This window comes from Eublepharis macularius, chromosome 15 (assembly GCF_028583425.1).
Source record: "Eublepharis macularius isolate TG4126 chromosome 15, MPM_Emac_v1.0, whole genome shotgun sequence".
In the NCBI taxonomy this organism is placed as follows: Eukaryota; Metazoa; Chordata; class Lepidosauria; order Squamata; family Eublepharidae; genus Eublepharis; species Eublepharis macularius.
The window spans coordinates 30,852,656-30,959,615 of NC_072804.1; the positions used below are offsets into that span (position 1 = coordinate 30,852,656).

The 106,960-nt window shown below is 43.9% G+C and overlaps 1 protein-coding gene across 1 annotated transcript; it reads right to left on the reverse strand.

Annotated features, from left to right (window-relative positions):
- Positions 1–48,038: 48,038 nt before the first annotated feature.
- CLIC4 (chloride intracellular channel 4) lies at positions 48,039–106,542 on the reverse strand. The gene is made up of 6 exons (XM_054999129.1): positions 106,190–106,542; positions 72,581–72,690; positions 65,772–65,897; positions 61,119–61,225; positions 50,760–50,941; positions 48,039–49,885 (listed from the first exon to the last, which is right to left on the reverse strand). Exons 1-6 carry the CDS (start codon positions 106,262–106,264, stop codon positions 49,721–49,723), a joined length of 765 nt encoding a protein of 254 aa, XP_054855104.1. The 5' UTR covers positions 106,265–106,542; the 3' UTR covers positions 48,039–49,720.
- Between the last annotated feature and the right edge of the window lie 418 nt (positions 106,543–106,960).

Below are 106,960 nucleotides of genomic sequence, written 5' to 3' on the forward strand. Positions count from 1 at the left end.
TGAAGTCTGAGAGCATTTTAAGATCCAATTTGCCACTCTAAAGATTTTTTTTTTTGCTCCTCTCCTGCTATTGGTGCTCACATTTGCGGGGGTGGGGGTGGAATAGAAAACCAGATTGTGTGCTTGTTCTAGATTTCTGAATCATCTGAGATGCAAGGAGGAAACATCCCTGCATTTTATAATACACAAGCTATCTGGGTCTATGTTTTTAAGTAGGCTTCAGTAAAAACTGAGCAAAAATGTTAAAAGGAAAGAAGGAAGGTTCTTCTGACTTGGACTGCTGTTGCAAAGATTACTGAGCTAAGCTAAGCTTGAGGGAGCTGACAGGTACATTTATCCAGGGGGCTGCCCCATTCATGTACAAAGCGTAGGGAGGTGTATATCTTTACCTTGAAATGAATAAGCAGGTCAGGAAAGCTGAACCCTCCCCTCACTTTACTTCACTGCTTTCCACTGTTTAAAGGCTTCCCTCACTTTACTTCACTGTTCTCCATTGTTTGAAAACTTCCCTCACTTTACTTCACTGACCACCACTGTTTAAAGGCTTCCTTCATTGCCTGCCATAGTTTGAAGCCTCCTTTCACTTTACTTCACTGCCCTCCACTGTTTAAAGGTTTCCCTCACTTTACTTCACTGCCCTCCATAGTTTGAAGCCTCCCTTCACTTTACTTCATTGGCCTCCAGTTTGAAAACTTCCCTCACTTTACTTCACTGCCTTCTGTTGTGTAAAACACTTCTCTTCCAATCTACCTCCAAGGGCTAAATGCCAAAGGACACAAAGAGGCAAGGTGGAGAAGGGGAAATATGAACCCACCCCTCACCTGTTTACTTTTTAAGTAGAGCAATAGTCCTTCCCTCCAACCCCAATTTCCTTTATCCATGAAAAGGACATGAAATAAAGAGTCCCGCCCCCTGATGACATCTAACTTGGCTGGAAGGTTGGAGAAGATTGACAGATTTTGAGAGCTGTTGTGGGGGCACCCAATGCTTTTCACTCCACATTTGAAAAGATGACAAACCTGTTTGCTGGAGGTAAAAATGAGAGGAACAGAGATAGACACCATGAGCCACAATTAGGGATGAGTGGGAACGCCCACTGCTGCTCTGCAGAGTTACTGCAGAAAGTGAGACGACGACGTCTTGCCTCACAGACACACGTCAAAAACCGGGTAAGGGGGCAGCAACAGGCTTGTGAGGGAAGGAGAAAGCGTCAACATGCCCCCACTCCATTTCTCTTTCAAAATGTTCCCCCTGTACTTCTAGCAGAGACGTGGACTCTCTCTTTCACACATTCATATACAAGGTAAACCCTTTCTGCATAACATTCCATAGCGAAGAAAACTTGCTCTTTTCTCGGAGGAGGAGCAGCTTTTCAAGAGCAAGCTCCACCTCCCCCCCTCCCCCAAAGATGCACACAGTGGAAAAACCCTGATTTTTCAGCATTCGTGATCATATCAGAGCTGTACGTGCGTGGTGGCATGTGTATACTACCTTTATGCAAACTGTGCACTTGAACCTTCTTTACATGGCATATCAGTGTACAAGGCCAATGCACATAGAGGGGGAATGGGAGCAAGTGCACAGACTTTGTCCCCCGCTTGAGACTGTGGGCCAAGCTACAAGTGACGAATGACACTTGAACAGCAAGTGTATTTCTCCCTGTTCACTTGCCCTCCACTCAATCCACTTGCTGTTCAAGTGTCATTCGTCACTTGTAGCTTGGCCCTGTGCGCGCTAACCCCTAACCCTTCCTATAAAACTTGGCAATAGACAAAATGGAAACTCCCCACAATTCTCTTTGGGGATTTCAACTGGATGACTGCATAGCTGTCCAACCTGCCTTGAAAAGGAAATAAATTTAGTTCTTTCAACCCTTCCTATATGCATTAATTGTTAATTGTTAATTAACATTTTGATTGTACTCTAAGTCTTAGGAAAAATGAATAAAAATAAAATTAATAATTAATAAATAACAGAAGGAGGCAAAAAGAAAACTTGGCAATAGACAAAGTGGAAACTCCCCACAATTCTCTTTGGGGATCGAAGTAAGGCTGCTAGCTGTCCAGCCTTCTCTGTTTCAGTGCAGAAGAAGCAGCTTCTAATACTTTTGTTGGCCAGTGTACAATTAAAACAACCATCTTTCAAGCCTTTCTGTGAGAAAATAAGCCCATTTGCCTCCTAATATCTCCATGCAGTTCACAGAAATAACATGCAGCTTTAAAGCTGGGGCATATCGCCTGGGCAGATGAACACAGATCCAGGTTTTCCCTTTGCAACCTTGATACCTCTCTGTCATTTGAACTCCTTCCCAAGGGAGGCAGTGCAGACCAAATAAGTGAGATCGGCTACCCTAGCTATTGTGTTTGTCACTGGCTAAAAGACAGACACGATATTTTTTAAAGACTGCAGGTAATTTGTCAGCATAACTGTCCCCCACTCAAATCTGCCACCCAAAATCTGGGATAAGCCTGCAAAAAATTGTTCTACTGGTTCTCAGTAGGTTTGGGGTTGAAGCAGAGAAAAGTCATCAGTGCCTATTGGCTAATAGCTGTGCTTCATTAATACTACTCCCCCCTAAATCCCAGAACAGTTTAGATGCCCTGGAGCGTGCTTTTGAGGCTGTGGCTGGTTGGTTGAGACAAAGTCGGCTGAAATTGAATCCCATGAAGACGGAGGTCCTGTATGTGAGTCGTGGGGAGATGGCTTTGGGACCCCGGCTTCCTACACTTGATGGGGCAGCACTTACACTGGCCCCGAGAGTTAGGAGCCTGGGGGTGATTCTGGATTCCTCCTTGAAGATGGAGGACCAGATCACTGCAGTTGCCAGGTCTTCCTTTTACTATCTTCGGCAGGCCAGGCAGCTTGCCCCTTATTTGTCTCCCCGTGACATGACTACAGTGGTCCAAGCAATGGTCACCTCTAGGTTGGATTACTGTAACGCGCTCTACGCTGGACTTCCCATGGGCCTGATCCGGCGGTTACAGCTGGTACAGAATGCAGCAGTGTGGGTCATTGCTGGAGCATATTACACTGGTGCTACGCCAGCTGCATTGGATGCCAGTGGAGTACCAAATCAGGTTCAAGGTTTTGGTGTTAACCTACAAAGCCCTACACGGACTGGGACCGACGTATCTGAGGGACCGTCTCTCACCATATGAGCCCTGGAGGACTCTCCGCTCTGGTGGAAAACATATTTTAAGTGTCCCTGGCCCTAGGGAGGCCCACCTGGCGTCGACCAGGGCCAGGGCCTTTTCGGTCCTGGCCCTGACCTGGTGGAATGCTCTGTCTTGCGAGACAAGGGCCCGTCAAGATTTGCTTGCATTTCGCCAGGCCTGTAAGACAGAGCTATTCCGCCAGTCATATGGCTGACGCCGGGCAGTGCCCCCGGGCAGTGCCCCCCCTGTGAAGGGGGGGGTTAAACCATCGCCCCTATGTGAACACAGAGGCATGTATGAACCACTATGCAGCATGAACTGTAATATTTAATGTTTTTAAATGTTTTTAAATGTATTATTTAATGTTTTTAAATGTTTTAATGGTGTTTGTATTTGCTATCCGCCCTGAGCCTGCGAAAGCGGGGAGGGCGGAATATAAATATAATAAATTAAATTAAATTAAATTAGATAGTTTAAAGTGATAATGACGAGTTATGTCTATGTGAATTGGATATGTTCAAGTGTACAGTTCATATTTTGTTGGTGTTTGTATGGCTTATGGCTTCGGCCGGAAAAGCAATAAACATATTATTATTATTAGTTTAAAAACATTTTAAGGAATGAATACATATATACGTTAGCATTTTTTCTCACCCATGAGAAAAGCTGAAAATCTCCCTTCTGAGAAAAACAAGTAAACAAATAAGAGGCAACAAGAATTTTCACAATCACAACAATTCAAAATAGTGAATTCTTGACACTGGAATCCAGAATTGTATTTCAGTTGTCCGTATTTCTAGGATTTAAACTCAGGATTTAAATTCCATTTGAGAGACACTTCCCCTGCTGCAATTATTCAAAAGCCTCAAGCCTCTAAGTAAGCACTTTTAAGTCCTGCTGATACTAGTTATCTCTCGGTCAGAATCTGCAAATATGGCTCCAGAATCCAATATGATTCTTTTAAAAAGAAAACAAAATCTATTAAGGAATATTGGAGAGGTAGCTGGTGTACTAGAATAACCTGTATGTGAAGGGCACAGTTGGCAAAGATTTTATAAGGCTTAAGGGCTTCTTAGAGATGCTTTACAGAAAAGGAAATGATGGAGGTGACCATTTGCCAGAAATCAGTGTGCTAAAACAATCACACAGGGTGCGCCTGTGTATATTTATTACTTATTGTATGAACTCATAAAGAGCTTGCAGCAACCAGCATTTATGCTTCAGAAACTTTATTTGCTTGTTAATCAACATGTCAGTTTTCAGTAATGTTAAACTGTATATTTTCAGCTACTCAAATTGCCTTTCTTAATTATACTTTCGGGCAGGTAGTCTTTTCGGTCTGCAACAAATGAGTCCAGGAGCACCTTAAAGACCAACAAGAGTTTCCAGGATATGAGCTTTCGAGAGTCAAAGCTCCCTTCATCAGATCCGAGTGCGAATGGAGATCTGAGTCTTTTTAGCCCAGTCTGAAGGTGGGAGGGGAGTTGCAAAGAAGTAAGATAGAGGATGTGGAGATACGATGTGAAATGTAATTAGTTTGATTAGAGCAGGGGAGGAAATGCAGAAACATAACATCTACCATGAGAGAAGAAGTAATTGTTGACACAACATGAGAGCCAGCGTGGTGTAGTGGATAGAGTGTTGTTGACCTAGGATCTGGGAGATCCGGGTTCAAATCCCTGCTCTGCCATAGAAACTCACTAGGTGACCTTGGGCTAGTCACAATCTCTCAGCATAATCTGCCTCACAGGGTTGTTGTGAGAACAAAATGGAGGACAGGAGAAAGGTGGGGTATAAATGAAGTACATAAATAAACTAAATAAAAGTCACGCTTATCATGAGTGTGACCAGTGGGCCTCTCAGAGCTCTCTCCATTGAGTCGGATTAAAGGAAAACTTCCTTTAATCTGGTTTAAAGTTGCATGGAGCCTTTAAAACAGACTGCTACAGGGTAAGTATTTTCCACAGATAACAGGTAGAGTCGCACCCTCAGCCAAAGGGGCCCAAGCATGGGTCCAAAGGGACCCATGCATTGTTGAAGGGTAGGTTGGCTTGAACCAGGGCTTTTTTTCAGCTGGAACGTGGTGGAACAGAGTTCCAGAACCTCTTGAAAATGGTCACATGGCTGGTGGCCCCGCCCCCTGATCTCCAGACAGAGGGGAGTTTAGATTTCCTTCCGCACCGCCAAGTGGCACGGAGGGCCATCTCAACTCCCCTCTGTCTGGAGATCAGGGGGCAGGGCCACCAGCCATGCGTCCATTTTCTCTGAGGGCAACCCACTGAGTTCCACCACCTCTTTCCCCAGAAAAAAAGCCCTGGCTTGAACAATCCCCCACTTAACTGACTCTGCCTGTTTACCATTACATGACAGATAAGGTGTTGTTTACTGTAACATGATGAAAATCCCATGAGAACTCATCAACCCGTTCCATCGTATGGTGTGACCAAGCTCCAGATGTACCAGTTCCTTAGATGCTCTTCTCTTCTCAAGGGGAAGTTTACTCTCAAGAAAGATAGGTGTTTGGTTTGCTGCCCAACTTCTCCGGAGAGCAGAAACGAGCCTGCAGGTGTGCAAGAGACCCACACAATGAAGAGTAATCAATCAGTCGGGCAGACAGCTTCCGGAAGTTGCTGTGCAGGCCTCCTGCCTCCAGGGCACAATCGGCAGGTTCTGAGGCTGTGTGGGTGAGGAGGTTTCTGTGAAGTAAATTTCTTCGTAGAGTCTTGCGTGGGTTAGGTTTCTGTGGAGCTTGGAAGAATTCATGCTTCTCTCCTTCCCCTTCTTTGATATATGAAAGGATTTGTAAGGAAGCAGGAGGTCTACGCTACATTCTTCCTCTCCCCACCAAAATTAATCCTTCATTAACTTTCAGGTGTCTTCCAGCTACCATAAGTGAACACAACAGTGAGAAGCATGTGTATAGCATATTGTAAGCGTGTCTTGACAGAAGCAAGACAAGTTGAGGGCCTTCTCTGTGGTGGCACCCATCCTTGGATCTGATCTCCAGGACATTTCACCTTTGACCTTGTGAAGAAAATAGAATGGTCTTTGTTGGATCATAGGAAGGATTATCAGTACCCCCTTTTAATTCCTTCTAACAAAAAGTTAAGGTTGAGGTTTAAAAATTATTATTTTAAGGCTTGATCCATAACAAGCCTTATCTACAAAATTACCTCTTTGGCCACTTTTATTGATTTGTGCATTATTGCTGTGTTTAGGATTGTCCACTCTGGGCTGGGAAATTCCTGGAGAATTCGGGGTGGCACCTGAGGAGAGCAGAATTTGGGGAGGGGAGGGAGCTCAGTGTGGTTGCGATTCCCTGGTGTCCACCGTCGGAAGCAGCCATTTCCTGCAGGGAAGTTGATCTCTGTAATGTGGAGGTTTGTTGTAATTTCAGGAGAATCACAGAATCACAGAGTGGGAAGGGGCCATACAGACCTTCTAGTCCAACTTCCTGACCAATGCGAGATGCCAGGCCCCACCTGGAGGCTGATAGCCCTACCTGTGTTGTGTTCCATGATTCTATTTTAATTAAGTGACCTTTGTTGAGGAAGTGGAGTTAGGGATCCCATTCCCCCAGTGGGGGTGGAGGATCCCCCGCTTTCACCCTCCGCCCCCCATCTCCATTTACCTGGCCGGCAGGGGAGGAAGGCATGGGAATGGTCCTCTGGGGGGGTGTTCCTGGGGTGGCAGGAAGATGTCACTCCTAGGAGAGATGTCATCAGGTGCACCCCAAGAGCACTCCAGAGCTTTGTGGCGGGCCGGGTTTGGCCCCAATCAGGCTCTTTTGGCCCATTTGAGACCAAAATCAGCCCACTGTGAAGCGTGCATCCATCTCCACACTTGCATGAGGCACAGGCGTGATGGGCATCATGGGGCTGCAGATAAGGTGACTGCCGGGTGTCCCACCTACCGCCAGGAGGCTAAAGGGAAGGCTAAGGGGGGGGGGGTGGAAATAAGAAGAAGAAGAAATAGAGAGGTCAAGTTACAATCTAAAATGTAAAATATATTCCAAGAAGGTATTTATGATGGATGTGCACAAAATATAGGTTAAAAACAAGTTAAAAACAAGGCCTGAATGGCAGGCTACATGTGTATGTTAAAAGTTGCTAAAATGTTCTCCATACATTGATAATACAGTTCAATGTCCAACACAAAGACAGACCGTACACATTTTGGCCCGAAGGCCTTCCTCAGTGGTCAATTGTACAATATTTATAATCAAGCACACCCACACATTCAGAAACCAATATAGAAATGCTCCCAATGCTTTATCTCTTGTATTGTGCAGTATAATACAAATGTTACCGCAGACCAGGACTGCACTCACACAATGCTCTTCATTTGGTTTTGTATTCTGAGGCTTGGTTTCCATTGTATTTGGGTGTGTTTCATCAATCTGCAGTTGACATAAAGTGGCTAAGGGGACCTGGGCCATTTCCACACTACTCACCTTCATCTGGAACGGGGCGCAACGTCATGAAAAAAATGTGGAAGACAGTGGCCATTTCCACACACGTTGAATAATGCACTTTCAATGCACTTTCGTAATCCTTTAGAAGTGGATTTTTTGTTCCACACATGGAAAATCAGTTTCAAATATTCACTAAAGACTATTGAAAGTGGATTATCCAACGTGTGTGGAAGCAGCCTGTATCTTCTCGCAAGAGTTTTGCGTGACTTTGCACTAAACTCGCACAAGAAGATGCTATCTTCCGCAATTTTTTCACGACGTTGCGCCCCGTTCCGGATGAAGGTGAGTAGTGTAGAAACAGCCCTGATAACCCTAAGTGGGGTGGAAACAAAAGAAATAAAAGTGGGGGAGGGGGAGGCAGGTACACCTTAAAACCACACTGGCATTGGGGCCAACTGGGGACAAGGAGGACAAGGAACTGAAGCAGCAACAATGCCTGGAAGTACAGACCCAGAAACCTTAACTAGTCTTGGTCTTCTCTAAATCATTAGAAGGGACTCCTCCCCACCGAACATATGACCCAAATGCAAAGATTGCTGATAATGGCAGATAGGAATCACCAAGAACGAATCCTTGCCCTGATTCTATCTCTGCAAATCTTTTTCCACCTCTCGCCAAAAACAGTCATCTTTTCACTCTAGAGGGTGGTGCAGCAGATAGGATCTTAAATCTTGCCTGAACAGAGTCCTTTCTGCTGGTCACCTCCTTTGGGAAATAAGTAAGCATTTGTGTCCAACTGCATGGAAAGTTCCCTTGGTAAGAGCAAGCTAAGAATAGAATGACTCTCATGAGTAGAAAGCTAGACCAAGCAAAGGCGTACCCATCGTTCTCGAAGGTGAGAACAAGGTTTATCTTTGCATGCATCCTCTGTACACCCCCCCCCCATCACTCCACTTCATGGTGTTGAAGAGATACAAGGGCCGCCACAGGAGTCTGTAGGGGTGGGGCACAGGGCATTCTATAGTGATACACAGGGGTCATTTCATAGAAAACAAGCTAGAGGAACTCATTAGCATAACTCATTAGCATATGCCACGCCTCTTGCCATCAGCGGAAGTGTGTCATTAGTATAACTGATTTGCATATGCCACACCCCCTGATATCACCTATTCTGGCTGTTTTGGACCCAATCCTGGCCATTCAGGGCCGAAATTGGGCCCAAAATGGTAAAAAGGGGATGAAAATGGCTGAAAAGGGGCCCAAAATGGTCAGGATCAGGCCACTGATGAGCAGGAGAGTGATCCACCACCCGTCAGAGGCCCAATCCAGGCCATTTCGACCCCCAATCCAGGCCAAAACGGACCCCAAATGGCCAAGAGTCAGGTGGGCGGGGCCACCTGACATGTGACCTCTTTGGGGAACTGCCGGAACTGCGTTCCTGTGCGTTCCCCCTCAAAATGAGCCCTGGTGATACACATCTGAACTAACCTGTAACCAACAGTTTTAATCTTTCCATTTAATAACAATACAGTAAGTCTTAAAGACATTTTTATAAAAAACTGACTTATTTTATCCACTTAACTGCAGGAATCTTGGCAGACGGCCTTTCAAACAGAAATCCCACCTGATTCAAGGTATCCCCTTCCCCAACGTCCCAACCAAAAGGGAAAAAAAGATGCACTCGTGTATTGCGCACATTCTCCTCTTCCTGCCAACAGAGTTAATTACTAATATAAGGACTAGGGTTGCCAGCTCCAAGTTGGGAAATTCCTGGAGATCTGAGGTGAAACCTGGAGAAAGTTGGGTTTGGGGAGGGAAAGGACCTCGGCATGGCATAATTCCATAGAGTCCACCCCCAAAGTAGCCATTTTCTTCTGGTGAACTGATCTCTGTGGCCTGGAGACCAGTTGTAATTCCGGGAGATCCCCAGCCACTACCTAGGGCTGGCAACCCTAATAAGGACTGTCTCCTATTGGGATCCGATTGGTAAATGCTGTTCAGGAAAACAAGATGCTGTTCTGTGGTGCTGCTGCTGCTACAAACCAAAATGAAACACACACACTTTTTGGTAGGAGTGTGCCTTTATAACTTGGTTTCCCAGGTTTCTGGAAGCTGCTTTAACAAAACAAAACAGTGATTTCCGGGTATATTTCCGGCTTATTTCTTTTGTTGGTCACATTTCTAATGCTATGAGGGAATCACAAAATACAGTGGTTGAAATTTTGGAGTAATGTTTTGGTTGCTAGTTCTTACAAAGGACTTACTAAGCTTTTGCCAACTGACAACTTTTGCCGGTGCCTGTTAGAAGCATCCACTCTACCATCCAATTTTCAAGTGGTGCCTTGCTGATTCATTGGACTCTTTCTCTTTGGTATATGCTCGGGTTATAAGCATGTCCCATATCCCTTGTGCAGGGCCGGATTGATGGGGGGCAGGGGAGGTAGTCTGCCCCTGGCACCGCCAAAGAGGGGGCGCCGGGTGCAGCTGCCAGCCCCGGGAGCGCGCAGGCAGCAGGACAGGGGGCATGCTTGCCATGTGCCCCCTGTCCTGTGGGGCAGGCGAAAGGCATCGCAAGTGGCTGGGAGGCCGCCCATGCCATTCGCCTGCCCCACAGGACAGGGGGAGCGCAGCAAGCTGGCCGCCCCCTGTCCTGCAGGGCAGGCAAATGGTGTGGGCGGCCTCCCAGCCATTCGCGCTGCCGCCGCCAGCTCCGCAGTGCGCCAGGACAGCCGGCTTGCCACGGGGTGGCACCCACCGCCCTGCGTGATGACATCAAGGAAGTGACATCATCACACAGTGCCGGGAGTGTGCGTGTACATGCGAGTGGCCGGTCTTCGGTTGCCCTGGGCGCCAGCAACTGTAGATCCGGCCCTGCCCTTGTGCTGCTGGCTGGGGAAATAAAATGTAGTAATGGTATGACAATATGTGTCAAGTACATATTGTGTTATCCTAATAATTCATCTCCTGGATATTCCTTTCCAGATGAGAAAATCTAGGAGGAAGGGCCAAGACCCCTTACACTCTCTCCCTGGAGGACCCTAGAGGGAGAGTGGCTAGGGGCACACCAAATCCTTTACCTGCACATCCACGCCCCCCTCACCATGCTCCTGCACCCTGTTTATTCTTTACATGCTTGCCTCCCCCCCCCACCTGCCACTGTTTTTTAATGGGTGTGGGATCTAAAAGTGGTTGGAAAATGTCTAGAAAGGCACTGGCAGAAAACTCGCAGTGAATCAGACAAAGTATGCTACAGAGCCCACTGGAAGACTGATGAAGAGAAGGGCCGATTCCAGACGGCCCTCCCCATGCCAAAATGTCGCGCGTCATTGTGCGGAAAACGCGAAATATCGCGTTTTCTCGTGCGAGTTTTGTTTTTTTTTTTTTGAAAAATTTTTATTGGGTTAGAATCCATTATTTCCACATTTACATTCAATTTTCCCCAATTTTTTCATCTCTAACCCCCTCCCTTTCCCCCCCCTTTTTGTTGACTTCCAACAGCTTTCCAACCCTTTGTCCCCTTTCCCTTACTTTTATTAGCTTCCTCTATCTAAAACAAATATATATTCTCCATTATTCTAAGCAGTACATCCTTAACTATTTTTAACATTATATGCCCAAACTGTAAGCCTTTGTTTCCATCTTAGATAAACAATTTATCCCAATTTTTCAATTTCAGGTATTTCTATATATCATAAACCATATAGATCATACATTCGTTTATATCAAACAATTTGACTTATTCTCTATATATATTACTCATTCTATCTTTTTATAATAGTTCTATATATCTCTCCTCACGTAGTCAATCAATTTGACCCATCTATATCTTCAGACATTCAGTTTGGTACAAAACTTGTCAGAAAAAAAAGAAAATATTGTTAGTTAATCGCTCCTTATATTTAGTCCTTATAATTAATTATTTTCTCTATGTTCTGTTTGTTAACCTATATATATCTATATATATGTCAATCTATTAATCTGACTGCTTATTAATTCACATTTATCTCTTCTCCCCCCGGTAAAGTCTCCCCCCTCTACTTCAATACTTCAGTAGTTCTCAAACTGCCACAGTTTTCCTCCCACCTCCCATTTCTTCTCCAGGTATTGTTTCAGCTTCTCCCAGTCTGTGTTGAACTGCCCTGAGTCCAGATCTCTCAATTTTCTTGTCATCTTGTCCATTTCAGCCATATACAGCAATTTGTAAGTCCAATCTTCAATAGTTGGCACTTCTTGTACTTTCCATTTTTGCGCATACAAAAGTCTAGCTGCTGCTGTCATATAAAATATCAACGTCCTGTGTTGGGCTGGAATTCCCTCCATTCCCAAGTTCAGTAGCAGGAGTTCTGGGTTCTTATTAATTTGAAATTGTAAAATTTCACTCATTTCTCTTATTATTTCCCCCCAGTACTGCCTGGCTACCTCGCACGACCACCACATATGATAGAGGGAGCCCTCATGCTTCTTACATTTCCAGCATTTATTAGAAGTATTCAAATTCCCTAGCGCAATCTTCTTTGGTGTCATGTACCAACGATAGATCATTTTATAAATGTTCTCTTTGATATTAATACATGTCGTTGTCTTCATTGTAGTTTTCCACAAGTATTCCCATGCCTCCATTGTTATTTCTTTATTAAAGTTTATAGCCCATTTCACCATTTGTGTTTTAACTATCTCATCCTCGGTATACCACTTCAACAGTACTTGGTATACCTTGGATATTCTTTTCTTATCTTCTTTAAGAAGGGTCTGCTCTAGTTCCGAATTCTCTATTCGTATACCTCCCTTTACAGAGTCCGAATTATATAAGTCTCTGATCTGTCTATACTGGAACCAATCGTAGTTAGGTGATAGTTCCTCTTGTGTCTTTATTCTAAGTTTGGATGCTTCAGTTTTAGTTATTTCTTTATACGTTAAACATTGTTGTTCATTATCAACAGCTCTCGGGTCTATCACCTCATATGGAACCACCCACAAAGGGGTTCCTTCTTGTAGATAAATTCTGTACTTCTTCCAGATTATGTATAGACTTCTCCGAACAAAGTGATGCAGGAACATCGAGTTGACCTTTACTTTGTCATGCCATAAATATGCGTGCCATCCAAATATTTTTTTATATCCCTCTAGGGCTAATAGTTTCTTGTTCTTTAATGTCATCCATTCTTTCAACCAAACTAGGCAGATTGCATCATGATAAAGTCTCAGATTGGGCAGTTGCATTCCGCCTCTTTCCTTTGCATCTTGTAAAACTTTCACTTTCACTCGAGGCTTCTTGCCTGCCCAAACAAAATCTGATATTTTCCTCTGCCATTTTTCAAATTGTTTGGAGTCTCTGATGATTGGTATTGTCTGTAGCAAAAACATTACTCTTGGTAACACATTCATCTTAACTGCTGCAATCCTGCCCAACCATGACAAATTCAATCTATTCCATTTAATCAAGTCTCTCTCTATCTGAGTCCATAGTTTTTCATAATTGTTTTTGAATAGATCTATGTTCTTTGCAGTTAATTCGACTCCCAAATATTTCACTTTACTTGTTACTTCACAATCCGTTGTTTCCATTAACAATTGTTGTTTCTGCTTAGTCATATTTTTGCATAATATCTTTGACTTCTTTTTGTTAATGAAGAAACCTGCCAAGTCTCCAAACTCCTTGATCTTATCTATCACTCTTGGCATGTTCTCCAATGGGTCCTCTACAATTAACATTATGTCATCCGCAAATGCTCTGACCTTGTATGAATAGTCCTTTATTTTTATTCCACGAATTTCATCATCTTGACGTATTTGTATCATCAGAATCTCCAATACTAAAATGAACAACAATGGAGATAACGGGCAACCTTGTCTTGTTCCTTTACTTATCGTCAATTTCTTGGTCAATTCATCATTCACCACAATTGCTGCAGTCTGGTCTCTATAAATTTCCTTAATTGCTCTGATGAATCTTTCTCCCAATTGTAGCTTTTCCATAGTGGCAAACATAAAGTCCCAGTTTAAATTGTCAAACGCTTTTTCAGCGTCAACAAAGAAGAAACCAACCTCTTTGTCACAACGCTTGTCATAATATTCAATAGCATTGATCACTGTCCTTAAGTTGTCTCTTATTTGTCTGTCTGGCAAAAAGCCTGCTTGTTCCTCCTCTATGACTTCCGAGAGCCACCCCTTCAATCTCTCCGCCAATATCTTCGCAAAAATTTTATAGTCATTGTTGAGTAGCGATATAGGTCTATAATTTTTCACATTAGTCAGGTCTTGGCCCTCTTTTGGGATCAATGATATATTCGCTTCACTCCAAGTTTCTGGAATCCTTTGATCCCTTAAAACCCCATTCATCACCTCTTTTAGGAATGGTGCCAGTTCATTAGCCATTGTCTTATAGAATTTAGCCGTAAGTCCATCTGGCCCTGGCGCCTTTCCTAGATTTGCAGATTGTATTGCCTTACTTATTTCCTCGTCAGTTACTTCACTATTCAACTTATTTCTCCAAGCTTCCGAGATTTCTGGAAGTTTGGTTTTCTCCAAATATGACGCTATTGATTCTTTGTTTACTTCTTTTTTATTATACAGCTTAGCGTAAAATTTATAAAAGGCTCTACTAATGGTAGCCTGCTCCAAATACGTTTTGTTATCTTCGCAAATTTTATTTATTATCTTCTTTTCCCTTTTCTTCTTCAATTGCCATGCCAGGTACTTCCCAGGTTTATTAGCACCCTCAAACGCTTTTTGATTCAGTCTTTTGAGATTCCACTCCAATTCTTTATTGCTCATTGCTGTTAGCTGTTCTTGAAGTATTTTAATTTCCTGGTATACCTTCTTTTTCCCTGGTCTCTTTTTTAGCTGTATTTCTTTGGCTTTTATTTTCTCCTCAATCTCTTGTCTTTTCTCCTCTTTCTTCTTTCTTGCTCTACCATTTAAGTCCATTAGTATGCCCCTTACAACCGCCTTGTAAGCATCCCAAACTTTATTGGTTGGTACTTCTTTATTCACGTTGTATTGTATAAAAAACTTTGTCTCTCTTCTCAGTATTTCCATATTCTCTCTTTCCTGTAACAAGTCCTCATTTATTCTCCATGCTTTCCTTTTTCTCTTTTTTCCAAATTTCCACATAATTGGGTTGTGATCTGAGCCTACCATAGGCATTATTTCTACCTCCTTAGTCCATAATGCTAAGTCTTTTGAGGCCCAGATCATATCAATTCTTGATAATGTAGAATGCCTTGCAGAATAAAAAGTAAACTGTCTGCTTTTAGGATATTCTCTCCTCCATACATCTTCAAGAGTCTCTTGTTGAATCAACTCAAAAAAAAGCTTTGGTAATAGTCCTCTTTTCTTTTGTGCCGTTGTAGTCTTTTTGTCTAGTTCCAAGTCTGTCACTCCATTGAAGTCTCCAGCAAGAATTATCTGGTCGTATGCAAGATCGTCTAAATGCTTCCTTAAATCCTCAAAGAAGCTTTCCTTTGCACCGTTAGGTGCATAAAGTCCGACTACCAACACTCTCTTTAAATTCCAAATACATTCCACTGCTACAAATCTAGCTTCCACATCTCTCATAACAAATTTTGGCTGTAGCTCCTCTTTTATGTACAACACCACTCCTCTTTTTTTCTTGTTGGAGGCCGCTACATATTCTTTGCCCAATTTTCCAGATTTTAAATATTTTACATCCTGCTTTCTGATATGGGTCTCTTGCAAACAAACAATGTCACATTTTTGTTTTAGTAGCCAGTGAAAAGTATTTTTCCTCTTATTCGGTGAGTTTAGTCCATTTACATTCCAAGATAATACTTTACACTCCATACTCATGATCTTGTTGGTAAGTCTTTTTCATTGTCCTTAATAAATCGCTCCATCTCTCGCTCAGATCTGATGCGTTTTTTGGCCCCTCCAAACTCAAAGGACACTCCTTCCGGTAACTCCCATCTGTACCTGATTTTCATGTCCTTCAAAATCTGAATTAGCACTTTATATTTTTTCCGGTCCAGTAACACTGATCTGGGCAGTTCCTTCATTATAATAATCGTCTTGCCATCAATCTCCAATGGATCTTGAAACTGTTTTGTCACAATCCTCTCTTTCATATTTCGTGTTGTAAACTGCACAATCACATCTCTTGGTAGTTTCCTCTGGGTTGCTATTCTCGAATTCACACGGTATGCCACATCTAGGATAGCCACAACTTCCTCCTCCTCCTTCCCCAGGTACTCAGCCAACACCTCAGTCATCTGTTCTTGCGCTGACTTTCCTTCCACTTCTGGCAAGCCACGAAAACGTAGCTGCTTCTCCATATGTTTAGTTTCTGCAACTGACATTCTCCCCTTCACCAATCTCATCTCTGTTTGTTGCGTGTCTGCTAAATTCTCCATCGCGTCTTCTACTGTTTTAACTCTCTGCTGCGTTCCTTGTAATTCACTTCGTATTGTTTCCATACCTTTTTTCACTTCTGACAGCTCCGATTTTACTGTCTGTGTAACCTCTTTAACCTCTTTTATCAGCTCCAATTTCGTGTCCTTAAGTTCTTTAATCATATCTAAAAGTTTTTTGTCCAGGTTTTTATCCAGGTTTTCTATTGCCGATTGCCACTCTTTTTTTGACATCGTGGGGCTTGCTTTAGCTCGCTCCCACGAATCCGCTCTCTTCCTTAACTCCGTGGCGTAAAATTTAACGTTTTTCTATTTTAAATGTCCCGGTCTTCTTATAGAAATTAAATTTTAAAGAGTCCAAAATGTCGGGCGTCTTTTCTCTATGGTTTCTCTATGATTTTGTAATCCAAGATGGCCTACTTCCTCTTCCGCTGAAGCCGCGACCCTTCCCCTTTCAAAAATGGCGATTCCCTACTTCCTGCCCTCCAGCAAGGGCCGCTTCTCTCCAGCCACTCTATTGTTATTACGCACTTCCTGTCTCCTGTCTTCCCACAGCAGATCTCGCGATGGTGTCTTTTTCTCACAGCTCCAAAGCCACAGGTATTCAAAACAATAGTCCCATTTCTTTAATAACTTATTTAAACTTAGTCTCTTTTTAAATTCGATTCCTGCCGAGTCTTCCCCTCCTTTTCACTAGTCTGTTGCAGTTTAAAAATCTACTTTTTTTCCTCTCTGTTTTTATCAATCTGTCCCGTCTCAGAAGATAATGATCTTTACCTTCTCTTCACTTTTCTCGGGTTGTAATCGCTGTTTCGATTTTAAGTTCTCCTCTCAGCTTCTTCCCCCAATCGATGCTTGGGTATGTAGGTCTTATGCCAGCCGAATTGGCCCCAAAACTGCCGCAGAGATTATAGCCGACCCGTCGCAAGGTGGGACCTCAAGGATCGGGGGGAGACTCGTTGTGAAGAGCCCCCCCTCGTCCGAGATCTAGCTCACCCTAGGGTCTTGAGCGTTCTTTGCCTGCTCCCCGCCTGAGAGCAGTCGGCCGCGGGCTATTTTCACCCCGCCGGCCGGTTAAAACGGCAGTCCGGTCAGCTCCGCAAGTGGAGCTGCGTTAGACCTCCATGGATCCCAAACAGGAAGTCTTCTCGTGCGAGTTTTGTGCGACATCGCGCGACATTGCGCAAAACTCGCGCGAGAAAACACGATATTTTGCGTTTTCCGCGCGGCGACGTGCGACATTTCGGCATGGGGAGGGCCGTCTGGAATCGGCCAAGGTGATAGCAGCAATGAAAGATTATTTCTCTGCAACCCTTGCATCAGCTGGATCACATCCATCCCGACCGTTCAAGGTATCTCAGCGCCTTCTGACTGCTAAATCTGAAACATTAATGTCTCAGGAACAGCCTGTGACACCTTTGCAAAGTTCTTTGCTGACAAAATAGGACAAATACATGCTGATCTGGATGCCGGCTGTAATTTAGGTGAGGTGGAAGAAATGCCTAATACACTGTCTGGTCCATTTATGGACCATTTTGACCCAGTTACAGTGATGGACATTGACAGGATCCTCACATCTGTGAAGGCCACTACTTGTGTGACTAGATCCTTGTTCATCTTGGTGGCTAAAATCATGTAAGCGCTGATAAATGAGCCCTTGATGTCCATCGTAAATCAGTCACTAACTCAAGGCACCTTCCCTTATCCACTCAAAGAAGCAGTTATCTGTCCTCTACTTAAAAAAAACTGTCCATAAACAAAATGATGTGACCATTTATTGCCCAGTCTGTAATCTGGGCAAAGTGATTGAGAGAGCAGTAGCAGCCCACAGGTGCACAAGTGTGGCAAGAGTTTCCTGAGCACTTAATTGAACAACCTTCCCACTTGGTAAATGCATGGCTATATTAGAATTAGAACGGCCCAGAGCGTACGCAAATCCTTTGGTGAAGTTGTGTGTTGTAGGCCTTTGGAATGCTACCTGCACATAACTTTTTCCCAAACAGTAACCAGGGAAGAAATGAGCATCAAACATGTTCATTCTGACCACAACATGCTGGGGCCTCATCCTACTACCCACACCTACCACGTTATCTAATACGATGCAACGACAGATGGATCTACTTATTTGGTTAGTTAAATGCGAAGCCTCCACATATCCGGATTGCCTCACTGAGACTCCAAGCACACTCCCATATTCCCTTTCTTCCTCTTGGCAAAGCAGAGTGCCAAGAGTCTACCCACCTCCAAATCTCCAAGAGTATGTCGACATTCCCACATAGCCGCACGCTAGCGTGCGCCCTGAGCATCAAAGATCAGGGTCCTTCAGCAGCCTTACTTTAGCAAGAAGTCTGTATTTTAATAAAAACGGCGTCACACATCGACTATTCCTTGCAGTTGTACATCTTGCAGAGAGGAACTTGAAACTGCCCCCAAAAGAACTTTGGTGGTAGAGGGGGCAAATGGCAACCATGGAGGGATGAAATGAGGAAAATGGCACCAATGTGGGCAGGGATTTAAAAACTGTGCTCCTCCTCATCCATATAGTGCACAAATTCATTTTGAATGATCATTCTGAAAAGATCATTTCAAGCAAGGTTTCAGTCACAGCAAAGCAGAAGAAAACTCAGGAAGAAAATATTTTTTGAAAAAAACAATCTAGCTGGGATGCCAGACCAGAACAAAACTCCCATGTGGAAGCTACCTTATGCCTGCCTGGTTCACACAATCATTCTGTACCCTTTCTCCCCTACACTTCAGCTCCTTTTGCACGGTGTGTGACATAAATGGGTCATCCAACAGTGCAGAATTGCTCCATTCTAAGCCCACTGGTTAGTGTAGGCCAGAGGGTGGGCACCTTTAAAATTCTGATACAGGTTGGTGAGTGCAACCACAAAATGTCTTGCACAGGAGGTGGAGCCAACCACAAAATGTCAGGGAATAAGGTAGGGCTGCCAGGTTCCTTACCCTCCCAGTGGGAGGGTACATTAAGTTACAGGGACACTGAATAACATAGATAACTCCCTTGGAATTGCAGTTGCTAAAAGAATTAATTAGAAACGTCCTAGTGTTTGATGAATTTTGAAAAGTTTTTTTAGGCACAAGAAAGGTGCCAGCAAACACCATGGCGCTCGCAGCACCACGTTGGGCACCCCTGCTTTAGGCATCAAACTACAGTATGTCTGCATATGTTTAAACTGTGAATCATGAGCATAAACTGGAATTTTTGCACACAACTGGAAGCCTTCCAGATGTGGTTTAAGTGTCCTGCAGAGCAGCAAGTTGTGCATGTAAGAAATTATTCAGATTGAATGTGTGCTGCAAGCACGGTGCAGTCCAGACATGAGGGAAATGGGCTGGCCATCTGCAGAGGCAGATTAGGATGTGGCTTCCAGAATCTTGATTACAAGCATACTGGCAGACATCTGGTATATTGTGACCAGCACTGTATTGAAGCCCCAAGAGGCCAGGACCAAGGGAGACCATCCTCCTTGGCAGGAGAAAGACAGGCCAGCAGCTGAAATGCCTCTGAACTCTATTGGCAGCATCAAGGCTGGATGAGGACAAGTGATGGCAAGTTGGGACATGCCTTGGCAGAGGTAAGAGAGGAAGCCAATTCCATGACAAGAAGGGCTACCCAGGTCAGTAGTAGAGATGGGCACGAACCAAAATACGAACCAAAATTAAGCACGAACCAGGCCGGTTCGTGGTTCGCGAACCACGGTTCATCAGATCCCATTTCTGACGAACGGCCACAAACTTTTAGGCTGGTTTGTTTGGTTCGATTTTTAGTTCATCACTGCAGACAGCCTGGTGCCAGTCAGTCAGTTTCCTAGGCAACAGGGGATGGATTTCCTGCAGACCTTCTGCTGACCCAGAAGTGACCTTCTGCTGACCCAGAAGTGATTATTTTCTGACCTGGATGTGACGTTTTCACGAACCAAACAAACCAGTTTGTGAAACGGGCAGGTTCGTGAAAGTTCGCAGTTTGCGGTTCGTTAAATTTGATGAACCACGAACCACATGGTTCGGGGTTTTTCGGTTCGTGCACATCTCTACTCAGGAAGAGACTGTGGAAGCTCAGAAGGTTAGTGTTGAAACAATTCTGAATCCTTTTCCAACAGGAAAGCTTCGTGGGGGCAGTAGGAATCCAAGCAGTGAATTCACACCTCATTGCAACAAACTCCAGTTCCCCAGACTCTTTGGAGAAAGCCATGCCAGTGAAATATAAATCTAACTATGCAAGATCCTCAGTTCCGCAGAGATTCTACTTCCTTAAGAGGGCCAATGTTGGGTATTGGGGAGGAGAGAGCAGAACTCAGAGACTGAAGGTGAGTTGGAAAGTAACAGACGATGGATGAGAAGAACATCCACTCTCCAGGCCTTCCTGTCAGGGATCCAGTGCTGCAGCCAGCACGGTTGCTAATCTTCAGATGGGGCCTGGTGATCTCCAAGAATTACAACTTATCTCCCTACTACAGAAATCAGATCTTCTGGAGAAAATGGCTGCTTTGGAGGGAAGACGATGGCATTATGCCTCACTGGGGTCCCTTTCCCCCCCAAACCTGAGCCTCCACTCCCAAATCTCCAGGAATTTCCCAACCCAGAGTTGGTAACTCTAGCAACCAGAATTGTCATGGCTTGAGTTTTCCAAGTGAGCCACCTGTGACAGTGAAGGCATACGTTTCCAAGCCTTCTTTGAAGACAAAGGGAACAGGAGTATGCAGTATGGGTCTTTGCTATTAGCAGGCAATTAGGGTTCCCAGGTGCCTGCCAGTGGTGGGGAAACTCCTGGGGGTTTTCCCCCTTGCCCACCGATTCGCCAGCAATCAGCGGGAGGTAACAAGTTCTTGGAGTTTGCCTGCCACCAGCAGGTACCCCAGGAACACACACGGTGCGCACACTCTCGGGGGGTGCGACGTCACTTCCGGAAGTGACATTGTCACACTGCCAATGACAGCACTCCTGTGTTTTGTTTGGGGTCGATTTTGGTGCTCCTGTGGCTGGTGTAACATCACTTCCAGGATCAGGTGCACGAACACAGAGCATGGTGCCAGCATGAGGTAAGTGCCAGACCCCCGCCCCGCCCAATCTCATTAAGAAGGTATAGCAACCTGGCAACCCTACAGGTAGTATGAAAGATCTGGATTGGCCAGGCCCGGTATAAATAGTGGAGGCCTGGCTTTCTGCCCTTACATGAGTGGCAGAGCAGTACCTTTTCCCTGCTGCCTCAGGAGATACTGGCTTGTGATTAACAGAGCTTTAATTACAACCATACAGAACTCACAATTGCAATACATTCATGGGTTGGTTAAAAAAAATCATTTTCCCAGGAAAGCAATCGTGTGGTATGAAGGGCTGGGAAAATAGGATAGCCCCAAAACCGAAGCACTGTCATGCGGCACAAAATCCTTATGATTAGCAAGTTGCCAATTGATTCCTATTGTTGAAAAAACCACAGGGTGTCCCTATACCACAGATTTGAATTTATTTCAGAGTCATCCTCTTTCCTCAGGGAACTCTGGAGCTGCAGTTCTGTGAGAGTGAGGAGGGGGGGAGGAATAGAAACTCGTGGCAAAGAATTCTCAGCTATCAAACTACAATTCCCAGGATTCTTTCGTGGGGAAGCCATGGCATATGTGATATGAATCTAAAGTAGTACTGTAGATATACCTTTATTAGTAAAAACAATCCTAAAAGTATAGGAGAGGGCAGGACTTCACTCCTTAGATGAAATCCAAAGCATTTTGCACATTAAAAAAAAAAGAACATAAATTGTAGTGTGGAACTAAGAGGGCAGCTTTTCTGCTAACAGCAACATGTGTCGTCCCCCAGCCACTGCTCTGAAACTCCCTTTCAATATTGCTAGCCTAGAGCGACCTCTGCAGGATATCTCTATGCTTTTCCAAAGATTTTTTTCACAGGGTTTAGAATCTTCTCTGGAGCGGAGTTAAAAATTCACACTTTCCTGTGCTTATGCTAGTAAGATAACCTAAGCCTACATAATTGTGTGGCTGAAAGAGGGGCAGGATATGAAGGTGTTTGGGAGAGAGAGAAAACCCTGCTCTTGTTTCTTTTAAAAAATAGGGAGAAATTGTAGGTGAAAGATTCTTATAATGCAAAAAAAGACCTTAAATGTATGTGGGATGACGCATTGGCCTTCAAGCGGTAGGCAACCTGACTGAAGGAACAGTACATTGGCTGACACCATTACTTGCCTTTTCCTTTCATTGTTTAGGATTAAAGTGAGAATGAGAGTGAAAGAAAGAGGGAGGGATGACCAGGAATTAGCTATGGAGAATGGTACAGGAGGGAGAATTTCGAGAGAGGCAGCTTCTCAAACTCAGCAGCAACCAATTGCCCTTTTTCTATGCAGTGATTAAAGGGACAGAAAGCCCAGAGAAAGAGAAAAGCAAGCATGGAAAATTCTTTTAAAAACAGGTTCCACGCTGCCATTGGGTAAGGTCTGTGGGCATGAGTCAGAAACTATTAGCCTAGTTTTAGTTTTAAATTAGTTTTAAATTCCATTCCATTTGTTTGTTCATTAATTCTTGCAAGGTTCAGTTTTAATCATTTAAAATTGGCTAGTTCAAGTTGGTCATCCTGGACAGGAACTGGCCCTATTCCACTGTTTGGTGTCAACTTGTTCATGTGATATGTTACTGTGCGAAAGCAGGAAAGAAATAGAGCATCTGTTGCTGCAGGAGGGCCAGGAGATTAAGGAGCCTTCCTTCAACAGGTGGAGGAAAGTGCCTTAAATTGGAAGAGAGCTTCACTTCTACTGTAGCACAGTGGTTAAGTGGTTTGGCTGCAAATCAGCACTCCACTGGTTCAAATCCCACTATTGCCATGAATTCAGTAGGTGGCCTTGGGTAGGCCACTCCTCTCAGCCCCTGCTTCCCAGCTGTATTGTGGAGATAATAATAATGCTAACTCGTTTACCGCTCTGGGTAAGGCACTAATATGTTTAGAAGAGCGGTATATAAGCGCATATATTGTTGTTGTTGTTGTTGTTAAACTACACTGAGCTGAGTGCTAGTATAACCTCTTTTTTTGTTTGTTTGAGTTCTATGGGGCTAATTTAGGAACCAAACTTACAACACAAATGTAAGTTAAGAAAATGTGTTTACACCAAACCTTTCAAGAATCAAAACAATACAACTATTTTTTTTAAACCAAATTCCATAAGCTTCAACAAAGAAGAGAAACCTGCAGCCAATAAGATCTTTACGTTCAGCCAAGTAACTGGTGGTCTTTTGAAACCACTTCAGGGTAACCAACCACTTCTTTACCCTGAACCTTTTGAGTCCCACCAAGTGCCAGAGTCCTTCACAACAGTCCTCTTAATTATGGAACCAACTGGAACTCGGATTTCTGTCTTCAGCTTGGGAATTACAGCCCTGCAATAATAATATGAATCCAGTAAGAATACCAAACTAAATATAACACGCATACACCACTTTTACTCACTATTGTTCACATACGACATGTTTCCAATGACCTTTTTCACGATGATAAGAACACATAAATTTTATTAAGCTCCCCTGTGAGCAGCCTTCTCCAGGACTGCTCAGCGCCAGACGCTGACTCTGCCCTTTTGGGCTAAACCAAGCAGCTTAAGTATTGTTTCTTTGAAAAATGATCAACTTGATCTTCAAGCCGTCGGGAAGTCGTAAAATGGTCATATAATCTAATTGCCCTTTCTAAAATGGTGCTCTAGAACTGCAATGGAAATTCCATTGGACGCCACTTTTGGAAGACAAATAGGGAGATATGCCACTGGTCAAGTTCCATAAGCATCACTGTATAAGACACAGAGGAGTTAGCTGTGTTAGCAAGGCCGGATTGAGGGGGGCAGGGGGGGTAGTCTGCCCCTGGCACCACCAGGGAGGGGGCGCCGGGAGCAGCTGCCAGCTGCCGGGAGCGCGCAGGCGGCAGTGCGGGCAGCCTCGCAGCTTCCCACGCTGCCTTTCGCCTGCCCCGCAGGACAGGGGACGGCCGGCTTGCTGTGTGCCCCCTGTCCTGCAGGGCAGGCAAAAGGCAGCGTGGCTGCCAGCGCCATTTGTCTGCCCCACAGTACAGGGGGCGTCCGGCTGCCCCCTGTCCTGCAGGGCAGGCAAAAGGCAGCACTGGGGGGGGGCTGCGAGGCCGCCTGCACCATTCGCCTACGGAGAGACAAATGGCGCAGGCGGCTTCCCAGCCCCGCACTGCTCTGCCCTGTGTGATGATGTCACCAAAATGACATCATCATGCAGCACCGGGAGCGTGCACGCGCACAGCGGTCGGACTAGGGTTTACCGGGGCGCCGGCAACCCTAGATCTAGCCCTGTGTCTAGTCTGTAATAGTAAAATAGTAAAGAGTCCAGTAGCACCTTTAAGACCAATCAATTTTATTGTAGCACAAGCTTTTGAGAGCCACAGTTGCATCTGATAAAGAGAGCTGTGGCTCTCAAAAGCTTATGCTACAATAAAATTGGTTAGTCTTAAAGGTGCTACTGGACTCTTTACTATTATGTAATAGTAAAGCTCCATCACAGTGGAGCTAAAGGGTGTAAGCCACCACCTTGTCCTGCTGATTTCAGACTTAAGAGCCACAAACTTTAGTTGGATCGAGGCCCTTACTAGAAATAAAACCACACTGGCTTCAACAGCACGAGTTGTGTCCCTGTAAATTCAAACCCATATGTGATTATATCACATCAGGGCCTTGTCTGTGACAGTGCCAGACTGCAAAGGGTTTGGGCAAGGCAACGGAGCTGAGAACCCCCTTTTTAAAAGCCATTCAAATTGTTTGGAGGTGTGTGTTTCACAGTGGCCGGGACACATGTTCTTGGTTTGGGAAAGACTTCAGATGCCAACTGGTGTGTAATGAGATTGCGAACAGAACGTCAATTCCCACCCTTGGCTAACAATGTCCTCTTTCAAGGCAGGAAAGATTCCCAGGCATCTATCCTCCCTGCCACGCCTGTCAAAATGTGATCACAGTGTGAGAACCAGGAGACACCAGGAAGACTTGAATGCATCCGCACAGGACCTTGCCTGGACTGAACTAAGCCAGCACCGTCCACGGTGGGTCATACGCAGGAATGAAACAAATATCTCTGCTTTTCATTTTCCAGTCCTAAGCGGGATCTTTCCAAAATAGAGCGGCACGGTTTCAAACAGGTATCACAAATATCTGAGGGTATTCTGGGAGCGAAAGTAGCCTTCAAGAACCCTTCCACAGTGCCCAGAGCAGTGTCCAATCTTGCTCTTAGAGGATAGCTTTTATATGATGTTTTCATGGTTTTACCTTTATTAACATAAACCAGTTTGTTGAAAAGTAGTAAATGCATTTAAATAAAAAAATGGTTGCGGAGAAGGTGCTTGAAACAAGACCACTCAAGATCATTTTGGGAGCAGGAACCATTATGGGGTTGTGCCTCAGTGGTGGAGAATGATAAATAAATCGCATGTTGTTGGCCCCAGAAACCTAATTAAAGGATTCCATAGTTGGGCCGTTAGCAGAGTCTATCGTTTGCAGTGAAATTGTGATCATAGGTGGTGTGAGCTGGTTCTGCTGGCTAGTGTGTGTGCAGGAAAGAAAATAACAAAGCATACACCTATATATTTAGAAAAGAAAGAAGATTTCTTTATTATAGGAACTCCATACTCTGATAGGAAAGGAGGAGAGATAGATCCTATCTACCTATCTAGTCTAAGGATGGACATGGATGGCAGGACAAGTCCATGGTTGCAAGATGGAGAGAAGGGAGAAGGAGATGGTGGCTGTGACAAAGCCAGGAAGAGAAGGATGTCACGAGGAGGAGAACAGCAATCTACACATCAAAGGATAGTCAGAGCAGTAAACAGGTGCCCTGGCTTCTCTATCTTTCTAACTCTTTGGTTTGTCCGCCTCTGAAACCTGAAGAAAAGGACATCTCTCAGTGCTCCTCTTTGAACAGAGAAAGCCTCTGGTTTAGTCCCTAGCATCTCCAGTTAAAAGGATCAGATAAGATGTGATGTAAAACATGTCTGTCTGAGAGCCTTGCTACAAGTGACATTTTACACGTGAAGGGCACTTGATCATTTTCGCAAGTCTTTCTGGGAACTGAAGTCCCTCTCCCCCACTCCTTTTCCTTCTGTTCCTTCCCCTCTCTGTTAGAATGACTGCCGGAAGAGACAGAGAAAGCCTATGGCAACAGCAACTTTTGCAAATCGTCTTGCTGTGGGGGTGGGGTGGGGGATGCTCTGGAGAAAGCTGACATGTCGGTGAAGTCCTAGTGTCCTTCCCCTCTCTGTTAGAACTGTTAGAATCGCTGCCTGAAAAGTCAGAGAAAGCCTGCGGCAACAGCAGCTTTTGCAAATCGTTCCTCCGGTCACAAGCCTGCTCTCAACGATCTTTGGGGCCGGGTAGCTGCAACTTTCTCAGCTTTCTCCAGAGCATTGCTCCCTCTCCCCGAGCAAGACGATTTGCAAACGCTGCTGTTGCCGTAGGCTTTCTCTGTTTCTTCAGGCAGCCATTCTAACAGAGAGGGGAAGGAACAGAAGGAAAAGGGGTGGGGAGAGGGACTTCAGTTCCCAGAAAGACTTGCGAAAATGATCAAGTGCCCTTCACGTGTAAAATGTCACTTGTAGCGAGGCTCTGAGACACTGGAGAGCAGACAAGAATGCCTTTGATAGATCAAGGGCATGACTAAATATAAGGCAACTGGGAAGGGCGGATCATTTGCAAGCAGAAGATTCTAGGTTCAATCCCCGACCTCTCCCATAAAAGGGATCAGGTAAGAGATGACGTGAAAGGCAGAGAGCCGCCACAAGATCAATGGCCTGATTCAGGATAAGGCAGCTTTGTGGGTTCAGTAGCTTCTCTCCTGCACAACAGGAAGCTTCCCAACCTATTTGTAGATTAGAAATTCTTCAGGATCACCTCTGAAACAATGTTCAAATCAACCATTTGGAAAGACCCTTGTGAAAATGATACCCTGGTTCGTGCAACAACTCATGAGGTCACTTTTTGGCAGGGGGAAATTTTTCACAAAACGAATGGTAGTTTTGTATATTCTGCCTCTTATGCAAAGTGAATCTCAATAGTTTGGAGACCTGCCTATCTAGCCTCATGCAATATTCTCTGAGCCAAGTTTCTTTGGAACGGAGCCTTGGAAACTCAGTGTAACCACTCTGGTCAATTTGCATAAGATTTGTTCTAATATAGTCAAACTGGAAATGAGCCCTGTTAGTTCGCTGTGACATGGCACATGTCTTTATAACGTGGCTGAAGGGCCATTTCTGCCTTAGAGGTAGACCAGGATGGCACAACGGAAGGGATATTGTCTAACATCTTGGATACTGGCACACAAATCTGGGAACGTGCCCTGCTTTCAGCATGGCTGGTTCTCTGAATGAACTGGGAATGAAGCCCAGAATTCTCTGTTCCATTACTGTGGATTCTAGGAAACAGTTAAGTTGCATTTTGAGTTGGCAAGAGCAAGAAGCAGCATTTGAATCTGGTCAGGGTCAAAACAGGGAGACAGAACTGGAGAGACATACATGAGGCAGTTAGACAAGGCCTGACTCCATATACAACTTTGGGCATGCCACCATTTTGAGAAGTTGTGTGGTAAAGTGTCAAAAACAGACTATGAAAATCCAGAACCAGGTTCAACCCCACATTCAGCCACCAAGTTCACAAGTTTGGAGGTGGAAAGATAGAGAGGCCAGGGCATCTCTTTACTGTTTACTGAGCTTGAGCCAGCCACTGCCATTCAGCCTGACACTAGCCTTACAAGTTTGTTATGCGCATTAAATGGCAGCGCACAGAACAGCGCATGATCCCACAATCCTTGGAGGAAAAATGGAATAGAGAATAATAGGTATCTTCAGGCTAGTTGGTGGTAGCCAGAGTCAGGAGAGCCAGTTTGGTGTAGTGGTTAGGAGCATGGGACTCTAATTTGGAGAGCTGGGTTTGATTCCCCACTCCTCCACTTGAAGCCAGCTGGGTGACCTGAGGCTAGTCACAGTTCTATGGAGCTCTCTCAGCCCCATCCACCTCACAGGGTGTTTTGTTGTGGGGATAATGATAACATACTTTGTAAACCTCTCTGAGTGGCTGTTGTCATCCTGAAGGGTGGTATATAAATCTAATATTATTATTCTTCACTTTATGGGTCTCCCTTTTGTAACCAAATGACTTTTCACCCTGCAGCCTCCACCTGTCATGAACATAGGCCCTCAAATGCGTCCTCTGTGAAATGGGAACATTCATCGCCTGCCCACAGGGCTGCTCTGAGGATTAATGAGGAAAACGCTCATAAAGTGCTCTACAAATGATTCATAACAAAAGTAATTGGACAATGCTGTAGCTTCAACTTGTTTGCCAGTCTGAGCTGGGCTGCTGGCACCTCTCTGGTGACAAGCATTTGGTGCAGTCAGCTTAGAACCACTCTTGCCACACAGAACATTTTATGAGGAGACGCTCTCTTTGATGCTCTCCCAACTTTGAGAGGTTGGATATAATGACCTAGGTGGACACAAGAACACTGGGTGCTCGTTTGATCACACTTCTGATTTTGGCCATAGAAGACAGAATTGGTGCAGCGTGGTGAGTTTTATTTTATTTATGAAACTTATATCCCACCTTTCAACCGAGTCAGGTCCACCAAGCTGAGTAACATTATACAAAGCATAATTTAAAATATCATAAAACTAAAACTAAGACTGAGCCACTGGAACTAGGAGTACAAACTCAGAGTCTCTCTACACAAGACATCTTACATGGGGATGCTCAAGTGTAGGGAGATGCAATGTTAGCTGGGAAGCGCAGTTTAAATTTCACCTCTCTACATAGGCCAAATCCACATGTCTCAAGTCTTCTGCTTTTTTCCCGCCCATTATTCGCTTCTCAGAGGACTGTTCACATACTCTTACCTCAATCCCGCCATTCTCTCGCGTCTTTCGCGTTGCACCTCAGACGAATTTGTCATGCGTTCAAACACTTCTCTTGCGTGGTTCTCACCGTGGATGTGGACAAATAGAAGCGTTTCACAAGGAGACCGCCCCCTTCAAACCACCCCACTTCCGTGTTTGAAGCCTTTCCGGAACATCATCCCTCTTTGCCGTGCAATTATCAAGCTTTTCCACTCTCTCTGCAGCATGCCTGCCTGCCCGCCCTTTCCCTTTTTTTTAAAGGGGGCTTTCCCAGCATTGTTGCACAATCCCGGCCATAAATCTTAATCGGGGTGCTCCAAAATCCCCGCGGAGACATCAAGAGGTGGTGTCATTTCCATTTCCGTGCCATTTTTAGGATGCCAAACAGTCGGAAATATCAGTGGCTGTTAAAATTATTTTTTTTAAACTGTTGAAATTACCGTTATAGCGGAAATCCATCATTCTAACATTACATTCAAGCGTCAAATAATTAGTCTGCCCATTTGGAGAGTTTGGATCACCCCCCACCTTAAATATCAGTTCAAATTAGCCCACCAGAATAATGGTCCAATGGATTTCAAAGAAGAAAGCATAGAATAACATTAATCAATCACAGACATCCTAGGGGTGTAGCCTCACCATAGCAATTTAGCAAAAAAATGCTATAGCGGAAATCTGATGAAAAAATGGGGGGGAAAATGAACGTGATGTCGTCATCGGCGACGTCGGATCTAAACCCACCCCTGTATTGCGCGATTCTACCAGGGATGTGGACGAAGTATAGCGCAAGGCAGCGGCAGTAAGAGAAGGGATGTGAACACAGACTGGGACATTGCGGGATAGAATCCGGCGCTATTAATGTACATGAAAAGCAGAAGGTAGGGAAGTGTGGATTGGGCCATAGAGTAGTTTAAAGAGCCAAAGCCAGTGGAGATCGCTCCTTGAAGGTTCTGTCAATTTCACCTTTCCATTGGGAGGCAAAGATGAAATTAACAAACCCTCTGAGGAGTGATCTCCGCCTTTTAAACTACGCTTCCCAGCTAACATTGTGTCTCCCTACACTTGAGCATCCCCGTGTAAGACGTCTGGTATAGATAGACTCTCCGTAACCTCCAAATTCACAAACCAAGCTATGTCATTCAAGGAGAGACTTATACCAAACTCTCTTTCCTGTCACCACTCTACATCTCTGGCATGGCACAACTGAGGTGGAATGTACCCTATCTATAATGGCTCACAGGAGTTACAGTTTGGAAATGAGCCACTGGGGAGCAGAAAGAGGCCAGCATTCAACCAGTAAAGTATAAATATATCAGGGCAACTGTTCTGGGGAAGGGAGGAGCATTTCTTCTTACCGGGGTAGACTAGCAAGACAGTCCGTCAAGACCAGGAAGCAAAAAAGACCCTCCCAATGCAGGGAGCAGGGAGGGTCACATGGGGTCAAGGCAGCCTAGCTCATTGGCCCACCAGGACTTTTCCTGGTGCCCTCAATGTCCAATCCACACCTGCTTCCCACCATGCTGTTACCTTGATTGGCAATATGCTGTTAAGCTCTGGAAGGAGAAAAGACAGGCACCATTCAGGAACCAGTCTTTCCTCCCCTCCAGGGGATTTAAGCAGCCTGAGGGGAACCACTTGCAGTCAAAGAAACACTGTGGGGGGAATGTTAACCTCACCATCCTCAGCACTGTAGCCTCTTTTTTGTAGCTGTACCTATAGAACCTCTGCCTTCACCAGCAGTGGGCTGGGCAACTCTGCTCTCTTCCTCTAGTCCAACCCACATGCCAACCAGTCCAGGCATGCCCCATGCTCATGTCATTGCTATGCCTTGGCCAGGTGATGAAATCATGACCACAGGGAGATGTTAACAGCAACATGAAAACACACTCACACACATCAAGTACATAATGCATTTCCCTTTAATGGTTTTCACTGGTGAAGCGTTGGCGAGGGACAAAAGCTGTTTGGGGCAAGGTGAGTGTTGGGCTAAGAAAACTTCAAAGAATCTTGCTACGGCAGGTGCGTTAGGAAGCCTAAAATCACTCTGCTGTATCTGTTCTGAAGAGCAGCATGAGGCTTTCCCCATGGAGAAAGGCAAGCTGTACTCATTCTGACATGCAGCCAAGCACTCGTCTCTTGGTTATAAAACCCAAAGAGGGCAGAGCAAGTGTGTATGAGAGCCCCTGGCTGGGAGCCTGCACAATAACAACCCATTCCACAAATTCACTTCCCCATTTTGTAGGGGCAGGATAAAACAAAGCACTTCCGCTCTGGTCATAAGCAGCCATCTTCACAGGATCCTCTGCTCTTCAAAGGGACGGGAGACCTCCAAAGTAGACCAGGGTTGTTGTGCAGAGGCAGGCCACGGCAAACCACCTCTGTTAGTCTCTTGCCTTGAAAGCCCCAGTAGTGGTCCCCATAAGCTGGCTTCAACTTAACGGCATTTTCCACCACCACCACCACCATAAAAAGTTAATTGCAGTACACTTATTATCCCAGATCTAAGTCAAGGTTTAGTCTCATAACCTGTTTCTGAAAGCCAGGAACCTCATTCTTAGGAAGGCAAGACAGTTTTTTGCACATGTGCAGAATTTGGGTAAACCTCGCCATTATCGGGGATAGCCCCTACACACCAAGGGGAGAGGCTTCCAGGAACGGCTGCACTTCTCAAGTGAGAAGAGGGCTCAAGACTTCAGTGATAACGAGCAGTTCAGCTGATCCAGCGTGAGGTACTGGTTAGAGTGCTGGGCCAGAATCTAGGAGATCCAGGTTCAAATCACAACTCTGTGACTGGCCCAAGATTACTCAGAAAGCTTCCATGGCACACTCTCAGCCCAACCTACCTCACAGGATGGTGGCTGCAAGGATAAAATGGAGGAGTGGAGAAGCCACTTTAGATCTTCGTTGGGCAGAAGCAGGTACAAGTGAAGTAAACAAATACATGCGTGCTACACAGCCAACCACAGGGAACAAACTGCAATTGGAAAGAGGCCAAGACCTCAAAGGAGGAGGCAAGGTCAGAAGTTTCCACAAGCGCTGATCAAACTATTCAACCCGTTTCATTTTCTAGATGGAGCAAGTTTCCAGACCTCCATAACTGCATAACATGGAAGGAGGGGGGGGATAACACTTAAAAAGAATTTTTTATGGGGCACGGTCTCAGCATTGCCAACTTGTCAGGAATAAAAGACCCTTGGTGGCTGTTAGGTGGCAGGTTATTTCTCCCTCTTACTCGTCCATTTTGGCTTTTTTAGCTGTGACATCCTTGTTGGGAGACTCCACCCCTGCTCCTCCAGGCTCCTCCCCTATGCTCACAAGCGCTGTATTTGGAGCATCAGATGATCTGGCCGCCCCAGCTAAGCCTTTTAAAGTCCAACTCGTGCCATTCAGAAAGATGCTTGACAGAACAGCATTTTTCTTTTCTGGAAATCACAGAAGGAGCCCCCCCCCACTATAGAGCCAAGAGATTTGGAAGCCCCCACTCTTTCCCCCAGATAAAGGCATCCCCCCCAGTGCCAGGTGACAGGGATACTCCAGCTCCTTTGGTTGCGCCAACAGCCTCAACTCTTGCTTAAAAAAAAACAACAATCTGGCTTCAATCAGAGGCTCTGCTAGGCGGAAGGCTTATTAAAAGAAAAACTGACAAAAATCTCTCTCCGATGGTGCCCTGCCAAGCCCTCTGCCCAGGGCATCGTAGATGTAGCGATGTCACTTGGCATCCTCTGTTTTGAAGTTTGCATGCTTGATCTTTGTCTTCAAACCCGTTTATTCATCTGTGGGTCCGGTGGTAAAAACATCAGCCTCTCATCAAAAGGATCATGAGTTTGCCTTTTTCTCCATCTCTGGAACATCTCCAGCATCATCTGGGAGGGACTGGCCCAAGGGGGGAAAAAAAACATACAAACACAAGAGCCCTGCTCATGAAAAGCATGGGAAATTTGGCACTTGTTTCCGAATATCCTTTTAAGCTAGCATTGTAGACAGAGGCTGAGATTGGTTGAGATCCACTTCACAATACCTGGCAAAGCACATATGGAACAGCAGTTGAAATGGGGACGGACGGACTCTGGCACCTTCAGGGCTGGCACCAGAGTGCAGCATGGACGGCCTATGGCAGTGCTCCAAGACTGCCAGTGAGCCCCCCACCTGAGCCATGTGGCCATTCTCACACAAGCCACTCGGCAAAGGTCAAAATTTGTCCATCTCTCTTCCAGCTTCACGGGGGCCACCAGAGTTATGTAAGATGTTCCAGGACAGAGACGAACAAAGGTGGTTTGCTGTTGCCTGTGTACCAACTAGGGGTGTGCACTGAAAAAGTTTCTGCTTCAGTTTCGGATCTGAGGTTTCCAAAGCAGCTGTGTCCCTGGTTTTTTTCCTGCTGGCGTGTTTCAGGCTCAGACCTAATCAGTTTATTATTATTTTTTATCATGAGCTATTCTTTTCAATGTGGGCTTCCAGGCTCTTTGGGAAAGCTGGTTTTGCACTTAATGTCTCAAAAATTGCACAGAACACTGTCCTCCCTCTTGGCCCACCAAATGTTTCTTCAGTTACACTGCACACATAAACACGCACACACACACACACACACACAACTATGGACCCTGAAGAAGGCAAGTGTTGTCGGGTGCACACTATGGCAAGAAACTGGCTGGCAAAGAGATAGCATGGCAGAGCCAGCAGCATTAAAAACATATGCTATATGATGGTCTCTCATCCAAATATTAACCAAGACCAACCCTGCTTGGCTTCCAAAAGCTGCCGCAGTTCCAGAAAAACTGTAAAGAAAATTCAAAAATCTAGAGAGCACAATGGCACAGTGATTCTATTAGTACAAATTTATATTCTTTACTAAAATGCTAATGCTCTTCATGAATATCAAAACAACAGTTATTCGTTCACATCCTATTAACAAACCATTACAGTGAAAGTTAAACCATTTACAATCAGTCACATACACAAACTGGCAAGGGATGAGAATCCCAAAGGTTCCTGGATCCGTCCAATGTAATCCTAATCTTCACTTCACTCTTAATTGTTCTTTTACTTAGGTGGTTCCAGCACCGATGACTGCCAACTCCCGGAGGGGAGCGGTCAAGGAGGGACCCCCAAAGTCCGCCCTGAAGAATCCCCATGCTGTGAAGAGCTCAAGAGGAATGCCAGGAACAAGGTAATTCTTCACTTCTCTAATGCCATGATAGGACCTTGTTCAACTGGCATTGCAGACTGCTGCTGTTTGGGGAGGCTCTTGACAAAGCACATCCGAAACAGGAGAGTAGCTGGCATTCCTCTTGAGCTCTTCACAGTATGGGGATTCTTCATGGCGGACTTTGGGGGTCCCTCCTTGACCGCTCCCCTCCGGGAGTTGGCAGTCATCGATGCTGGAACCACCTAAGTAAAAGAACAATTAAGAGTGAAGTGAAGATTAGGATTACATTGGACGGATCCAGGGCTGGATCTAGGGTTGCCTGCGCCCGGGGCAACCCTAGTCCGGCCTTGTGCGTGCACTGTGCACTCACGTGTGCTCCCAGCGTGGCATGATGATGTCATTTTGGTGACATCATCACGCAGGGCACCGGAGGCAGCGTGCGGGGCTGAGAAGCCGCCCGCGCCATTCACTTCTCCGCAGGCGAATGGCGCGGGCGGCCTCACAGCCCCCCGCGCTGCCTTTCGCCTGCCCCATGGGACAGGGGGCGGCTGGCTTGCCACGCGCCCCCTGTCCTGCGGGGCTGGCGAAAGGCAGCGCGGGGGGGTGCGAGGCTGCCCGCGCCATGTGCCTGCCCTGCAGGACAGGGGGTGGCCGGCGGCCCCCTCTCCTGCGGGGCAGGCGAATGGCGTGGGTGGCCGCACTGCCCTTTGCCTGCCCTGCAGGACAGGGGGTGCGTGGCAAGCTGGCCGCCCCCTGTCCTGTGGGGCAGGCGAAAGGCAGCGCGGGAGGCTGCGAGGCTGCCCATGCTGCCACCTGCGCGCTCCGGCAGCTGGCAGCTGCTCCCGGCGCCCCCTCCCTGGCAGCGCCGGGGGCAGACTACCCCCCCGCCCCCTCCTCGATCTGGCCCTGGACGGATCCAGAAACCTTTGGGACTCTCATCCCTTGCCAGTTTGTATATGTGACTGATTGTAAATAGTTTAACTTCCACTGTAATGGTTTGTTAATAGGATGTGAATGAATAACTGTTGTTTTGATATTCATGAAAAGCATTTGCATTTTGGTAAAGAATATAAATTTGTACTAATAGAATCACTGTGCTCTTGTGCTCTCTAGTTTTTTGAATTTTCTTTACAGTTTTTCTGGAACTGCGGCAAGTTCTTTTTCCCTACTGATTGTATTACTCCGCGGCACCCCTCTGTTTTTGCGCTGGCTTCCAAAAGCTGACAAGAGCAGGCTATCCTAGGCCATCCAGCTGAGGGCACACCCCATTTATATTGCTTGCTAGTTTCTATAAATTGCAAAAAAAAAAAGCGAAGGGGGGGTATAAAGGAAGAAATCTAGATTTGCCATTGGCCTGCTGACAGTAGGCTATCCCCTATCCTTGACGAGATGAGGAGGAGAAAATATGGGGACGGAATAGAATTAATGGTAGCGCTCCAGGAATTTTTCCAATCTCAATGGGAGACTGGGGGGTTTCACACAGCGTCATGTAGGGCAAAATGTCACATCCCCTGAAATGCCACTCTTCCCAGGCACCGCACTCCAGATCTCCTGGTGTTTGCCAGTGCAGAGCCTGCAGCTCTAAAGGTATTGGACAGGGTCTTAGCCAAGATGGGACCATGGGGCGCACTGCCCCATCAAAAGGTTTTTCAAAAAACAGGAATTTAAGTGTGTGACATCTTCTATTGAAAGAATAATACTCCAGCCTCTCCCCATCTGATCTGCAAAGTGCTTGCCTAAGATTTCCTCTTGCTCAGGTTTTGTCAATACCACCATCACCCTTAAGTTCAAGTGATACCAGGAGGTGTGGAAAATTTACTAGGACTGTGATTTACTGTTTATTTAAAACATTTAAATGCCACCTCCTCAAAGACCTGCCCAGGGCAGCTCACAAAATAAAAACAGAAGTAAACTATTAAAAACCCAGCCAATAAAACTTCAGAGTGTGTGCATGAATGTGTAAAGGTTAGCTTAAGGAAGGTTTTTAAAGAAAGCGAACTTTTAAAAAAATGAACTGATAATGTAAAGAAAAATGACCATTCAGCTTAAGTTGGAGGAAGCAAACAATTCATAGATACTAAAACACAAGGAGATGGCGGGGCTGGGCAAGAGGGGTGTAGAAGTTTCTGTTTGTTATCTGGAAATCACAAAATTTTCCATTTGCCTAAAGCTCCACCTGCAAATGTGGTGACCCCACCTAGTAAGGAAGGTTGGATACAGCCCTGGTATCAGGTCCTGGTTTCTGGTCTTCCGATGTGGCAGATAAGCTGTGAAAGGATGTCCAACAAGACAGTCATCTAACTGGTAAAAGGAACCACTGCAAAGATGCCTGGAAAGCCACACACACCTTGAGAGAAACAGCAAAGGTGGGGAGAGGGGTGAGGACAAAACAAACAGCACACTTATTTGTAGCAGGTGGGCTGACCCATTTCTCCATCTGACAATTTACCATGAAAATTTAGATTTTGGAAGAGAGAAAATTCAGCAAGGAATTTTCAGCAACAGAAAGCTGAGATGGTTGGGTGATTTTGATGCTGTGCAAAAATATTGTTTTAGAGATTAGGGGTGGATGAGAATTCAAAGCCCTCTGGGGGGAGGGCAAAGAAAACCACATTTATTTTCAGACAATAGAGAGGCAAATTGCTTATGAAGACTGCCCATCTGTTTTGATCTACCCCCTCTGTGCTCCTTTCGTAGTGCCAGTGTGGCTTTATTTCAACCTTTCTGAATTTTCAACCTTTCTGGAGTAAGAGTGGACTGTAAACTAAATATGAGCAGTCAGTGTGATGCGGTGGCAAAAAAGGCAAACTCAGTTTTGGGTTATATCAAAAGGGCCATTGCATTGAAATCGCAGGAGGTCATAGTCCCTGTCTATACTGCCCTGGTCAGGCCGCACCTGGAGTACTGTGTGCAGTTCTGGAGGCCTCACTTCAAAAAGGATGTGGACAAAATCGAGAGGGTGCAGAGGAGAGCGACGAGGATGATCAGGGGTCTGGAGACTGAGCCCTACGAGGAAAGGCTGAGGGCCTTGGGAATGTTTCGTTTGGAGAAGAGGCGATTGAGGGGGGGACATGATTGCTCTCTTTAAATATTTAAAAGGCTGTCATTTGGAGGAGGGCAAGGAGCTGTTCTAGTTGGCAGCAGAGGATAGGACTCGAAGCAACAGGCTTAAATTACATGCAGAAAGGTACCGGCTGGATATTAGGAAAAACGTTTTCACTGTCAGAGTAGTTCAAAGGTGGAATCAGCTGCCTAGGGAGGTGGTGAGCTCCCCTTCACTGACAGTTTTCAAGAAGAAGCTGGATGAATATTTGTCAGGGATGCTTTAGACTCATCCTGCATTGGGCAGGGGGCTGGACTAGAAGGTCTGTATGGCCCCTTCCAACTTTGTGGTTCTGTGAATTCTAAAATGCAGATGTGGTGCTTTAACCAGAGCTGATGCCCAGATGTGTGTGTTGTTGACAAGCAGTGAAGTGATTGTGACAAGCTTCCTTTTGAAATCATAGGATCTCCACCACATACATCTAGTTAGATATTTGCTCCCCAACCTGTATCATTCATGAGCCCTGCTGCCTCCAGGCAAAACAGTGGCCAGCAACAAATCCAACCCATTTCCCTGTGTGGCTTTGCCATGGGCTCCCTTTCCTGGAGAGAAGCAAATTGACATGATTTGAGAATTCCATAGCAACACAATAAGACAGAACTCCATGGGCACTTTTAAAAAAAATACTTAACCAAATTTATTTCAGCAGAAACTTCTGTGAGCTAGTGCTCTCACTTTATCAGATGCATTTCGATGAAGTAAATTGCAGACTCACAAAAGTTTATACGGGAATAAAACCTGAAGTATGTAAGATGCCATTGGACTTCTGTTTTATTTAACTTTGTTCATGCACCACATACACCTTCCATTATAAATTTTACCGGGTTACTTCCAACATTACAGAAAAGTCAGGCCAACAAGGTTGCTTCCTTTGATTGGCCCATTGGGTCTGCACCATTGGAAAGTCTTCGGTGTCTCTAGGGATGGATTAGGACAGACAGTGGTGCAGGAACAAGCTGCACAGAGTGGCCCGAGTGCCGTTTTCAGACCAGCCCATCCTCACGCCCAGCTGCAACTCAAGAGAAGGGGATAGGGGAGACTGCATCCACCACAGTTACCACCACTGGTTGGGTCCAAGGCCAGCCAGTCAGTTCCAGAATGTTCCTCAGCAGCAACCGAGCATTAAAGAGCCAGTCCATTTCTGCACTTCTCTGTGCTAGGCTGTGAAAGATTATATTGCATTAAACAGAAGAGACCAATCTAGATGCTATCACAAGGTTTCTTACAAATGATTCTGGACATTTTTGGTGATTAAGCTTTACTCCATCTCCCACCCCACCCCACCCCCCACACACACTGTTTTCTTCTTTATAGCTTAGATGCAAGTGGCAGAATTAAGAAAGACAGAAGGCAGAAGGGTTGGGAAGGGGGGAGGAAAGATAGTATTGTTGATTACATAAAATGTTCTAAGAAACCTGAATATTTAAATGAAGATGACCTAGTTGCATTAAAAGTATGCTGGGAGTGGGATGAGAGAACTCAAGTATAAAATTCTAAGGAACTCTTGGACAGCTAGATTAGAGATAACTAAGCTCAAATTTAGGTGGATGTTATTGTTGAAATAACGTTAAGGATTATTTAGTACATTTTAATCCCTTCCTTCAGTGAACCACAATGTTAATGAGTCTTCCCTTTAAAAATGGTGTTGCAAAAGGCATTGTTTCTGTTCCCAGTCCCCCCAAAATAAGTGTTTGGGAGGAGCTGCTGAAATGGATGATTATACGATCAGGATTTACACACCCAGTTTCACTGGGATGTCTGGATCTTCAAAGGAAAATCTCACTTGACCATGGTTTGTGTGCCTTCTGGGGCTTTGAAAAGAGAGGAAATCATATGAAGATAAACTTGCTTGTATACCACCAATTAATGGTCTAGAGCAGGGTACCCGAAGGGCCCCTGCTCCCATACAATCTTGCTTTCATACTCCAGTCACCAGCAGAGGTCCTACTGCAAAGTTCACCTCCCTCAGAGTTTAGGTCAGCAGTAGCAGAGCCTTTTCAGTGGCTGCCCCATGGTAATGGAATTCCCTGCTAAAGAAAGCTCAGTTGGCTCTTTGCTTCTCTTCTTATGGAGACAGAGCCTACTCTGGTCCAGAGGGGGAGGAGGACTAAAACTAACATTAGGCTTTTTTAGGTATTAAACTGAAATACCTATAAACCCACTTTTCTCCCCAGGCCACTGGGACCCAAGGCAGGTAAGAGAAGGAAAATATCATCTAGAAAAAAAATAAGCAGCAATATATCAATAGTTTTTTATGTATTTTTGATCAATAGTTTTTGAGCGGCGCTTCCTTCAGGCATCGCAATCGGGATCCATCTGACTACCAAGGGCTGCAATAAGGGCTCAGAGCCCCGTTCTTGGGGCGGAGGACGGGAGAGTTTTATGGGTGGATTCTTAAAGCAGCCATGGAGCTGATGAGGGGGGTACTGTGGAGATGAACCGGGAAGGGGGAAGGCCTGTGTGAGGGGGCAGAGATAGCAGGCCTGGAATATGGTGGAGGGGCTGTCTATGACTTCGTACGGCTAATAGTTGTGGGGCGAGTTGCCCTGGGATGCAGCCCTGGCTGTGAGCTGAGGCAGTTTTAAAGGGGGATCGGACAAGTTGGCCAGGGGCTAAATGGAGCTTCCATGGTCAGGAGCAGTTTATTTCTCGTGGGGATGCATTTCATGTTCTCTATGTCTGATTCAGCAGAGCGATGCTTGTGCCTGAGGTTGTTCACCTGCAGGATTTCTGCCCGTTTCTTCTTCCCCTAAACCCAGGGATGATTGGGGGGGGGGGGGCGCGCGCTAGGGTTATAAACTGATACAAATATAAGCTGATACAAAGTACCACCCAACAAAATCCCAGACAGCCCAAAATCCATTAAATCTTGTTCACCATTAAGGGACCCCAAAGGCCCTCTTAAAGAGCTCTCTCTGGCAACCCTTGTGAAATTCTATCAGGGTTCCTCAGTTCTTCTAGAAGACCCAAATGCCAGGGTACCCCCCTCCCCACAAAAAGCCCATGACCCTCATGAGGAAGGTGGGAACGCCCAAAAATGTCACTCTAGTAACTGCCATTGTTATTTGGTTAGTATTTATACCCCAATCTTCTGCCCAATGGAGACCCAAAGGGGCTTGAGACACAGCAACTCATTCAGGTCCCCCAGCAAACCTCCACTGCAGAGTGAGGAATCGAACCTCCGTCTCCCGGATCCTACTCCAGCACTCTTAACTTCTCTACCACTCTGGCTCTGTACTTCTACATTTCTGCTTTACGGTGCTACTTTTTAATTTATGTATTTTTAGTCTGTTACGAGCCACCTTGGAAGACACTTAGGACCGAGGTAGCAGCAAATAACCAAGTATGAGCTAGATTTAACACAGGGACACACCCCTTTCAGGGCACTCTACCAATCAACTCTCACAAGGCATAAAATAGGAGAATAGTGACACCTAGAGGATGATAGTACAAACAGCAGCCACCTCACCAATTCTGTGGTTCAAACCTAGCTTGGATTATCCAGGGGCAAATTCCTGCTTGTATTCGGAGTAGGAAGAAATCTCTGCTAGTTCAACCTCAAAAAATCTCATTTTAATTCTGCCATGCAAGAATTAAGCCTATATTTCTTTACTCTTGAAACATTTTCTCTTTTTATACATGAAAATTTCCCATATATTTAACACAATCTGCATGTTGGTAAATCAACATTTTATATTTTTATATTTTATTTTATATTTTATATATGGTGTTCATTGAATGTATAAGTGACTATATATTATTTACAGAATCCATGCAGCTTGCCCATACACAACAGGATCTATAAAACAGCAAAAAGCAAAGAAACAAAAATGGTGACAATATAAAAAGAAGTAACAACAATATCAGAATGTTCACTCTTTCCAAGTTCTGGGCTCACCTTCCTCTTCGGGTGTCCATTTTGAAGCTTGTTACAAATTCCCACAACAGAAAATCAAACCTGAACAATGGCAACTTTATTTTTCCATTAAATAAAAAGTAGAAATCTTGAGAGAGAAAACACATTTACACATGAATTAATTTGAAAGAGTATTATTTAGGACAACCCCCCCCCATTGTGCAGCAGTGGCAAACATTTAGCAAATGGCAAACCAAGGACAATGTGTTGAAAATCATTCCCTAGTTGGGTTATAACACTGAAATGGCAGCAATGCCTGGGCACTGTTTCCCCCCCGTATACTATAGTCAGACTGTAGATATATGTGAGAACTCTCTTTGTCTAAGCTAGATGCTTCTATCCAACTCCCTCTCTGCACCTTTGTTCTCTTTCTCCTGCTGGTCTTGCAAGAGGCAGACCTCTTCTGTGCAAGCCTGCAAGGGTCACACTTGTGCTAACATGCTCCCACTCACGAGCAATAGATCAGCTGGCCACTTGTAAAGGGAAATAGCATTATTTAGATTAGGTTTCTATTTTTCTTCTGCTACAACAAGGCAAGAGAATGTGAATCAGCTTCAATAAAAGTTTTATCTGTTGCAATGTACTTGCTTGAAGAATGTTTCACCGCACAATTCCACGTTTTTCTGACTGTGCAACTTTGCTGAATTAACTAACAAATATCTTTAATAATAAAAAGAAGTCATTATTCCCTAAATGATTCTGCATAGTTTTTTGAGAGCCAGCTCCACTGGCTGGGGTGCAATTTTATCTATTACTCTCATACACCATCAAGCCATATCTGTACAGGCAGATCTTCCTCGTTTCCCCACTGTGGTACTAGTGGCCATCTCGCCACTGTTAGAATGGAGCTGAAATCAATTCTTTCTCCTTGACAGGGTCTGTAATTCATCTGTGTAATTTGAGAGTCATCTTTGGATCCATTGATATCTCAAGACATTGAGGATAGTTTGGTGGGTAGCCGTGTTGGTCTGCAGTAGAACAACAGAATTTGATTCCAGTAGCACTTTAGAAACCAACAAGGTTTTTCAGAGTATAAGCTTTCGAGTCAGAGCTCTAAAGAAGGGAGCTCTGACTCTTGAAAGCTTACACTCTGAAAATCTTGTTGATCTCCAAGGTGCCACACTGGACTCAAATACTGCTGTTCAAGACACTGAAATGCACTCAGCTTTGTGCCTCAGAGCAGGCCCAGTAGATGTGGAAACAGCTGTCTTCCAGACTGGAACCCTTCAGGGGCGTTGCATCAATGGAGGCAAGTTGGGCAACTGCCTCGGGCGCAGAGGCACCGGAGGGGGTGCCGGGGTGGGGGCACGTGCACTGCGGAGCAACTGAGCAGGAGGGCTGGGAGGGCGTACGCACGCCAAGCATTTCTCCTATCTCCTGCCTGTCGCCTCACAAACTGGAAAGGAGTGGAGGAAAAGTGAGACTTCTTTTAGGGGACTGGGGGAGGGGGGATGAGATGGAATAATGACAGAAGGAAGCAAAGGGGAAGGGAAAGGAGAAAGCGGGAAGGACCTAGAGAATCAGCGGGGGCATTTCTCTCTCTACCATTTCCCCCCTCCTCCTTTCTCCCTCAATTTAAGCCTTGGGCGCAGCTTCCACGTGGAGTAAGGAAGAGAGACTCTAGCTGGCTGGGGAGCAGTGAGCTCCCGTCTGACCTTTTCTCTCCCTTGCTCCCTCCTTTCTTTTTTGCTCCCCCTGCCCCCCGCCACCATATACTAAAAGGAATGACAGGAGGATTGCCCATTGGAAATAATAGGAGAGGCTTGAAGGCCCATTGGAGATAATGGGAGCCAGGGATGCCAATTTACTTGCCTGGGCTCCACTGAAATGCATCACAACACACAAAAAAGTTGCAAAGAAAATGCGGAATGGATTTTCCATAAAGGTCTCTGGGACCAGATGGAATACTCTGGGAGTGGAATGACAGCCCCCAGAGTGCAATGACTGTCCCTACCTATAGAGTTTGTGCTCTGGGACCAGAAGGACAGGTTTCAGAGTGGAACAACAGTCCGAGGAATAGGCTCAGTGCTTTGGGACTGGAAGGACAACCCCCAGAGTGCGGTGCCATGACAGCCCCTGGGAGTAGAAGAGTCGAGTTGACACTGAGATTTGTGCACTCAAGTAATTTAATGTGTAACTATTTTGTGCTAACTTTAGGTACAGGCAATGTTTTATCACGAAGAGAGTTTCAACTGAAGTATTACTTGTAATTGAAGTTTAGTTGCTTTACTGAAAAAAAGATGGGTAGGATATAGGGATTCTTTTCCATTAAGACAGAGCCAGTGTGTAGAGTGTAGAACTAAAATATGGGAGACCCAGGTTAAAATCCCCACTCTGCCATGGAAGCTCGCTGGATGATCTTGGGCCAGCCGTGTGCTCTCTCGGCCAAACCCACTTCACAGGATGAGAATAAAACAGAGAGGAGAACAAAGTCAGCTACTTTCGAGTCCGTAGAGACAAAGGTGGAGGGAAGTCCTTTCTTCCACAGAAGGCGGCTCCTCATGGAGTGAAATGGTGTCCTAAGTCTGGAGCCTGCAGATCTATCAAGAATTGTGTCACCTTCTCCTAATATAAGAAGCTCTCTTGCATCAGGGGAAAACTCCTTGTGTGGGGGTGAATGGATCCACAGGCGTCACAGAACGGATTCACAGGCTCCAACCCACTGCTTCCAAAACAGCATCTCCATCACCTTTCAAGATATGTGACTACTAGATCTCATAAACAATGGAATTAGGAAACCTTGAATTCACAGCCACTCCATTTTAACAACAGCACTGAACTGCGATGTGTCTCGAAGTAACAGTTGTGCAATCTTTTCAGATTTCCATTTCCTTTGCACTGTCCTCTAATTTTGTAAATCTGTTGTATATCTTTTACTACAGTTGACCAATCTTGCTTTATTGTTTGTATTATGCTGTGTTTTACTGCTTTGTTCTCTAATTTTGTAATCCGGTTTTATAGCATTGTTTGTACATATTATACTGTTACTACACTGTTTTTAATTGCGTACCCCCGTCTGAGTCTCTGTGAAATACATGGGCTATAAAAGAATAAATAAATACATCTGGAAGCCTTTTGTACCTTTGGCGACTGTGGGGGTTAAGTATATCTCTTTATGCAAATTACCTCAAATTATATATATACATGGAAGGAGTCCCGTGGCGCAGAGTGGTAAGCTGCAGTATTGCAGTCCAAGATCTGCTCACGACCTGAGTTCAATCCCGGTGGAAGCTGGCTCAAGGTTGACTCAACCTTCCATCCTTCCGAGTTCGGTAAAATGAGTACCCAGTTTCCTGGGGGTAAAGTGTAGATGACTGGGGAAGGCAATGGCAAACCACCCCATAAAAAGTCTGCCAAGAAAACATCGTGATGCAACGTCCCCCCATGAGTCAGTAATGACTCAGTGCTTGCACCTATATATATACATAGCTTAGGAAGTATCAGTCCAAAGTTTAGCATCCCATTTACTTCAGCAGACCAGGTCTGTGGTTCAACAGGGAAATCTACTGAAGGAGATTCTTACTCTCCACAGATGATTACATTTAAAAACACAAAACAAAACACAAACCCATTTATTATGTCACAAATCCAACACGGCCACGGTCATAAGTGAAAATATAATTTTATTTTTTAAACAATAGCTGCCAGCAGTTTGCCGGTATATCTGTAAAAGATATTCCAGAAAAGTGAAAAGATAAGCAATATTACAATAGGTTGTATGGAGACTCCAAGTATCCTTCTATACTGAAGCCATATTAATTCCTGCCCATTCTGGGAATTTATACCCCTATCGCCCCCCCATTGCCCCCCCCCCCATTCCTCACATGCAACAGTTGATCAGGATAGACTGCAAAAATGTCATTTTATTTTTTTAAAAAAAAATCTGGAACAACAACGTCAGAGGTGCTCAAAAGGATAGGAAGAATGTGACTATCTGTACCCAACTGTCATAGTCATGGCCGAAAGAAAACTGTCACTGACTTTTAGCCTTCCTTTTCGAGGAGTATTTTCAAAGCATAAACACTTCCTTTCATATCTCATCTTCTGAGTTTCATGGGGCAAGCAAGGCAAAGCATAGCCCTGGATGACCCTGCAGAGGCTGCCACGTTAACCGTTTCACATGATCCCCATGCACATGCATCAAAGCCCGGGAGCTAGTTCTGGGCTCCTACACCTGGCCGCACTAAACACACAGCCACCTATTTTAACACTGATGTGCCCCCCCCAACACACACACACGCACACACACATTTTAACACACAGGTAGAGCTTTCAGCAGCCAATTTTTCAAACCACTGTTACAGCCAAGGTTCTTTATCACTTACCGGTCAAGCTGCTTTAAAGACAAAGGAGTCAGCTAGGCCAGGTAAAAACAGTAAAACTCCATCTATAAAATAACTGTCCTTTAGGTGGCAGACCAATCGTTTGTGTGTCGACACTGGTTCACATGAATATTCTACTAGAAAAGGAGGAGCTTGAGGCCCACTTGCATCACATACAGAGTGTACACAAAGTATCACGGGGGAATCAGCCTTTACTCCTGCAACTTTAAGACCCTCTGCACTTTGATACGAATGGTTAGCAGAAAGATTTATAGGAACAGAAACTAGACCACTTGACAGAAGAGTACACACTTGGATATCAAAAACTAGTCTAGTGGCTGAAAGGAAAGGACAGACACCGCCACTCCTTCCTTTTCAAGCTATTTTTTCAAAGTATCAAAACAAGAGTATTTGCAAGGCTTTTTGATATTTCAGGCAGAAAATCCAACTGGTAGCTCCAGACACACACTGATAAACCTCTGGGAAGTTCTTTGCAAGCTCCACGGAGCAGAATAAGAACTGCACAAGGGAACTACCTGCTCATTTCAATAGCATTTATGCAAGAGAGCTCCTCTGGTGATTGCACCCCATGGGGCAGACTAGGCATTGAGAGAGAGAAAGCCAGTTAGTCTCACTCTGTCTTACAGACGCGCCACCCTCTGACGGACCAACATGAACTTCAGACTCACTCCTGCAGGTCCACATAGTCAACCCCAGGATTATCATTCAGAAAAACTTGCTCCTGCCTATATATAAGCAAAGAAGTAATTCCATGAATGTGCCATCTGCACATTTATGACATCCTCCTACCTTCTCAATCTGAAGAAATCGAAAGCATCTTCAGCAGAAAGAGAGGCAACTCCATTAAACAAAGACACATGATCCATTTCAGGAGAGAAGCCAATACAGCACCTGGACATTGTTTGCACAGCAGTGGCCACTTTCTACATGTGGCAAGACAGGTCCCAAATACGACACTGCCCCCAGCCTTGCTCAGTTCATAAGTATACATGTGTAGCTCTCCCACAGGGCTGTGGCAATTCCCATCTTGTATAAATAAGGAATTGCTGCAACCCGGTATAGTCATCTTGCTTGTATTTCTAGTTCATGTGGGACTGTCACCTTATGCTCTTAAGCCTAATGGAGATAATGGGAAGGAAAGTGTGAACTGGTGCACTGTCAAGAGCACTTTTTAAAAAATGTGCAGGGATGAAAGCAGTATATTTGCAACTCGATAACCATTCCTAAACTGGGTTCACAGTATATGCCCATGTGAAAGATGGAGACTTCCCTTGGGCTAGGCCCACAATGTTCCTTCCTCCCCAGGCCCTGAAACAGAAGCACAATCAAGATATCATTTGAGATGGTAACCACTCAAGACTTCCTGGAAGTCAAACTGAATGTATTAAAAAACCAATTAAGTTGACTAATTGGTCAGGTTAGGCAGCTGTTTGATGGTCACTTCTTTTGAATCACTATTGAAAAAGGAAGCTTATAAATTGAGTTTTGTGCCCTGTCTGAAGCCAGAAGCCCTCAATCCTTTGACTGTTTGGGAAGAGAACAGAATTCTTTCATCTATATGGGCCATGAAGGCATATACATAATTTGTAAGAATTACTCCATCATACAAAATGGGTAAGTGGGATCATAATTAGATGTATCAGGACTTAGGAGATAAGTTTTTTTCTTTCAATATAGCTCCACTTCCTATATTAAAATGTTCCTTCAGCCATGCTAAGGCATCATATCAGCACCAAGTGGTGGGTGAAAGGATATCCTATTTTATACCATCATTTAAAACAAACTAGCAAGCAACTTCTTTTTTAACTGATGTTGGGAAGTGCTAATGGATTTTCCAGAGAGGACCTCAGTTCCAATCCTGAGTTATTAGGGCTATTTTGTCCAATATTTACTAAACAAAATCCACTCCTCTACAATAAGCAGGTATAGTAGCCCTAAAAATGTCAGCTAGGTAAAGGATTGATGGGAGCAACTGCTCAGCTCAAACCCAAATGATGGTAAACACTGGATCATAGCCTTCCAGCTATACCCATCTACCCTCCTACCAAGTTACCAAAACGGCCAGTTTTGTGCCACTAGACTTTCAGTTAATGGCAGACAAGCTATGCTCAAGTTTGGAACTATAATCAGCAACTATCCAGAGATTTCATCACGATGCAGTTCTATCATTTTGCCACATCACTGTTAAATGTGCGTATCTAACTGGGATAACTCCACAGCAAGACAGCAACAGAAAGGCAGCATGGACAAGATCAGCAAGAATTGGGAGCAGATTTCAGGCATGAGAAGTTAAAAATGCTGATTTGGCATTTTCCCCTTCTCCTTTCTGTCAAAGCCAGAGGATGCTTTAAGCATCTGCCCCTTTGCAAGGAAGGCATAGAACTGATTCTGCAATAGTACTGGGCATTTTAAATATAAGGAAGAGCAAGAAGGCACCATAAAAGCCATAGCAACAAATACAAGCCTGTTTCCAAACCACTGGTTTCCACTAATTTTCATGATAGATCACACAGTAGATGTATGGCAGTCGCTATAAAAAAGCAAGGTTTTTACCACCTCTTACCAATAAGTTATTGTCCTAAAATATTTCACCTCCCTCTTCTGTGCTACTGATTTGTGTTGAGTAAATCCAGGCTGGAAAGGAATAGCACTTCTAGACACCTAAAAATTGGTTATACTGTAAAAAAAAAATTACAAAAAAGTATACTGGTGAGACATTTGTTGGAGTAGTTTTTGATGGCTTTTTAAAAATGGAAAGGCTACTCTATGCCTCAAACTTTTGTGTGTTTTTATTAAAGAACACAAAAAGGATTTGCTTTTTTAAAGTTACAGTACTATTTCTTGCTTTCATTCTAGGGAAAAAACCTCTCTGACCTCTAATGAGTCTGGCGTGAAAACCTACAGGTCAGAGATATTTATGCAATGGTTGACTGAAATTAACACAATATAACCTCATGTTCCATGGCTTTAGAGAAGAAAAAAAAATCTTTTTTGGAATTATGGTTCTTTTAAGGCAACCATGTTTGTTCTTGAAGGTCACTTTGCACGTATTTTAAAAAACTGTTTAAAAAACTGTTCTCATCAAAATTTTGATGTTAACAGACGTAAGCAGGAAACCTCTGCAGCAACAATTGCTATACTTCTAATTAGCAACATGAGAGTAGCTTTTTTGTTGAATAGAAACTAAGCACTTATCGAAGACGTTTAACAGCACAGGTTTTGAATATCTGTTCAGGAATAAGTCCTGCATATTGACAAAGCTCTTAGTGCCTTAAAAAGAAGCATCTTGCTATTCTTGTCACCTTGTCTTTTGTCATGAAGGCCAGATTCTTCTTTACTGGTGGTGCAGCTTAAAGTCATCCTCTAATGAAGATTTCCTGGGGGGGAGACTGACCCAGCCACTTGGCAGTCCAAGAGGACCAAAGCAAAAAAGATTGGACCCATGCAAAAATGGGTAAATTACAAATAAGCGCCCCCCCCCCTTCCCAAGAGTACAGCTTCCTGGTATCTGAGCTTGTCCACTGACTTCTCCTTAGGAGCAAAGGCAGTCTCCTAATTTTCTCCCAGTAATTCTGCAAGTTGCTCCTTTTCAGGGCAGACAATAAGCAGCTTAGGGGCACAGTGCAGACAGACCAATAGGTGCAGTGTTTCGAAGAGCTCTGGTGTACACCGTTGTCTAAAGACATCCCCCAAATACATAAATAACCTTAAACCACATCAAGAAACACTTCTCAGACTGATTTGGGAATTTGTCATTTAACATCAAAGGTCCAGTTATATACAATCAGTAGGATCAAAACAATAAAGCTTTTAATGAACTGAACGGTTTCAGGCTGCAGATTGCAGGGGGGATACGCTGTGTATTTTGTATACTCTCCAATGAAAAAACTTCTTCGAACATCTTTTTTTTTTAATCTAAAAAAGCCTAGGGTGAACCCTTGTTCCCAACATGCCAGTCTGTGCACACACTGGGGAGATATTCTAATATGCAGCCCACCCCCCTATTCTGCAGTAGTTCAGTCCAGAAAATCTTTACCACTCAGTTCTACTGACTAAATAAACTGGTTCTCATCTAATATAGGTCCAGTACCTGCAACTTTATCCATAGCTCACGAGAGCAAAAGCAGTGAGCCATTCAGAACTCCTGGCCAAGATTCCAGAATTGGTGTACTGCAGCATCAAACAACTACAGCAGGCAGAATGTCAAAACAACCATCTGCAAGTTTTAAACAAATCACTGTACCCTTGGTCCTATGAAACATAACACTGAATAACTGCAAAATCATGCAAAGTAAATTGCTATCTTAAAAAGACAAAAACAAAGAGCAGTCTGTTAAAAGAAGCATTTCGTTATGAACGTTGGTGAAGTGCTGCTTATTTAGCAAGTCTCTTAGCTACATCACTGTAAGCGATTTCAATTTCTTTGTCTCCAGGACAAGTGTTGGTGAATTCATCACGGCTGTAGGCATTGGTCAGGTACCTCCATATCCCCGTCATGGACTTGGGAATATCAAAGTTGCGATATTTTTTGGCCACAACCTGAAAGCAGAGAAAGGAAAGAATCTCTGAGCGCCACTTGCAAGGGTTAGGGCTGGCCAAACAAGCTTGGGCCTCTGGAATGGAAAATCCAAACAGCACCCCAGATATTCTAACGTAAGATACAACTCGCAAGGAAGCTGTCCTGCAAGAACCCCACTGGAATGACAGCATTACATTCCAAATCCAGCAAGAAAATTCCATGGTAAATCATGCCCATGGGGGGCAGGGGGGGGGAATCAAGTTGTTTACAGCAGTGTTGGTCCAAAAGTAAAGTCCAAAAAGTCAAGAACACAATCCATGTGGTACCTTTTATTAGTGCCAACCCAACGATCCATAATCGTGTGCAAGCTTCCCGGTTCTCAAAAACCCTTTAATAGGCCAGATTTTACAAACAGGGGAAAAAGCAAATGTTAAGAATATTTTTCTGGCCACGGTGTTAAGACTACACTCCTCTTGCCAGCATGTGGTGGATTTGCTGATAGGCAAAGATGAATCAGGTTTCGGGTTGTTGCAGGCCAGGGGCTACATAAAGTAAATAACACAATTAAACTCCATAGCAACAATTCCCTCCAAAAGTCTCTAATCCTCTCCTTATCCAGGGAGACTCGTTCCTTTTCAGAAGGAAGAGCAGTAGCAATCACTTGCAGTCAAAATTATAGCCTACTGGGCATTTGACTTTGGGTTCAGTTTTTGGCCAGACTCGGGACAAGCTGCCACATAGCAGGGAGGGACTGGTTCACATGATGAGCATAGCGTTCAGTAAAGATATAACCGTTTGCATCTGCAACACAACTTGCACTACATTTCACCACAAAGCTTACATGTTCATCTGAGAGTCAAACAGGCTTTCACGAAACAGCCAAGTGGCACTTACTTTAACAATATGTAGCTTGGGCAATAAGTTGCAATCTGCTAGCGTCATCTCATCACCATCAAGAAACTTGCGGGCGGAAACCAAGATGTCCTCCATGCTGTTCTCATCGATCTCGTCAGGGAGAGGAGTGTTTAGGTAGTCGTCCAGCTTTTGCAGAGTTTTCAGAAGGCCTCGCTCCAAGGCTGGAACAAAGAAAAGGCAGGTGCATAAGAAATTAAAAGAAAATGAAATCATGCAAATTACAGAATGGTTACAGAATGGCTTCCCAAAGAAGATTTATCAAAAGTACATTTTTGTATGGGTATTACAAACAACAGCAAGACCTGTCTTTTTAGCAACACACCAGGAGTATATTTTTCTTTAAATCAGTGGGTTTTTTTTAAATTGTATTGTAGTTTGTACCCATTTTACTGTAAGCTGCATCGGGTGACTTTTGAGCAGAAAGATGGGAGTTTCTAGTTGCCTACATAGATGCTGAGGGAGCTATGGCTTTCAGTAGGACATTCTGATTCATAGGGTTGACTGAAGTCGGAAGTAACTCGACAACACAACGCACACACGTTTTCATTTATGAAAGTGCACTTCATAGCAAACCATTGTTTGCTCTTTGTATCTAAACCCTCAAGCTATGGTTTATCTATTCCCTACAAACCAGCATTTCCTATTCTTGATTTAATGATGGGTTTGAATCCTGATTTGCAGGAAACAGAGCAGAGCACTTTGTTTGTTTGACTCTGATTAACAAATTGTGGTTTGCTACAAAAACAGGTATCTACCACACACGAAGGGAAATGGGAAGGTGGGCACGAGCTTGATCCCCCTCCACCCAGGGGCTGATTCCCATAACCAACAGTTTGGTCACTGCTGTTTAGTCATCACTCAGTTCAAGGTCACGACTACCACATCCAAAGTCCTTCATGGCCTTGGCCCCTCACACTTATGCAACCGCCTCTCTCCCTGTGTTCTGCCACGGCAGCGTCATTCATCTGAACAGGGCCTTCTGCAGATCTCTCTCTGCAGCGGGGCAAAATCAACAGCTGCCCCAAGACTTCCAGTTAAGCGGACGGAGTAACCAAAAACAACTCTATGCTGCTCCTGTCTCTTCTGCAGGTTTTACCTTGATTTTGGACCTGTTTCATTTGATACAGCAGTAATTTGCCTTCAACTTTACTCTTTTGTTTTCTCTTCCCCTTTACTCTTTTTGTTTCCTCTTTTTCAGTGTTTTTTTTCTCTAAGCATTTCTAGGCTTTAGACAGATATATAGTTCATAAATATCTGTGTATAGCTATATAGGGGAGAGTGGCCAGTATTGTTGAGAACTCTGGCATCTTACCTAGGAGCAGAGATTTTTTTTCTTTTTAAAACACTTCCTTTTCCCTGTATTGTTTTGGTGGGTAGCTGGTGGTTGATTTACAGAGTTACTGTTGTACCTATATTGTTTGTAAATTTTCTGGCCTTCGTACTTCTTTACTATTTTTTGACAAATATTTCATTCATAATAAAGTTCTCTATGTCACATTTTGTACCTACTTTGTGATAAAGGAAATGGGTTTTGTGATTGTATATACTACTTGCAAGCTTTATGCTCAACATGATATCATGGAATGTTAAGGGCTTGATGGACTCTATCAAGTCTTAATGCCGATGCACCATTAACTCAGATAATGGCAAATGATAAGAATAAGCTGTGTAGGGACTGGCATGGAGGCACATGTTACAGATTTGTCTACTCCGTCTAAGCGTGTTACTATATTGATACATAAACGTTTCTCTTTACAGGTTCAGCAAGTGATAACAGACCCAAACGGTCAGTTTATTTTTTTGGTAGTAAAAAGTGCTGACTCTATTATAGTTCAGATTAATGTATATGGTCCAAATGTCGATTCTCTAGATATGTTTCATCTATGTTCCAGCAACTTGGTAAACCTTACATATAATAATTATTTGCTGGTGGGGGGAGATTTTAATGAAATACTAGATAAAGGCTTGGATCAAAGTACATTCCCGTGTAAAGAATATTCTTTGGTGAGGTCTACACTTAAAAACTTATATAGTTAAACCAGGTTTGATTGGAGTATGTTACACTTAAAGAATAGAGATTATACTTTTGTTTCTTCTCTGCATCATAACAGTTTTCAACTAGATTATTTTCTCGTTTCAGTTACTTTGATGCCTCAGGTTACAGCTTGTGATATAGATGTAACTGTTACTTCTGATCATGCCCCTATTTCAGTAGTCCTTCAGTTTTCAGATTGGGTTAGACCACCCAGTTTATGACATCTCAATGTGGCTCTTTTTAATGATGAAATCTTTAAAAAAAGGTGGTAGCTGAGCTTTCAGAGTAATTTAATACTAATTTATTACAAATCAAGGAACTGCTAGTTCTTATGCTATTGAATGGGAAGCTTGCAAAACTTTTATTAGAGGAAGAATTATGGCATATTCTTCTCATAAGGAGCTTAGAGAAAGGGGAAAATCATGAAAAAATACATTGAAATGTTTGCTAAGTCAGTTTGCTACATCTCCCACACCAGATCTCTACTGAGAGTTACAAAAGGCTAAATATGAATTGAATAACATACTGTGAGCGAAAGCAGAATATGTTTTGACCTGTTTGTGTTAGTCATATTGGGAAAGGGGGGAGAAAACAGGTAAGTTATTAGTGCATTTTTTAAGCAGCAAATATGGCCCTACAGCTTTGAGTTCTACAGAACCTTCTCCACTTTCAGAAACTCTTATTGAATCCACACAGAAAACAAAACCTACAATATTTGTTTATAAATATTTAATGCTGGTCAATAAATATGATATGCAGTGTCTTAGAGATGAATGGAATAGTGAGCTAGTCCAGTTCTGCCAAAGCAATGGGATATGCCTTTAAGCCTTATACTTGTTGCTGCTATGGCTCTTAAGTAAAGGTGGGCACGAACCAGGGAAAAAACAAACAGAACTTTCACGAATTTGCTCCAGTTCGCGAACCAGTTCGTGGTTCGTGGGGTTTAAATACCCCTTTCCATGCTGCTGTGAAGCCTGCTTGGATCAGCTGCTTGGTGGGGAGATCCCCGACAAGCAGCTGATCGGGGGGTTTAAATGCCCCTTTCTGTGCTGCTTCCCAGCAGCAGGGAAAGGGGCATTCCCCCCACTGGCTTGGATCAGCTGCTTGTCGGGGAAATCCCCAACCAGCAGCTGATCAGGGGGGTTAAATGCCCCTTTCTGTGCTGCTTTGCAGCAGCATGGAATGGGGCATTTCACCCCTGCAGGCTTGGATCAACTGCTTGTCGAGGAGATCCCTGACAAGCAGCTGATCAGGGGTTTAAATCCCCCTTTATGTGCTGCTTCTCAGCAACGGGGAAAGGGACATTCCCCCACCGGCTTGGATCAGCTGCTTGTCAGGGAGATCCCCGACAAGCAGCTGATCGGGGGTGAAATGTCTCTTTCCCTGCCGCTAGTTTGCAAAGCACAAATCGGCCCAGTTCGTGACGAACTTTAGTTCATCTTGCAGTTCATGCCCATCTCTAATCTTAATCTTAATCTCTAATCTTAATCTCTAATCTTGTGTCTCTTTAGTATATGCTTTAGACATGTCCAGTTATTCGGTTCTTTCTGGAGGAAGTCATTACTCATATTAATTTTGTACTGGAATACACAGTTATTTTTGCGGATGTTTATGTTTTTTTAAACTATTTGCCTCTCTCTTGGATCCTAAACAATAGTCAACAGAAATGGACCTTCCGTGCATTTACAGTCACTAAAAGACTTAAACTATAGCACTGGAAAGACAAAAGCTCACTTCCCTTAATTCATTGGATCGAGGACTTTAAAAACTTAGACAGCAATTGCATATGGACTTATTTTTAGATATTTGGTGACCTTTTATAGATGCTTATGTATAGATTTATCAGCATTGTTTTTCCTTTTTAGCTCAAATAAATTTTTTAAAATAATTTTTTTAAAAAAAACCAACAGCTGCCCATACACATGCTTTCTCCGGGTAGCCCTCTACCTTATGTAATGGTCTTCCTGAGGAGGTCAGGAAAGCTCCCACTCTTTTGGCTCTCCACAAATTATGCAAGTCTGAATCATTCAGAAGGGACTTCTATCCAGATAATAGGGCTGAGTCATAAGCAATAGCTCAGAAAGACACCTTGACAAGGGACAGGGACTATAGAATATGCTATTGGGTACTGTCTGTTGATGTAAATATGCTCCTGCTCGCGAGTTTCCACATTGCTAAACATGCCATGTTAATTAGTTAAGGATTGTTTTAGAAAGATATCTCTGTGCTTGGCTTCGTGCTTGTTTTCCATTTTTTTCTGCTATATCCTATTGTATCTTCTCACTGCATGTCTTAACTGTTGTTCATTATCGCACCTTGCTCAGTGAATGTCCTAGCTGTTCATTATATTGTATTTCACTTGCACTATGTAATCTACCTTGGGCCTCAGTGAGAAAGGGATGATGGCGATTTTGCCCTGCGCCCTTGAAATATGGAAGGAACCAGTCAGAAAATATGAAAATGAGAACATATTTCTTCTGGGCAAAACCTAGATGGGGGCCCTTCTGTTTTGGTGAGATCAAGAGCCAAAGGACACAGCTCTCCGCTTTGAAATTCTATTGTTCTGTATAGGCTCCTGAAGGCAGCCAGCACGTAACAGCAGAGGGCAGTGTTGCATATAATATTGCTTTCCTTCCAGGGCACAGTAGAGAGACTTTTGCTCTTGCAGCCTGGAATGCTGAAGAATGTAGTGTTTGCAGAATTATGTAAATAAGAAAATACCGACAATGTTCCTCGGGGATATTTCAAGAAATCACTTTTAAGACTCTGAAGGGGCATAAAGAACACAGAGCGGAGGGAGTTTAATGTTAAAAGAACAGCAAAACAGATTTATGGCTTCTGTAGGCCAAACAAACCATTCACAAAGCCACCTCAATGTCTTGCAGCCTCATGGTGCTTGCAAGCTTATAAACAGTCCACAAACAGTAGTTGGCTTCATGTCCACATCAACAGCTGATACACACAGCTAGTCCTCATTCCCAATGGCTGAATCTACAAAAGCAGGCCAAAGGTCATGTGTGCTTATATACTGCTCTTCTGGACAGATTAGTGCCACACTCAGAGCAGTTAACGAAGTTAGCGCTATTATTATCCCCACAATACAGCTGGGGAGCTGGAGCTGAAAGGAGTGGCTTACCCAAGGCCACTTGCAGGGTTCATGGCAGTAGGAGTCAAACCCGCAGACTGCTGGCTCAAAGCCCAGCTACTTAACCACTATGCTACAGATTCCAACTAATGCTTTCCACACACTATTATGCCCAATGCTGCATGCCAGTTGGGACAGAGGCAGCACCGTGTAACCTGGAATGGGAACTAAGAATGATTCTGTGGGAACGTCTACACAGAGATAATCCCTTCTCGTCTGCATTCTGAATTAGTTACAGCAATGCAATTAACTGGGTTTTGTCAAGACTGATCAAATCCAGGCTTCAAGGTGGTGGCTGCAACCCAACAATTGCACGTGTGTAGGTGGTCACACAGACACACACTCACCTGTGGCTGCCCTCTTTAGGGATTGCTTGGCACACTCACAGCACAATCCTAAGAGGAGTTACTCCAGTCTAAGCCCATTGATTTCAATGGACTTTGACTGGAGTGACTCTTCTTAGGATTTGTACTGTCAGCACAGTATCCCTCAGAGTAAAACTTTCTCCAGCTCAGAAGAGAACAGGGAGCTCCTTATGCATGCATACTTTGCTTGGAACTCCAGGCTGCTGCATGACAGTGGGGAAAATACCACTGTACTAGAGATGCCTAAATCCAGGAGTCAATGATTCTATCAGTGACATCAGAAAAACTGTATGCACTCAAAGAGTACATCAGTTCTGAATCCAGAACTATTATGCATCCACTTCAATTTGCACCAGCTTTCTTACTAGGATTCTGAGGCTGCAATACCATCTATGCACGGAAAACATGGCACTGGCCCACGAGATTGAACTTCCTTTTAAAAATAAAATCCAGTTTTCATTTAAAATAAAGCAGCAAGCTTCTAGTCAATAAAGTTGCAAAGATAGACATGAAGTCTATGGTAATGCTTAGTCAGTAAGATCAGACAAAAGTACGTATTTCACATAAATAGCTGAAGTGAGAATTTTGCTTTTAACTACGTGTGAATTAGGACTGTGACCTAGGCAAGGCTAAGCCCTCAGCAACTTAGACTATCGTGTAGAGTAAAAAATAATAATCCTGGCCCTATTATATTAGATATCTGTCCTATTGAATGCCTTGATAAACACTGTAATCTGTTTCGAGTCTCCGTGAGAAGGGTAATAAAATTATTTAAAAACAAAAAGCCAATTCATTGCTAGCCCTTTATACAGCCTACAGCAGTCCAGGAAGATGCAGTATTTTTCCTCCTTTGTGCTGTGAGTAGGCTTGCCATCAGACCTGGAGATGTCCTGTCCCTTTAATAGAGGCTTACTGTGTGGAAATGGGCAGGTGAAACTTTTCGTGGCAGGGAGGTAAACAACAACACATCCCATTAGGCCTCTTTAAAAGGACAAGGCATTATTCTCCAGGCCAGTTGGTAACCCTAGCTGCGACCCAGAGCAACAAAAAGCCACCAGCGGAATGTACCTTGGAAAAGATATTCACCGTACACTGATCTGCTTTATCAGGTCCCTGTGCAAAAGCTTGCCTGGCAACCAAATATGTCTTATTTACCAAGATGTAACTTAACCCACAATCTATAAGTCTGTGCATTCAGTTGAGGGGTTAATAGTCATTGAGAGACTGCCAAGGGTCACAGATCTCTCAGAGCAGGAGATCAGTTATGCAGAACTTTCAGCAGGACTGAAAAATCGTAGATATACCAACCACTTACGGCTTAGCAGGAAACCCGTTTGTACTAAGCTATCTAATTATATGTGAACTAGTCCAGTTTGGTGACGTGGACTATGAAATCTCTAGGATTCCTTAACAATAGGTTGAAGAAATTGTGTGGATTTTGACCAATGCAGAGGGAGAAGAGCTGTTAAACCAGAAGTCAGGGAGTTCTCTGAAGAGAGAACAGGTGCTCAGAGTCAATATAGTTTAAGTTGCCAGGGAAAATGATTGAAGGAAAAAACAGCTTTACTTGTTGAGAAAAGTTTTAACATCAGCCTTCTACATTCAGCAGCAGTTCACATGATAGATCTCAGGGAGCATCCAAGGTCCCACTATTAAAAACTCCTGAAGTGGCATAGGGGATCATTACTGGGGGCACTGGGAAGCAGCAAAGGAGGTGCCAGGCCAGAGTTGTGATGATGGAGCACAGCCAGCTGAACCTAGACCCAACATCTTGATGCACTCTGGTGTCTCCCCTCACACCAACACTTCACAGTCAGAGCTGAGACGCGCCTCTCAACCACTACGTACTGCTGTTCAGCATGCCTGTGCAATGCAGAGCTTGCTCTCTGCGGCAGATTTTCACAGCCTAGGAATTATGACTGGAGGAAAAAATGGAAAGCAACAACAGTGACTGGCTAAGACAGGGGTACATCCAAAGAAACTTGGCCAGCTATGGGGTACGATTACTTTACTACCTCACCCAGCTCTGAGTGGCAGTCCTCAGAAGAGCCACAGGTAATCTTCCGACCTTCAGGGTCACCTATCCCCCAGGCGCCCAATCCTTGTACTTCTTTTTCTTGAGAACTTAAGTCTTGAGATCATATTTATGAAGAGAATAAGTATAAATTTATTTAATCTGCCCATAAAGCAGAATGTTATTTTCTGCAGAGAGCACGTGTGTTCCAGCCTTTAGAAGAAAATCCTTTTTATACTTGCAAGGGCAGGTTTGCCCTACTCCTTTTGATTCCTCATGCTATGCAAAGCATGTACTAGCTGTTCTAAGAACCAGCCTCGCTTATGTAACATGTGATTCTACAAAGTTGCTTCTTTGATATTCACTTTGAATCTGTTCCATGCAAAACTACCATGCACTTCTATTCTGGGGCTCCCTACCACTACACAGAACTGGAACCAAATGATCATCCTTGAACAGCAAACTCAGTACAAAGAGCCAGCAGGAGTCTAGTTTGTAACTGTCCCAATCGCTTGTACAAGGCCCTTATTCTGCAAGTTTGAAAAGCAGCCTGAGATGTGCCAGCCCCCGTTTTTTTACAGAAACATCAAAAGCTACCTTGATGAATACATGGCTCTTAGATACAGATGCTCTGTGAATGTAATCATGTAAGGGTTGTTAAACACAGGCAGGGGGGTTTAGCAAACATAATGGCTTTGTTCTTTTCAGCAGCTTTGGCAGTTGGGTGATTGTTTGCCTTTAATGGGCCATTGTTCTATGCATTGTCTCCATCACACACACATGCCTGTCCACAAACCATAAGGCCTGCATCTTTCACGTACGTTAAACACCCAGAGGTACAAATCAAGGATGCGGAGGAAACAGAGGTGGCCTGTTCCTGTGCACCTCAGCATATTTTTCGGGTGATGGATGGAGGCCAAGTCTAACTTCAGGAAGGAACTATTCTTAAAGTGCGAAGATGAAGGATGCCTCTGCTTGCTGGACAATAAGCAAAAGCTATGTAAGCAAATGTGCTACTTGTGACCAAGAACTGAGCAGCACAGCCCTTTAATGATTATGAGATGGATTCAAAAAGGGAACCAACTGCACTTCAAAGTGCTCCTTCAGACCCAGTATCTTTACCAATTCACCTGGCATCATCTCTGAGGCACCAGGCACACACTGTACAATTTACCAAAATCTTTGCTGGTTAAGGTGCATGCGTTTGGGTTTAGTTCCTGGCACTAACATTATGAGCTGAGAGTTTTTATTGCTAATTTAGCTGAATTTTCTTGTTAATGTGGTTTAATATTGCCTTTCTTTGTATGCATCAGAAGACACACTGAATATCCCTCCGTTTGGCCAGTAAGATAAGAGCCAGCACGGTGTAATGGCTGGAGTGTTGGCTGGGCTAGCATCTGGAAGACCCAGTTTGAATCTCTGCTCTGATATGGAAGCTCACCGTGTGACTTGGGGCCAGTCACACACGCTCAGTCTATCCTACCGCACGTGGTTGTCACAGCGTTGTTGTTATTTGAGGACAAAATGGAAGAGAGGAAAATGACGTAAGGTGCTTTGGGTCCCCACTGGGGAGAAAGGCAGGCCATAAATAAAGTAAATAAATAAAAATACAATATAACCTTTTAATAAAAAAACAAACCCTACAATCAGGGACAGGATGCTACACCGAAAGTATGCACAACTCAAGGAATAATAACAACAACATTCAATTTATATACCGCCCTTCAGGACAACTTAATGCCCACTCAGAGCGGTTTACAAAGTATGTTGTTATTATCCACACAACAAAACACCCTGTGAGGTGGGTGGGGCTGAGAGAGCTCTGAGAGAGCTGAGACTGACCCAAGGTCACCCAGCTGGCTTCAAGCGGAGGAGTGGGGAATCAAACTCAGCTCTCCAGATTAGAGTCCCGCGCTCTTAACCACTACACCAAACTGGTTCTCTGGAGGTGCAAGACCACAGCATTCTTGGATCTATTTCCTTCTGGACAAACAGGGCTTGTGTAGGACAGTGTCGTGTTATGCGCCATGTATCAAACGCAGCCCTTGGAAACAGTGGTGATGTGCTGTAGCAGTTACATCCAGCGTGCCCCACCCCCAAATATCCAGCCTCCAGACAGGAGGGCTTTGAGTTTTCTCTTCTAGAGGGTACTGACTTTCAGCTGAAGTCATAGACAAAACTGGAGCATGTGTTCTTGGCAAAGGGACCAAGAAGTGTTTGGCTGCTCTATCCCGTGCCCAGAATGGAATTGCTCCTCATAGGAAAGGTTGAAATCTAAATCATTGATATGCAACAAAACTGCAATGGAGGCTAAGGGAGAGATCAGTTTGGATGGGAAATTCACAGTGGAGAAGTGACTGTACAGCATTGAATCCTTTATGTGCCAACTGCTTCTCTGCTTCCATTCCCTACCAGACCACTTCCCTTGGCTGCATTGCCAATATGGGGTAGGGAAAACTGCAACAGAGAGGAGGCAAGGAAAGTGTTAGGCACCCATTCCCTTACTTCTCCACTCTAGATAATCTCCTCCCCAAACAGCATCCCCTCCCCCTCCCCCTCCCCACTCCCCCCGGCCAAAAAGGGTGTTGGTGGTAAACCATGATTCTATTACATTTGTTAAACGTGTGCAGTAAAAGGCCTTAAATAAAGCTGCTAGCCTTAAGGCAACTGCTACTTGATCAAGAAAAGAGGCAACCCCGCACCTCAGCATTAATACAACTGGAGAGAGCCAGATAGTTCAACTCCACAAGAGGCATAAAAGCAACTAATGATGCCCTACCTTCATTAGCTTCTGGCCTGGAGTTCTTGATAAATGCTGAAAATTTGGCAAAGATGTCCATTCCAGCAGTATTTGATTCTGGATGTTTTGAGGAAAGTTTTGCATACCTGAAGAGGAAGATAAGTTTCTAAGTTTACAGTGTGATTTAGACTACAGTATAGCATTGCTCCTTTCCAATTAGGAAAACGTAAGTCAAATACAGAATAAACCAATGAAATGGCACAGAACGCTCATCTTTTGTTACTGATGGAAACCTTCCTGAATTTACTTGTTGATGGTTAATACAATTGTCATAGAAGGTCTTTCAAGGCTGGATTAAGACAAGCTGAGGCTCTGAAGTTTAAGAGACCTCACAACATCTCCTCCACTAGGGTAATTTGGTAAACTTAAAAAAAATTATTTAGAGGGCCCACACCACACGTTACTTAGCTCACGCATAAATGTAGCTCTGGGGTCTCTGTTTCTTCCTTCAGCCTCTACGCTACAGGGGCTGCTAAACAGCCTACCAGTTCATGATGCTTGGCCCTCAGATGGCATTCCCATGTTCTCCCTGGACAATTCCCCTTTTGGGATCCAGAAGAAGCACCAGACCGCTTGGACAGCAGCCACTCCCAACTTTCAGGGACCAGGAGAGGCAGCAGACACAGCCATGGTAATGCTGTGGTAGGCTTTCCATCCCAGGAAAAGAGTGTCACAACACTTTCCCAACCAATAATGCTGGACCTCCAGTGCTCGGTCCAGCCCAGGAAAGAAGGAGATGCTACCTCTTGACACTGAAAAACTGTTATTTGCCTGCAGAGTTTGCCATATTATTTTTCCTCCTCTCCCGCGCCCCAATGCCTCTGCACCTCACTTGGGTCCCGTTTGTTTTCTTATGCTCCTCAGAACAACACAGCAGTCCTGAGAGTCACTTGCTTCTCCAAGTGAAGACAGATCCTGTAATCTAGACACCAACATTTTTAGTTAGCCTGCACATTATTTCACTAAACACAACAATCAAGACCTCATGAGAGGATGTTGCATCTGCCTGTACTGAGAATCACTGGTCATTAACTGTGTCAGCAGTTACATGACATTTTGCCAAACCAAGCAGTGACATTAGGAAGAGGAGGGTAACAGCTTTCCTTAGGAACTGACTGGCCTCTTACACCTTCAACAGTTAACAGGATGCCAGCCATTTAAACAGAATGAAACTTGGCCATCAGGTCTTTTAAGATTCTGCAATAACTAGAGTAAAGTGTCCTTTAAAAAAAATTAATTTCAGGATTTTTAGGAGGATGTTAGGAGTCCTGGCTGATGCCTCATAAACAAGTTTCCACCTTGTAATTAATCTGAAGATTTAGACCATACTCATATTTAAGCTAGTGGGCTTATTGGAAATTGTGGGATTTATATAATAAAGTTGGCCCCACGGCGCAGAGTGGTAAGCTGCAGTACTGCAGCCCAAGCTCTGCTCACTCAGGATCTGAGTTCGATCCTGGTGGAAGCTGAGTTCAGATAACCCACTCAAGATTGACTGAGCCTTTACCTTTACCTATATAATAAAGTTAATCCAGGAGCAACTGCTTTCAAAAAGAAAAAGCTTCTTCTATCTTCTTCCTCCCCACCCCCTAAACCCTAGTCTTAGAAAAATTTAAGTGGCATTGTTCTGGAAAACCAACCTACCAATTTGAGAAATACTTTTTGCTTCATACCCAAGTACTAGAGAGTAGAGATGGACAAGAACCAGAAAAAAACCGAACCATGCAGTTCATGGGTCATCACGTTTCATGAACCACGAACTTTCATGAACCTGCCCCAGTTCACAAATCGGCTCATTTTGGTTCATGAAAATGTCATTTCCGGGCCGCCAAATCACCACTTCCGGGTCAGCAGAAGGTCACTTCCAGGTCAGCAGAAGGTCTGAAGGAAGTCCATCCCCTGTTGCCTAGGAAACTGATTAATTGGTGCCAGGCTGTCTGCATTGATGAATAGAAAAATGAACCAAACAAACCAGCCTAAAGTTCGTGGCAGTTCATCAGAAATGGGATCTGAAGAACCACTGGTTCACAAACCATAAACTGGCCTGGTTCATCACGAATTTTGGCTCATATTTCAGTTCGTGCCCATCTCTACTAGTGAGTGATCCACTAGATCTGACTTCAACACAGAGTTTTTAGCAGCAAGTCCCAGAATTAAGCATCAATCCCCTTTGGCATCTCTTATTACAGGTGAATGAAAGGACAACAAAGGCTCTTTTCTGTGGGGAAAGCCACTTGCACTTGCTTGCCATGAGACGGTATATTTAAGAAAGCTATTTGCAGTCCAGCTAAACACTTGTCCAAATGCAAATTTTCTTATCTCCACCCCACTCACAACAACAGAAGACAGGCCAAGAGTGTCGAAGGCCCGAGAGACAGCATGAAGTGTACGAGGAACAAACAGAGGTGATGGATCAGGGATGAGTCACCACTCACCAGCTGAGAAGCCAGATGAGATGGCAGCAAAATCTGAAGCAGAACAGGGGCCTTACTAGGCAGAAATAAAGAGCAAGTTCAAGAGCCCATAGAATGGTATGGGTGAAATTTAATCACCAGTTTGGTGTAGTGGTTAAGAGGGGTGGGACTCTAATCTGGAGAACCGGGTTTGATTCCCCACTCCTCCACTTGAAGCCAGCTGGATGACCTTAAGTCATTCACAGCTCTTCCAGAGCTCTCTCAGTCCCATCCACCTCACAGGGTGATTGTTGTGGGCAGGGCTTTTTTCTGAGAAAAGAGGTGGTGGAACTCACTGGGTACTATCCATGTGCACTCCTGGGACTGCGCAATGATGTCACTTCCGGGAAGTGACATCACCATGCAGGCTGTGGCCACCCTGGGAGCGCTCCTGCACTCCACAAGGGGCCCGATTCAGGCCCAAATCGGCACAGAATGTACCGCTGCCGCGTAGGAGAGCAATCCCCTGCCCAGTGGCGGCCCAATCCTGGCCTTTTGGGGCCCAAATTGGGCCAAATCAGGCCCGAAATGGCCCAGATCAGGCCCAAGTCAGACAGGAATAGGCCCCTGCCACACAGGAAAACCCTCCCCTGCCTGGCAGCAGCCAATACTTTACAGGATTTACTAAGATAGCTAACATCTGTAATGAGTAAAAATCCGAAGTTCTTATTCAAAGTAGATGGAAACAAATGTTTTTGTGAACTCTAATATGGTGGTTTTACATTGGAGTCTCCCTTTGAAGTTCTTGATCCTGGTATTTATTTTTTCATACCTCATTATGCAGCTGTCTGTCTAATGAGGACCTACTACACTGCACTTTAATCCACAAATGCATATGACCATATGAAATCTTGGAAAGCCTTAAAGTACGACTAGACTGTTTATTTTTGCATCAACAGACAAATATGGTTTGCCCCTCTGGAGTTTACTTGAAAGACACTGTTGTTGCTATTATTAATTACTTCATTTATACCCCTCCACCTTATCCCCCAAAGCGGCTCCTCTCCTTTTAACTTCACAACTACCACCCTGTGAACTACGTTAAGCTGAATACATTTGATTTGCCCGAGGTCACCCAGCAACCTTCCATGGCAGAGCAGAGATTCAAACCTGGGTCTCCCAGGTCCTATACGCCACACTGGTTCTTTCACTTCTTCCTCTAATGAAGGAAAGGGATTTGCTACAATGAACTAGCAGTTTTATACACCAACTTGCCCTAGCTTCTGGTTTGTTTCCGGGCTGTATTAAAAGGGCTACTTATAACTTTAAAGCCCTGAATGGCTTAGGCACCAAAGGACTGCCTGTAGTTATTTTATCCTGATCAGGTTTTGATATCATTGAGGAGAGGGAGGGAGGCGTGTGGACAGAGCCTGCCCTTTCAGAAGCACAACTGGTGGGGCCCATACATGGGCTTTCTTGGCTTTTGTCCCTAGATAGTAAAACTCCCTCCACGATGAGGTACTTGGGCACCATTTCTAGGGGTCTTCAGGTGTTCTTTCAAATAATATTCACCCCAGCAAGACTTTTGGGAGATGCAAACATTTTTACGTAGGCTTTAAATTGTCTTCGTTTATTATTTTAATTCCTTCATTTATACCCCACTTTCCCCCACAATGGGAACCCAAAGTAGCTTACACCATTCTCCCCTTCTCCATTTTTCCTCGCAACAACCTTGTGAGGTAGGTTAAGCTGAGAACATGTGACTGGCCCAAGGTCACCCAGCGAGCAGTCATGTCAGTCTTAAACTGACTGATTGGCTTTAAATGTGATATTTTATCTCATCCAGTGTAAGCTGCTGTGAATGTTTTTAATGTGAAGAGTCTGAATATGTATTAAATAAAGTCAGATGCTCAATAGACAGTGTTCTAAGATATCATGCCTTTCCAAATTCTCCTTACTGTCTAGCTGCAGAAGTCACAGGAGCCTAAAGCAGGTTAGTGATTGGAAATTCTACACATTTGCATATGTCACATACACAAATACCATGGATAAATCCTTGAAAATGTGCAGCAGGTTCCCATTTGCCTTAGACCGCAATAAGTGGAGATACTGTTTCTATATCCTACCTCTTAATACTTCTGCTATTGGATGGGGGAACACACCACCACCCAAAGAATGGATAACGACAACTTCCCACATCATGCATTCCTCCCACCATCGCCTCCTCACTGACACTTACTTGGGGGGGCAGAGGACTTCTTCAAGAAACTCTTCAATCTTGTTCACATCCGTTTTGACTTCATTGTTAAATGTGATAAAGGGTGGGTGCGTCCCTGGAGCCAGGTTCTGGAGATCTGCAGGTTTCCTGGAGGTATAAATGCAAACAACATTGCCTACATTTAAAATATTCCACATGCTGAATTTTTAGCAGAGCTAAAGGTGAGCATGCCTAAGGACTCTTTTCTTCAAAAAGCACTTCTGCTCCCCAAGCTGAGAACTCCTGAAGTAAAATGTTCAAGACAGGGGACAACTTACGAAGAACGCAGAACATGGAGAATGCTACTACAAGATCTGAGACATAATGAAGCTGCCACCTTGTAAGATGCTTCAGAGTAATCTTTTTTGAATGGTTGCAAATGACCTTGTAATTAAGGTGGAAAGCCTGACACTTGAAGACTGTTAGTTTTCCACAGTACTTTTTCCTGCTTGCAGTCCTAAGAAAAGCTTCATGATTACCTGTGTGCTCATTACAAAAAAGCCACTTCATCTACCACTCAGCAGACAAGCATCTAAAGACCCATATCTTCAGAGGCACACACATAATCATTGTGAGGTACACAGTGTTATGGACACCGCCTGCTACTTGGCTGACCAGCCTCTGAGATTTTCTGTTCTCATTTGTATGTGGTATGTCACAACCACTTTCGTGTCCAGACAAGCACAGACACTGCCTGCATGCGCAAGGCTCAACGATCCTCGTCCCTGTCTTTCAGGAAACACACAGCACATAAACAGGCTGACATCTAGATATCCAAATATGGAGGACTGTACTGTTAAACTATAACAGACTCAACGTTAAGTTGCAAAAGCAGATTTTAGAATACAATTTCCCCCTCAAATGGCCTCCCAGGGGGAAAAAAAGTAAAGGGGGGGGGAGAAATCCCATGATTATGCTTCACTGGTTTACTTTCATCAACACTGCCAATGGCACCCTCTGGCTCAATATAATTTTTCAATTACGGACAAGAGCGGATTTGTTTGTAGAATCATATTTCAGAGATGGCAGCGGCAGCTGGATCTACACAGGGGCAGGGGAGGAAGAGAAGTGATCCAGGCTTCTTTAAGCAGACGTTCACCTTCCACCCAGCATCGTTCCCTCTGGGGCAGGCTGTGCCTCTGTTCTCTGCGCTCACTCGGGAGGTCACATTAGCTGCTTAAGGGCATCAGAAAAAGTTGCCAGCTCTTGCGGTGGGGAGCAAAAAAGAATTCAGGGTGTGGAGATGCGAGAGATCTGATCAGGGCTCTCCACATCTTTTAAATTAATTGAAAAACAGCCAGGGTCTCCCAAATTTCAATCAGGACTTTTGTGCTGGAGCAAGGGGAGAATGTTTCTCCTAGCACAGCTGCCTGTACAGAAGCCATGCTCCACCCTGTGCTACTAATCCCAGTAAGGGGAAGAAAAGACATGTAGCAGCAGTCTCAGCAGACGTAATATTGAGCAAATGCTGCTTGGGTCTAAGAAAAAGATGCCAACAAGATGAGAGGAGGACTTTTGCAAGTGCTTTTCACAAAAGTGCTATTGAGCAGTTCATCCACTTCTCTTCTGGAAGACCCAACGAAATGCAGAAGGTATTGTTCCTTCTAAAGTGAGATCTTCTGCTTTGCCCCCCTTAGTGGCACTCAGAGGACGGAGGAAGATAGTGTTCAGCTGCTGCTACCTAGCACAATCTCACTGAGTCTGGCCTCCTCTCTGCACGCAGGGCCTGGGAGTGCCCAGAAGTGAGACCTGAGGGGCAAGAGCCAAAGGGCTCTTGTCCGGTAGCTTTAAGCCCGAGAGCTGAGCAGCAGAACAACCAACCGAGAGAGAAGACCTACTTCGCCATCCGTAGTCTCCCCTCCCTTTCTTGTTTCATTTTTTCTTTCTTTCTTTCTGTGTGTATTATTAGCTGCTTTGGGTCCCTCTTGGGAAGAAAAACAAAATAAACATGCTAAATAAATAGCTGAGGCAACTGCCTGACCTCACTTCCTGTTAGGTTCACTTCTGGCACAAAGCATGTAGAAAAGTATTAGGCTGAAGCAGCACTTCCAGTTAAAAGCCGCATACACAAAGGGTTCCTAAACGCTGCTGAGAGAGATCCATTTGGAGGCATCAGTAACAGCAGCCACTGAAATACCTTTCCCTTGCACATCAGTGTGCCGTTCAATCTCTTGGCAGAAAATGCAGGCAGAATACTCAATTGTTGTGAACTCGTTGGTGTACACAAACATTAAGCATCCCTAATTTGTCCTCCCTGCAAAAGCTGCTGAGTTGAGAGTCAGTTGCATGCCTTAAGTAGCTTAAGCTTCAATTATACACCACAGAGTACACCCACCATAATTACAGGAAATTACAAGCATGGCTCTGTTCCAATTTCTCCCACTGATGGGAGAAGGTTCCTTTTCAAAGACAAAAAATAGTTTAAGACAAGCACAACAAACTATGTTTACCAGGTTGCATTCTCTTCTGGAGGAAGGCAAGACCAAACCTCACTCAGCTGCCAAAAGACAGAGGCAGGCTTGGTTTGAACATGATGTTGGCACGGCAAACACACTTCCCCATGGGACTGTACTCATACCGCAGGTCTCTTAAACTGGGGTTCTACCTGTGCAAAGCAGGCCAGGTCTCATTTAAGGGCAAAAAAGAGGGGGGAGAGAAGAATATACCCCCAAAAACCAAGAGCCAGCTAGCAGAATATCCCTAATTTGAATCAGCAGAGAGAGCCAAATCCATTTTTGCTTCCTTTCTCCTGCCTCCCGATTCCCCGCCCATACCTTGTGGGGTGTGTCTGCTCTGGACTGGTGCAATCATACAAACACACATATACAAGGTAAGCGCCTACAGAACATAACAGATGCAAATAATGCGCATTCTAAATCAAGTATGATGAATGAAAGATTGTGCAACTTGAGATTTGTTTTTTAACCGAGAAATGCCTAAGAACAATTCCAAAGCAGTCCCAAGTAGGCCTTCAAACTCAAAATCTACCACTAAGTTTTCAAAAGCCTTGCACACAGGACACTCACTGCAGAGAGGCAAAGGAATGAGAACCACCATTCTGCTTCCCTAGAGAATCATGGCACAACTATGGCTTCCAATTTAATGCTGAAGTTCAGGCTGCATTTGCAGCTATGCCTCTCCTACCATCTACACAGACTGACAGCAAATCCACACCCAAGCACCTCTACAGGTAACCTCTGTGCTGTTGGGGAGAATTTGCATGTGGAAAAGCTGGAAACTCCAAAGAAGGATGACAGCAAAATCAGAAGATGACTATAGATTTCACATCATGTCAGCATGGGGTAGTCACACTGAGGAACAGAAGAGGCTGCTGCCCAAAGGAGAAAACAATGTGCCCACCTTATGAACTAATCCGAAGTAGTAAAAAATCTGTACAAGCCTGCTGGGTTGCCTACCCACGCATACTAGTACAAGCAATTTATACACATAAGAACCTAAGAGTATCCCTCTTGGATCAAGCTTTACATGAAGAAGGTCCATGTAGCCAAGCGTGAGTTTTCCAAAGGGGGCTGATCTGCTACCCCGGAAGGTCCATAGCAGGATCAGAGAAGTCAAAGTCCCCCCCCCCTTGCTGTTATCTCCAGCAATGGGGATTCAGGAGGCATACTACCTCTGAACATGGAGGTCCCGCTTGATCATTATATCAAACAACCACTGGTAGATCTATCCCTCCTAGAGTCTAGCTCCATTTTAACACCAGCCAACCTTGAGCAAAGTCAGCCTAACAGAGATAGAGCCGAAGAGGACAGCAGAAAAGCACTGTGTCTGGGGAGGAGGCCATTTTGCCTGAAGGAGGCCAGCTACAACAGTGAATCATGGAACACTGCTATAAATATGCCAGGAGAAACAACACCCGTCTTTTCCAAGCTGGCAAGGGGGCAGCAGCACTAGCTGTGGATCATTATAGTTTGCGTCAGTTGGATTTTTTTAAGGCTCCCTGTCACACAGCCTAACCTAGCCGTTTTCTTTTTTTTAAAAAAACTGTCTATGGGGCATACATTGAAACTGGTGAAGGGTGAATTCCACCAAGGTCAACTTAAATGGGTTTGAGTTATAAGCTTGGTCTAACCCACCATCAGCCCAGGGGAGCTTGCTTGCCCTTACCTTCACTTCCACTTCTCTCTTATTCAAGCTTAGGTGGGGGCACTGATGACTTCTGTTAGGTGGGCATGCAGCAGCCAGGGCTACTGGGAAACATGAAAAATAGAGGCCCTATGGTACCTAACTTACTTAATGGAGGACGCAACCACTGTTCTTTCCCACTATCGTCACATATGCTTGCAAGGGAAAGGAGTAACAGAAGCAGAAAGGAACTGCAGAAGGCCAAGCCCATTAAGAGAGATGCTCAGTTTTCTGAGAGGCTTGAGCTCAGGGGCCCTGTAATGAGAGACTTCGTTTCTAAACTCCTCCAATTGTGAACTCTGGCAGCATTACTAAGGTGGCAATCCGCAGGTTAGACCAAAGGCTTTCAAACTTTCAACTTTCAGGGCACTGATTTGACCACCGAAACAACTTCATGCATTGAAAAGGATATGGGAAATCAAGAACTCTTTTGGCATATGGGAGCACTGGGCTTCGCCATCACCCTGCATGAACTGAGGGCACCTTCCAATGTACTGAACACATACCAGCTGCACATTACAGAGGAAAGCTGGCAGGAATCAACAAAGTGTCTTTCAAGGAATCTTGTCAGACTTCACTCCCAGAGGACCCCGATAAGCTTCCAGGGAACCCAGGAACACCACTAGCTTAGACTTACCAAAGAGGATTTAAAAGATCAAAACACAAACTTGTCCTCAATTCTCAGACCAACTCAACTCTGCAGCGCTGCTCCTGTCAACAAAAGAAGTCTAATTCCTGCACACAAGTTGCATTCCTGAAGAGGGAAAAGAATGAAGCCTCTGTCTTTAGTGACTGCACAGAAGCAGAAAACATATGAGCACCGGGGGGGAGGGGAGCTGGTATGTCCCCATTAAGTCCATGCATATTTTTGTTTGTGTCCATAGCTACTAACCGAAACTAGATGAGAAATATCCTCTTATTCACACAGACTATATTTAACAAGACTTTGCAAAGGAAAACTCGTGTCACAGAACTATAAATCTGTAAGATTAACTTTTTCCTGTGCTTCACAAACACTTGCTTGTGAATTTCTGTACTGGTAGGATCCTGTTAAGATTTTGTAGTCCAAAAACTGATCCTTATTGGCAAAAATAATTACTTGAGTCTCATCAACAAAGTTCCACCACAGCTCATAGAAGAAAAAGTCAAAAAATATATATTCATATCACAGTGCAATATACATTCAAAAGTACATATCAGAACAAGAAGCCACGGTGGGTCCCCTCACCCCCTCTAAGTCACAGATAGTTTGTTTCAAAGGCAAAGTCTTTTTATTAAATATTAACACTGGACAGGTGCAACATTAGAACAACACAATTTCATTTAGAAGGATTCAGTACTCTAGATCTATAGTGTGGTTCAAAACAATCAGTTTTACTCAAACAGGACTACCTTGGTTCTTGGAACACTGGAGCTCAGCAAAGCTGGACTCTGGAATTTTGTTGTAACAGGCTGTATTGCATTCTGATTCACGTGGTGCCCGCGTCCGTTGCTGGAATATTATATTACAGTTTTATGCAAGTACTAGTAACAAAGCCCGTTGCGGGAAAAAATACAATGGGCTCTAGAAAGGGGAGGGCGGGCAGGCTGGCACTACCTCCTGCTCTGTGCCTGATCCCCGCTGGGTGATAGCAGGGGCAGATATTGCCACCTGCTCCTCTCCTGATCCCAGCTGGGTGAAGGCATGGTGTGGGCATTGCCATCTGCTCTTCTCCTGATCACAGCTGGGTGAAGAGGGGGCATTGCCACCTGCTCCGCTCCTGATCCCAGGTGAATGATGACGGGGGTGGGTGGGCACTGCTCCCTGCTCCATGCCTGATCCCAGCAGAGTGATGGTTGGGGTGGGTGGGCATTGCCCCATTCCACTCCTGATCCCAGCTGGGTACAGGGGAAGTTGGCATTGCCACCTGCTCCACTCCTGATCCCAACCGGGTGAAGGCAGGGGGCGAGCATTGCCACCTGCTCTCCTCCTGATCCTGCCTGGGTAAAGGGGGGAGCGTGCCTTGCCTCCTGCTCTGCACCTGATCCCAGCTAAGTGATGGCGGGAGGAGGGCACTGCCACATCCTCCACTCCTGATCCCAGCTGGGTGAAGGCGGGAGGTGGGCACTGTCACCTGCTCTGCTCCTGATCCCAGCTAGGTGAAGGTGGGGGGGGGCGGGTATTGCCACCTGCTTCGCGCCTGATCCTGGACTGAGCTTCCTACCATGGCGCACTTTCTGGATGGACAGGCTGCCTCTTCTGGGCTTCCCTCCACAGCAGCGCCCTCTGGAGGTACACCAGGGTAGGAAGTGAGTTGTCTGGAACACGGTTAGCCTTTTATATAGTAGGATGACTTTCTGGTTCATTCTACAATGCAACAATTTCTCCCAATCATACTGTGGAGTTCTGAGTCCTTTTTATCATACATATTATGCCAAGATTGTTCCACTATATATTGCAATTAAACTCTGATTGACGATGGGAGAAATACAGCAACAGCAAAATACCTTTTTATTAGGAACAACCAAAATAACACAAAATATCAAATAAAACTTTTGAGTTCTCCAGAACTATTCATTAGGATGGGCATTAATTAAAGGGAGGAGGGAGAGAGCAACAGACAACCCAATTTGGAAAAAGAGGTTTCATGGAATTGTATTTTTCCTACCTTTTCAAGTCAACTGTTGTAACACTAAACACCACACCCTTGAGCCAAAGGATCATGAAGAGTCTCTGAGAAAAGGGGCAGTTTCCTATGCTCTCTCCATCACTGCCAGCCTGTAGAAAAAGAAATAAGCCATTAATAGGAATGGGCCATGTGTGCAGCAGCTTTGTCTTCTAACCCATTATTGGCATAAGTATAAAAGAAGATTGTTTTTTTTAAAGTTCCCAAGGGCATAGAAAATTAAAACTCCTCTGAAAAATAAGTACTGTCAATTCAGGACCATAAACAGGATCATAAAGCTCCCCACATGCTAGCCTTCCTGGTTAATACCCAGAGTAAATGAAGTACAGCCGGCTCACCAAAGACAGCCTAAGATGGCTGTTAACTATACTAAAAGAAGTTATCTTCATAAACTTGAGCCAGGACTGTACAACATATGAGCCAAAATAAAAGTCTACCAAAGGTTCAGTAAATCTCTTGTTTTAGTAGTCTGAGTGGGACAAAGGTGTGTGGAGGAGAATCAAGCACCTGTCCGCCCTCAGCACATGGCTATTAGGCTGTGTTTGGGTTTGTGGAGGCCCTGCTCTCAAACAACTTATTAACAAAAATTCTACAAATAAATACCAAACTGCATCCAGCATGAGACGCAGAGACTTCTTTACCTAGGTTTGTGCCATGGCAAGACGCTCGTCTTCCAAATCAAAGCATCCATACCATGTGGCAATGTCATTGCACTCCCAGACATGGCTGGTTTTATTCCTGGAAGCAACAAGACTGCCCTTTTTGGCATAGCTTTTCAATATCATGCAGTACAGTGATATATCAGGGCAGGGTGGCTTCAGCCATGCACTTACTTGGCCCAAAGCCACCTTTCTTTTGTACAAAATGATGACATTTTATATGCATTCTGCTCAGCTTCATACAAGGAGCTGTATTGTCTCAGCGAGCCAGTTGCTACCGGCTGAGAAATTCAATGTAATTTAAAGAAACATGAAAGCTATTCTACTGACAAATTTAGCAGAAAAGGGCAGTGACTGGAAAAAGTTACTATGGCTGTAACCAAGGAACACCCAACAATTCCCTAGACCACAGGATTGACTAGAAGAGATACAAAAATCTAATCCGAATCCTCCATGCATATAGAGAGAGGAACAACATTCCATAAACAACCAACTGTGAAATATCCAGTGTCAAGACTACAGTGTGGTGTAGTGGTTAGTTTTGGACTAATTCAATTTCCCACTTTGCCAAGTGCTCATTTCATTATCTTTGGCAAGCTGCTTCCTCAAATTAACCCACCTCAGAGTTGTTCAAAGGATACATTTGCACTTTATACTTTGCCTTTAACTTCTTGGATGGAAGGTGAGATAAAATGGTAAACACCTGACACATTCACAAAATAAACAGAGCAATTCAACAGGACAACTGTCAGAACATGTCAATAATGCTGACCTGTCTTTCTTTAATAAGAAAGTGAATCTAGTCATATTAGGGAAGAAGGCTGAATGTTTTCAAACTCTGGAAAGTTTGTCCAGAGCCCAACATATTCTGAACAGAGTCAAATTAGCAGCTTTGGACAATCGTGACTACTGAGACTGTACCCAACTCAAACAAAACCACTGAGGAAAATGGACAGTCACATGAAACACCTCTCAAGAGTATTCTCCGACAGTTGCTGTTTTACCATTTTTTCCTTGAAACATTTTCAATTCATGCCATAGAACCAGTACAGAGGAAGAAAAAAAATCTAAACATAGAATGCAAGGTCAAGTATAAAAACGGGCAATGGTTAAGCACAGGTTACCAAAAACAGGTGCCAAGCTCAGAAGGCTCAGCCAAACAGCTGTGGAAAAGGTATTCCAGAGTTAGAGTATCACAAAGAAAAGATGGATAGAGGGGGAGATAAAACAAAGGTCCGACTCCTAGACAGGCACACAGGCTCATATGAAAGTGGGCAGTCTTAAACACCCTGGAACCTTGGCCTTCAAAGTATCCAAAGGTAAGAACCACGATTTTGAATTTACCCAGAAGTCAATCAGAAGGTAGTCCAACATTAGTAAGATAATGTTCCTTATAATTTGGGTCACTCAATAGTCTCATTGCTAATCTATCAGAAGGCCAGTGTTTCTGCAGTTTTCTCAAGACACTAAATTTTGCCTTCCTGATCCGACAGAAAAAGGCTACTCCCCTCCCAAAGGGAAAATACAATTTAATCCACAGCAAATAACTTGAACTTGCAATGTGTTGACGAATGGTTCGTTACCAATAGTAGATTTGTGCAAACTACAGAACATCTTTATCTAGATAAAGTTAAGAGCTAAAGCTACAAGCAAAATTTAAAAACCCACAAACCTAAATTTTAAAATTTATTTATGTCATTTATGAGACTCAAGATGGATTACACAGTGTGAGATTAGTACAGTAAGTATCAAGGACAATTTCATAAACAATGCCACAGGGTAAATAAACAAAAGTTTATAAAGACATAACATCAGCAAGAATCCAATACAGAGTTGAAGAATGTTGAAACAGAATATAAGCTATTCTAGGGCTGACATATTTAAAACAACAGATAGTACATAAGGCAACATAGTGGTGAAGTCTATGGGCATTTAGAATGCAAACTGCATATGGCAGCTTGCGGGGGTGTAACTCAACACACATAAAAGATCACCTGCTCAAGCCATCTGGTTTTAGTGCTACTAAACTCACTAAGTCTTCCAGTCATCTCTGAACTGGTTAACAGTGGCTCCCTTATCAGCCTGGTGAACTGAAAGGTATGTATTGCTACAGTTTGGGTGGAGAAATCTCTACATCAGCCAAGGGCACAATCAGGTGCCCATTCTTGCCCCTTTTGTATGGCTAACAGAGAAACAAGTATTTACAACAGACTCAGCCTCACAATGTAAAAAAGAGAGAGAGAACAGCTTTTCTATTCTAGGAAAGCGGGGGGGGGGGGTATTATTTTAACTCTAAATTGTTTGCAGATGTTAAGTATTCAGGAGCATTTCTGGAATTCTATATTTGTTAGGCGGACCAGATCGGAATAGCTTACTTTAAAAACCTTTTTGAAGCTTCAAAACTACATATAGCTTAATTCTAGCCTTACAGAAAAATGGCATGCACCTCAAGGTGAAAGATACAAGTGCAAATTTGTGTTTTCCTAAGTACTTATGGATAAGCATGCTAATTACAGTACTAGATTATAGATGTTTCACTTTTAAATGTATTGATTATGCATCAAGACAATTGTCTTCCGAAAGACCATCCAAGTATTTCGAGAACACCAGCTCTCGACACAGAACTGCTTTTTAATAAGGCCCCAACTATGTCCCCTCACTCTGCAGCAGCAGGGAAACTAAGCAAACTGCTCCGCTCCCCCTTTCTACCCTCCAGGTGCCATGTGCAGTCACAGCCTAATACACATCAGCATGTCCCACAGTCTGTTACACAGATGGGGCGGGGGGGGGGGAAATGAGAAGCAAGGACAAAGACAGGTGTGCTGGAGTTGCAGGTCTGTGTCTCCTTCCATAGAACCTAGGCAGCTAGGAACATCCTCCCAAAAGAGATGAAGGCAAAACCAAGCTAACCCGAGGTCAATAAATGACCTGTATCAGTCATTTTCTCCATGTCCTACCCCAACAGCCACTTCACTGAATTAAAAATTCAAATGAATCAAGTACTTCCAGTTCGACAGAAAGGGCATTTTCCAAATATGCAGAAATTCCATCTCTTACCAAAACAGTAAATGGGATGCAAAACATAATCTAGACCTAGTTCTGGAAAGAAGGCTTCCCTTTAAAAAACTGTGTGCCTGTGTAGTCTTTCCCTTTCTTATTCCCCAAAGTGTCCCAAAATATTCTGAGTACATCCTGCAAAAAGAATGTCACTGGAATGCCAAGAAAATTTTGGCTTTATTTCTCAAAAGGATTCTGTCAAGCAACTGCTTGCATTCATGGGCCATTTTTTTAAAACCTGGTGCTGGAGTACTAAGTGTAGGCAACTACTGTAAGCTATCCTAGTTTGTCAGGACGACACCAGAGCAAGGGAGAAAGGGGACAGATTTTAGAGCATGATTAAAGCGCAGGGACTTGGCAGCTCGAAGGACACACTGTGAATAGGTTCTGTCAGGCTTCAAAGACCTCAAAAATAGTTAAACTACACATCCCAACAGTTTGCTCACAATAAAAACAAGACCTTGGCATGTTTATGAAGACTTTCATGAGCAAGTCTACATGCACACTGTTAAAAAAATTGTTCCTCAAGCTCAAGAAAGCATTTCATTTTGCAGCTAATAATCCAATTTTCTAAAGTGCTTTATACCTGGAAATTAACACTTGTGCTAACTTGTGCAGCTAGCAGTGCCTTGTAACAGTAAAGTGGTTTTCTTATTTTGTATCTCAAAGTAGCAATACGATCAGGAAAAAATACAAATAAAATTTTTTCCTACCACATACAATAGCCAAGAGGAAGACGGACTTCCAGAAGGAAACGTGCCCTCAAATGTGGGATCCTGTTATTTCTATGCTTTGCTTGTCCCTAAATTTACATGAAATACAGCAACTCTGCCTTGTCCACAAGATTGGGTTATGTAAATGTTCTTCTAACAATACCAGAGCTATGCAAATTTATTTATTTATGTATTATTTATTTATTTATTGAATTTATTATATTGAATTTTTAGTCCGCCCTCCCTGGCAGGCGAGCTCAGGGAGGAGTACAACATTTCAAATTACATAAATACAGTTAAAAACAGATAAACGTATTATGTATGTATGTATGTATTTATTGGATTTCTATCCCACCCTCCCCATAAGCAGGCTCAGGGCAGGTTACAACAACATTATAAAACCACAGTTTAAAATACCATAAATAACAGTTAAAATCACAAAACAATAAAAACAACAGATCTCATTAGACAAGGGAGCAGAACAAAACAAAACTGACAACTGGCAGAACCATGTAACTGGCAGAACACTTAAAAGGTACCTTAATGCCATTTAATAACAATAATAATAACATTCAATTTATATACCGCCCTTCAGGAGGACTAAATATCCACTCAGAGCGGTTTATGTCATTATTATCTCCACAACAAAACACGCTGTGAGGTGGGTGGGGCTGAGAGAGCTCCTAGAAGCTGTGACTGACCCAAGGTCACCCAGCTGGCTTCAAGTGGAGGAGTGAAGAATCAAACCCAGTTCTCCAGATTAGTGTCCCGCGCTCTTCACCACTACACCAAACTGGCTCTTAAAACTGAACTGCCACCAGACAAAACCCAAAACTATAAGTAGTGGTTCTAAATATGTATTTGTTACAGGAGATAATATATGGTGGACAGCAAATTGCTTGGATATGGCAAACAAGTTCCAGTCCTTGCTTGCACCCACGAACCTTCCTTGCCATAGCAAGGCTATGGCTCAGTGGAAGAGTGCCTGTGTTGCATACAGAAGGTCCTGGGTTCAAACCTCTTCATAGAGAATCCAAGGATTTCTGGAGGTAGATGGGAAAGACCTCTCTCTTCCCAAGAACTTGGGAACCAATCGTCTGACTTGGTATAAGGAAACTTCATATATTTGTATACGTTCAGGCAGTCATTCTTTCTCAACCTAAACTTTCTCACCTAAATGAGGACATTCTGTTTGCTTTTACATTTACAGTGCATGGAGCCCTTTTTTAAAAGATACACACGGTAAGACTGAACTTGGGAAGGAAAAACCAAAACAAACATACAACTAGGCATGCAGCAAAACTGAGCTTTAGTGTCCCAGTTGCTTTACCTCTCATGAATCCTTCGAGAAATTCATCTCACTCAAGAAAGAATTACAAGTTAACAAATATGCTCAATTGCTTAAAAGACAATATCTAAGAATTATATAGCTGCAAAAACCAGGATCCCTGCCAATGTGATTAGGTTAGAAAACAATACAGCCGAAGGAAGACAGAGGAAAGCTCAAAATACATTTGTGTGTAAAGCACTCTCAAGTCGCAGCCAACTTATGGTGACCCCTGCTAAGGTTTTCAAAACAAGAGATGAACAGAGATGGTCTATGATTCCCTGCCTATGTACAGTGACCCAAGACTTGCTTGCTAATCTTCCATCCAAGTACTAACCAGAGCCTAGCCTGCTTAGTTTCCGAGGGCCAATGATACTGGGCTAGTCTGGGCCATCTAGGGCAGGGCTGATAGAAATATGGGGCTCAATTACAGACCAAGAAGCTGCAACCCTGTGTGAAGCTGTAAGGCTCAACAAGCAAGCTGAGTTAAAGCCACATTCTAGAAGCCCTCTCCAGCATTCCCAGCCTCTTCAGTGAGAAGAAGGGAACTGGAAGTCTTAGGAAATTCAGGAAGTCTGTGTTCATTTTAAACACATTTCCCTTATTAGGCTTCCCATACTGACAAGTTAATGGGATCAAAATATTTAGCATTTTCAATAAGCCAGGGAGGGAGTGCCAAGGCATCTGGCAAGGGTGGTGGAAAATATTTCTGGAGTGCTGATAGTCTCTCACATACTAAAGCAGATAGCAGACTTGCACAGATTAAGAATTAACACTCTACAGCCAGCTGATCAAAGCTCAGACCAGCCAAGACAGTCACAGATGCTAGTGTGTGCCGTCAAGTCGTCTCTGACCTACAGGCAACCCTATGAATGAAAGACCTCCAAAACGTTCTCTCTTTATAGAACAGATGCTAGATTCCTACATAAAAAAGCACATTTCTCATGCTTAGGCATTGCTGCTAACTGGATGCCTCAAATCATAATCTGCAAGCAATTACACACATTGCAGTTTAGGATACAGCAAATTATGTATCTTCTGCCCAGTTCCATTTCCCAAGGTGTTACCCAGAAATGAGGCCAGCTGGAAACAGCTATCCTGCCCTATGGAGTTCCAAGACAACACAGCACATCTGCCACTGCAGCAGGGTTGCCAACAACCTGGATAAAAAAAGAGACTTGATGTGCAGAAATGGACAGGTGGAGCTTTTCACAGCATGGAGGCAAATAACATCCCACAGAGCCTCTATTAAGGGGGCATAAATTTTTTTCTCCAAGTTGTTGGCAACCCTACACTGCAGTGATCAGGTGAGAGGAGGGAGAAGATTCTAGCACTTACAAGTCGTCTCTCCTCACTGGGCTAGCCCTACCTCCCAACAACGTGTTTTAAAAACACAGTACTAACTGTGTTGATAGGACTGTTTTCAACAAGTATGAATTCATCCAAAGCTAGCCACTTTTCCAGGATGGCACTGTTCTTCAAGCAATTCTTGAAAACTTTCCACTGTGTTACATTAACGGCAGGCATTCGCTGAAGCCAGTAAACCTGCTGCTTCAGCTGAAAGCCACAGGTATATTTTTGTAAGACTCTGCATGATGCAGTCCAGAACAGTCAACAGCACAAATTGCTTTTGTTGCTTGTTTTCATCCTTGTGAATTTAATGAAATGGACTTTTTTTTCTTCTCTACAATTTTGCCAAACCAGATTTGCAACTAGGATAAGTAAAGCTGAGCTGAGGGTGGGTGGGGGAGATAAAATCAAAGGCCACCATGGATTAAAATATGCACACCTTTTATAAATATGCACACCTTTTTAATTTACACACACACATATATATATAATTGTTTTTCACATATACATAGAAAGAACATGAGACAGTTATCATTATGCTTGCCTATATCCATTATCTAGTTCTTCACCTCCTATATTTCATCCTACTACATCTTTAACTGTGAATTCTATTGTATCACATACTATTACCCTTAATATTACATTACGTTTGATCATTATATTTATTTGTCATCCATTTGTAGAAGGGATCCCATGGTGCGGAAAAGTCTTCTTCCACTTGTCCTTTCATTAGCGAAGTTAATTTGTCCATTTCCACAGTTTCTATCACTTTCACTACTAACTCTTCTTGCTGTGGAATTCTTTGTTGTTTCCAGTAGGTCACTAATAAAATTCTAGCCGCCGTTACTATATGAATTATCAAATATTTTTGCTCCTTGCTCATATCCGGCATACAATTAGTAAGAAAGTTTCTGGTTTGAGAGGAATTGTTTCTGCAAAATAGTTTGTATTAGTTTGTGTACCATTATCCAGTATTTATGCACCTCTTTACATATGAAAAAAACGTCCCTGTACATTTTTACATTTCCAGCACTTATTTGACATATTTTTTAACATTTTAGCCAATCTATCTGGTGTTAGATACCATCTATGAAACATCTTATATAAGTTCTCTTTAAACGCAGCAGGTTTAGTTATTTTAATATTTACTTTCCTTATCTTATTCCACTGTGCATGGTCAATATTATTGCACACCTTTAAATAAATACATAAACATTTATTAAGATTTAATTACAAGTATTAGGAAAAATCAGTCAATACAAAATAAAGTTCCAGGAGAGAAATCTTAAGCAGGGCCGATTCCAGACGACCCTCCCCATTGTGAAACGTCACGCGTCGTAGCGCAGAAAACACGAAATATCGCACGACAACGCACGACGTTTCGCAATGGGGAGGGCCGTCTGGAATCGGCCCAGGTCTACTCAGAATCCAACTCAGGTCTATTCAGTGGAGCATATTACCCGAAAAGTGTTTTTAAGGATTGCACTGTATGTGTTTCATTAATTAAGGCAGTACAGGAAAGATATCACACATAAGGGTGTCTCAATATACAGCACTCAAGGAACTATTTTCTACTTTTCATATTCTCGTGAATGCCTAGAACTGCCCCTATTCAATCCAACAATGGCTATACGGTCAACATTCTGATTTCCACCAATACAAGACAAGCAGCCTAGCCACCTCTGCAACCAAAACAGCTGCAGTTCTACAAGTGCCCAGTTGGCAGAAGGATATCCCAAAAATAGATGGACAAAAGTACAAACTGTAGGGTGCTGCTGCTGCAGTACAGGAAGAGCCTGGCTGCAATGGAAACAATCTATCAATCTAACTGCCAACTATATATTGTCAAAGGCTTTCATGGCCGGAGAACGATGGTTGTTGTGGATTTTCTGGGCTGTAAAGCCGTGGGGGATTGTAGTTCCTGATGTTTTGCCAGCAGCTGTGGCTGGCATCTTCAGAGGTGTAGCACCAAAAGACAGAGATCTCTCAGTGTCACTGCCAACTGTTTCCTCTACTGACATGCATTAGTCAACCTGTGAATCCCAGTGCCAGGAGGGAACATCAGGGCAAGGCCTCAGCCACTATGTTCTGTTTTTGGCCCTCCAGACTAACTGGTTGGCAACTGTGTAAGACAGGATACTGGAATTGATGGACCTCTGGTTTGACCCAGTAGGGTTGTTCTTATGTTCTAATAGAGTGGGGATACCAACTTGATCAAAAATTGCTGCTACTTAATTTTACTCCTAATCTTTGCTTTTCAGAACTGAGACTGCTTCCAATTCACTCATACCTTGGATATTCTTTGGACTCAGTTGATACTAACAAACCTCACTGGCAAGTCTGCTATTTAAATGGGGACCACTACTGCCCACCAGTATTCTACACCAAGTTTCCAAGAGACATGAACTGTTTCCATCTCACTTATTCCCTGTGTGCAAGTAGCTAAAGACTCAGTCCAAAAAAACATTAAAAGAGCAAAAGTGAAAAGTTCATGACTGATGAGGTCACTATTGCTAAAAGCCTTTTTAAAAACCCTTCTTTTCTGTAATACACAAGATAGAAGCTTAAGGTCACAATGCCCAGGCTTTGCAGAAGAACAGCAGGGTCAACCAGAATGCCAGAGAAATCTCCTGCCAAGTTTCAGCCATCTGCACATTCATCTTGCTCCTCAGTTCCGACTTGTCTTCACTGGGTTCCTAATCTGAACGAGAACTTCCAGTACCAGAAGTGTTAGCTAACTCAGTCACATGCTAAAGCTTATGTCAAACACATTGCCTGGCCAAAGCAACTTGCATTGTCGGGATCAAATTAAGACTTTACGCTTGCACATGTGTAACATTGATCTTTTCCCTTTAGACAGGAAAAGTCAGCTTTGGAGGGATGGACAAAATCCAAGAGATGGCACAAGAAAACAGACCCCTTTCCCACTTATTTCTTTGCCCCAGAAAATCAACTTCCCACTCCCTGTGACTTTTTGGAACTCTGCTGGTTGGGACAGAATAACAGCAGTTTAGGAAAGGGACCCCCGATCCTTTTCTGCTCCTTAGATCCCAACTCCCCCCCCCCCCCACACACACACACAACAAATGCTTTTTCCTGACTAAAGGAGTGCAGAGTGATTACACATGCTTAATTTACGGCATGCGTATGGCAGTTTAAGCTGGCAATGCTGAGCATTCACACCAATCAATGCTGAAAAGGCTCGGGGTCTCCTCATTCAGCACTGCATGACCTTGAGGCAATTTGGTGTCTGCTGATGTTGAGATGTGTCTGTTTGGAGCCACTTTGGGGAGTGAGGCTGGAGCTGATGTCATTTTTTAAAAAAAACTGCATGCCTCGTAACGTACCAGCAACTACCCTGTCACACCTGTTGGAGGTGGTGACTGGATGGTCTTTGGAGTTCCCCAGACTTTTGATCTTGGGGCATTTCAGTGTCCATGCTGATGATGCCATCTCTGTACAGGTTGTGGACCTAGTGTCTTCCATGGCAGCACTGGGATTCTCACCAAGAGAGAGGGGGAAAGCAGCCATTTAACCCTTTCCTGGCTTTTAAAGCCAGGAAGAATGAGCAGTCATGTTACAACTCAATCCTAGCTTTGAAAAGAAAAAAGAGTGTGCTCATATCCCCTGAGGAAAGAAGGGGAAAGCAGCCATTTAACCCTTTCCTGGCTTCTAAAGCCCACAGGGAATAAACATCAATATTAGGACTAGCTCCTGGCTTTGAAAAAAGAGAGAGTGCATGCATACCTGGGAGGAAGGAAGCGAACAGAGAAGCAGCCTTATGACTCTTACCTCATTTTACTGATAAAAATGGCAGAAAAGGAGTTCAGAGAGCTGAGGATGGGGGAGTGATTACCAGCGGACAGACCAATCAGCTCCTCCAGGAAAGAAAGAGAGGGGCACAAGAAGCAGAATGGGAGTTTTTGATTCTGCATGGACATAACATGTGCCAGCAGCAACTGGGCAATGGCTTTTAAAAAACTGCAGAATATGCGCAGGGGAAAAACACAGGGAAAAGATGGACAAAAATCATTTCTGCTTCCCATGACTCCCTTGCACTTGCAGAACTCTGGAGAACATGGGAAGCAGAATAGATTTTGAAATGCTGTAAAGTGACTGTGCAGAAAACACCCAAGTCTAGCCTGGCGTTAGATATCCACGACCTGAAATGCAGAAGTAAAGCCCTATTTCACAAACTTTTATTCATTATACAATGCATGTACATACATGTATATGTCAAACAAAACTTCAGATAGAGGAAAGGAACAGTTCTCATACTCCAAAATACTTCTACCATGCTGTGCCCACATAATATTTCTATTGGCAAAGACTGAAGCTTTATTTTTATTTGTACTTTATGTGCAGAAAAGTGTAATTATGGCTGTGTAACTCACTCCCAGACATTTTGTGACTGGCTCCACTGCCTGGAGCCAACTCCTGCAGCAGTAATTTTTGGGGTTGCGCCCACCAGAATTCCAAAAGTGCTCACAGGCTTGAAATGGCTAGGGACCCCAAATCTACACAGTTGTATGATTAAGAGCATAAGATACAGTACATGTATCTCCCACTTCTATGGTAATCAATACACACGTTTTATTTAAATAAATAATGCAACCACTGACGCAATTTTGCCGGATGTGGCCATCCTGGTAGGAGGTTTAAATCAGCAGAACAAATAACAGTTTACTGCCAATTAGCAATATGGCTCCAATTCCAACAATACATGAAGGTATTGCATGTAGCTTTATTCAAAAGCTTTAGCATACCAAACCCCACCCCCCATTCTCCCTCTCCCAATTTTATTGATGTCTGCTAAATGAAGACTTGCTTTGACCATCTGTAAGCTATAGTACAAAAATACATCTTCAAGATGAAACACGACAATACAGGAATGATGACATTTTGCTGGGAAAGGCAGCAGAAACTGCCAATACACACCGTTACAAAGAACAAAGGGACTCTGTGCAAAGCAAAACAAAAAAAGCCTAAATCTACACAAACACATACAGAATCCATTGCCATTTATCTTTTATCACAGATGCTTCCTATGAATAGCTGCTTCTATGAAGTCAGAACGTGGAACTACTTGCTGCAGCATGCCCATGGCCAGGACTACCCCAGTGATTTCTCTCATGTCTTAAGATCTACTTCACATCATTTTCCCGGCTCGCAATTCTTAAAAGCTTGGAGAGGAAAGCAACCAGAAAAACAGTCAAATGCTTGCACGCTGAAATTTTAAGAACTGTGCTCCTATTTTGGTAGGCTTGTACTTGTAGTGACCGACTGGGTATTAGGTTTTTAAAAGTTAATCAAATATGAGGAGACGTCCATGAAATACCAGAGCACTGAGGGAGGGGAAGCCTTCTTAATGTTAGCCAGTTTTTGTTCAAAGGGCTCCTACAGTTCAGCAACACAGCAGGGGACCTCTATAATGATTTTCAACAGATACTTTTAGAAGGACTTAGAAGGACTAAAGAAAGATACAGAATAAAGCCTGCAAAGAGTGGGCGGGGGGGGCGGGGGGGGAGAGACGGTTGTGATGCCACAGCATCCACTCACATTCACCTATTTAACATAGGCCTTTACAGCAATCCTTGATAGCACTAGAATGGCTACTGGGGGAGGGGGGAGATTGCATTTTTGTCACAAAACACTGATTTAGCGGCTGCATTCACACACACAAGCAAATTCCAGAAGTCTTCAGGGTTGCGTTCTCCCTTCCTGCCTCCCAAACCATGACTCAGGAGCATGAAAGCCAACCCTAGTTTGAGATTCAGGTGAAACTATGAACTATGGTTTACCACAAGTGTGGAAGACATTCATTTCTGAGCTGCAAAAGGTAAAGAAGGAATACACATTCTAGGTCTCATTCCTGTAAGCAGCAAACTATGGTTTGTCATAAATTGTGAATGCAATCAGTAATTTCATTAAAATATTTGTATCCCTCTTCTTCCACAGCAGAGGGGACTTAAAGTGGTTATTTCCCTGCAAAGGAAGCACTAGCCCGAGGGAAGATCTCACATGAATAGCTGCACAATTAAAATCAGAGTATCCAGCACCATGCCTCAGGGAAAATGGCTGGATTACTGTAATATTTCTAAAGTGCTTTCAAAACAAAGCACTGTACAATAAAGTAGAAATTAATGAGTGGCCCTGTGGGCATTCTTAGTATCTAAACTTCACAGGTCATGCTTGCCAAGTCTGATTTGGTAAACATTTGCAGCGCTAGATATAAGCCAGACAATTCATTTGGTGGACAGAGGGATATCTTCCTTAATGGCAAAACAAACACACTGCTAAATACATGGAAGCACCAGCTATCTTCCTACAAATCAGGTGGGATGGCTCATCCTATTTAGGATGTAAACAGACTCCTATTTTCTTATATGATGCAGCGCTCAGTCTCTTGTTTGGAAGACCCTGATTCAAATTCACTCAGGTTTGAAACTTACTGGGTAGCTTTGAATAAGTCACTATCTCTCTAGGTGGTAACAAGAATAAACATACTGCAACCTAAACAAGCAATAAAAGAATGTACCACCATGTCAGAAATACCACACTCCCTCAAGAGTCAACCTGGATCAGTAGTGATCAGGAGACAATATTTATTTTGCTATCAAAAGCTAGGTTCTTGTACTCCAGTATGATCGTTGTTCACAACCCCTCTGTGTTGCCAAGCGCAACATAAAGTGCTGTAGTATTTGAAGAAAGAAGAGTACAATATTGGTTGCCAGCGGTCCTGTTTGTTTGTATTTCAAAAGCATGCTTGGGATTCAATGCTACGTATGGGGGGGGGGGGGATGAAGCTGAAAACCTATTGTCCAAGAACTTTGCTCTTCTGTGTTAGTAACCACAGTACAGAATGTGCTTTGCCAGTAGCACAAGAAGACCTAACCCACCCGCTCCCCCAAGTTTTCACCTGGCCTCACTGGAAGAAAAAAAAGCTTGCAAATCCATATTTTAAAAAAGGGAACACTGCTTCACAGTTTTCAGAATTTGAAATGCAAAGTGAATTATAATTTGGCACCACAGAGTGAAACATTTCTACTGTTAACAATCTATAATTTAAGCAAACAACACACACACACCAGATGAAAAGAATCAAATAGAGTTCTTTGGAAAAGCTATTACACAAGCTGATTTAGTCATGTTATTCTTATCTCAGAATTAAAGAAACAGACAAAGTACAAATATCTAGTGTCTAATTAAAACCAGCTTAAATTACAGGTACAAAACTGGATTTCAATACAGCCTACAGAATCTCAAACATTATAGGCAACATATATATTTGCTAACCCTGATTATAATCACTAGACTAGAGTTACTCAAAAACGGGTTTTTTTCTGGGGAAAGAGGTGGGGGAACTCTCACCTGGGGCAACTCCCGGGAGGAGGTGGTGCACCTCTCAATACATGCATGTGCATGCAGTATGCGAGCTCCCGGAACTGCACAATGATATCACTTCTGGGAAGTGATATAATCACACAGGCCATGGCCGCCCCAGAAGCACTCCTGTGCTCCATGAGGGGGATCCGATTCAGACTGGTTAAGGATAATTTCAGCCCAGATTGGGCCTGAATCAGCCCGGAACAGGCCACTCTGCCACGGAGTACTCCACCACCAGCAGTGGCCAGATCTGGGCCATCTCAGGACCAAATTGGGCCAAAGTGGGCCCAAAGGCCCAGATCAGCCTGGAACAGGCAGCTGCCTCATGGGAGAGTACTCCTGCACCTGGCAGCAAACCGAACCTGGCCGTTTAGGGCCCAATCCAGGACACTTTGGGCCCACATTTGGCCAAAATGCGCCTGAAACGGCCCAGATTAGGCTGCTGCCACACGAGAGAGCATTCTCTCGCCAAGCAGTGGCCCAAACCTGGCCATTTTGGGTCCAACTCTGGCCATTTTGGGCCTCAACTAGGCCCAAAATTGTTAGGATTGGGCCGCTGCCAGGCAGCAGTGTTCCCCCGCCCGGCAGAGACCCAATCCTGGCTGTTTCGGGCCCAATCCAGGCCATTTCAGGCCTGATTCTGGTCATTTTGGGCTTGAATTGGGCCCAAAATGGCCGAAAGGGACCCAAAATGGCCAAGATTGGGCCGCTGCTGGGTGGGGGAGTGTTCCCCTGCCAGGCAGAGGCCTGATCCTGGCTATTTTGGGTCTGAAATGGGCCCAAAATGGCCAAAACAGCTTTGAAATGGCCCGGATCGGGGCCTAACTGGTCTGGAAAAGGCAACTGCCTGGCACTGGCTCAATCCTGGCCGTTTCAGCCCTGGTCCCGGCCATTTAGGGCCCTAAATGGGCCCCAAATGGCCAAAAGAGTGCCAAAATAGCCTGGATCGGGCCGCCGCCAGGAGGGGGGGGGGGCCCTCCCCTGCCTGGCACCAGCCTGATTCTGGCCATGTCAGCCCCAATCTGGGCTGTTTCAGGTCCTAAATGGGCCCCAAATGGCCCAAAAGGTCCGTATTTGGGCCAAAACGGCATGGAACAGGTCACTACCAGGCAGCAGAACCCTCCCCCACCAAGCAGCGGCCCAATCCTACCCGTTTCGGCCCTGATATGGGCCCGAAATGGCCCAAACGGGCCTGAAATGGCCCAACATCAGGCCCAAGTCGGCCTGGAACTGGCCACTGTTGGATGGGGGAATTCTCCCCCCACCTGGCAGCAGGCCCAATGTGGGCCAAAATGGGCCCAAAATGGCCAAAACAGGCCATTTTTAAAATACTCAAGTGACACCAGTCACATGGGTGTTTTAAAGAGGTGCCGGAACACCATTAAGGGGCGTTCTGGCTCAAAAAAAGCCCTGCTCACAGACCAACTCAGAAGTAAACCTACTCTCTCTCTCTCGCACACACACAAACAGAGTCTGATGTAGAAGACTGCATCTTGGGATTGAGATACGGAGTTTTGTACAAAAACCTGCTTTTCCGAGATGCATGAAGATTGCTAGCAATATACAGAGATTCATTCTGTGTGTCCTGCATTGGTCTCTGGTCAAATCAATTTTGTCGGTTTTTATAACACTTTAACCTGCATCTGGAGTGAAGGGGGGTAAAGTGAGCCAATGGATGTGTAACCAGCACTAATGCAACAAATGTGTAAGCACATTGGTATGATAGCTGCAGGTATACATTACTAAAACCCATGAACTTAGCACTCTTGTAATAATTTAAAAGTTAAGAAAAGCCTGGGAGCATATATGAAATGCTGACCAGCTGCTGCTTACTATCCGTTCCAATCCATTTCAACTACAACTAGGAAAATCCAAGTGAGTAGGCTTTCCCCCTCTCCCATCACATTTGTAAAGTTACCAAGTTAACAATGCTGGATGAATACTAGTTCCACAGTAGCCGGGTGGTGGTGTTCTTTCTTGTTGTTCTGGCATGGTGTAGTAATCAGAGCGTTGGACTAGGATCTGAGAGACCCAGGTTCAAATCCCCGTCCTTCCTTAGGTGCACACAGCCTTCCTTAGGAGCATTACCTGACGTCTGGCTTACTAGTGGTTGAATAGGACGGTTTCAAGAATGGTGAAATTGACGTCGGCTCTTTGACCATCTTTGACAATGAACTGAAACAGGACCTATAGTGAACCGGTCAGCCTGTTAGATGGTTTCCTTTCCATCCTGTACACCTTGACCTACAATTGGCATTGATGGACTTTATGCACCTTTCATCCATAACTGTTTATAAAAACAATATTGAATGTTGTTAAATGACTATTCATCAATTGTATTGAATGCACTAGCACTTTATGTATAGGTCTAAAGGTGGGAAGATTGCATGTACTGTTATGCTGATGGTCAATTGTGCACAGATGAAATAAGGACAAGTTAATTACTTTGTAACTGTTGTATTAGTACCTTATTTCGTTAGAACATCAAGATATTCTTGATAGGTAAGAACTACAGACATTTCGCATGTCTAGAACATTCCATACGCTCTGCCTCAAACTTGTATTTTTAACAAAATCCATTCCGTATAAAGCTACTTGTGCTATCGGGTTAGGATGTTATGGCCCATGGCTTCAACAATAAACATTTTGCTTGCTTACTTTTCTTTTAAAAACACCACAAAGTACAGAACAAACTCTTAATAAAGTTGGCAAGAAAAAGGCATTAAAAGTATAGGAGAAAAGAACTTGGAAGGCCGTCCAGTAGTGATGACTGATCTCGTTGCCCTCATGAAAATCCACAGATGTTACTTCACTCCTGGGTTGCTTACAGTCCTATATTTAGTTTATGCCTAATATGGACGTCAAGCTTCAATCAGACAGCTACTTACTTTCCCCATGTAAACAAACCTCTTGGCCCTTTGTTTAGCCAACAATGCAAGGATTAAATGATGCCTTTAGAGAAAAGTACCGCATCAGTGTGTAATTAACAAGGAATTTTATTTTTAGCATAAACTAGTAACTTTGAAAGTGCTGAAAGTGGAAGCTGTTCAACGTATTTTAAGAATGGTAAATTAATTCTACTCACTCCTCTGAATTAGTGGCCAGAACTCAGAAGCGTTACAGGCTACCCGAGACCCTGAATGAAAACAGAATTATAGATTACCTGCATACAGTTAAAGTAATTGATTTAGGAAGTCGGCTCTCATATTTGTGAGGAGCCAAGACAAGTAAACATTTTCAAAATTTTAAAAACCGCTCATGGTTATCATTCTGGTGGGCCAACAATTAGACTGGAAACATACAACAGCGTTATTATTTTATTTAAATTGTATATCCCATCTTTTGGCTTACAGAACGTCCCTCAAGAAGCTGTGAGATCTTTTAAAGCAAACAATTCCAGCAGAAGTATTCCAAAATACAAGCAAACTGAAAACACCAATAAAATTCAGCAAAGCAGAAGGGTCAAGCAGCAAATTTGGGGTTGGATCCCCTTTTAACAGCTGAACAGCAATGGCATTTAGTGTTTTAGACTGTTACTGCTGCATATTAGGTGATACTATACTGTTTTTAGCTTGTAGTACTTATCATCTGATTTTTTAAAAACTTCACTGGTCTGTATCCAGTGACAATTCCAAAGACTTAAGGACACTCCCAACTTCACAAGGAATGAGGGGAAACAATTTCCACTGATTTCCCCTCTCCCACTGCAGAGGCTCACTTTGTCTCTTATGCTGTTTCTTGGGTGTACTGATCCTTGGCCTAAGAAAAAAATTCAAAGAGTGCTCAGTGAAGGGGGAAAAGAAAAATCTCATTACGTGAGACCTGCTCCCATGAAAGGATCTTACTTGATATAAGCCACTGTTTTGGTTGCTGTTTTCTTTTCTTTACTACTTTTATCACCACTGTTACTATCTTGAGTTTTTAGTGGTATTTTAATCTTTTAGTTATTGTCTCTACTGTTTTACTAAATTTTCTAAGTTCCCTGGAGAACCTCCTAGCTACTGTGGTACAGAAATAATAAGCTGATCTGCTATCCTAATAAGGACTTGCAGTATGACCCGGAAATGCCACAAGGAAAGGCGCACTGCCAGTTTTCCTGAGGGAATGAGTTCCATCATCTTGGTAACACTGATGAAAAGTGCCCTACCCTATGAGGCCAGTCAAGTTATTACTACTGGAAATGGCACATAGAGAAGAAGAGATCTTAATATGTAGGTGGTTTCATACGATAGTAGCTGCATTCCAATCTACTCAGGAGTATTACCAAAGCTGACATTCTCAAAGTTCTATTAATTAAAGAAGTTTGAGAATGTGAAGGCAGCCAGGCCAAGGACTGATATAAAGGACCTAGCCAATTACTGCCCAATATCTAACTTGCCATTCTTGGGAAAGGTGCGTGCAAGAGCAGTTGCTGAGCAGCTCCAGGTCTTCCTGAATGAGACTTCTGCATTTGACCTTTTCCAGTCCAGCTTCAAGCCTGGGTTTGGGACTGAGACAGTGCTTGTAGCCCAAGTTGACGACCTTTGCCTTTAATTCGATAGAGGAGGTTCAGCACTTTTGACACAGCTGATCATTGGGTCCTGGTCAACTGTCTGGCCTCACTGGGGGTTCAAGGTACTGCCTTAGCATGGTTTTCCTCATTCCTCCAGGGATGCTCTAAAAGGGTTGCCATTGGAGACAAAAGGTCCTCCAAATTGGTCACTGGTGTGTGGTGTTCCACAGGGTGTGATCTTGTCCCCAATATTGTTTAATATTTGTATGTGCCCTCTGGGGAACTCGTCAGGAGATGTAGTGTTGGGCGTCACCAACAGGCTGATGACACGTAGCTCTTTCTTCTGCAGAATAAACAGCCAGAGATGGCTTTCTTGGACCTGGATTCCATGGATGGATGGTGAAGACAAAGCTGGCTGAAACTGAATCCATCTAAGACAGAAGTTACGTAGTTTGGGAGGACCGGGCCGCTGGAGGGGGTGCAGCTACTGGCTCTTGATGAAGTCCTGTTATCTTTGGTGGATTCCATGAAGAGCCTGGGGGTCTGGTTGAATACCTTGCTATTCTTGGATAAGCAAGTGTCCACAGTAGCAAGGTTGACATTCTACCGTCTTCACTGGGCTTGCCAGCTGACCCCCTTCCTGTCTCGGTTGGATCTAGCCACAGTAATTCATGTCACAGTCACCTCCAGGTTAGACTACTGTAATTCATTCTACAAAGGGCTCCTCTTGAAAACACTGCAGAAACTGCAGGTTATTCAAAACACAGCTGCTAGACTCCTGAATGATTCATCATGGTCTGCCCATATGCAGCCTCTTTTATGGTGGCTGCACTGGCTTCCAATTGGTTCCCAGATTAAATTCAAGATGTTTTAAACTTTTAAAGTCCTACACAGTTTTGGACCATCATACCTGAAGGACTGGCTATCCTGATACAATGCCCCAAACAGTCTGTATTCATCTCATAGTTTATTGGTGGTGTCCAGCCCCCACCCCTGAGTAGCTCGTCTCTCTTCTACCAAGTCAAAGGCTTTCTCTGTGGTTGCCCCACCCTGGTGGAATGCTCTGTCCAACAATATGCATGCCCTGCAGGACCTATCTAAGTTCTGCAGGGCATGCAAGGTGGATATGTTTCAGCAGATCTTTAACCAGCCATGATATATCACGGAACCTTTACCACCTGGTTGTGTTTTTTCACTACTGGTTGTATTCTTGTGGGACCCTCAATTATAGGGATATGTTTTTTGGTTTTTATATATATTTATATTTTTCTAATGCTGTAAACTGCTTCGAGCCTCATTTGAGGAAGAGGCAGTATAGAAGTCTAATAAATAAACAAACGAGCAAGTAAAACTGAGCCATATATACTGTTCAAAATTTGTATTCAAATATGTCAAAACTGAGACAGATATGACCTTATACTAAAGCACAATCCAAAGTGAAACACTTTAAAATCCCATTCAAGTACTTAAATCCGAAAACTCAAGCTTAACTTGGCACTCGATCATGTTCAGTGGGCATTACATTTAACAGGATCCCCTTTTCCCTGCTATGCCCAACATGCCTGTTACAACATCTCTTGAACGAAGGCTCTAACTACTACTATAATACATCTCATTATCCTCCACAACTGCAAAAAAACATGTTCAAAAGATTTACTGTGTGCATTTTCTTGAGGTGGTGATTTCCAGTTTCTTCTTTCCCACCACAGATGCTGCTCCTGCAGGTCCGCTGACCACACTCCATCCCCACGAACAAAGTTAGCACCCTCATTTCAGAAAACTTAAAGACATACATGTTTCTTAACTGTGTAGTTAGACACAAGATACTATATGGGGCTGCCTTTGAAGAATATTCTGCAGTTGCAGTGGGCAAAAAAAGGTGTGGCATCATCCAGCTAGGCTTGTCCAACCAATGGCCTTCTCAGCAATGGCACCGCCCCCCCCCCCCCCGCATGGAACAGCCTATCTAGGAAGGCCCAGCTGACTACCTCCTGCCTCACATGCACAAGGATAGTTTCAACCTTCCTCTTTAAGAAAAGCCCTGGTTGATCAGACTAAGCCAAAGGCCTGGTTCTTTTAGTCTCATGCAGATACACTCATGCATATAACTGTATATGAACATGACTTAGAATGGTGGTAAAGTGCTATTGATTAGCAAACAAAACATGAAAAAAAATTACTCTAGGCTAGCACAGAAGTTGTACCAAACAACTGAAATAAGCAACTGGTTTAAACAACACGGGAATGCCAGAACACAACAAGTTATCAGGTAGTTGAGTATGTCCTATGTTTTCTGTGAAAATGTAATTATGGCCCAGTCTGTTCTAGTAAAGGCCACCAAGGCCACAGGTGTTGATGCATTTGCGTACCATTTGGTTTTCAAATACATAGTCCTAGCAATTTCATGAATGGAACAGTTCCAGGGTTGGATCCAGACTAAGTGTTCTGCTAATGGAAGTTTTAGATGGATAGCTGTGTTGGTCTGCAGTCCAGTGGCAGTGTCTTCAGCTGTCTGAAGAAGGAAGCTCTGACTCTTGAAAGCTTATACCCTGAAAATCTTGTCGGTCTCTGGACTCAAATCCTGCTGCTAATGGAAGGCACCAGAACTTTCCAGCCTCCCGGTCTTCCACCACAGTCCACTAAGCACCTCAAAATGTTGCTCCTGGGGGACAAGGGGCCCATAAGAATAGCATGAGGGGCATCAGGGGTCTGCAACCGGAAGTGGAAACTGGTAGAAATTATACCTTCCCTTCGTCTGGATCCACACACACACTCTGGTCATTAGTATGCAGAAGCTGAAGCAAGACAACTATAGCAATAGCAAAGTAGAAATCTGGCATGTGTTTTTCCCTACTTAAGGAGTTAGTATTATGCAAGATGCATTGCGTGAAACAGCCTACCAATATCCAAGAGTGGGAACGTCTCGTATGTTTATACTGTGGGGACAAAGGAAAAATCCAAATTCTTATTTTTCTTTTTTTAAAATGTTAAAGTATAGAACTGTGCTACATTTCTGAGAGAGAACATTCTTTCTAAAACTTGAATTGGTGTAGTGCACACCACAGAAATCCAGTATTTGAATTTTTCTTGTTAAGAGCGTCTCTAAATAATGGCGTCATGTCAGAAACAGAAAAATGGTGAGGGCAAGAAGACTAACCAGAAGGGGAGCACGGGTAAGTAGAGAATTTAATAGTGAATTTAAGGTGAAAGATTTATGAATCTCAACATTGCTTATCAAGTAAAAGGATCCAGACAATGATTAGCCCTGAATGTTGGAGGTGAGGAAAGTTTAATGAGCTTTAATAATAATAATAATAATAATAATAATAATAATAATAGGTTAGTCTTAAAGGTGCTACTGGACTCTTTTTGATTTTGCTACTACAGACTAACACGGCTAACTCCTCTGGTTTAATGAGCTTTGCCTCTCTAACTACCTCAGGGATGAGTGTCAGAGGTGAAGAAAGTTCAAAGGAGGACTTAAAAACCTGGCTCTCCTCCTCCAAAAATCACATTCAAAGTCCTCTTCTGACCCTGAATTTGAGCCACTTCTCAGCTCTGATATTAGCATACTAATATTGTCTCCCTGACCTGCCTGCCTACTGAAAGATTACCTGGATCAAAGGACTTTTTATTCACTTCTGAAATATAGCTTGTGAGTTGACATAAGAGCCTCACTTTCATTAGTTACATTAAAATGACTGTTGAACACATTTCCCACCAGCTTTTGTGTCACCTCTCTCATATCCATTGAAAAAGCTGACCTATCTCTGAGCCTCCTGGAATAACTAGTAGAACCCAAACTGCTGGGTAACCTTGATTATTTAAAAAAAATGTGGAATTGCTACAGATCCTGCAGCTGACGGTTGTGTGTTTGACAATGGTAAGGTCCTTCTAGTATTATAAATCATGGCTTTTTAATACCTATCATGCATTTTTGAATGTTTATCCAGAACTTACACTATGTGGTATAGTGGTTATAATGTTATTTTAGGGCCAGAAAAACCCAGATTAAAATTCCAATCTTCTACAAATTCACTGGGTGACACTGAGCCAGTCACACACTCACCCTAATCTACCTGACACACTTGTTGCAAGGAGGGACTATGGAAGCCACCATGACCTCTCTGGAGGCAATGTGGGATAAAAATAATGGCTTGGATCTCATGGAAGATGTCCACAGATAGAAGGGGGAGGGGGTTTCACCAGTCCCCACCTACAGTTGCAGACCTCTAACTCCTTCCCCAGTCTGCTGGCAGGGGCGGGGGGGGGGAGCTTTCACCCAGGAATATTTGGGAGAGCATTTAGAGCTGCAAGAGGAGGGAAGCGGCCCACCCAGTTCTGCATTTCTCTAAACCCCCAGAAGATGTTGTGGCTGTAGTCATGATGACACAGGGTAAAGAAGCCAAAACTGAAAGATGCTGTAAGACAGGGGCTATGCTGATAGCAAAGGGCAATGGTCTGGAAGGGACTGAACTGCTAACCTTGAATGGAGTACAAGTCTCGCACAAGTCATGTAAAGAGTTTGGGAGTCCTCCTAGACCCAGCCTGGCTAAGGTAAGAAGCAGGATGATAGTGTTATTAGTAACTTTGCTGATGCCAAATTGGGAGGAGTAGCAAACACCCAAGAAGATAGAATTAAAATTCAACAAGACCTTAATACTCTGGAGAAGTGTGCAGCTGTGAATAGGATGCAATTCAACAAAGACAAGTGCACAGTATTACATCTGGGCCACAAGAATGGGAAGCACAAATACTGGATGGGGGATACACTTCTGGGCAGTAGTATATGTGAAAGGGATCTTGGGGTAAGAGTGGACTGTAAACTAAATATGAGCAGTCAGTGTGATGCGGTGGCAAAAAGGCTAATTCAATCCTGGGTTGTATCAAAGGGGCCATAGCATCGAAATCGCAGGAGGTCATAGCCCCTCTCTATACTGCCTTGGTCAGGCCACACCTGGAGTATTGTGTGCAGTTCTGGAGGCCTCACTTCAAAAAGGACGTGGACAAAATCGAGAGGGTGCAGAGGAGAGCGACGAGGATGATCAGGGGTCTGGAGACTGAGCCCTACGAGGAAAGGCTGAGGGCCTTGGGAATGTTTAGTTTGGAGGAGGTTGAGGGGGTCATGATTGCTCTCTTTAAATATTTGAAAGGCTATCATTTGGAGGAGGGCAAGGAGCTGTTCCAGTTGGCAGCAGAGGGAAGGACCCGAAGCAATGGGCTTAAATTACATGCACAAAGGTACTGGCTGGATATTAGGAAAAACTTTTTCACGGTCAGAGTAGTTCAAAAGTGGAATCAGCTGCCTAGGGAGGTGGTGAGCTCCCCTTCACCGGCAGTTTTCAAGAAGAGGCTGGATGAATCTTTGTCAGAGATGCTTTAGGCTGATCCTGCACTGGGCAGGGGGTTGGACTAGATGGTCTGTATGGCCCCTTCCAACTCTATGATTCTATGAAAAACTAATAACACCACCAATAAGCTATGAGATGAATACTTTCGGATACTGATCCCTATGTTTCCAACAGAGTGGCTTTATTTGTGTTAGCGGCAATGAAGATTAGACTGAGCTTGGATCTCACTGTAAGCTATTGATTTTATTGTCCATTTTCATTTAATTGTATATATTGCTGTGTTTTTGTTCTATTGTTTTTACTGTATGATTTGTTATGGTTTATGGCTAAGACAATAAACATGAGAGAGAGAGAGAGAGAGAGAGAGAGAGAGAGAGAGAGAGAGAGAGAGAGAGAGAGAGAGAGAGAGAGAGAGAGAGAGAGAGAGAGAGAGAGAGAGAGATTAAAATACACCTTTCCACTACAGTCTTCCTACTGAGACTCACCCAACCTGACTACACTGACCCATGCAACTGTAACTTCTAGGCTGCATGACAATTACATGCTCTTCATGGGGGATGCTCATTAAATCAAGCTGTAAGTGTCAATTTGCACAAAATGCAACAGCCCATCTTTCAACTGAACACACAAAAACACCCACTGATTATTCATCAGCTTCCATGTTCAATTTAAGCTGCTAACTCTTAGGTTTAAAGTCCTTTACAAAATGGAACACGTATCTGAAGGAATACCTCTCATGACACTAATCTGTGCAGCTAACTTGATAACAATACTTATTTCCTCCCATAAGTACTACTTGTTTCTGTGAATGAATCACACCATCCAATGTGGCTGGCAGAATAGTACCATTCAAGAATGAACCTAAATGCTTACTGCTCACAGACCTCTGGTCATCTCCATTTCACTACACCCATCTCACAGAGTAGTACACTCCTCCTCTGCTCGTTCCAGGACATTTTTGAGCACTAGACTAGACTAATTTTATCAAACAGCTTGCCAGAAGAGGTTCAAAAGGCATCCTCACTTCTCATTTTAGGAAGGACCTGCATCCTAGTCCTCTTCCAAAAGATGTGTATTTGCAATTGGTGGCGATGTGGCTTGTTGAAGCTGTGCAGGAAGCCTGGATAGGGTGGTTTTTTGAAGCCATGTACAAGCCATGTTTTACACTGTACTCTTTGCCTGTTGGCATTTTGTTAGCCGTGCTGAATCCCTGGAGAAAGGCAGGGTATATTTTAAACAAGTATTTTGCTAAATAAATGACACTTAACAGGGTGGGCATCATTGGTTTCTGAGACCGACGGGAAATACAAAGCACTGGGAATTGCCTGGACATAAAATAAAAAGTACCTAGTTTGAGTCAACTGAACAACAAATTCTACCAGCTGCACCTCAGGCCTCAATTTCTACAAGACACACCGTGGGCCTGGACTGAAGAACTCGCTCTCTAGATCTAGATTTGGATACCGTCACTCATGCCTCTAGGCCTGAAACCCCCACCTTCTGAAAATACAGCAGCTCTTCCGCACTTCACATTCATGTGAAGGTGTTTTTACAAGATTATCCTTTCTCAAGAGACCTGCACCTAGCACGCGGCCTGTTCCTAATGGGATTATTTTGAAGGCAAGCCAAACCTCCAACAAGATTACCTTTTGACAGCAGTGCTAGAAAGGAACAAATAGTGCTTATTTCCTGCCCCATTTTTGTTATTATTTCATTGGTTTGAGGTACATTATTAAAGCAACATATGACCCTTAGTTAACATTCCTCAATGAATGTGTTGTTACTATATTATAGTTCAAGAGGAGACTTATTATTCAGGATGGGTTTAATTCCACTGTACCAGTTCCCACATAGTTACTCTGAACTCAGCAAACTCAGGCTTAGCTAGGCCTGCTGTTAAGACATTCAATGCTAGGTATGAAAAGTGAGAATCAACAGAAGGATGATTAAGGTAGCTGGGACTAAGCAGATTCCCTTCTACCCCAGAGTAAGACTACCCACTGATCAAGACTGACCAACTTGCAGGAGAAATTTAACTAGAAGGCCTTCAATGCTGCCTCTGGAATAGAGCACTTTTTCTCATGCTCTAACCACTGTAGAGTCTAAAATTCCAAAGTCAGTGAATAGTGAGCTCATAGATGAGTGAGTGGAGGATGTTATCAGGTAGAAGTGGAGAAGGGTTCTTCTGTCTGTGAGTTTCTTAGCACACTTAAAGCAAGGCTTGACAAATCTCAAGCACCAGGCACCTAGGAAATTCTAAGGCATCCAACTGGAAAATCAGATGGCTGCCATTACCAGGAGCTCCGTTCACCAGCTTCATTTGATGAGCCAGCTGCAGCTTTTCCTGGGCAAAAAAATCTTGCCACTGTGGTGCATGCCCTGGGAATATCTAGATTAGACAACTGTAGAGTTCTCTACATGGGGCTGCCCTTATAGGGCGTCCAGAAGCTAGAACTGGTACAGAATGCTGAGGCCATAATACTAACTAGAGTGGGTTGGGGGGGGGGTCATCTCAGTCCAGTCTTGCTTCATTTACACTAGTTCCCAAGTTGCTTCTGGACCTAATTCAAGACATCGTCGTGGCATCTAGTTTTTTCAACAGCGGTTTTACTATATTGTCTTTTAGTGATCCTTAGTAGAAATAAAAGATTAGTTATCATTTCCCATTAGAATATGTTTGGTTTTATGACATGTATATGCACTAAGTTCATGTCATTTTTTTGTACCACCCAAAGGTGATAAATTTTGTGGTAGCAATAATTAGATTAGAAAATATGGTCATTAAAATATACCCGCTGAAAAATCAGTCTGGCTTCTAAATTCTGGCGCTGGCTCTGGGAGCCAAAAATAATTTGTCATGGCTTGTGTTCAAGGCCAACTTTTCTCAAAGTACCTTAAAACTCATATATACACTACTGTCTGCAGGGATGAGTCAAACTTTGCTGCCAGGGAGTTTTTAAAATGCCAAAAACGTTGGCTTGGTACCAGCCAGTTTCCAGAACATGAGCAGCTGCAAGCAGACATGACACTTTTTGCATACCAAACTTACAGTTTCGCTGCACTCCCTCGCGCCTGGAGTTTCTATTTGATTCAAGGATATTTCCATCACCCAGTGATTGCTACTTGTACCTACGCAAGAGCAAGAGCAAGAGGAGATGGCTGCTAGCAATTGTGCAAACAGGGATACAAGAGGTACCAGTTTTAACTCTTCAGTTAATGCAGACTTTTAGTTAGTGTACAAAAGTCATCTACTTTATATCAAAAATCTTAGAAGCAGCGAGAAAGAAGCTAATCTTCCCATTTATAAAAGCTTTCAAACAAGAAGACAATTTATAGTTGCCAAACGGAGCCAGCATTACAAGTCTGTATTAATGAATATAATGTGATATGATAGACGGCATCCCCAATTGTTTCCTCCTACATATCAGGCAAGAGGAGTAACTGAACTGCAGGTATTATAGATGAGGGAACATGCCCCATAGCCTTTAGCAATCTAGCTCCCTGGGAATAAAGGAGGATAATAACACACTTTGTAAATGGCTCTGAGTGTGGCATTAAGTTGTCCTGAAGGGTTGTATATAAATTTAATGTTGTTGTTATTGTTATTTCTTAACCAAGTTTCCAGATTTCAAGAAAGCAGAGAAAAAAATTATAAATGTGTTCACTATACCTAAGGACAGCTCAGAAATTTAAAGTGGTTATAAGTTGGTCTCACAATTTTAGATAAAAGTGATATATCTATCTTCACTGCGGGAACTACCTTGCAGGATTGCACAGGGTGCACTCTTACCCCCTATGTTATTCAATTTATATGGAAATCCTTTAAGAGAAGCCATTTGCAGCTATGAAAATGTCATAAATATGCAGATGATCTCTCTCTATCCAAATTCCCTGTTGATGCGGTAGAGGTCCTGAGTCACTGCCTGACAGCTGTGGTCAAGTGGCTGAAAGCGAGAACTGAAACAGACAAAAGTGATGCTGGTTGGGAAAGTGGAGATCTTGTGCTCCCCACTTTTGTTGGGGTTCAGTTGACCCTGGCTGATTCAGTTAAGAGCCAAGGGTTTATCCTGGATCCAGCACTGCTACTAGCGAAGCAAGTAAATACAGCTGGAAAAAAGGCCTTCTCCCTACTCAGACTAGCCCAAAGAAATGACCCCCTACCTCAACACGGCCAGTCTGGCCATCAGGATTCATGCCATGGTCACATTGAGACTAGACTATTGTAGTGCACTCTATCTAGGTCTCCCCTCAAAGTCAATCTGGAGACTCCAGCTTGTACAGAACACAGCAACTCAAGTATCAGGAGCTAGGCAGAGCATGCATATCGTTCCCATTCTGCAGTCACTCCACTGGCTATCCATTCAAGGTTTGGGCTATCACAAATCTCTTCATGGTCTATGCTCCACCTCACCAGCTTCACTCATCTGAACAGGGCCTTTTGCAGATACCATCCTGCAAATGGGCAAAATCAACAGCTGCCTGTACATGCACATTCTTTGTTGTGGCCCCCACCTTATGAAATAGCCTGCCTGAATTTATTCAGGACTTTTTACTCAGGCAACAGACCTGTGCTGCAGGAAATGGCTGAGAGAGATATCTTGATAAAGATATAGGGACTCTAGACTATACAACTGGATACTGTCTGTTGGTGAAGATATGCTCCTACCAGAGATTTCCGTATCTTTAACATAGCATGTAAAGTTCCTTATATTTTGTTTCTGCAGTGTTTCATATCTGCATTCAGATTCATGCTTGTTTTTCAAATCTCTGCAATCCATACCCTTTTGTTTATTGAATGTTCCAGCCATTGATTGTATTGACTTACATTGTGTGAATCCACCTTGAGCCTCAGTAAGAATGGTGGGTTATAAATAACACAAAATAAAAATAAATCGATAGGGTGGATGTTTACTTCTAATAGGGGTACTTTCCACTTGTGCTAGGATCCGTCCCTAAAGCAAGAGGGAAGCAGCTGTGCGCAAAACTGAATTTGTTTAATGTATTCTGAGTTTACACACACATAACCAGAGCAACCCCAATGTAGCAACACCATTGAACTCTGCCATGAAACACAGCCTACTGCTGCCCTCCTGAAACAGTGACCTACCTCACAGGGTTGTGGTCAGGACAATACCTGCACATTATTAATAATACTTAACAGCAACTTAAAATGCGACTTTCCTTGCTCCAGCATATACCCAAACCAGGCTACAAACAGCACACATTCATTACATTCCTGCTTTTTCTTTTATGAGATTCCACTTGAGTGTTTTAAATATTGCAGCTACACACTGGAATCAATCCTCCTTTATCAATTATACATGTGAACCTGGTAGGAAGCTCTTGGGGAATGAGATCTATTAGCCAGTTCTGCTTTATCAGCATCCAGGCAGCAAATATTTGCATGGACTGCAAAGTTAACATGGACTGCAGGCAGACCACCGAGGCAAGGCACAAAGACTCCAGTTATTCATTACCAAAGACCACCAACGTAAGCGCTACAAGCAAAGCTGTATTTCTTCTATACATCCTGGGCTTGCTTTGCAAATATGCTTTAGAGCAGGAAGAGGCCATGAATTACAGCAGCCCCAACTGTAAATATTTTCTTAACAGTGTTTCCCCCTGCCCCCAACAAGTATGCTTCACCACTCTCCAGTGGGAACTAGCAACATCCAGCTGTTTTTCTTTCCCAGAGACTATGGGTCCACCCATCTCAACTCCCAATGTTTTGCAAGGTACATGGCTACTGCCCGTTAGCCACAAGCGTTGGCATAGATTCAGTGAAGAGGATTGCTTAGCACAGATTCACAATTGCTTTTTCAGTTCACACAAACGGAAGTCTTCGCCTAGTTTCCCTTCCTCTCCATAAGCAAAAACACCACTGTGCAGGTGGTGCAAACACAGACTTTCTTGGCCCCCATGTTGTATGTATACAACAAAAAGATTTGGAACTTGGTTCCTACTGTGTTGCACTGTAGCTATTATCTTCAAACACTCCACACCAAAATTCTTCATGAGCACCACCTCCAGGTAACACGTGGCACAAGATTTAGACAATCTCAAGAATGGTGGAAGCACATGACAACGCTTCAGTTCAATTTTCTACCCAAAAGTTATCCATGTCCAAAGTAATCTCTGAACCATCTTCCTCAAGTGTTCAAAAAAAGTGTTCAGCGACTCAAAAGTCATGAGATAAACCTCAACATACAATGTCAAGACCAAAATGAAAAAAGGCCTTATTTGCTTTCCTGTTTCTCCACAGCAGCAGGGAGTAGAATCTATATGCTACCCTGATATGTCTCATGGCTATAATGCAAGGGTGCTGTCATATTAGATAAAGAAACCAGAGGCGGGACAGGTCATACATACACCTCAAAGGCATGTTGGGTGTCGAAATGTGGGGCTAAATGCCAAAAGGGCTCCTTATCGTCTTTAAAACCAAGCTTCATAGAAGCGGTAGGAAGAACTCCATTCAGTCCTCTTCACCCTATCTCCAAGAGTATGTGAGTAATAGTTTATTCATAACTTTCATGAAGTAATGACATCAGGAGAACATTACATCATCAAGACTCTTCAAGTCCCCACCCCTTGGTTCCAGTTCAAAGTTTCTGCTCTCAACTGTGCCCCTTAAACGCCAGAGGGATGGGGTGGAGTGAGGCCTGTGACAGTGTTTCAGAGAGAAGAATGCAAGGGAAAGATCAACTTCCTTAACGTTAGAGAACTAGGGATCAGAGTTTATTTTGGGAAGGCTTTTTTTAAAAGTAAGATTGCCCTGACCAGAGTATCTGTAGGACCTCAAGCATTGCACACACAAAAAAGCCAGAGTAAGAGGCAACACACACACACACACACACAAATGACTCCTAAAAAGGGCATTTTGTGAAGCGTATGAGGCATGTGGCTATTTTCATAAAAAAGCGTTCACAGAACAATCTTTAATCTTCTTAAAAACATGTCCAACATTAATGAGCTCCATGTATGTAGCCCCAAGAGCTAGAGAGACAATATAAAAATGGGAAGGAGATAGATTCAATGTTTTCCCCCCAAAATCACTGAAAGAGAAGTTAATCTCTGCTGGGCATGGAGGGACAGAGAATGAAACTTCAGCAATGGAAGAAAGAAACCATAATTGGCTGAAGAGGCATCAACCGAAGGAACTCTGTATTATCCCTGCAAGAAACTGGAAGAAAGCCCATCTTGGGGATAAAGTGAAAGCAACAGAGTAACTCCAGCCTTCCAGCAATACTGCATGTTTAAACGAAATGGGGTGGAGCTGCATTGTCATCATTTCAAAAAGTTATTGTGTGTTTTCAAGACCATCTTGACCAATGCACTTATTAGCAGCATCTGGTATCATTATTGAAAGGAATGCTTCCTAACTGATCTCTCCCAGAAGTCAGAGCTGGGCTATGAGGCAAGGAAAATAGAGCAGAAGTATCCTAGGCACCTTACTCAAATGTTTTTGTACTGTTCCACAAAAATGTCTGAGGTAATGGAGAGAAGATAAAAGAACACAAGGCAAAGTGATCATAAAGTAGCAGTGCCTGACACCTCCTCCAGCGAGGCTCAAAGTTAAGATCCTTCCCAAACAGCAAATTAACTCTCAAGAAGAAGGCTACATACTAGCTATCCATGAATTGGGTTTCCAGACGTTACCAGGGGCTAAGCAATTTCACCATGTAAGAGGACACCGGGGCTCACCATGGAAAGGAGATGTAGGGAAACCCTCAAAGGGGAATATTCACAGCCTACACAACAGTTGCTTGAAGATATGGACTATCAGCCTTCAACCTCAGGGCAATATGTTGACTGGCATTGTTGAAAAAGCAAGACACTATTTAGAGCTGTGTGTGTCCAAAACACGGAGTCAAATCTGGCAGACCTTTGTTAGAGGAGGACTGTATAAACCCATTAAAGGATGGACAAAACTACTTAGGGCTTTGTTTTGTTATTATACAAGGAAATGTTAGAATGTGTGCAGAGGACAGAGAATCCACTCAGAAGGCGAAGGATTAGAGTTAATAAAAATTCTGAATCCCTACTTCTACAATAAAGCAATCAAGCTGTCATATTGAGTCAACATCTGTGAAGACATAGAAATAAAGGGAGAAGACAGATAGAATTATAGGAATTGATTGAACAAGAACTACTTTTATTTTAAAATGTTTTTCCTGATTTCCATCCAAATCAGGACTTGAAGTTTCTACATTACATACACCATAATTAAACTTGTTGCTTAATTTAAAGTAAGTGAGAATAAAATTATGCAGAGAATCAGACAATTACTGCAAAAAAAATCTCTTTCCAATATAATAAAATGACTGCCACATCTATTATAAACCAATGGTTTTTCTTTCACCTCAACATATTAGTAATGAAACATGCTAACACCTTTGTAATCTCTTTTCCTTCGAAAAGCATCTTAGTAAGTTGTATGACTTCGACCTTTCTTCCCTCTCCAGAAAGCAAGCAAATATTTAGAATGCATGACATTTTTGCGTCTATGACTATGTTGTTGCATTATGTGCATTGTGTCTATGAAGAACAATTTTTTTCAAAAAAAACTTTTTAAAATCTTGTTTCCAGAAGGGTAGGATGCTGCACAAGTCCCTATTTAGGTGCGAAAATCTCACTGGAGCCATAACACAAAAAAGAAAGAGAGCTAGAGAAATTCAGGTAGCTTTATTGCTGCTGAATGTGCATTGGGAGGGGAAGAAGAGAGAATCCCTAAAGGCAGAAATTTCTTGAAGGCTGGGGGGGGGGTTAACTTAGTAGCTCTGTAACTGCTTGGGGGGTGAGACTTTCTTTAAAACAAGAGGTGGGGTTTCTTTGGAGCATTTGGACAAAAAGGGAAGAGACACTGCTGCTGTGTTGGGCCCCACGAGCCTTTAAGATTTCTTAAAGGCTCGTGGGGGGGGGAGGTTAAAACATTTACATTTTCTAACCCCAGCGGGGTCGATGGAGAAGCTGGAGTCCAGGGGATTCCCTCATTGAGGAGGGGACCTAGGAAGGAAGGGGAGGGGAGGCAAACTGTGAAATTTGAGGAGGGAGCCACGGGGGGGGCGGATCTGCTGAGGTATTTGGCGAAAGGGGCCGGCTGAAGTCGATTCCCTCATTGAGGAGCGGAGAGGGAGAGAAAGCAGAAGCCGAGAAGGACTCCGCGGACGGGAATGGCGGCAGGCAAGCTCGCTGGGGAGTTTTTGTCCAGCCGAGTTGTGAGGGACCTTTTTTATTATTATGGTCATTTCGTTTTTACCTTGACGAAGAGCTCGATGAGCGGCTCCTTGTCGCCCTCCTCCTTCACCCCGTTCACCGGCATCGAGAGCGCCATGCTCGGCTCTACCTTCTTCGTCCCTTGGCGGTGTGTGGCTGGAGGGAGGGAGGAAAAAGCCGCCGCCCCTCCAACAGGGTCGCTTCGCCGCCCGCCCGCCTCAAACGCGCGCTCCCGCCTTCCCTCACGGCTCTCTCTCGTGCGCGCGCGTCCCCTCGACTCTCCCAGCTCCGCCGAAAGAGGCGGGACAGCGACTGAGCGGCGAAAAGGAGAGGCGCTGGCTTTTTATAGGAAGGGGCGGGGTTAGTCACGGGAAAGAGGCGTGGCTTAGGACACGGGCTAAGACCCCTCTCCGAAAGAACAGAAACTCGACTGAGCGGCGAAGGGGAAAGTGGCTGGATATTTATAGGAAGGGGCGGGGATACTCCCGAGAAGGAGGCGTAGCTTAGAACCCAGTCTGAGCCTCCGCTCAGAAAAGAGACCGAAAAAGCGACTGAAAAAGGATCGAGCATTTTTCATGAAGGGGCGGGGCTGCCACCCAGAAGGAGGCGTGGCTTAGGAGACAGACTTGCCGCCCACTTGCAAAGCGTGAAGGAAAGCAGTAAGCAGGGCGGGGCTGAGCAAAACGGGGCCCGCCTTGGGGAAAGGAGGCGGGGCTGCAGTTCCGCTGGCACGCCCAAGCAGGGAGAGCTGAGGAGGCGTGGCTTTTCTTGAGCCGGGCGGGCTGCGGTGCCCAGAGATTTCTCCTTGGCAGCT

Excerpts from the sequence above, each read along its gene's own strand:
- CLIC4 (XM_054999129.1), bottom strand. The coding sequence starts at position 106,264 with ATGGCGCTCTCGATGCCGGTGAACGGGGTGAAGGAGGAGGGCGACAAG. Across the intron at positions 72,691-106,189 it reads TCATCGAGCTCTTCGTCAAG|GCTGGCAGTGATGGAGAGAG; the intron begins GTAAAAACGAAA and ends CTTTTTCTACAG. Across the intron at positions 49,886-50,759 it reads CCAAGCTACATATTGTTAAA|GTTGTGGCCAAAAAATATCG; the intron begins GTAAGTGCCACT and ends CTCTGCTTTCAG.